General features: G+C 40.2%; 2 protein-coding genes across 3 annotated transcripts; both read left to right on the top strand.

Annotated features, from left to right (window-relative positions):
* The first annotated feature begins 12,530 nt into the window (after positions 1-12,530).
* gabrr2a (gamma-aminobutyric acid type A receptor subunit rho2a) lies at positions 12,531-53,176 on the top strand. Of its 2 annotated transcripts, none has more exons than XM_071520592.1 (9): positions 12,531-12,645; positions 14,335-14,445; positions 35,396-35,463; positions 38,592-38,815; positions 44,070-44,152; positions 45,274-45,414; positions 46,603-46,755; positions 49,093-49,301; positions 52,841-53,176. In XM_071520592.1, the coding sequence occupies exons 1-9, from the start codon at positions 12,531-12,533 to the stop codon at positions 53,174-53,176; spliced, it is 1,440 nt and encodes a 479-aa protein (XP_071376693.1). The 2 variants fall into 2 exon arrangements, with proteins under 2 accessions (XP_071376693.1, XP_071376692.1); XM_071520591.1 differs by having other exon boundaries at positions 12,531-12,652; positions 14,339-14,445.
* Positions 53,177-73,550: 20,374 nt separating this feature from the next.
* Positions 73,551-119,258, top strand: syne3 (spectrin repeat containing, nuclear envelope family member 3). Its single transcript, XM_071520596.1, has 18 exons — positions 73,551-73,600; positions 78,943-79,100; positions 81,471-81,643; positions 83,839-84,148; positions 85,944-86,099; positions 87,346-87,705; positions 91,898-92,034; positions 95,594-95,768; positions 97,066-97,248; positions 97,812-97,955; positions 98,727-98,861; positions 99,165-99,326; positions 101,947-102,119; positions 103,102-103,759; positions 105,186-105,329; positions 107,251-107,472; positions 108,546-108,596; positions 115,093-119,258. The coding sequence occupies exons 2-18, from the start codon at positions 78,957-78,959 to the stop codon at positions 115,279-115,281; spliced, it is 3,516 nt and encodes a 1,171-aa protein (XP_071376697.1). The 5' UTR covers positions 73,551-73,600; positions 78,943-78,956; the 3' UTR covers positions 115,282-119,258.
* Positions 119,259-131,712: the final 12,454 nt, after the last annotated feature.

Here is a 131,712-nt window from a genome sequence, read left to right as displayed (position 1 = left end):
CAATTCCTTTAAAAAACTGTTAAAGCGCAGCCACAATTTAATAAAATAAAAGACATTTAAAATTTTAAATAGTACAGTAACAGTATAAATTTAGTATATAAGTATGGATTTCCGGGAAAACGGACGTTTTATCCGGGTGAAACTACTTTAAAGGTGATTTTTTTTCGGGGCTAATAAATGACGTGATATCGCATCGGTAGACTCGCGTACTCTCCGATACCCGATCCAGCATTTTAGGCTGTATCGGAGGCATTTCCCATACTGGTATCGGTATCGGAACGACTCCACTTCTCAACACAATCAAAAATCGCAAAAAAAATCCCTGGACTGGATAGCCTGCTTTGTCCTCCTTTGTATGTAACAGCGTTGTTCGCTCAAGTGTACACTCTGCTGAAAAGGTTCACCATTTGAATGGGGATGTTACCTGTCCTTCTTCACATTCCAAAACATTTCTCAGGTTCAAGTGTCTGCACTTGTTCAGTTAAAAGCGGGGAGTTGGCCTCACCCGGTGCTCCAAACACCACACTCTCTCCACAGCGGTCATTGCCTGCAGCCCCTACAGCCCAGAGGAATCATGGAGGATGTTTTGAAGATGGCAGGAGGGTTGTTCAGCCGGATCCACGCTGCTGTCCGACGGCCAATCCCAGCTACCTGATTACTAGCCGCCGCGCCAAGAGTGCTGTCGTATCTCTAGGGATTTGGCTGCTTATGTTCAGTGTTACTCATACGTTCCCGCCGGCAGCCAATTTTTCGAAAAAAAAAAGGGGTAACGGACAACAAACAAGTTAACTGAGGCAACCGGGGTCTCCGTCTGCCAACATTTCCTCGGTCATAGGAAATCAATGGGCTTACCAAAGACATTCAGGTAACACTTTATAATAACTGCACGCTATGAAGCATTGTACTTAATTCATCATTTATAAAGCATTGTTCCTACATTAGTACACATTAGTAAGTCATTCATAAACACAGTTCTAAATGTTTTATTCTTGATTAATAAGCTAATCTATAATGTGTTTAGTGATTGTATTTTCATACTTTATAAATGATGGATTCACCATTTCTAAATTAAGTATTATATCAATTACAAACCAGTTATTTAGGAGTTGTTAATGGTTCATAAGATCATTTAGAAAGTGTAAGTTAATGATTGACAAACTATTTAGATGTACATTTATGATAGATGTTTTATAAACACTTATTAATACTGCAATTCATGATTAATTCAGGTAGTTAGAAAGCATTTACTAGTTGTTAGTTAAGTATTTTGTGTGACCTCATCTAAAGTGAGGACTATCTATGCCTTACAAAGCATTTACAAATGAGACTGAAAGACTGGCAATACCTGAAGGACCATTCAGCAGCACCTCAAGACTCACAAAGTGGTCATTGGGTGCTTTAAGTTAACTAATGAAATTCCTGAGGTATAGGCAGATATAATACATTACAAGATGGTTATAAGTCACTGTAAGTGGTCATTGTTTGCTTTAAGTAAAGTGAAAAAAAATATAATTAAATCTGAGATTAAACTCAGAATTCTGAGATTAAACTCAGAACTCTGACTTTATTCTCAGAACTCTGACTTTAAACTCAGAACTCAAATAAATGTTTCACATGTGGCCCTAATCCTCTTCCATACATATATCCACATGCATAAATGCATACATATATGCCTGCATATCAATTTGAGAGAAAAAATAAATAGATAAATAAATAAAATTAAAAAAAAAAAAAAAAAAAAAGGGGGGGGGGGGGGGTTGTACAGTCTCACTTGGTAAATGTCAAATTTACAAAGTTAGGATATCAGGTCTTGATTCCAAAAATGTAAGAAATGAATCCCATATTTTATGAAAAATATGACTTTTTTTGTTTGATTGTGTAAGTAAGCCTTTCAATCGCTATGCAAGAAGAAAGCTCATTAATCCAACGGTTCAAAGATGGACAGCAAACACTTAACCAGCTTACTTTCATGAGTTCTTAGGGCCAGTGCTTCTGGAATAAGACCAAGAATACAAATCTGTGGGCGTACAGGGATTTCTTTGTGAATGATGAATGGAAATCGTGTCGATTATTCCTTTCCAAAAGTCTCGTATGTGCTTACACTTCCATATGCATCGAAATAGGGCTCCTTTCTCTGTTCTACATTTTACACAACTCTCTGGGATATTAGGATTGAATTTATCGCCAGTTAATTTGACTAGAAACCGACAAAATCAGAGTGATAGAATTAGACGTGACACGGCTGTGTGTTATTCAGACATACCAGTGTGTTCACCAGTCCGATCAGAACCGAGTATTCACCAAGGCTAATGCAATAAGCATGGTGACAGACTCATCACTTTGGATGGAGTGCTGTTCAGCCGCACGTATTGTGGTCTCTCTCGGGCAGATAATCGCGGGTCCAGCCTGTTGTCAAGGATGCCACTGTGTTTGGATGAGAGCCGATCGGGTCTGGATAGCACTGAAAACGCACTCGAGAGACAAAACGACTGAGCTGGCAGCGTTCTCCGAGCCGGGGGTGGGGGGTGGGGGGTGGGGTGGGGGGGGGCACAGCATTATAGATAAACACAAAGGACGGCAGCCTCCACCCCGATCTTAGCTTGATGGCAGACCTCCAAGAGGGTCCGAGTGCTTACCAGCTGCTCAAAGGGGCTTCATCAAGTAAGCGCTACAAGCCTAGAATCATGTATAGTCACAGGACAGGCCTATATGTCCTTTAACATTATCCTTTTATCTGCTGGATCCTGTTTTAAAGGAATAGTTCACCCACAAAAATGAAAATTCTGTTTCATTTGGCGTGAGGGTGAGTAGATGATGACAGAATTTTCATTTTTTGGGGTGAACTATTCCTTTAAGGGGCGACTTCCATTGACCTCTATGAACGGGTTTCTATGAACAGGTTCACGCTGACCTAGGGCAGGTGACTCAGCTGCAGGAATACAATCTAATATTTTATTCCCCCCCCCCCCCCCCCCCTGACTTTTCATTGTATGTGCCCTATGGCGAAATGATGCAAGTATGTTCATTTATATTCCAATTACTCTCTGTCTTAGTGTCAGTCATTTGACGTTTAAGCCATTTACCCAAATTAAGCATTATCTGTAAATGAAATAAACAACAAATATGTATTACAGATGTAGATTGAATTGATTTTCTTTGGCGGAGGAAAGCTAAGGTCTGTGTGTTCTACTAATCTAGTTCTACTACTAGTTCAACTCCCTCAGAGTGTCAGACACTCTGAGTCAATAGACTGGCTCTTGGACTTTTCACCCCTGTCAGCAGTTTTATAACCCCATAATTTACAGTATAATTTATATTTTAAACTGTGCAATACTGATTCTAGTAATAATTTTGTGCAATAATTCAACTGTGCAATAATTATTTAATTATTTAATCATTTACACTGCTGTATATATTGTAGTATGATGCATATATTTGTACATAATTCTTATTTCTATATCATTATTATTATTGTTATATATTGTAGTATAATGCACATATTTTACATACAGTACTGTGCAAAAGTCTTAGGCACCCTAGATTTTTTATATACATTTCTTAGAAGTCTTAGATGTTTATTTGTTTTCTGCATTAGTGTGCCAGTAGACTGCTGTTTATTGGAAATTTTTGATATTCAGAAATTTTTCATTTCATTCGTTTTGAAAGCATCTTCGCTTTACGGATATCTTTGACATAAGACTTTTGCACAGTAGCTGTATTTCTTATTTTCTTATTTCTATTTTTCTAATAATTTCTCTATGCTTATGTATAGTTCTCTTCTAGAATGTGAGCAACCGCAACGTAACCCAATTTCCCCTCGGGGGATCAATAAAGTATTTCTGATTCTGATTCTGATGCTAATCATTCTGAGTGCGGTGCTTTAGCAGTTTCTGTATTGTACTGCTCCACCCCCCCACCCCCCCCACCCCCCCTCACACACGCCCATTATGTACTACATACACCAAATTGGTATGTAAAGTATGTAATCAGCTAAGGGTTAGCCATTAAGTGAGCCGCTAGGTTGGCAGACTGGATGCAATTTCCATAGGTGTAATGTGATATATGAGAATAAGCGCATACTTTGTTCTCTCCCCTTCCTTTCATCTCGCCAAACCCCAATTTGTAAGTGTCATTATGCGGTTATGTAACAACGCTCAGTTCACTGCTAAGCACTGGAAAAGGATGCAATAAGTTTTGTGTTGCCAGATAATGCCTGCCAGCCACGCACTGCTGCCAGCACAGCAACTTTTCACATCCAACTTTATTCCTCAAAAACGACTGGGCGACAAAGTTAATGTGTTCGCGAATCTGTACGGCTGATGCAGATTTTGCGCTATACTTGCTTGTCTAACGCGAAGAGGTCTGATGGTAGTGCAGTGGTTCTCAACGTGGGGTCCGGGGACCACCAGGGGTCCTTGAGGGGGTTCCAGGGGGTCCCCAGCAAATTGAGGAATTGTTAAACTTCACCATTATTTCATTTACAAGAAGTTAACACAATTAGAGAATGTGGAAGATTGACTGTTTTGATCATAGTTTCTCTGTTATCTCTCTACCTACAATACAGATATATGGAATTCTGGACAAAATCATATCTAGCAATAAAAATAGTCTCAGATTTGGGTTTGAGAGACAGAATCTCATTAAATGGGGGTCCGTGGCCCTAATGTGGACTAAATTAGGGGTCCTCGGTATGAAAAAGGTCGAGAATCACTGTTATAGTAGATCTGGAGGGCGTTCAGCTCCACTGTTGAACACTAGCTGAAGTCCCCCCCACCACCCTCTCCCCCTCAAACCTTCAACAGGTATCTTCCAGGCTGAAAAACAGCTCCGTCAGCGTCTATAAACCCCCCTGTCTTTCGGCACCATTTTCAAAAAGCATAATAATGTAATATAACAATACTTTTCTCATTTTACAGGGTTTTTTTTTTCAATTGCTAACACACTAAAATGACACATAAAGCACAATTATTGAAACTGACACTCAGGGAGCAAAACCTCAGCTCAAGTCTCCAAAAGTCTAAACACATTTTCTGCTTTGCACCCAATTTGCAATTCAACATGGCACTTTTTTGCAACACACTGCACACGGTTCTCTACATAAGACAACGGAATCTGACAGTATATTTTTGTTTCTGCACATATTTCTGTAGACTTGAACAATCTCTCTGCAGAACTCTCTACATACAGAACTATTATTATGACAAAGCCCACTAAAGATGAAAGTGTTTTTGATTGAGCACAACAGTGTGTTGGTTGGACAAACATCTGGTAATATGAATGAAGATGTGTGCCATTCAGTGCAAAAGTTTGATTTTGTTTATGTAGTTTTGAATGCAGTGCTTCATTGTGCAGGATATATGAGGTGTTTTCGCACTTTGGGTGTTTTGGTTTTGTGAATTAAGTGTTTTGAGAAAATGAGCCCTGTTTTCAAAATCGTGCTTAAGCAATCGTAAAAAACTGTAAATTTTAGTTGCATTGTTACAATAGCCTGTTTCACATTTATAAAATTAATAAAGTGCAAAAAAACAAATATGATTGTGAGCCTCCAAGTTGCAGTAAAAAGCTCTTTCCTTTTAATGACGATTCGCCAAATTAGAAAATTGACAACTGATTCCGGCACTGATTCTCTGGTCTGCAGTGAGACAGACTTGAATATACTTGTTTTTACTCCATTAAATCTATCTGAACCCAGCGGTTACTAGTTCATCTGAAGAAAAGGTTTTTTGCAAAAATAAGCTGTGCAATAATGCACTTTTGACCCACATCTTAAGTGGAAGCAGAGGCAGCATAACCCTTTAGAGGTTAATGCAATCGGCAACTGAATGCTCTCAAACACTGAAATAAAAAAAAACCCTGCAATGTAGAATGAGTACTTTTGAATTCTTTTTTTTTTTTTTTTTTTTTTTTTTTATTGGTGCAAAAACAAAACAGTAGTGACTTTACAGATACAACAATGATTGAAACGGGGATAACAAGAGCAGACAATGAATAAACAACAACAACAGGGTGACATACAGCACTTGACATGGTACATATATAAAACAAAACAAAATACAACAAAACAAACAAAGATGAAATAGTCATAATAATTATGATGATAGTGACATCATGCAGTTACTGCAATTTAAATTTGTGTTTTAGGAAAGATCTATTATAGAACGCATGTTTATGTGTATGATTGTGTGTATGGGAGAGAAGAGAAAAAAAAAATAATGATAATACATATATTGAAGAATGAATAATAAATAGGGGTAATAACAAGGGAAGAATGAAAAGTAAATAAATAAATAAATACATAAATGGTTTGTAATTGATATTTAGAAGTGTCCGCTACTTTTGAATTCAAGGTACAACGGAACTGATAAGCTTCAAGTAAAAAATGAAGTAAGGATAAGGTATGACATATCCAGAAGTATGAAATGTTAAAAAGTAAGCCTTAAATCAGTGTATCCATTTATATTTACCCATCATTTATTTTTATCATCATAACAAGCCCATTTAACCAGGAAAGAGCCAAACTCTATAAATATAAATGAAGCTCTTTCTTTCATCACTTTAGGTTGTCAATCAAACATTTTATTCCTTGCATGTACTAAATCTTGACTCTTTTTGTGTAATCGTGTGTCCTTTTTTTCCTACAGACATATCCCGCCCTCAGTGGAGGGATTAAGCTTTTAAAACATGATCCATCCATGATCCAGTGTTGTGCTCCTAAGATGCCATGTGCCATTTATTCCCCCATTTCAACCTCTGCAGTATATTGGAAACTATCAGCCCGTCTTCCACTGCATGATTCCCCAGAGACTGCTTGCTAGAAGGCATTTGTTTTTGCATTTAGGTGCAATTCTAATTTTCACTCGTCACTATTCCATTGTTTACAAGTTGCTACTAATACTATTTTCACAACCTAAACATTTTTATTACTAGACATGTTTCCCCAATTATCTCCGGCTCCAGCAAAGTTCCTCTATAGTGAATGTCTGTAACTGTTATGAAAAAAAAAAAAAATTCATTCAATTTCCCCCATAGTCGTATAATTCTTGTACATTTCTGCCTCGCTTGACTGAAGCCACACAGTATAGACCAGCTTCATGAATATGCATGTTGTGGTGCTGTAGCCATCTGTTCTAAACATTATGAATCATCATACTATAAAGCGAGGAATCTCTGTCTGTATGTGTGTCCTTTGCATATTTCGAGAACCGTTCGTCCGATCTACTTCACACTTGGCGGGTGTGTTGCTGGGGACCCAAGGACATGGAGTGTTGGATTATTTATTTTTTTTTTAATTAATGTTTTATTAATGTTTCTGGTCAGACATTTACATTGAGATAACAGTTACATTATTACAATTACACGAATGACATATGTCTTCTTACAGGGTCTGTCCGGTCTTTTTTTTTTTTTAACAACTAAAAGAAAAAAGTCTGCCGTCCAGCAATAACATTCAAATCTAGCCAGACAAACAACACAGAGCGTCAAAATGAAGACAAAAAAAAAACAAAAACACAACACCCTAGGAAATCTACATAGCATAAAAAGCACGTACCTGGTCCAAATATAAATTATGCTAAGGTAGGTAGCATCAAACTTTTATATCCAACAGTTGGGCAAGGAATGGGCCCCATACTTCATTAAACAGCTCTTCCCTTCCAGCCACTCTATAAGTAACCCGCTCATAACTTGCCATTGTACTTAATACCTCTATCCATTCTTTAAAAGTGGATAAGGTGGAAGATTTCCAGTGGTAGAGTTATCCTACATCCTGTTATCACAGCTAAGTGACACCATGATTTCTGGCGTTTTGACATTTCAACCTTGCCTGGTAGTAATCCCAAGAGACATATTGTGGGATTTTTGATCAAGTGTATTCCAAACATCTTATTCAAGAAAGAAATGATGTCATCCCACATGTTGTCTGTTTTGTCACAATCGTATAACGTATGCACCGGAGTTCCCACCTTTCTATTACATCTCCAACATGTATCACTGTTTCTAAGTTTAAGCCTTGCTAATTTGGAAGGAGTCCAGTAGGATCTATTTAATATCTTGGGTTTTAATATCACGTGAATAACAATACCATGATGCAAAGAGTTTTTTCCAGTTATCTTCTGAAAACTCCTGATCCAGGTCCCTTTCCCAGCATCATTTTAGACCATCCAATTTTGGCAATTGTGTACTTCTAATAGCGACACGTTCAATATTAATAAACTTTGAATAAACAAGCGAACAGCGCTCTGTGCAGCAGCGGGGCTCAAAGCAAAATGTCATTGCACTAGTGACATTTAATGTTAATACCAGTTCACTAAAATAGTGTTCTATTCACGCAGAACACTATTTTGACAAAAGTGAACCTGCCACTCTATGTTAGTCAATAGCTGACAGAATTTGGCTCTGAGTGTTTTTTCAACAAAAGAAAAAAATGGCCTTCATGATTAATAATTTCAGAATCCAAAGAGTGGTTTCTTCTTTCAGTTCTAGACGAGTGCCTTTTCAAATGGCCGTGTATGAAAAACTTTTTGTGAATATTTTTATTGATTTTCCAAGTTTTCATCCCACAGGATAAAAGTAAAAGTTACAAAACATGTATATTTGACTTCAGTTCACCTACTCATACCCCAAATACAAAGAAGCACTATTCATCAAATATGATGACAAATTGACTGAAATCAAGGAGTTCCTGTACAGAGTCATAAAAATCCAGAAAGGGCCTCCATGTCTTAACAAAGGTTTGAAAGGAGCCTTTGAGAGTGTATTTAATTTTTTTCTTTTCTTTCTTTTTCGCTTTAAGAAATACATAACATCTTTGACCCAATGAGAGGAGGACGGAGGGACGCGCTGCTTCCATTTTAAGAGGATCAAACGTCTCGCAAGGAGTGCAGCGAAAGCTATGAGCGCATAGGCTTTATTTGGTAGGAGAGCGCGGGATTCCTTTGATGTTAAACCAAAGAGGGCACAGGCTGGGTCAGGGTCAAATTGGATTTCAAACATCTCACTAAAAGCTTTAAATATACTTATCCAGAAGGTGGAGAGATTCGGACATAGCCAGAACATGTGCGTTAAGTCTGCTGGCTGGCCTCTACATGGAGGGCATGACGGATCAGTGTTCGGATAAAACCGTCTATGAAAATTTGAGGCTGCAGTACGTCAGCCACTGTGCCAAATTGGCAGAAAGGTTTGGATATGGGGCTAGCGAATTCATATGCATATTAGTGCATGACGCCATCTGGAGACTTCTAGCAACTTTTTGGGCAGCCAATAGCTACTTTCCCCGGGAAAGTTGGTAACAACGCATCCATGGCAGCTAGCTAACGTTAGCATAAAATGCAACATGGGTAGTAGTTTAGCCAAGCTCAGCAAGCATGATAGCTCGCAAAACGAAACACGTTTAGCTCTATCTAAGCCTATGTATCTGTAAGTATCAAAAGCAAAATGACAGACAGAATAGTCACAGCCAAAAGATACGTGATAGTATTTTAAGCTACTATGTAACTGTGTGGTAGTTGCTGTCAGCTAGCAATGCTAACGTAAAGAGTTGTCAAATATGTGGGTAAAGCTGCAACAATTAATCGATTAGTTGTCAACTATTAAATTAATCGCCAACTATTTTGATAATCGATTAATCGGTTTGAGTAATTTTTAAAAAAAATAAGTCAAAATTCTCTGATTCCAGCTTCTTAAATGTGAATATTTTCTGGTTTCTTTACTCCTCTATGACAGTAAACTGAATATCTTTGGGTTGTGGACAAAACAAGACATTTGAGGACGTCATCTTGGGCTTTGGGAAACACTGATCCACATTTTTCACCATTTTCTGACATTTTATAGAACAAACAACTAATCGATTAATCGAGAAAATAATCGACAGATTAATCGACAATGAAAATAATCGTTAGTTGCAGCCCTAATGCGGGTAAAACAATAAAAGGCAGTAAGGAACATAATTGAATGCGCTTACATTATACTTAAATTGGAAAAACGATGACAAATCTCAGAAACCAGTGAAATGTAGTTTCAGCTGGTGTTTGTATCCCCTAAAAAAATGTGTTTCTCTTCTCGCCGGTGTGTTTGTGTTTTGCCACTGCACAAGGAAATCATCACGGGGGACACGCAATTAATAACTCCTAGACTCATTGCTAATAATTGTTTTTAAAATGTTTTTGAAAAGCCAGCGATAGGAAAACAAAAATTGTAACGATTTTGTTCTTTTCTTAATTCCCTGACGTGAAATGTGAAGTGGGCCAAGGGAAACACATTTTTTTTTTAGAAAATAGTTTTGGCACAACATCGGTCCATCGGTGACTAAAGAGTTGCAACAACATGGACAGGTTTCTGGCACAGCTTACAATTGATGCAAATAAAGTCACATTTTCCCAATAGAGAAGAGTAAGCTAGCTAATTAGAGCAGGGATCCAACAGAAACATCAAACAAGTAAAGAGGTAATATATCCCCATGCTAAATACTGGAATAATAATACAGCTTTGTCATTTGCTTGTTTGCCTTGAGAATGAGGCTTTTCAGCATTCTGAGCTGAAATGTGTTGAGACTAGGGCTGGGCAATATATCGATATTATATCGATATCGTGATATGAGACTAGATATCGTCTTAGATTTTGGATATGGTAATATCGTGATATGGCATAAGTGTCTTTTCCTGGTTTTAAAGGCTGCATTACAGTAAAGTGATGTCATTTTCTGAACTTACCAGACTGTTCTAACTGTTCTATTATTTGCCTTTACCCACTTAGTCATTATATCCACATTACTGATGATTATTTATCAAAAATCTCATTGTGCAAATATTTCGCGAAAGCACCAATAGTCATCCCTACAATATTGTGGCAATATCGATATCGAGGTATTTGGTCAAAAATATCGTGATATTTGATTTTGTCCATATCGCCCAGCCCTAGTTGAGACGCTGGTCACTCGCTCAGAGCAGCATCCTCCATTGTTAAGCAGTTGAAAATACCAATAGGTAGGATGGGGGGTGGGTGGGGTGGGGGTATTGATCAATGACCCTATCAACCCTCCCGCGATGTTACTTATTGCACCCTTAAATTCAGTCCACTGAAGCCATGAAGCATCTCCTGTCACACACAAAGCAGATAATCCAAGTTCACAGATCTTCATCTTTCCAGCCAGAGGACCCTTATATTTGACAGTAGGCGAAGGAAGGCCTGGGCACTGGACGCATTGCAGCTAAATTAACCAGCAGGGTTTATCCCATTTTAATATGGAGATGCCAGCCCCTGAAAATTTTTACATAATACATCCCATCCCTTGGCGGCACTGGCAAGAGGCCAGATCACGCAGCGGCTGGCTGAGGGGAAAGAGCTGTGCCCGGCGAGCTGCAGCCAAATCCAGGATAAGCTGCGTTTTTCCTCCCGAGGCTACGCGTAGTGCTGGGTGCTGGGTGGGTGAGTGGGTGAGTGGGTGCTGGCCGAGGGAGTGGGTGCTGGCTGAAAAAGGGGGGGGGGCGGTGGGGGGTGACTCATCAAAGTGGAGGAACATCTGGTGGAGGTGGAGGTTCTCTACTGTGCTGCTGGCCCATCTGGGTGCTGTTGGGGGGATAGGAAGAGGGAGGGGGGGAGGGGGTGGGTGCCGAGAGACAGGGAGCGGGCTCACCCACTGGGCTGTGCTCCTTCTGGCGTGGCATGGCTTTTAGCTGAGAGACGACCGACCGTGTCTAAAAGTCAAGTGTCGGCGCACGCATGTGAAAATAGTGCGAGTGAGTGCAACAGGTTGATGGAATGTGATATGTGATATGCGAACGGGCAATTGCATGGATTTCTTTTTTTTTTTTTTTTTTTTGGTGTGTTTGCCCTGCAGCATCTGATGCTCATCTTCAACCTAAATGTCAAATCAAGGGAAGCATAGGCGTCGATTTTAGAGCGGAGACAGGGGGAGGATGAATTGATCACTTTTCTCATGTGAAGAAATGATCTTTGATGATCTTTTTCTTTCAATCTTGCTGATGAACCAGGGGGGGGAAACGGAGTTGCATTGAAGCCGCTATGCCACTGTGCCCATGCAGTAGTATGTCATGTGTGATTTTGATCCAGAGTGTGTGTGTGTGTGTGTGTGTGCCCCCCCCCCCACCCCCCCTAAATTGAAATGCAACCTAACGCCCTGGCAAAGGTTTTTATTTACTGGAGGGAGGAATAATAATCTGCCTCTCCGAGTGTTGTGTCATAGGAGGCTGCAAATAATCCCGTTTTTTTTTTTTCTGAGCATGTAGGTTACAGATGTTGAGACTCTCTCTCTCTCTCTCCCCCCCCCCCCCCCCCCTCTCTCTCCCTCTCTCTCCTCTCTCCTCTCTCTCTCTCTCTCTCACTCGATCGGTAGAGAGTTTTTTTTTTTTTCCATCCGCAGCCCGGGCACAGACCGCGCGGATATGCCATGACCGAGGACGCGTCCATCCACCCGCTGAGAGGAAGAAGATGCGCCGCCGCTGCTTGGGACCGGGTCGACACGGACTGAGAGGGGCTTCTGTCGAGGGACTCACCTGTGGACCTGCGCGATCACGATGCCTTATTTGACCAAGCCGCTCGTTTTACTCCTGTGTCTGCTCGTTGCCGGGGAATGCCGTAAGCACAGCCGCCGCGTACGGAGATGGACCGGTGCCGTGGAAACCCAAAAGCATGGCACGTAAGTAGAGGGAATAAATCCGGTCTAACTGCTCGAAACACGGAGAAGGAGTTTGGCTACTTAGTTGGACCTTAAACCGACCGGTGTAGATTATTTAATAATCAGCATCACCGGTAACGAATTTTTTTGACTGTTAGGGATGTAGAGACGCTTGTTGTGACGCTGCCGCCCGCCGCTGGTGAGTAGACATTCATTAGACCGGGAGCCTGAACTCGGTCCAGGGACACTCGGGGAGGGGTGCTTGAGGGGGGTTCCAGGGGGTCCTTGAGGGGGGGTTCCAGGGGGTCCTTGAGGGGGTTCCAGGTGGTTCTTGAGCACATTTACAACAGTCCTTCCGAGTGTTCCAGCGGCCCTTGAGAGTGCCTTTGGGGGTCTTTGAGGGGGGTTCCAGGAGTCCTCAGCCAAATGAGGAATGATTTAATTTCACTATGATTAATTCACTAGAATCCCAATTAGAGAGAGAATATATAAGAATGATTATTATAGCAGATATCTCTCTCACCACTATTATCTCCTCCCCACAGTGTAGAGAGCTCTAGAGTTCAATACTAAATCAACGACTACAATTTTCCTATATCGGTCCCTGGGATAAAATCCGATCAAATGTTAGGGAGGGGATGATATATCGAAATTCAATGTATCGCAATACAAAAATGTGACAATACATATTGTGGGGGCAGAAAAATGAATCGCAATATCATCTTCATGTTATTCTGCTGTAGTAATCGACCATCACAATTTCACAAGCTCTCCACCCAAATTATATTATTGTCATTTTGTAATGACATTTTTAAATTGTTTATATTCTAGCGAGCCAATGGCATCGCTGGAAAGATTTGTGGCTCAGAAATAAATAGAATTCTGCACAGTCAGAATTTGCTGTCATTGAACTTTTTATTAATTACATCGTATCGTGGTTGTATCCAATTGTACAGTGAGAAAAGCATATCGGTATATTTGGGCTCTGTGACATGAAAAGCACCGTATTCACCTAAAAAATTTACAATGGGGGGGGGGATCACAGACAGAGACAGAGACTAATCACCTAATTCCGCCCCTCCCTCCACACACACACACACACACACACACAAGGATCAATAGAGTTTCACATCTGGTTATATATATAGTTTATCTGAGGTCGCTGGTAGAGAAACCCTATATCTGTCTATCCAGGGCACGCCTTATAGCCACGTGCCCGGGCCACGTTGAGTCCATCTGTCCTCAGAGGTGATTTAGCGCAGCGTGTGCCCCCCCCCCATCCCCCCCCACCCCCATACCACCCCACCACACACACACACCACAACACACATCTTTGACAATTTTCACAGCATGGAATTATATCCAAATCAGGGTGAAATTTCAGGAGCTACATGTCTGTAATCAGAGTGCCTGATTTGCATGAAGACAGACACTTGCTCTCAAAAATCCCCTGACAGACCAATTTTATCATGATGTGACGATTCGTTTCTGCGCGATCAAATGAATTATGTATCGACTTATGGGCACGGAACCTTTCCCGAAAACCCCAAAACGTGATGACAGGTGAAGAGGGTGAAAGCTTGTATCGGCTGTGTGCTGAAGCTCCCGACGCGTCTCGTTATCCGCAGGCATCCCGGGCTCCTCGAAGCCACTTTTGGGAATTCAAAAACACCTCTGACCGGTGTTCTGCTGTTCTTCTTCTTCCAGCTCCTTGACGAAGAAGCCTCCAGATGTGACCAAGTCTCGCAAACCGAAGACAGAGCATCTCCTGAAAGTAGATGATCACGATTTCACGATGAGGCCAGCGTTTGGAGGTAGGTGTGCAGTGTGGACGTCTGTTTTTTTCTTTCTGTTTTTTTTCCCCCCCCTTGCGTCATCACTCACACACGCGTGCATGCAGGCAGGCAGGCAGGTATTTGTTCGTGCCCACACAACACACACACACACAAATCAAGCTTGCCAGTTCACTCTTCTCCTTGCTGATGGCTCATTTTGCAATACATTTTGCTAATTTTACACGTCGGAAGTTTCCATTAGCACGGATCCACCAAGCATTCTTTGCTTCTACTGTAGAATAATATCGTTTTCAGTCCTTCCTAATTGCTCGTCAGAGAAGTGGAGGCTTCAGCTTACGCCAGATTTGACGATAGGGAACTTCACGCAAAGGCTTGAACGAAGAAAGGAATGGAGAAAAGAGGGAAGGAGTCAGAGGCTCCGGAGTAGTTGACCTGAGTGAGCTGCAGTTCCGCCTGTCTTTTCTCCCTCGAGCCAAAAAAAAAAAAAAAAAAACCCAATTGCATGTCAGCACTTATAGCACTAGCCTCATGTCTCATAAATGATTGGTCTTTGCTGTCCAGAACCTCTGATATGTAGGGCGCTTTGATGTTAAACCAAATCAGAGTAGCCACCTCTCTCCTGGAATCAAGGGGGGAATTCTTTCAAACCATGAAGCATCTTCTAGCCTATACCACTGACATCAATCCTGCTGCAAATCCTGGATTGCAAAGACACGTTTGTGTTATGTTGGACCGAAAGAAAAAACGGATCTAGTGCTTTTTTTTTCCAGTCTGGCAATATCACTAATCTGCAATTTGGAAGAGAAATAAGATAGGAAAAGGTTTTTGGTTGATTTTGTGGCACAGCGGATGCATGAGGCAGCAAGAAGTTCTTCCCCCCAAGTTTGAAAGTGAAGCAAGCTCATCGGAGTCATTGTACGATGGAAAAGACTGCCGTTCACCAGACACCTCGCACACTGGTGTTCAAGCTGTGCGCCCCGACTTCTCCTCAACACGCGGGTGAAATCTAAAGATAGAGCTTTATCACTGGAAGAGTTCAGAAGGAAAGCAGCTCTAGGCTAGGTCTTTGTTGGTATGCTTAAAAGTCCGTGTCCCCGCTGAGCAATCGACTGAAACTTGTAGGATCGGTGCAAAACACAGCTGAGCTTTCTTAATGATGTTTGGATTCTGCGCTAAGATACACCCACGTCCCACAAAAAGAAAAAAAAAATACAGGAGAAGGGGGAAATAAGGAACAACTCCTCTTCTGATTGATGTTCTTCCTCTGAAGTTCTATCTTGTTGCGAGCAGATGATGAAAGCGTCTTTTAGGGGGGGGGGGGTAGCTTCTCCGTTAGAAGGATTGTTACTTTGGGGAAAGGCAGAGCATGTAGCAGGAGGTCATGGTGGAAATGTGACTAAAAATAGCCTGGGTACAATCACACAGTCCCAGTAGAGGGTACATGGCTCTAGTCGCATTAGTATAGAGAGGCTCATACTCCACTACTCCCCCCCCCCCCCCCCCCCCCCAAAAAAAAAAAGGGGTTATCTGCAAGAGGTTTCAAAGTACGACTGTGGTGGAAGGATTTTCAAGTCTCTCTCAAGCCTCACCTTGCTTCGGATCCTAGAAGGGTGTAGAAAGTTCCGGCGTAAAATCTTTTGTGGCGAAGGAAAGAGTCGCAAGGCACTCATCAAGCAAAAACCTAAATGGGATTTATTTAGTGGCTAGTTCAAAAGAACATATAAAATCGACTCCAAACCATGTTAATTTTAGCTTTTTTTGGGGGAATTTCGGAAGGGAAATTAGGAAAGCTAAGCTGAGCTATAAAGACAAAGTAGAGAATGAACTAAGCAAAGGAAACTCACGTTCTGCATGGGAGGGTATTATGTCAATGGTGGGGATGGAGAACAAAGGGAAGGAAGCTATAATATCTGATAAAGCTGATGGGCTGCTGGCTGAAGATCTGAATCCGTTTTATTCACGTTTTGATGTGCATGATTTTAAAGATGAACACCCTGCTTTTAGAAGTAATGCTGGAGCCTCTAATAGTAGTATTGTTATTGATGAGGAGGAAGCGCTGAAATCTCTCTTGCAGACTAAGGAGAGGAAAAGTCCTGGCCCTGACGGCATTGGTGGCAGGCTACTAAAAAACTGTGCCAGGCAACTATGTGGCATCCTGTGTTTTATATCCCAAAAATGTGGAAGGACTCTATTGTAGTTCCAGTTGCCAAAGTTACGGCTCCTAAATCATTAAATGACTATCGCCCCGTGGCCCTTACTTCCCTGACTATGAAGCCATGACTGATGACAAACTCAATCCCTTATAGTTTGCTTACAGAGCTAAGAGGGGGGTTGAGCAGTGGTTCTCATCGTGGGGTCCGGGGACCACCAGGGGTCCTTGAGGGGGTTCCAGGGGGTCCCCAGCAAATTGATGAATTATTAAACTTCACCATTATTTCATTTACAAGAAGTGAACACAAATAGAGAATGTAGAAGAATTACTGTTCTGATCATAGTTTCTCTGTTATCTCTCTACCTACAACACAGATAGTCATGGAATTCTGGACAAAATCATATCTAACAATAAAAATAGTCTCAGATTTGGTTTGAGAGATAGAATCTCATTAAATGGGGGTCCGTGGCCCTAATGTGGACTAAATTAGGGGTCCTCGATATGAAAAAGGTTGAGAATCACTGGGTAGAGGATGCCACCATTACCCTCCTTAACTTAGTATTAAAACACCTGGAAGGCACTAAGACCCATGCTAGGTTGCTTTTTATTGACTTCTCTTCTGCCTTTAATTGTATTCAACCCCATATTCTTGCACAAAGGCTCATATGTAATTTTGATTTTGATTTTAATATTGTTGGCTGGCTTGTGGACTTCTTAACTGAACGTTCTCAGAGGGTGAGAGTAAACGGGGCCCTCTCTGGTGCTCTTAAATCTTCTACTGGTTCGCCACAAGGGTGTGTCCTCTCACCCCTGTTATTTGTGTTGTACACCAATGACTGTGTGAGCCACCATGAGTCCAGATATGTTATTAAATTTGCAAATAATTCTGTCGTACTGAGCCTTCTAAAGGATGGTGAGACCTGCCATGGCCCAATTGAGTTTACACACTGGTGTAACTAATCTTTTCTTCAACTCAATGTGTCTAAGACCAAAGAAATGGCCGTTGATTTTCACAGGGGAGTTGCTGCCCCCCCACCTACTCTTATTAATGGTGAGCAGGTAAAGGTGGTAAAGCAGTATAAATACAATACAATTTTGGATGATGATTCATGCTTTGAGCCTAATGTGAAGGCAATTGTAAATGAAGGTTATCAACGTTTATTCTTTTTGAGGAAGCTCTGAAATTTTAACGTGGAGAAGTCTCTTATGAAAATGTTCTATTCATCCTGCATTGAGTCTGTTCTTACTTTTGCTCTCATCTGCTGGTTCAGTAATCTAAATCAGAGAGAAAAGAACCTGTTAAGAGGAATTGTGAGGTCGGCTCTAAAATCACTGGCACTGACCTCAATGATCTTAGTTCTATCTATCAGAAGAGAGTTACTAAGAAAGCTCAGGATATTCTTCTCTATGTGATTATGTTTCTCTGATGTTGTTGATGTATTGCAACTGCTTGCTGTGAACCGAATTGCCCCATTGGGGACAATAAAGATTTCTACTACTACTATTTTTGCCTTTATTCAACAGATCAAAGTAGAGACAGACAGGAAAGACTGGGAGAGAGAGGGAAATGATGTGCGACAAAGGTCCTGGGCCAGATTCGAACCCAGGACGTTGCCTTTACATCAGTGGTTCTCAACGTGGGGTCCGGGGACCACCAGAGGTCCTTGAGGGGGGTTCCAGGGTGTCCCCAGCAAATGGATGAATTGTTAAACCTCACCATTATTTCATTTACAAGAAGTTAACACAAATAGAGAATGTAGAAGAATGACTGTTTTGTTATCTCTCTACCTACAATACAGATAGTCATGGAATTATGGACAAAATCATATCTAACAATAAAAGTATACTAAGATTTGGGTCCAGGAGACAAAATCTTATCAAATGGGGGTCCGTGGCCCTTATGTGGACTAAATAAGGGGTCCTTGATAGGAAAAGGGTTGAAAATCACTGCTTTACATGGTACGCATCTTAGACCATTGAGCCACCAGAACGTCCCAAAATAAAGGCTTTTTACATTTTTGCTTGAAGAGTGCCTTCCTTTTTCATTCGGCAGCAACCCCAAACCAAAGAACGGCTTCAACAAATGTCTCGACACACAGGCACCCAATAAAAGTACCTCTATCCTCTCTTCCTTGGATGTCCTGCAGACCTGGCTTGCGGGTGTAGTGCGCTCATAACGCCTATTTCAAATGATCCTTGCCAAAGTTAAGTGCTGCAGGTCTTTCATCAGACAGAGGGGAGTGAGAGTGGCTAACGTGTGGAGTGTATTATTGCTCTTAATCCTCGGTAAGATAGCACATTAAGCTCGTGGCTAATCCACGCAGAAGGGAAAGGGAGAGAATGCCCATCGGCCAGATCATCTGATGTATGGAGCGAGCGCTGTTATGATCTGTTGACTGTATACCGAAAGCGACAGTGTGCTTTTCAGAAAATGCGCTGGCTTAGCAGTGTTGCGGATTTACCGGAGGTCACAAAGTCAGAGGTGGGGTTGTTTCACGCAGCCTATTACTTTAATACAGCCTCCACCCAGCCCTTAAAGGCACACCGCTGAATTCAATGAAAGTAGGTATATGAACGGTCTTAGTCGGGGCTGAGAGGAATCCAATAAAGGAGAAAGCATAAAACCCACACAATGTAGTGGACTTTTCTGCTGAATGCTTCCTCTTGGTCTACCTCAGACCGAATTTACGCATTGTAGATGTGAGCCAAGGGACAGTGGAGCGTGTCATATTAGAAATAATTGGCAGTAAACTTGACAAAAATTCCAGAGAGATAAAACAGGATAAACCTGCCACAGAAAGCTTAAGGGTATTTTTTTTTTTTTTTTACCGTTATCTATCCAAGGAAAGTTGACAGAGTTCCATGCTGCTCTCCAGTGACACGTTGCTTCATATTCATACAGCTCCACACAATCATGGTGGGAGCAGTAGAACCACAGTCTTCCACTGTTGGCCACTGGGAGCTGTCCAGTACAACCTGTTGGCCACTGAGTAGTTTTTAATTTGAGATTGATGTGCAGAGCTGTCAAAGGCAAAACTGCATGTCCACTAAAAGGTTTTATAGGCCATACATTTATATTGTTTGCAAACATAAACAAGTCAAATACTTAAAAACTCTTTGAAGGTATACATATCCATGCTTGATATACTTGAGAACAATCCTGGAGAGGTGTTGCCAAGGTGTAGTTTGTTAGTACGCAAAGGCTGCAATTACAGGAAAGCCATGTAATGTGGGCTTAAGAGGCTCAAGAGAGGAATTTTTAGATTTCATTGTTCAGGGGTCATTGATTCCTCTGCATTACCGAAATGGACAGAATGCTATGACCATTTTTACATTGAGTTTAGAGGCTCTTAAAAACAGATTGTAAATTAAGCCATTGAATATCAGCCCCCGCAAGTCTTAAAAAAAAAACGTGGCATGATATCCACCGAACGCATCAGGGCTGTGACTGTTGCTGCCATTAGTTTGATGTTGGGACTGTGGAGATTCAATTACTAGATTGTATCAAGCTCGCTACATCAAAGGGAAGACTGAAATAATCCATTGACTTTGGCTCACTGCTGCTTTATCATTTCGAACCAAATGAAATGCTGTAGCTCTCGACTGTGTACATAGTGAAATGTTATTTTGTATTGGCAGGAGATGTGGCTGCAGCTTTTGAAATGTCATGATCAGCAGTAGCTTGTTGCTGGCTTTATCCCCGAGCACCAAAGTGGCATGCTATCCCCTGTGAGTGTGTGTCATCTGGGACGGAGCGCTAGCTCAGGGGTACGTTAGAGTAATCATCGCAGTTTTTGTTTCTTTTTTTATAGCTAAAGCTTTAAGCAGTGCTCACTGATGGATGGGATAGTAGCAGCCAGCTGCCATCTGGAGATGCCGGCTTAATTTGTGGTGGCTGGAGTAGCTCTAGCGGCTAGCTTAGCCCAGTGTAATTTTGCTTGCCTGTCGCCGTTATCTTAGCCTAGCCTAGCCTAGCTTCGCTCAGCCGCATGGCAAGCCCCCCTCCAGCACTGATGACCAGATTAAGCTGGCAGAGGTAGCTGCTGCTTACAGCTTAGATTAGCACGGGCACCAATCTGTTACGCCACCAGACAGCTGTTACTCCGCAAATGACACTTTGTCCCAACTGGAGAACAGAGAGACAAATGAGAAGAGGTCCAACACTGACTGTAAAAGTGCATTCAATCACCAGTGTTGGGGAAGCTACATTTAACGTCTATATTTACAAGCTACCAGTTACTTCACATTATTAGACTCTGAATACGGTGACCAGATGTCCCAGTTTGTCCGGGATTGTCCTGGTTTCAAGATGGGTGTCCTGAGTCCTGACAAATTGTCCCGGTTTTCACCACAATTAAAATAATAATAATAATAGTATTATACTTGTTTTCAGCGCTTACATAGACGTTTATCCTGTCCCGCTCATTATTACCTAACCCAATCAAAAAACATAAACAATGCAACCAACAATGCACATTTTTGGAGACAAAACATCATTTTTGGTTTGCTGAGGCTCTGTCCATGGTGTTGAAAGGTGCAGTCACTAGGTGTGCTAAGCGCTGAAATAATTGTCTCCCATCCTGATGAAAACGCCTATGGTGCGTGCATAAGCGCATACATGTGTGCGTGCATGAACGTGTGGGACACTTAAGGGTCCCGGTTTGAGGGTTTGAAAATGTGGTCACCCTAACTCTGAACTACGGCAAAACTACCTTTAGCCTGTTCTTTCCTACCGCCCCCGCCGCTGGCTCCATCATTACAAACGCAGGTTGCACGGCCAAGCTTTGTTCAAACCCACAGAACTTTATTTTAAATTCTAGTCGAGATAACAAGTTTTCCAAAGACACCAAATATTTCATGCTACATACAGGGAAATGTGTATATAATGATGCACAAATATCTATGGTGCATATCAAATGGTGCAGCCATAAAAACACGGCGTCTTGTATTTGAATATTTCATTCAATATAAGCAGCTAGAGCTTCCAGAAAGCGGAACGAGCAGATACAGAATATGGATGTGCATAAGATGTGCTGTTGTTGTATAGTTTTTTTCTAACTTTGAAGCTACTTAAGGAGAAATTTAAGGGTAAAGTCAGCTAAAGTCAGGGTACAGGGGGTTAAGAGAAATATAGTTTTGTTAGCTGAAGTAACACAGGGTGAGAAAATCACACCTGCCACCTGCCAAATGCGGGTGATTTTGAGCTGTGGCTGTTCAAACGCCTTTTTTTCCCCTTCCCATGACCACTCCCGGGCACCGCACTTACAACACAGTTTTCAAATCATTTTGACGTGAAATCTTGTTACCAAGGAGAACATTAAATAGGGCAGCCTCACCGCCCACTATACGTCAGTTTAGCTTGTCTACCCTGAGGGTGATAACACTGTCAAACTGGAAGCAGAATGTGGCATCAGTGTTGTTGGAGTGAAGAGGCCAGCAGACACACATAATATGAGAGGTGGTGGGTTGCAGCAAGTGAAGGAAAAGACATCGGTATCTGGTTAAAAAAAAAAAAAAAATGTAAAAAGTAAGGAGTGGCTGGCAGAATTTTGGAATCTACCACAGTGGCTAATAGACCAAAAAGTTAATCTCCCACCCAGAAGTGACATAGATAAAGTAGTTCAAACTCCTTTGTAAAAAATTATCATATCTACATAATCTCATGACTGCATACAAGCGAAAGCTAGCATCAGGTGCAAACAACAAAAGGGGGTGTTAGAGCAGTGGTTCTCAACGTGGGGTCCGGGGACCACCAGGGGTGCTTGAGGGGGTTCCAGGGGGTCCCCAGTAAATTGATGAATTTTTAAACTTCACCATTATTTCATTTACAAGAAGTTAACACAATTAGAGAATGTGGAAGATTGACTGTTTTGATCATAGTTTCACTGTTATCTCTCGACCTACAATACAGATAGTCATGGGATTCTGGACAAAATCATATTAAACAATAAAAATAGTCTCAGATGTGGGTTTGAGAGACAGAATCTCATTAAATGGGGGTCCGTGGCCCTAATGTGGACTAAATTAGGGGTCCTTGATATGAAAAAGGTTGAGAATCACTGTCAGACAGGACAGGAATTGTACTGGAAAAAAAGAAAGGAAATATTAAACCCACTATAATACACCCTGGTTAAGGCATGGGCCGTAGTTATACTTTCATGTCTTAATGCCTCTCCAACTAAAGGCTTTTTAACTTTCAAACTCACTTAAGTGCCTGGACTTGGATTTTGTTATGCCACAAGAACACAATTGTGGTCGTATTTCCTTTCTTTCTTTTTCAGTGCATAGTGTTTTGGAATGAAACCCTTCCCTATTGTGTCTCATGGATTTAGCATGCTTGGCACTGAGGAAGCAACGGCATTGCCCCCCGGCAGCCAACACAACAGTAATAGCACTCAAGAAAAGCATGCCTGCAGTATTGACCAACTACTCCACAGTAGTCAAGTGAAGTGAGCTGTTGAATCCTCAGCTCTACACATAACTACTCAATTTACACTCCTTGTCTTGATTGATCAAGCCAACAAGAGGCTTGTTCTTTGACAACAATTGAAATTCCTCCCATCACATGAAAAGTTGTTCAGTGAAATTCCAGTCGGATCCAGTCTGTGATCTGTCAGAAACCTGTGCTGTTTTCAGATGATTCATTCAATTTCACAGAGACTGTGAGGACCAAATGTGAAAATGAATCTCAAGTGGCCATATTGGCTAGGTCACTTGCTTTTACGGTACTTGACATGCTGCATAATTCCTGAGATTTAGGCAATTTAATGAGCAGATTAAACTGGCAGAGCTCACAATTTTATTTCATAACGGTTGACTTTAAACAGTAATAACTCTTCTGGATAGCACCAGAGGAGACTAGAGGCATAGAATAAAACCCACAATATAAATACTGATTATAGAATTACAGGAATAGCATCCATGTTAAGAATTCCTATATATATTATTCCTATGATCTAGGACAGTTCAATCATTTCTTATGAACGGGAAGAATTCTCTCCCAGAGCCAGGAAACATTGAGCTAAGACTTGTGATGCCATCAGGTATGAAGCTGCTTAGCGTTGTTAGTTTTATGTCAGTAAAGACTGTTGCCTCAGTCTTTATACCTGATAACATCATGAGTCTACATAATCGCAGTAGTATGCAGCAGTGACAGAGACAACGTTCCCAAAGAAATCCACTGGAGGCAGAACTTTTCTAAAAACATACAACTGCACCCTCAAAAACACTCTCTATTAAAGTTGACAGTGGTTTACACTCTAAAGATCTGCATTGGCAGTGCTGGCATATCATATTTGAGTTAAAACAAAGCAACTAAATTATATCATTAACTGTGTGCAAGGCGTAATTAGTCAGCATTGTGTTTTACTTTAATAATAATAATAATTAGATTTACATAGCGCCTTTCAAGAAACCCAAGGACAAATTACAAGAACAGAAAATAATAATAGCAATAATTGCCAGGGATGAGAGAGTTGACTAGAGGCCATAGGCCAGGTGGGTTTTCAGGATTTTTTTTAAAAGTGTCCAAAGATGGAGCGTTGCGGATCTCTGCCGGAAGAGAGTTCCAGAAGGTGGGGGCTGCCACACTGAAGGCTCTGTCCCCAAAAGATCGCAGGCTGGTGTGGGGGGTGGAGAGCAGACCCGTGTCTGAGGACCGCAGATTCCAGGACGGGGTATAGGGATGGAGGAGGTCAGATAGGTACTGGGGGGGCATGGAGGGATTTTTAGGTGAGGAGGAGGATTTTGTAGGAGATGCGGGACTTGACCGGGAGCCAGTGAAGGTGAATGAGGGTGGGGGTGATGTGCTGCCAGGGCTCGGTGCGGGTGAGAACCCTGGCAGCTGAGTTCTGCACATACCGGAGCCTGTCCAGCTCTTTGAACCAGAGTTAAGGTCAGCCTGGGATATTTGGGGCAAACTGAAGCGAGGTCAGAACATGGGGGAGGGGGGTGTAGACTGTGGACTAATCAGCACTGGGGGGGGTTGGATACTGATTGGGTATCTGTATTGATTTCACACCAAGAGCTGGATGGGTCCAGGACTAAATGAATTTACCAATCAAAAGTCTATGTCGGTGTTCGCACGCAATGAGAGAGTACTTCCTGTTAGCTCCGCAGTTTTACTTTTAAAAACATCTATAAACAAGTTTAAATCTAATCAGTGCGCAATTTCATTAATCATTTCATAGTCATAACACAATCTGTGACCTAATTGGTCGATTTTAAACAAGTGTGAAACCTAAACCAACAAAGAATGCAGTGTCGGAAGGAGGCCTGGGGGAAGCGCCGAGCTCGCCTAGCAGGGACTCCCGGGAAGAAAGCAGCGTCCCGGCCGACATGGTGCTCGCCGCCATCGAGACACTTCGCGGAGAGATGGCCCAAAACGAGAAAGACATTTGTGCTACGCTCGAGGCTCGGATTGGGGCGGTTACAGCTGATCTGAAAAATGAAATCTCCGTTATGAAGAAGGACACACAGACAGCGATAGCGGCAGTCAACGCTACAACTCTAGCACATGGCGCAACCGTTGCAGAAGTGGAAAGGGCGGCAACCCAGCGTTCTGGAGACATCTCCCAGTTGCAATCCGAGGTGGCTCGCCTGACAGCTGAAACGGCTACACGGTCAGACAAGTGTGAGGACTTGGAGGGGCGATCGCGGAGGAACAACGTCCGCATAATAAGGGTTCCAGAGGGTAAGGCCCGAGACCCAGGGACTTTGTTGCTCAGCTACCTACCGATGTGCTATCCCTGGAACAGAAGCCGCTCATCGACCGTTGTCACCGGTCCCTCCGACAGCGTCCCGCTGATGAGGAGCCGCCTCGCCCGTTTGTCGTGAGGCTCCATTATTATCACGGCGTGGAGGACATCCTACGAAAAAGTTGCTGATCTGAAGAATCTAAAATACCAGGGCCGGCGGATCCATCTCTACGGTTTTGATACCGAGTAATGTTTAGTGTTTAGTGTGTCGGGAATATGCCAGTGACATTTTCTTTTTCTCTATGTGATTACACAGTCTGAATATTATCTTGTGTTCTGATGTTAACGTTTCTGAATATGTTAATAAAGCTGGCCCATTTGCTTCAGCTGTCCCAGGTTGTTGGGGATGCTGCCCTTTGTTTTCAATGTGAACCCCGCCTTCAGACGTGATGCACAGTGGTCATGTGAGCCAACTTCCAAGGCACTGCCCATCCATCATAGTATTAGACATACTAATTATTACTAATGACTTACACATTTGACCTACACTTAATTCCATGGTTCCGACATGCTGTGCATTGTAGGGATGCCCCGATAACGTTTTTTGCTGCCGATCGCCCATCGCCCATCGTCTATGAGCCATATCTGCCAATACTGATCGGCCATACCGATAGTTTTTTTGTTTTGCTATAGCAGCTGGTATAGCAGTATTATAGGTCTAACAGTTTCCATTTTACATACATTTCATCCATCAAATTGAGTCCTGGTTAAAAAGTATCCACATTACTTTTTTCTACTCATTTCTTTTTTTCTACCTCAATATTTACTTGATCATTATGTAAACAAAACCATGTGCGTTCTAGGTAGCGCAACATGATTTAGTGAGATAACCGAAGCACAAGACTCAGACTGTTGCCACTCGTCTGTGTTGTGGAGTCGAGTTAAATAAATGGAGACACCCTCCGAAGATATATATCCGTTTCAGTCTTTGTTTTTGTATAAGTGAATGTTCTTAAGAGAGAGAGAAATTAGACTTTTCAGTTGCCTCTCCGCTGTTAGGGTCTCGACCGTCGTCCAGTTCAGCTCCGGACAGCCTGCAGAGTGCAGACTATTATGTAAACAAACGCACATGGCATGAGATGAATTGATGCATTAAATAAGCAGAGAATTAAATGAGGGGAAGTAGCGGGTGTGACGCACTGTGACGTTACTGGTTGTCCATGAAGATTTGTGTTTTTAATTAACACCCACACCGCCGACATGCTTTGAGGTGAGTTAGCATGTGACAATGACACCAACTCCGCTGAGAAATGGCTCACGTGTTTTGTGTCATCGATCGGTTTTTGCAATCGCCGACTATAAAGCATTATCGGAATTCTCCGATCTTATATTTATACTGAATATCGGCCGATTCCGATTGCTGGCCGATCGATTGCGGCATCCCTAGTGCGTTGCGTCTGAGAGGATTTTTGTTAGTGCACTGAAGGGTGTATTGCCCTTACATCATATGTTTACTTGTTTTCTATACTTCTACAGTTAAACTGCAGAGTTATTGGTGCTGTTGTAGAGAACTACAGTTAACAGAGTTAATAGTAGTTTTCTCAGGCAGGTGTTAAGCTATGTGCACCGAGGCTGCAAGAATGTCTTACCTGCTGTCTCCATCGTTTGGGGATGGGGACTTGGGTATGGGGGGTGGGGGTCGGTTGGTGGTGGTCTTGTTGTTATTGTTGTTGTTTTTTGTTTTCTCTTTCTCTCTCTCTTTTTCTCTTCCTTTGGCAATTTCTTGGACTGCTTCACTCTTCAGTTCACACAGTTTAGTTGGCTGATAATGATGTGAGTCCCGATAGGCCTAATCCCACAAAGTTTTTATCTTGGAATGTAAAAGCAATGAACAGCCCTGTCAAGCGGTCAAGAGTCTTCTCCCATCTGAAAAAGCTAAAAGCAGATGTGTTTTTTTTTTACAATAGACCCACTTAGCATTAAAGACCACCCAAGACTACAGAATCCCCACTTTGGTCAGGTTTTCCATTCAGGTTTTGATTCCAAAGCCAGAGCTGTCGCAATTTTAATTGGTAAGAAAATACATTTTGCTACCTCTAATGTTATTTCTGACAAAAATGGGAGATATTTAATTATTACTGGTACCCTTTGGCATACTCCTGTCGTACTGGTAAATGTATGTGCTCCTAATTTTGATGATGTTGCATTTGCCAACAGTTTATTAAGTAAGATTCCCTGTCTTAACACGCACCGTCTGATATTTGGAGGGGATTTAAATTGTGTTATTTTAGAGTGGCCTTTTACTGTGACCAGCCCAAGGCACACCTGTGCAATAATCATGCTGTTTAATCAACATCTTGATATGCCACACCTGTCAGGTGGATGGATTATCTTGGCAAAGGAGAAGTGCTCACTAACACGGATTTAAACAAATTTGTGAACACAATTTGAGAGAAATAAGCCTTTTCTGTGCATAGAAAAAGTCTTAGATCTTTTATTTCAACTCATGAAAAATGGGAGCAAAAACAAAAGTGTTGCGTTTATATTTTTGTTCAGTATACAGTCATTTGGGGAGGAAAGGTTCCCAGGGTCAGTAGATCCTTACTTGAGAGATGCAAATTAAGTGGAGGACTTGCACTACCTAACTTTTTATATTACTACTGGTCAGCAAATATAAATTGCCGTTCTGGCTGCGTGCTCCAGACGCCCCATGGTGCCACCTAGAGGCTCAATCTCTCACTTCGACTTCGCTCCCTGCTTTACACTGCTCCTCTCTCCAAACACGCCCCTTGCGCTTTACTAGTAATCCTATAGTTCTCTCTACACTGAAGATTTGGTACCAATTTCGCAGGCACTTTAAATTTTTCTCTGCATCTCTTCAGGGTCCTATTGTTAGAAATCACCTATTTCCTCCCTCTCTGATAGATGATGCGTTCTCTGTCTGGAAAAGGAAAGGTATAAAGAAATTCCACTTTTGCTAGCTTCCCCATCCTGGCCTCTAAATTCTCCTTACCTCCGTCTCATGTCTTCCGTTATTTTCAAATGAGGCATTGTGTCTCCTCCCATTTTCCTGAATTTCCTGCTCTACCTCCCAAGCAACCTTGGGATAATTTATTAACTTTACTGCCTCGAAAGAGGGCAGCCATTTCTCCAATCTATTCATCTATTATGTCGCTGGATACACATTCCACGAACAAAACTAAAGCTGCTTGGGAACAAGAAATTGGGGTTGAACTCACTGAGGAGTGGTGGGATGAGGCAATTGACAGGGTACGAACCACCACCTCTTGTGCTCGTCTTGGGCTCATACAATTCAAAGTTTTACATAGATTACATTTTTCCAAATCCAGGTTGTCTGAAATATATCCAAATGTAAATGATAAATGTGATAGATGTCATGCTTCCCCCTGTGACCTTAGTCATATGTTTGCTCATTGCCCTAAATGACAAATTTATTGGCATTGCATCTTTAAAACTTTATCTGATGTTCTTGAACTTAATCTGCAACCATGCCCCTTAATAGCCATCTTCGGTGTCCCCAAAGTCTTGTCCTCATTAAATCCTAAACGAGCAGACATTGTTGCTTTCACAACTTTGGTAGCTCGTCGCAGAATTCTTCTTCAGTGGAAGTCTGCACAGCCCCCCTCCATTTCTACTTGGCTTAAGGATGTAATGTTCTTTCTTAAGCTTGAGAAAATTAAGTATTCTCTGAGGGGTTCAAATGATAAATTTGTTACAAAGTGGCAACCATTTATATCATTCTTTAATGCTCTGCAGAGGCGTCCTTCTGATGAGGAGCTGTAACTTTATGATTATAGGTACTGAGTCACTTCATCGCCACTGACCTTACATTAACAGTATGCAGTCCAGGCAATTTGCAAGTTTTATTTCATACCATCCTATTTAGTTTGTGCCAGTCTACGTGTATGTTATGTTACTCGGGCAATTAGTTGTGGGTCTGTGTATCAGTGTATGAGTGTATGATGACTGTTTTGTAATATGTTGAATTTCATGCATACGTGTACACTCAGGGCTCACTTTGCCCATTACCTCTATTAAGAAATGGCATGTTAAACACGTGTTATCTTTATTATTTATTATTTTTGTATTCATTTATCTATGTATTTATTTATTATTCTCTTATGTATTTTTATTTATGTATTTATTTTTTTATCGTTTTACTATCTGATGGGGGGGGGGGGGGTACTGATGTTTGAAATATTGTGTAACTACTGTGATGACTATTTTGCCAAATTTGAAATTTGAATAAAAATATATTTGAAAAAAAAAAAAGTCTACATGTTGAATGTCCAAAACAATTGACCTGTCCAACAGGGCCGGTCTACCCTCCATCATTTTTCTCTATCTTTCAGCACAGCTTGATATGATCCCATGCATTCACAGATACATGGCAATGACATGCAAATTAGCAGGCCGAGCCACCAGGATGTCCCCGCCCTATTCATTTGTTGTAATTATAGTCGTGTCACAAGATGTAACTATGGAATTTGGTGGGAGTGTTTTCAGCATGTTTGAGCCAAAATCCCACTTACCCAGACCATTCATTTTCTTGAGTTTTCATCCACTGGCACAAACAAAAATTGGAAATTACAGCCGTGTCAGCAAGCACTTAAGCTGTAATTACTCTCAGCGAGGAGCTAATAGGCGTACATGTCAGTTATGAGAACGACTTTGATATCTAATCTCAGACAAGACACTTTGATCGATGGAAACTCAAAGAACAAAAAATGAACATGCGCTCCATTAAGTGGAGCTGCATCAAAGGCCTCTGAAACAATGTTAACCTATCCATTTGAACATGATTTCACAGTTCCACAGAGAAAGACCATTTATGATATATATGTATATTTATGATAAATAGAGCATGTACTGTATATAATATATATGCTTTTTTATATATATATATATATATATATATATATATATATATGTATATACGCATTGAAAACAAACAAAGCAATAAAAATAGAATAGACTAGAAACAGCTGCATATAAACATATGCAGGCGACAATTCTAACATGTTATGCAGACTGTATGGATGGGAAATATGGTGAAGTATGGATTACTGACAGCTGTTACTTACAATTAGTTACTTAGAGTTACTTACAGTTGTTACTTATAGTACAGTTGTTACAGTTACAGTTATTTAGAATTACAGTTGTTGCAGTTACAGTTAGTCATTTACAGCTGTTACTTACAGTTGTTGCACAGAATTACAGTTGTTACAGGCACAGTTGTTAGTTATTTACAGCTGTTGCTTACAGTTGTTGCGTAGAATTACAGTTGTTACAGTTACAGCTGTTAGTTATTTACAACTGTTACAGCTACAGTTATTAGTTATTCAGAGTTACCGTTGTTACAGTTACTGACAGTTACGGCTACAGTTGTTACTTAGTTGTTACTTACAGTTACTTAGAGTTGTCACCTAGAGTTACTTACAGTTACTTACAGTTGTTACTTAAAGTAATGGTTACTCCCATTGTTACTGATAGTTGTTACTTCCAGTGTTACTTAGAGTTGTTACGTACTTACAGTCAGTTTCATTACTTACAGTTTCTTGCTGTTGCTTACAGTTGTTACCTCCATAGTTACTGACAGATATAGACCATTTATGCTATATGTGGCAAGAACAGTGATACACTTCATGCCATTGTTCCAGTAAGTGAAGAATAATCCCAAACACAGAGATCCCTCCACAGCCCCTCATCTCAATGGCTTTGGGGACCGGTGACTCTAATCTAGCATTTAGCGTCTCTGCTAATCTCTTTGGATTACAGACTGTATAGATAAGTGATGCAAAGTGGTTCAAATCGCCTGTAAATCTTCCCTCCAGTCTGGCATTATCTATGTACTGTGTGTTACTGTATGCTCCGGTAGGCTGACCGACTATATGTGAAAGGGTCATGTAATGCTGTTATCTTTAAGTAGAGGTCATAGGTGATGTCAAATATGGCAAAGAGACATGACTCCATCAAGAATTCGGTTACAGTAATGGAGAATGGGATATAGTAATGGAATAGTGGCACCCCCTGTAGGTAGATTTCATTTATTGCACAGCCTTTGGGCTTCACTATGCTTTGATTATAGTGTGTTGAAATTAATGGTATTCTGGAATAACTTCAGCCACTGATGGAATGGGCAGGTAGCAATGGGAAAGAGGAAATTCTATACACTTGCAGTATAAACTGAAAAGTAAAGCCGAAACGGGTTGGTTTTACTAAGAATTCTTTGTTCTCAGTACTGGATGCTGGAATTTCTTCTTTGCTATTAAAATACCCCGTGTACTAAACAGAATTCAGATATAGTAGCTGTTTTTGGGTCACTTATCCCACTTCCTGTGCACTTGTGATCCCTTGCCCCTACACTACACTGCTTAAGTAAGACTAGCGCCAATCCCTGGATTCCACAGAAGTTGCGTCACACTACTGATAAACTGGGCCAAACGCGAATGAGTTCAAAAACATGGAAATAAATGGGCATCATCAACTTGTTTCATTCAAATCCCATGTCCTGCTGTTAGGTCGAAACCTCAGTTTGTCGGAAAAAAACGCTCAGCAAGATTTTGAGGTGACAGCCTTGTCGAGGTAAAGCTTTGCCAAGCGCTGGGCTTTGAGACCAGCTCCTCTATTTCTCCTTGTAATGTAGGCATTTTTGGTCAATGCAACGCACTTTTAAGAGTCTCTGTCCCTTTCCTGTAGATGCTTAGGAACCATATCTATTTTTTTTTTAATCTGTGGAGAAAGTAGCAGGCGGACTGGAGACCTTGGTTGGAGATCTTTATTGAATTTATTAATTAAATGAATTGAAACTATCAATGCCATCCATTTATTTATCAGATAAAAAACTAAAATCTTAGCGGTACAATGAATAGATTTACCAAATATTTTGCATGTCAAAATGTCCCAGTGTAGTTCAAGTGATCAGTTCAATGTTTTGAGTGCAGCTATGGGAAGATGAAGCAGCAGCCATCTTCCAATCTGTCCTGAATAGCTGCGACTTTTCTTCAATATCTGATCTTTAACCGACCATGTAACCTCCATCACTGTCGAACACTTTTGTCTGAAAGTATGAATGTCTCTGGGATTCTGGATGGCTACAGCAGTAACAATCCAACAAGTCTTATCTACCTGTATTTCATATCTTTGTGTGAATTTTATTGGGATGTGGATGTGTTGGTGTTAGATTTTGCCACGGATCAATAGCTGTAGGTGTTGTAACAGTAAAACAGGATAATTGTATCAATTTTTGTTTTTTTATATACTAATGCTTGAATATTACCTCTTCTTTTTTTCTGTTATTTCTTCTATCTCACTATCTCAGTCTAACATAAAAATTAATAAGGGTGTAATATGATGACCTTCAACTACATGAAACGCTAATAATGACTATTTTTGCTTTTGTGGGTTCCACTATTATGCATTTCTTTACTTGTTGAGGTGGATTCTGATGGGTTTTATAGCTGCAATGAAAAAAATCATTAGCCATGCTTAACTATCGCAGCTATTCAGGTTTTATTTAAAGTTCCATCTGTTTTTAATTGTATCTCTGTTTGTTTGTTTGTTTATTTTTAGTTGTACCTGTTTATCTCTTGTATTACCTTTTATTCCTATTTTTTATTTTTTTTTAAATTCAGCACACACTTTTATGTAAAGTTTGATCTGTTTTTAATTTTCTCTCTGTTTGTGTGTTTTTAGTTGTACCTGTCTACCTCATATATTACATTTTATGCCTATTTTCTGTTATTGCTGCTTTTGCATTTTATTGTATGTAAAGCACTTTGTAAACATTGTTTTTAGAAAAGTGCTATACAAATAAAGTTATTATTATTATTATTGTTATTATAATATATTAATAGTATTATAATATACTAAATATATTTTGAAAATTCAGTAATGTGTTAAAATATGTGATCTCTTATTCATATGTCATTTCTACTTACATTATTTAAAAAATGTATCTGGAGGACAATTGAGATGCGTGATGGCTCTTTAGACTCAGTAGAATGTTTCCTATAAATTAGTGATGTCATTTAAGCCCCTCCCTCTTTCCCAATTCGCAGTTTTTTCCTCGTCCGTTGGTCCGTCCCAGAAATGTGAACAAAATTTGTGCTGCATTTCATCATCTACAGCCATTGATCCCAAAGTTGCATTTGCATGAGTGATGGCTTGTCAGACTCAGAGTGAGACAGAGTTCTGTGTTGATTAGATGTAATTTATGCTCCTGCCCTTTCCCTAATTGTCTGTTTTTTCTATTGCCCGTATCTATTGATCCCAAAGTCGCACTGACAAGAGTGACAAGAGTGATAGACTCAGGAGAGTTTTGATTTTCTATTTCTGTTGATCCCAAAGTTGCATTGACATGAGTGGTGGCTCGTCGGACTGTCATTTAAACTCCTCCCTGATTGACTTTTTTTCTGTTCATTTTTATTCATCCCAAATTCACATTGAGACATGTGATGCTCATTGAAGAGCTCCTCCCCCTTTCCTGATTGGCTGTTGTGTTTTGTTTTTTTTTGCCTTTATTTGGATAGTTGACAGTAGAGAGACAGGAACCATTAGGAGAGAGGGGGGGATTGACATGTGACACCAACCCACAGGAAACTCTCTCGAGTCCAGTTAGCCGTCACACATCTCAGTGTGGTTTCAGAATCTATTAAATCTATTAATTCAGAATCTATTGAAGTTATTGCTCTACCTCGTCCTCAGAAATGTAGTGGACATCAGCGGGTTTGGGAATTGATGTCCCTTATTAATGTTTTTCTAAACTAATTACAATGTAATTGTAATAATGAATTTTAAAAATTGACAAATGCCATAATCTTTTTTGAATGTTTAACTGGACTGAGCCTGTGGGTGTGTCTCTGCATGGTGTGGCACATGCCGTACCTTTCATCTTCCAGCATGAAAATAATGATGTAGAGACGTCGATAATGAGAACCAGGTTAGAGAAGGATTTTCAAGCTTTGACACAGTTGAAATGTAGATTGTGCAAAAGGGGCTACAACTCAATATCAGGAAGATATAGCCTAATATTTTGTACACTGAGTGTATAGTGAATAAACAGGTGGTCGCAGTCGAATTGCGGTCAAAGGGAACTAGTCTTGTTTTTTGCAGCTCAGGAGACTCTCCAAGATCAGTTCAATTTTATCCAGGAGAAATCTAGAGACTGTCATACATGCTTTTATTTCCTCTCATTTGGACTATTGCAACTCGCTCTACTCATGTCTGAGCCAAAAGAGTCTACATAAATTACAGCTTGTCCAAAATGCAGCCGCCAGACTCCTCACCAAAACCAAAAAAAGAGAGCACATTACTCCTATTTTAGCTTCTCTTCATTGGCTTCCGGTAAATTTTAGAACTGATTTGAAGATATTATTGATGACTTTTAAGGCCCGTTCTGGACTCGCACCCAAGTACATCTCAGATCTTCTGACACCATACGTGCCTGAGGTCCTCAGCCAAGGCTCTGCTAGCCATTCCACAATCTCGGCTGAGGACCAAGGGTGACCAGGCCTTTTCTGTTCGGGCCCCCACTCTCTGGAACACCCTCCCTGAGGAGATCAGACTGGCGAGCTCCTTATCCTCTTTTAAATCCCTCTTAAAGACATATTTTCATAAGTATGCTTCCTCAGGGCTTGTGGTCTGATTTCACTTTCACCTTTTAAGTCACTTCTTAAAACCTATTATTATACAAAGTCATTCTCTCGTTCCTTATTTTATTGATTATTTGAATTCTTTTACAATGTTTTATTTTACTTATTATACTCTTCCTCATATGTAGCTCTTTTGCTCGTATATTTCCTTCCCAATGTTGTATAACCTTTAAACTGTTTTAAAATTGTTTTTACTATTGTTGTCCACCATTTTTATTTTGTCTTGTGAAGCACTTTGTAACTTTGTTTTGAAAGGTGCTATATAAATAAAGTTTATTATTATTATTATGATTATTATTATTATTATTACTCGTCCAAAACGGCCAATACAGTTGCCCTGTTGGAAAAATTCTTAAGTTTCCTTGTCGACCAACTGGGTTACACTATCTGCTGCTATATGGTGTAGTTTCAACTCCTTTTGTTCTTAATGTGCTTTTCTTTTCCAGGCCCAGCAATCCCTGTTGGAGTGGATGTACAGGTGGAGAGCTTGGACAGCATCTCTGAAGTTGATATGGTGAGTAAACTTCTCTCTCTTCACGCCTGCCTGCTGAACTGTGAGAGAATACTCCAGATGATGCGTAAGATAAAGAGAAGGTGAAACTTGACTGATTCCTGTGGGGAAATGAGGTCGTTAGACGCAATATAAGTTTAATAATAGAATATAAAATAAACATTTAAAATGCTAAAAAATAGAATATAAACAATTGTTGGGTTATATAAACATATGCAGCCTCAACACATTTGAGTGGCTAATAAAACACTTTGAGAGGGAAGTACTGGAAAGAGCATGGATTACTAACTTCTATGGAATAAGCAGTTCCACCAGGATTTCGCTGAATTTTGTTTTGTGTGTGTGTGTGTGTGTGTGTGTGTGTGTGTGTAATTATTGCCTCCCAAAATATTTGAATTTGCAGAGGCTTTAGCAAAAAATTGCAATGCAATTAGTGAAAGTAGGAGTAACATAATGACAGTATGCAAACAAAAGGCTAACCTTTTAACTAACCAACAGTCTCATTTCATTACCATCTTTACTCAATGACAGTGGAATGAATTCAACACTCTTTGATCCTTCAGTGCTTGCTAAGGGTTTATAGGCTGCAGCCTCTGTCACAGTGCTTTGCGGTTTGAGCTAGTCTTTGTTTGTGCTTAGCGGTAGAGGAATGACAGCCGATTGTTGTCTTTCGTTTGTGCTCCATCACGACATTGCATGGGGTACAAAATGATTTGCCACTACTTTCATGCATTTTTCTTTGGCTGTTATTTTTGTTGGTAAATGGGAACGGTTCACTTTATTCATCCCCGCAGTGCCACTGTTGTCACAAAGTGGAATGTGTCCGCAAGACTGTCTGTTGATGTATGATTTGATTGGACCACGGCTAACTATCTGTGGCTCTGAATTGGACCATTTTATGCGGGAAAGTGCAGTGATTAGATGAATTTGTAAGCATTCTTCCGATCATTTGACCATTTTCTATGGAAATATTATGGGGATCAGACAAAATTGCAAGCTCTCACAAATATTATGATTGGTTGAATTTGTGTTAATTCTTGTGATTGCAAGATTCGGGTTGATTTATTCTGACCAAATGTGAGCGGTGCGAGAGGCTCTGACTGCATCTATGTAGCGATCTGCAGCTACAAAGTTTTGAAAAGGCAAATCATGTATTTTTTTTTACTTACTTTTTATTGCCTTTCATAATGTTCATTGTTTTGATGAGTTACCACAGCTAGCTAGAACGCACTAATTAGGTCGCATCAATGGAAAATAAACAGACAATACAATAAAATGACTTCAGAGTTTATCATCAAACCCAGCTGTGGATGCAATTTTTCTCTAAGCATCGTTTATTCCTCTAGTCTTTCAAATAAGAAATTTTGAATGGCTGTTATCAACGTCTCATTATTTTTGCAGTTGCCAGGCGGAGCTATTGTTCACAAAACAAAATCACCTTGGTAGGCACCTGAGGACTTGCTGAAATGTGATTGGCTGTTGACAGCTGATGACTGTGAAAAGTTCTGCTGTGGCCACATTTTCTGGGCCAAACTTGTTGACTCAAGCTCTACAGGAAATGAATGGACTTCTGGTGACTTGTTCTTACTTACAGTTGTTACTTACTTATTTAAAGGAACAGTTCACCCAAAAATGAAAATTCTGTCATCATCTACTCACCCTCATGCCAAATGAAACACAGGTGAAATTTGTTAGTCCATATAACACACAGGGAGGTTGTCAGCACAACTTGGTAGCAGCCTTCTCCAAAACAACTGAAGTCAATGGGGACCTGTTCTTTAGAGCTCCAAAACAAAAACAGCCAAACAATCACACTGTGAATAGAAATTTTTGGAACTCTGAAGAACAGGTCCCCACTGACTTCAGTTGTTTTGGAGAAGGCTGCTATGGAGTTGTGCTGCAGCCTCCCTGTGTGTTATATGGACAAACTTCACCTGTGTTTCAACTGGCATGAGGGGGAGGAGATGATGACAGAATTTTCATTTTCATTTTTGGGTGAACTATTCCTTTAATCACTTGAGTTCTTCACATGTTGGTATGTTGTTTTGTTAGCTTTTGGTGATTTGTGGCATGCTGACATTTTTTACTCGTAGCATTATCGCTCTTAGTTACATACAGTATATATATACTGTATATATACAGATTATGTTGAATCGCTGTACCTTCCACTTATGTCATGTACCTAAGTGACAGTGTTTTCATATTTTCTGGACTAAATCCTCTGTGATATAATGAAAACATGTGCCGTGGCCTTTATTTGCACCAGTGGACTGTTCGAGGATAATCTTGTGATCTTGGCCTCTGTATTGTGCTTCCTAGTGCTCAATGCTAAACCTCTGTGGACTCTATCTTCCAATAAATGCTAAACCTCAACCTTGTGTCAGCTTGAGAAAAACATAACTAAACACTTCTCTCAAAAGATATTTTTCATATTAGTCTGCTTTAGTCCTATTTTTTTTTTTTATTCTTTCTTTCATGCTTTTTTATTGGCCAAGAAAAAAGGACTGAGCAAATATTTTTTGTTGCTTTGCACCAGAATGGAATATCTACCACTTGAAAAAGTAGCACATATTTCATATTTCGGAATCCATTTTTTAAACAAGCAATCAATGCTTTCACATCTGTGAATAGCAACTGCCAGTAAATTCATATATTTAAGTAATCCATGCATCTCATTCTCTCTTATACACTACTGTCTGCATGTTCATATAGCCCTGTTTGTTTGTATCCTATTTTTAAGTATGTGTATATATATTTTTTTCCCCTGTATTTTATTTCTTTTGCTGCCAAAACAACCCACTGTCCCCACAGGGATGCTTTATCTAATATTATACTACTCTCCCATACTTTAATCTATCAAAGGGTATTGAGAGAGAGTATCAAAGGGATTGATAGAGAAAAATCTAAACAAATTCCATTACTTTTTAAAGGATAATAGGCACAAAGTCCTTGGTTTTGACAAAATGATAACACTTTCACAGACTGGAAACTCAGTATTTTAGAGGCATTGAATTATGATTTTATGAATTTTTTTTATTTTTTTTTAAGATGAATATATAACATTTTGGTATTGAACTCATTCATCTCCAATTTGTAGTCTTTCTGGTGAACTGTTCCTTTGATCGTGACAGGACTTCACCATGACCCTGTACCTGAGGCACTACTGGAAGGACGAGCGCCTGTCGTTCACCAGCAGCACCAACAAGAGCATGACGTTCGACGGGCGCCTGGTGAAGAAGATCTGGGTCCCCGACGTCTTCTTCGTCCACTCCAAGCGGTCCTTCATCCACGACACCACCACCGACAACATCATGCTGCGCGTCTTCCCCGACGGACACGTCCTCTACAGTCTGAGGTCTGGGTCTGTTCAACTGTGAACTCTGTGAATTGTGTGTTTAACTGTCATACAGTACGTCGATCTGCTTTACAGGTGATCTGCTGTGACAATGGAACCTTTATCATTCCAATCCCCCGCACCACAATTATTTTTCGAAGTAGTTCATGTTCATGTCCTTTATGGCAGTGATTCTCAACCTTTTTCATATCGAGAACCCCTAATTTAGTCCACATTAGGGCCACGGACCCCCATTTGATGAGATTCTGTCTCTCAAAACCCAAATCTGAGACTATTTTTATTGTTAGATATGATTTTGTCCAGAATTCCATGACTATCTGTATTGTAGGTAGAGAGATAACAGTGAAACTATGATCAAAACATTCTCTAATTGTGTTACACTTCTTGTAAATGAAATAATGGTGAAGTTTAACAATTCATCAATTTACTGGGGACCCCCTGGAACCCCCTCAAGGACCCCTGGTGGTCCCCGGACCCCACGTTGAGAACCACTGCTTTATGGGCTTTATTTGGAGCTTTATTTCCTCAACTGTTTACACACATTGCCAGCCTTCTAGGCTAATGTTAGCAATCGAGCTAGCCATAACCTAACTAGCAAGCAATCTAACTAGCCTAACTAGCAAGGCTATTTCACTATAGTTATTAAGGAACGTCCATGTCTTTTAAATTCGCACTTGTGGTTCATTTTTGGCTTTATTGTCCAAAATTTCTTACATTCACGTATGACTCTGTGCTGTTCAGCCATGTTAAAAAGAGTGGTTACATCACAACTCGACCAATTCATGCTGCATCTACAATCCTGATTTCGATCATCCAATATAATAAGGCGGTAAATCCGACACCACTTGAATGCTGTATTACAACCAATGTGCACCAGCAAATATTTAGACGTTGAATAGATGCTGATACGACGGCCTGCACCAACGTAGAAAACTCGATCTAGCGCCAAAATTAAGGATAAGGATAAGGATAAGGATGTTTTATAGTCATTCCAGAACATGTTGTACATGAAAGGGAACGAAATGAGGTACTCAGGTCCCGGTTCAGGTAATAGCAATAATAAAACCAAGAAGAAAGCACACAATAAAAAAAAATATAAAAATAAGTAAAGAAATATATAAATATAAGTATAAATATAAAGTGAACAAAGTGTGAGGATAGGAATAAGACTGTAAAAATCTGAAAAATAAACAAGGTGCCAAGTGGACCCAAATTGCACATTGCAATATGCCCTGATATGAAAAAATAGTAATAATAGCAGCAAATTGTTCAGTGAGAAGCAGCAATTGTTCAGTGTGATTTGCAAGATTTTCAGTCTTAAAGTGCAGAATTTCGCAGTCTCAAATTGCAGCAGTGCCCTGATATGGAGTAATAGTAATAATAGCAGCAATTATTCAGATTAAATTAAAGTTGAGACGACATCCATAGTCGCTATCTGCATAGTTTGGTGACATCAGGACCTAAATACTTTATGATAACACTTCAAAACAGTTTCCAAATTTTAACTGTGCTGTAATATCATGTTTTGATATGGCAAGATGTTGAGCTCAGTGCAATGGTCAGAGATAGATCCATGGACACTGTTATTGGTAAAAGTGTCCTGGTTTCAGATGCGTTTGGACTGAATCCAGAAGCCAATATTGAGTCCCAGCAGAGTTCATCAGATGGGTTAACAATCAATCAGCTGCACAACTGAGTTTGCAGTACAGTTTGCTATTTTTCAGTGTACAGCCAGTGCAACAAAACAAGACGTGTCAGGATTAAACAATGAGTTCTATAATACAATTTCAGCAACTTATTTAGTCCTGTTTCCTGACAGTTTTATCACTGTTGCATACTGCTGCCTTATCTTGTCTCCTGCCGACTTCTATCATGCTTATCTGTGTTTGCTTTGCTGTTTTTTATGCTCCTGTTCCCTGTCTTCTACTCTTCTACTAAATCTATGTATCAACACGTGATTGGTGTGGTAGGTAAGGTGCAGGGCTAGGAACAGCCAATACGCAGGTGTGACCGAGTCAACTTTGCTCGAGTCCCAAGTCAGTCTCAAGTCTTGAGGCACGTCTAAATGTAGTCAAGTCTAAATGTAGAACACCAAGTCAAGTGTCAAGTCAAGTCAAGTCTCAAGTCAAGACCCAAGTCTAAATGTAGATTACCAAATCAAGTCTAGTCTCAAGTCAAGTCCCACATCTAAATGTAGAACACCAAGTCAAGTCAGAACAAATCAACAAAGAGCCGAGTATGAACTATGTATTAGTTAATGCTTAATAAGCATTAACTAACTCTTAATTAATGTATCCTTATTGTAAAGTGTTACCGTACAACTCTGGAAACTCGGACACATGCAATATTACCTTCTTCATCTTTTAGCTCACACAAAGCTATAATGTGATTGGACAGGCTTTGAAAGGTCAGCAACAAATGGGAAAGTGAAAGTTGAAATATTTGAACTTTGAGCCAAGGCAGCGCTTCCTCTAGGTTCGGAGGAGGAAAACAACGGCTCAGCTGGTGCAAAGCAGTTTTGCTGCAGCTGTGTTGACAGCTTAATCAGTCAAGTTACATAAATAACATGGCAGCATGTTGCACAAAGCCATTACTTTGGTCCAGCAGAGTTCAGTAGATGGGTTCACCATCAGTCTGGTGCACAAGCAAATCTGTTCAGCTACTTTTCAGCTTACAGCCAGAGAAACGAAACCGGATATGTCTGGAGTGTCTAAAACTTTGGTATGAAGTGCTGTGTTTACTCATATTTCAACCACTTATTATTTTCAAACTCCTCTCTACTGTCCCATACCTCATCTTGTCTCATGATTCTTTGCTTTCGCCTTATGCAACAGCACCAAAGACAGGGCACAAAGTAGAGAGTCAAGGGGAATTCAGAGTTTTGACAATGTTTGCGGTTCCGTTTGCAGTTTAGCATGACTGCTCATGTCCAAATCCATGACATATAAACTCACAGTTACATTTCTTTAGCTTTTCCCTATTCACATAAATCATATTTATGAGTCATGTTGCAGTCTGACAGTTCCCTTTAATGAGGCTCCGTAACACAGTGCATGTCAACCTACAGGGCCATCCCGATCATGAATATTTACCTTTTTATATGTCATCTGAAAATTTAAAGTGTAGAGCAGGAAGATGTGGGAGAAGAGATATGAGAAGGAAGGGGAGATGGTGACATTATGAGAAAACTAGTAGAATGAGATTTATTCTAACGTTGTGTGGATCAAGTAGACCCAGCAACTTTTGAAATCCAGCTCACTCAGTTTGTAGTGGTTTATTTGAACTCTGAAGTGTTTACTCCTTTAGTTTGGATTGTTTGGACAGGTGCAATACCATTTGAACTCAGGTGGCACCAAATAACGACACCGAGACACCTAAAAATGCGAGTCTCAGTCCTCTAACAAGAGAACCGCGGTGCGGTATGAGAACGTAATCTGAAACAACTACAGGAAACCGCCACAAAACGCAAGGGTGTATGGCAGGCTGTTTCAATTTCAAAATCTTATTCTCTTGATTTGGTTTGAAGATTTTGGTTTTCAATACAATTTACGTAGATAGTCATCTTGTCCCTACTATCACGATCACTCCAAGGATGAAGAAGATTTTGACAGTGAGAAATAACAGAATATTTGGGTCTAAAGAACCGAAAATGTGTAGTTGCATGTACATCGGGACATTCTAACAATATTTTTCCATAAAGTTCTGTGTGCGATTCCAGGAGTCATTCCTATGTTCCCAGGGTCCTATGTTCCCAAGGTCCTATGTTCCCCAGCTCTATATAGCACATAATGGGAACCTGAAAAAGATGTTCCCCAGCTCTGTATTCGCTTAATATGGTTAGTTAGGGTTAGGGTTTAGGGTTAGGGTTAAACATAGGACCCTGGGAACGTAGGACCCTTTGTCATGTTCCTATTATGTGCCATATAAATCTGGGGAAAATAGGACCCTGGGAACATTAGGACCCTGGGAACATAGGACCTTATACGCTCCCCGATTCCAAGCCTTTTTAAGACCTGGAAAATGCCCAATTCTTTTTCCAGACTTTTCAGACCCTGTTATGGCTAAAAGGAGATGGATGTTGACATCTGATAGCCAGCAGTTCCTCATGCTTGGAAAGCCTAGCAGAACCAAATGAAGTCCGACCCGATGCTCATATTTCTTCATGTGGTCTTTACTGTTACGAACACTAGAGAAGGGAAATTACAGCAAAGAGCAGGCAAGTCCATCATGTGTAGCCAGTGGTGGAAAGTAACTAAGTACATTTACTCAAGTACTGTACTTAAGTACAATTTTGAGATACTTGTACTTTACTTGAGTATTTCCATTTGATGCTACTTTATACTTCCACTCCACTACATTTCAGAGGGAAATCTATTTATCTATCTACATTTATTTGACAGCTTTAGTTACTTTTCAGATGGAGATTTGACACAATGGATAATATAACAAGCTTTTAAAATACAACACATTGTTAAAGATGAAACCAGTGGTTTCCAACCTTTTTGGCTTTTGACGTCTTCCAAAAAGCAGTGTGTAGTCGGGTCACATTTCAGATGTCTATGAGTTGTTAACAGCTCCACCAAATAGTGATTTTTCCCTCTAAACCTCACATGGTTTCATTTCAATAAATGTTCAAATGATCCAATATTTCAGCAAAAATCAAAGATTAGAGAAAAAGTCCAAAAACTGAAAACAGATTTATGTATCAGAACTTTGTTTTTTCTTCTTTCCTCTCCCATTAATCATCTCACGACCCCTCAGATTTATCTGGTGACCCTTTGGAGGGGCCCGACCCTTAGGTTGGGAACCACTGGACTAAACTAGCTAACTGTATATAAAGTAGTTCAAACTAGCTCCACCTCCAGCAGCTACAACAGTAACATGCTGCTTACACACTGATGCTTCAGTATTAATAATCTAATGATGTCAAATATAATAAAATATCAGTCAGAGGGACCAAACCACTACTTTTACTTTAATACTTTAACTACATTTTGCTGCTAATACTTCTGTACTTTTCCTTAAGTAGGAATTTCCTTAAGTAGGATTTTTCGTGCAGGACTTTTACTTGTAATGGAGTATTTTTACGTTGCTGTATTAGTACTTTTACTTAAGTAAAGGATCAGAGTACTTCTTCCACCACTGTGTGTAGCTCACGTTGCAGGGACTGGAATCAGGTTTGTTTTGACCCCCAACTCCAGTATCATTACTTTGATGAATCATGTTTTTTTTACCATGTGTTGTTGTTGAACAGGGTGACTGTGACAGCAGCCTGTAACATGGACTTCAGCCGGTTTCCCCTGGATTCCCAGACCTGTTCGCTGGAGCTAGAAAGCTGTGAGTTGGAACTCTCATGTACAGTTGAATTGTGTTGTGAAATAAGCATTGAGTGGACGTGCCATCGTCCCCATTAGCCGGTCCACAAAAAATTTAGAAAATGAGTGTGAAATTATCAGAGTTCAAATCAAGGTTTTTCTTAGAGACTCCAGTTTAGGCATTGCAATATATCTCAAAGATTCATAATTCAATCATAAATCAACTCACATTATTTTTTATTTTAACAAATAAAACAATAATAACAAAGTTGAAATCTGAAAGTTAGTTATATTCCCTATAAAGACGATCTTCATCCTAGAAATACAACTTCAAGGTTAGGTTGTAAAAATAATGTTGCACATCAAGATATAAAGAGAAAGTTGTAATATTTGGGATGGAATAATTTGGCCTGAGTTGGTAAAAAACTGTAGTGCATATCTATTAGACATAGAAATCACAAGGTCGAGTTAAGTTTTTTATTTCGTCTCGCAATTCCCAGAGATCACCTGTCAATCAAACAGTGTGGGCGGAGCTTGGATTTTCTGTTGCTGCAGTTTGAGTTTCTCTTTTCTTTGTCTCTTCAGCCATGGTAGGGTCCTTTTCAACTATGAAATACTGCATGTGCTTTGCATATTGGCTAATAAACATTCAATTTGTACCACTAAGAATTGTTTTAACTTCTGTCCCACTGCTGGAAAATGGCAGCAGGCCTTACAGAGGAGGATGGTGCAGTCTACCATATTGGTTGTTTTAGTTTTTGTTGGTGCAGTGGTTTGTGTTGGTCGGCATTTTCTTCTGCTGCTGGCTGCATGGTGCCAACATTTTCTACTGCCTCAAGCTGCGCACTCGGTTGTTTTCTGATCAAAGACAGCTCCATTTTTCACCTCCAGAACACATTGGAAAGAACAAAACATGGCGGCCCACAGGCAAACAGTAGTTTGTTTGACAACTTTGAATAACAGGGTGAAATACGAAAAAGTGTACTTCTGATTATGGAGGGCGTTTTTTTGTCCCCTCATTTTTATTTTCACAGGCATTTGATGAACTTTCAAAGCCCCAAGCCTCTGGTGATTTCTGATCCTATCATATAGTGTGGAGATTAGTGATTTTATGATTTGATTTGACTTACCTATGCTTTCCAGATGCCTACACGGATGAAGACCTGATGCTGTACTGGAAGAGTGGAGATGAATCCCTGAGTACTGACGATCGCATTTCCTTGTCCCAGTTCCTCATCCAGAAGTTCCACACCACCTCTCGTCTGGCCTTCTACAGCAGTACAGGTACATACTGTGTAATATTGTTGAGCTGCAATATAGTTAGTCACATACTTAGAAATCAATAGTATGTGTTGCTGGCTTCAAATGCTTGGCCCTGCCCTCTGTTGCAAATTTGATGACTTTGTCGCTATAGATTTAGCAACTTTTCAGACCCGCCTGGCAACTTGTGTGTGTTGAATCTTGAAGTAACCTGAAAAATTCAACCTTCCTATTAGGGATGGGACGATATGCTTATCTCACGATACAATTCAATATGCGATTCACAATACAATAAAACCATGATACGATGTAATAAATAAAAGTTCAATGTCAAAGTCTGACTGTGCAGAATTATGTTTATTTCTGAGACACAAATCTTTCTTGCAATGGCATTGGCTTGCTAGAATGTAAAGAATTTTAAAATGTCATTACAAAGTGCAAATAATATAATTTGGAGAGTTTATGAAACTGTGATGGTCAAGCCGTCTCATTTGTCATCACTACAGCAGAGTACAATGTTGTTAATATGGCAATTAATTTTTCTGCCCCACAATATGTATTGTCACATGTTTGTATTGCGATATACTTAATTTCGATATATCGTCCCATCCCTACTTCCTTTCAATGTTGTTATTGAAAAAAAGGAAAATGTCATCACATTAATAGCAGGGAACTTTTATAACATTAATGGGAATTTTTTAGGTAACACTATCCAATAAGGGTCACTAAGTTAAGGGTTAGTTAATGCTTAATAAGTGTTAGTTAATGCTTAATAAGCATTAACTAACCCTTAATTAACAGTTAACTAATGTCTAATTTATTAATGGTGTTCATGTTAACTAAGGTATTAATTTATACATTATTTAATAGTTTATAAAGATGACTATTAAATAATGTATAAATGAATACCTTAGTTAACATGAGCACCATTAGTAAATGATTACCAGACACATTAGTTAACTGTTAATTAAGGGTTAGTTAACTTAGTGACCCTTATTGTAAAGTGTTACCATTCCTGATTTATTACGTTAATGAGAATTTATTACATTAACAGGTGTGACAAGCCAGTTTCGTGAACGTAGGAAACATAAAAACTTAAGTGAAGTCCTTAACAGAAAAAGTTGCGGCTGTTTTGTGCAACCAGCCACAGCACTGCCGAGTCTTTCAACATGACACCACATCTGAGTTGTTCTATTGCTCCACTGTTTCCAGGCTGGTACAACCGTCTGTACATCAACTTCACGTTGCGGCGCCACATCTTCTTCTTCCTGCTGCAGACCTACTTCCCCGCCACCCTCATGGTGATGCTGTCATGGGTGTCGTTCTGGATCGACCGAAGGGCTGTGCCGGCCAGAGTCTCCCTGGGTAAAAAAATAAAAAATAAAAAATAAAAAATAAAAAAACCTCATGCCAAATGTCCTTTGAAGCAATTCTGCATGCCTGAGGAAAATCTGTCTGTGTGAAATGATGGAAGCTGGCTATGACATAGCTTTTCACGTAGCTCCGCCAATTGGGAACACACACACACACACACACTCAAACACACGAACCTCCCACTCACTACCGCACTCACTTTTCCTTTGAATTCATTTTCTGCATCTGGGCTATTTCAGTACTTGTCATATATGCGTTTTGTTGCTGTTAGACTGTTTTCCAACTTGTTTGTTTTTTCAACTTTTTTGTCGTCTCGTTCCCCTCATTAAATTCTGTTGTGTCTCTGTTTGTCATCTGGATTTCTTTATCTTTTAAGAGGCGATGCTTTTAGAAGCCCCTTTGAGATTACTTTATCTCAGTTGCACAGTTTCTAATCTTTTTCTTTTCTCTTTTTTCTGCGTTTTATCATTTATATTTGTAAATACACAAACTTTAGTGATATGGGGGAATTGCCTAACTACATAGATTTTACTCTGCACCACTTGATGTTACTATTTTGTCTGTATTAGTTAAACCTAGTTGTATACATAGATTTATTCTGTGGTTGTAGTGGCTATGGGAAAAAACTACAAATTAATTCTCATACTTTGTACTAGTTAACGTACCTGTTTGTTGACTTTTGGTGATGTTAAATTAGCTATTTTCTTTCACTATCACGCAAGTTAGCTAATATTAACTCAAAGCTGGGGTAGGCAACTTTGGCGAAATGAGCAAGAATTTGAAAGTATACAACAAACCCCCCTGCCTCCCTCCCTAACTCCCTCCTCCAACAAGGCTCAGGCGCACATGACACAGCTCTGCTAGCTCACTCTAGTTGTTACTAAAACATTCACCAGCAAAAATATTTTTTGGCAGCATAGATTAGCCATTGCGGTTACAAAACACATTGTGATACAGACATTGATCGAGCTAGGTTCACTCTATACTGGAGAGAGAGTGCGTCATCTTTGGCAAACTCTGCTAGCTCAGTCTTTATTCGCTGGCAATTTTTTTTTTGTCACACATAGATTAGCCACCACAGTTGCAAAGCCATAGCTACAGTATCTAATACCAGTTGACTGACTGAACTGAGCGTGGCTCCTTCATGATGAACAGGTCTTGTTACCTTGCAAGGCAGCTGGATTCGCGAGATCACGATCACGCGAAAATCCATCTTGCCAGGCTTCAAGTTATGCGTTTGTGGCTGAACCACAGTGGTGCGGACCAATCAGCGTCCTATGAGGGCAGCTGGGGGCGGGGCTTAGGTGTGACGACAGCGAGAAGCGAAGTTCGTTCACAACAATGGTGGCTCCTAAAGAGGCTAGCCTAGATGCTGCTATAACATCAGTTATTTCTGAACTGGAGAGTATTTCTTCATTGAAAGAAGAGCAAAGAACGGCACTGAAGGCTTTTCTGGATGGAAAAGATGTTTTCACTCTTCTCCCGACTGGCTTCGGCAAGAGTTTGTTTATATGGTTCGTTGATCTGATTGGTTGAAGTTAGCCTGTGATAGACGTTGATAGACAGATGGTTCATCCAATCAACCTGCCAAGTATTTTTTGAAAGTGCCTGCTCTTTTTCAAACAGTTTCCAAGGACGACTTCCCAGATGGTTCTGTGTAACAAACCATCTGACGTGTCAGGTTACAGGTCTTGTGCAGTGGGGAAAATAACTCCTTACACTTCTTTGGGCAAGTTTATTCCAGTCCAAGTATTCAGTTTGGATTATGGCTGTTTCATGTCGTCTCTTCTGTGGATATATTTGTTTTCTCTCTGCAGTTTACAGGCTGGTCAGGACTAGACTGAGCTATGTGCGCATGTGATTGATGCAGAGAGCTGTCGTGGTCTACCGGGAGCAGTGAGATTTTGGAGAGCCTGAAAATAGAGGCAGGGGTGATCACAGAGTCCTGATCTTCTCTCAGACCATTTGAATTACTCATAGCTGAAAAGGTGTTATGAAAGTTTCACCAAATAATACAAAAAGAAAGTTGCCTACCCCAGCTTTAAGCTACCATTAATTGTGGCAGGAGAAAATGATTTTGTTCACATTACTGGCCACAGAAGGTGAAAACGTCACTGTCCATGACATGTCGTGGTTAGTGATGCCTTTACCATGTACTTGTTATGATGTACCTCTGCATGAAGCAAGAGCCAAACTAACTAGGTCCAATGTAACATTTAGTGTAGATGCTCATTCAGCTGGTGCAAAAGCCTGCTGGTTACACATCGTAAGTGAGTTGTGAGTTTAGGCTTACTTAGATTTAAACCTGGTGTATCTTCTTCTGCTCAGGCATCACAACGGTGCTGACCATGTCCACCATCATCACTGGTGTGAATGCCTCCATGCCCAGGGTGTCCTACATCAAGGCAGTGGACATTTACCTATGGGTCAGCTTTGTGTTCGTCTTCTTGTCGGTGTTGGAGTACGCTGCAGTCAACTACCTATCCACCGTCCAGGACCGCCGAGAGCGCAAGATGAGAGAGCGAGCAAGATCACAGGTAACTATGTGGGCAGGAAAATCTGAAATTTTGTTTTCATTGCTGTGGTTACAGTCCTGCTACAATGTAGCCATGGATGCCGGCTGCAATAGTTTCTATGGTTACAGATCTGCTACGAACCTGAGTTTAAATATATTTTGCAACTATTCTAGGGTTTTTTTCCACACTTATATTGTCTGTAAAGATTCAAGTTTTACGGTTGTGTTTGAGATACATTGGGATAAGACAGTTTCAACAGTTATTTTGCATATGCATGTTGTATTTCACAATTCTGCATGTACACCATAATAGATTTTTTCCAAAATAATCTTGGTTTTAATGTCAAATTTTATAATGAAGCATTGGGTGATGATGGGTGGAGTTAATCAGGGATTTGGTCTTTTAAGCACATCTTTCCAGTTAGTTGGTGTGGAATTGGAATTGAATTTTCTTTGAATATTGAATATTACACACATAGATGTGAGTGCATTTAGATGGGAAGGCTGGCACTATCAGTCAATGTCCAATACTATCCACACCCAATGAGTCAGTGTTTGAATATAGTCTATGCTTTAGTGAATGAAACACCTAATTACATTTATGTACTGATGAATATAGACACATAGACACACAATTATATTGATATTATCAAGGAAGATAGTGAAAATAGGTGAAACAGATCTTGAAAACTGTATTATTTGTGGATCGGTAAATACATCTGCCCTATCTATGGTATAATTGAGTCTGCAATGCTTGTACCACAGTTCATTCTATATAGCAGAGGCAGATCAACTTGGGTCTACTAGTTATCTAGGATGAACTACTTTATTAGTTATCTAGTTAGGTTAGCAAATGCAGAGCTATCTTCAAGATTCTTGATATTGGCAGTCTACCTCAAAATTACATGAGAAATGCCCAACAACTTAACAACCCACTAATGCTAGACACTTATCTTGTTGTTATGATGCGCTACAATGCACTGTGGTACAGGTTGGAGGAGTATATGGCAAACCAGACAGTGGACATACTTAACACTAGAAAGGCCAAGGGAATTTGTTTTCACAGTGGGCTCCACAGACCTCCAGGAGTCCTTGAGAGAGACAGTTCAATTCTAAAATTCAACGACTGGCACTGGCCTTTCTAGTTTTAATGTACTTGGATATAAAGTACATATTAATGTACTTTAATATGGCATGAAATACAGAGAGCCAAGCCACAGTGATTTGGTTGAGTGGATTTGCAATTTTCATTTTGTGAAATGTATTACCCAATTGTAATTAGTCGCATACAGAAAGTAGCCAGCTGATATCATGGCTTATTTTGCCCTACATAAGAGATTTGAACTATTTTTAGCTCAGCAGTTCAAACACTACCTGGAGCTAACTTAAAGGTACACCACGTTTTTAGTAGATAGGCCTGTTGTTCAACTGTTTGATGATGAGAACATAGACACCAAAGTCATGTGTCCCCAGCAGATCATTGGCTCCGGTGCTCCATGCTAACACTTCAGCAGAAACTATGGCTCCATGCTAACACTTGAACATACATCATGTTGAGTGATAGTAGGCCACTAGCATTTCTTCAAAAGTTTGCCTCTTCAGATGCAATTTTCAAACTTCGCTAAAGTATGAGTTCAGGCTCATGATAGTAACTGCCGAAATTTTTTCACAGTAGCCTGACCGTAGCTTGTTCCTTTTGAATGGAACATTCCAACTAGTGCGGCTAGGCTAAAAGCCTGCTGGGTAGTGTAGTTCGGTAACTAATTGTGTTATTCATGTAAATAATACTGAATGGATTTTTGTGAAGTGAGATGTGTTGATGCTTACTAGAACATATTTCAGATGCTTTTTAGATTGTTTATTGTTTATTGAAGTAACGCCCCATATACTGAATTGGGGTAAAGTCAAACCTAGGGTTGATGGAAATTCCTATATTTTCACTGGCCCAGCAGTCAAAAATGAAAATAACCACTTTTTCATAAATGTAGAATATTAATTAGTATGAAGTAAATGATATTGACAGTTCATAATACACAGTGGGAAAATGATTGTAAAATAAACACCAAAAAACAAATGAGAGCTTTTCAGTGAATGTAACGAGCAGTAACATGGGAAAAACATAATAAACAGAGGGGAAATTCATGAGGCTGTATTATAGACATAATACCCTCCTTACCCTCTGGGTTTGCCAGCCATCTGTCAACATTCTGAGGGTTGAATTGTTCCATGTCTGGGCCCTTAAGGCTAATGAAGAGGAGCTTTGACAATATCAAGAGTTTGCTCCTCCAGTCTGACCTGATGAGCTTCATAGCACTGAAGCCCCTCTCGCATCATGCAGTTGAAAGTAGGAGTAGCCTACAAGGATTAGCTAACACACACACACACACACACACACACAACTAGTAATGTTATATACTTCTTGCAAGTGTTACTTTTAGCTAGCAACATTGAGCTAATATTAGTCGCAAACGAATTAGCTAGAAGGCTACAATATATAACGTTATCCCAACAGTAATGAGTGAGATGATATTTGAATGTCACTTGTCTTCAACACGCCACATCTGTTTGATACTGGGATCCCAAGACATTAAGCAGACCTGATGGTTGTCAGCCACCTGCTTTGCCAGCATACAGGCTATGTGCTGCTGGCTCTTGTCATGGCCATCAAGTGTATTTTTGTGATAACTGTCAGTCCCTTTATAATGAACCTGCTTGATCCGCATTACCCAGAAATTCCTGACAAACAGTGCAAAACACTGCAGGGATTTATCTGTCATTTTCAACCCATGGGAACTGCTACTTTTGCCACAGAGTTTGAACTTGCCGCCATGTCTACGCCACTCTGAGCTCAATGGAGGCACCTCCCTCTGGGGAGCAATCTGATTGGCCAGAATAAGCACAACAGAGAAGAGAGTGGGCCAGTGGCAGAGTGGCAAAGGTCATGCTCATCATTGGGTGAAAAATTGTAGGACTAGAACTAGATTGATCGGTCACTGGCGCAATTGGGCCAGTTGATTGATCAGTCACTGGCCCAAGATAACCTCTTAGTGGCCCCAGGCCATTGGGCAATCCTTACTGTCAAACCCTGCTGTGTACAGCAAACGATCACTCATACGTGAAATAGTTCCAAAATAATTCTGCTACATCAGCTATATTGAGTAAATATTTCATTTTTAAAATGTATGAATCTACAGGCCATATAAAAAATAAAAAAAACAACCAACTATCACGATCGATAAAAGATCAGTCTTCTTATTTTGAATATTGCTAGTGGCCTACTATCACTCAACATAGTGTATGATAAAGTATTACCATGGAGTTTACTATCACTCAACATAGTGTATGCTAAAGTGTTAGCATGGAGCCTACTATCTCTCCACATAGTGTATGCTAAAGTGTTAACATAGAGCACCTCAGCCAACCATCTACCTATGATTTTGGTGTCTATATGTTTCATCACTTAACGGAAAAGCTGACCAACAGGCTAATCCCCCACAAACTTGGCGTACTCCTTTAAAATTCTCAATGTAAAACCTATGATTATCTGTTTCTACCTCCCAGTCACTCCCCTGCACCTGCGGCATCTCCCAGACCCGAACCATGACCATGCTGGACGGCACCTACAGCGAGGCCGACACCAACAGCCTGGCCGGCTACACCGAGGACCCCATGGTGCCCGAAGAGGAGCAGGAGGAGCTGCACGGGGTTCCGGAGAAACCTGAACACATGGTGGTACATTTGTCAGTGAGCAGCGAGTCCACCACCACCAAGAAGAAGAAGAGCATACGCGCCCTCAACATCATCCAGAATACGCACGCCATCGATAAATACTCCCGGATGATTTTCCCCGGTTCGTACATCTTCTTCAATCTTATCTACTGGTCTGTCTACTGCTGAGAGGGACTCCTGAGTCAGGATGGAGGCCAGACAGAGTAATACACAGACAGTATGAATGCTGCGTCAAAATGTTCCACATTCGGACTAAGTTTTAGAGAGCTGATGTATGTCTGGTGCTGATAGATCATTAGGTTCAAGGCCTTGGAGAATAACAGAGCCTGAAAAGATGAGGAGAGTGATTGGCTTTCTTTCCTTCCATCTGCAAACGTTCTGCATGGAGAACTCTGGGATTGTTTGGGTCGCTCCTCTTTTGTTTTTGTCCTTCATGCAGCACTTCGAATGTTCATTGACGCTATTCAAACTCTCAAAAGGTAAAACAAAGGAAGCTATCCGTCGGAAAGGCATTTTTGCTGTTGAAAAACTCTTTGTCCTCACGACTGCCATTAGAAAATGACATTGGCTTTGGCTGGTTATAACTGCTGAACACGGTTGTTAGCTTTGCTTTTAAGTCAATTTGTGTAGTGGACTTCTATCATTGCTTTGAGTGCATACTGAATACATAAAGTACACTTACCGTGCGTTCACAATGTGAGCAACTTGGTTGATGGATTTCTCTATTCTGACTGATGGTGGTCTATGTAGCGGTCTGCAGCTACAAAGTTTTGAACAGGCAAATCATGTATTTTTCACTGCTTTGGTATTGCCTTTCACAACGTTACGTTGTTTTGAAAGGACTGTAGCACCCAATAATGTAATAATTTCCTGAAAATGTAATAACGCCTGAAAATGTAATAAAATTTGAACTTAACTTGATCGAAAATGTAATAAAACCCAATAATGTAATAACTTGACCAATAATGTAATAAAATGTCTTGACTGATATTGTAATAAATTTTTCCAATAATGTAATACCTTTCAATATAAGAAAACCCAATAATGTAATAACTTGACCAATAATGTAATAAGATGTCCTGACTGATATTGTAATAACATTTTATGTTTATTTTTATATTTTATGATTGGAAATGTAAACTCTAGGCTTTATGTAGAATTTGAAATTTACAACAGATGGCAAGTGGTACGTTGTTATCAGGCAAAGATGCATTAAACTAAAATCCCTATCAATGGGAAATGAACCCGTCCATACCCATGCTGATTGGTCGTTGTGCAAGTATCGTCCATTAGACCAGAGTGGATCTTAGATTAGACACCATCAGAAGAGTTGTAAAAAGTAGAAACTTTTTGACTTTTACTCAATTGCACCCCCACCGATTATGATGGGGGGATCCAATCACAGATTTTCTAGTTTTAAAGCGGGAAAACGGGGGGGGTTAAGGAACAGTTACCTGGGGTCCCCAGTGCTGCTCAGAAGCTTATCTGACCTGGAATGGTCTCCCAAGGAGGAAGTCCATCTCCCACTCAATAAGACCAGGATGTAGTTGCATGTCCCTGAGTTTCTGCCCATGTGCATATGGCTGTATGGTGCTCAAAGTCTGCACTTTAACCTAATAGTCATTCTTTCATTTTAAATCCAATGTACGTATATAACATTCTTAAATTCTTAAAACACAAAATGTAGAACTCTGGACTGAAAATGAACATCATCAGTTTTGAAAAAGAAAATGACCCACCTGAAAGGTATTACATTATCGGTAAAAATGTTATTACAATATCAGTCAGGACATTTTATTACATTATTGGTCAAGTTATTACATTATTGGGTTTTACTATATTGAAAGGTATTACATTATCGGTAAAATGTTATTACAATATCAGTCAGGACATTTTATTACATTATTGGTCAAGTTATTACATTATTGGGTTTTATTACATTATTGGTCAAGTTATTACATTATTGGGTTTTATTACATTTTTGATAAAGTTAAGTGCAAATGTTATTACATTTTCAGGCGTTATTACATTTTCAGGAAATTATTACATTATTGGGTGCTACAAGGACTACACTGACTTTTTGGGAAATTGGCTCATTGGTCAACTTACCCTTTACGTGATGAGGAGATTGGCAGAAAAAACCCCAAAACCAACTCTGGATTACATGCTCTACTTACTCTTGACAATGCCAGTTGCCTCTTAACGTACTGTATGCCAAAACATTTAGCATGTGCACAGGTCAGAGATACCTACCAGAGACACAAATCTCTTGTGTCTCTGATAAATTGACCAAGTCAATTTCCCCAAAAGTCGTCAAAGCCTTTTAACGTAGCTAGCTAGCAAGCGCTAATTTGTAGTATAAATCGAAAATAAACCGAAAAGAAAATCTGCAAAATTACTTAAAAGTTTACCACCCCAATGCTGGATGCAACCATTCTCCAAGTGTCGTTTTTGAGTCTTTCCAATAAGAATTGAAGAAAACTGGGAATGAAACAATAGGAAGGGCAGAAATCTGATTGGCTGATGACCATGAAATGTTCAGCTATGGCCAACTTTTCTAGGCTCTAAAGGAAACGAATGCACTTCTGGTGATTTGTTGATCGTGTTGCTCATAGTGTGAACACATGGTTACTGACTTGAAGTTGCTTTTAAGTTGTTTTTCCCTTTGATATTACTTTTTTGTACACAAGTCTCCATACAAGTTCAGGAGCAGTCACTTATCCACTCCGCTAATAGCCACTTGACTGTCACCAACTGCATTCAGGCTATTTTTCTAAGCTCTCATTATCATTATCATTTTTTCTAAGCCTAATTACTCTCATGAAAATGCAAAATTACCTCTTGAAAAGTAGGACCCAAGACAGTGACTGAAATGATGTTACCTAAGTCTCCTTTGCAGTGTTTGTATATGTGAAGTTTTGGCTAGTTTTTTTTTTTTTTTTTAAATGAAACTAAGTACTGTAAGTGGTGGTGAACACGGATCCCCAGACCGCCCAATGTTAATGGTCATATAAAGGTACAGTATGTGCACTCACAATTGAAAATCTACCAAAGTGAAATATCACTTAAAGCCAAGAAAGTAGTAGACATGTACAAAAGGCCGTAAAATTAACTTAGATTGATTTTTATGAGGTGGTAAAAGCTGTCTTAATGAGGCAAATTGTTCCTGTAAATTGTAAAATACCATGCCATTTCTTTAAAGTAATACATGTGTGAAGTAGCAAAGCATTTCAAGCTGAGGTCATGCATACTTTTACAACCAGCAAGCACATCGGAGAAATTCTTTATTTCGTTCATGCATATGATATTAAAAATGACATTTGAATACATACAGCTTGTGTAAAAGAATGTATTGTAACCATGCAAATATTTCTAAACTGAAAAAATTCAAGTGATTTTGTACATCGGTGTGGCCAATTAGAGGTCGCCCATGCTGCATAATTTATAATTTCTACAAATGCAGCCACATTTAATGAATCCTAATGTACCACTAAAGCATCTGACCATACTGACCAATGTGTTGGCAATTGGAGTGTGTTTATCTTGATCATTTGGGAATTTGATATTAATATTTTATTGACTGTTTCTGTCCACTGTAAAGCTTTATTTATATGTACAGTCACAGTATGCAAATCTAGAGGAAGGGAGAAGCATACACCTTAGTTTGGAAGCTGTTTCTATTTAATTTAACGTGAAGCCTGTGGTTGACATGTTTTTTCTTTCTGTAGGCCTATCACTGTAAGCATTCATGAGTTGCTACTGACATTAAAGAATGTTACAATGTATTTATTAGGGGATATTAAATAAAACTATCATAAATGAAGTGTGCCTTTTCATTTTGAAACATTTACCCTTTAAACTCCATGTACATACCATATAAGGAAGCCTCATTTTGCTCTCAGTTGTCAGATTCATGGTCACTGGAAAATAGGGACAATTAGGGGTTCAACTCATCTAATGGTGATGCCATTCCTTAAAGTCTAATGTTTGAATATACACTCACCGGCCACTTTATTAGGTTGTTTGTTAACACAAATAGCCTGCTCCTGCACACAGTGAATCATGTGGCAGCAACTCAATATATAAAGCAAGCAGACACGGTGAAGTGGCTTAGTTTATTGTTCAACCAAACATTAGAATGGGCAAGATTCGTGATCTAAGCAACTTTGACCATGGTCTGATTGTTGGTTCCAGTATCTCTAGCTGCCCTTCTGGGATTTTCACGCACTACAGTCTCTAGAGTTTACAGAGAATGGTGTGATAAATAAAAAAAATCCAGTGAGCGACAGTTCTGTGGCCGAAAACATCTTGTTCAGGTCAGAGGAGAATGAGCAGACTGGTTGAAGCTAATAGAAAGGCCACAAACGCTCAAATAACTCTCTTTACAACAGTGGTGTGCAGAAGGGCATCTCACAACACACAACACTTATGATAAATAGATGACCAGCCGGTACTAGATAGGTGTACCTAATAAAGGTGATATGGTCATGAGACTTGCTCACCACTTGAATCCTGAAGGCCCACAGGTCAGACCCAACCCAAGCAGTATAAATCGGTGTTGTTAATTCATTCTAGCCTGCCAAGCTGTATCCGCAGTTAAAGGAATAGTTCACCCAAAAATGAAAATTCTGTCATCATCTACTCACCCTCATGCCAAATGAAACACAGGTGAAATTTGTTAGTCCATATAACACACAGGGAGGTTGCCAGCACAACTTGGTAGCAGCCTTCTCCAAAACAGCTGAAGTCAATGGGGACCTGGGGGGTCTTCCATCAACGAAAGCCGCGCTTACTTGAAAAAGCCCGGCTCGAATTAACGTCGACTCTCACTTCAGGCTCGAGTCGTTCCACTAACACAATCCAGCTGTGTCTAGTCAACGTTAACTCTAACCAGGTTTGAATAATCTTACATTGTGCGCACACACGGAGTACATAGTCGATTGTCGAAAATACGATACTATGTCACAAACAGAAGGGAAAACAAGAGCTGTGTTCTTCTCAGCGGCTGGAATTATACGAGTTATATAGAATTATACGAGGAATATAAAGAGGTCATCGCCAAAAAGAGCAATACTGCCGCAATCAACAAAGCGAGGGAGATGGCTTGGCAAAAAATTGCAGATAGACTAAATGCGTAGGCTGTTATACAAGCCTACTTATTTTTCATTTGTGTTTCATTTGTATAATAAATGAACATTCAGATCACTAGATACAGTGAGACTGTGTGGCTATATTATCAGTAGGATAGATAATATCAGATGTATGTTTAAAATAATTGTGTAGGCTAACTTAGGAGAACCGACATAACTACAATGCATTTACTGTTAATTAGTCTAATTGGGTGAGGTGTGTGAAGCCCCTCTGACCTAGTGACCCTTGGCCTTTATTCATTCTTCACTGTTACATCTCAACAGGAGCCATCTCAATAGCCAGAAAGTTTGATTGGTTGATTTTGGAGACAGTGAAAGTGGTAAGACATCATTTCATGACACGTACATTCATGCTTGGTCACATTGTAAGAAAAAGGTCTTTACTTGTGTTTCCGAACACGGACATGACAGAAGTGATGCCAGCGTGAAGATACACCTGACGGAACTGTCTTTTGGGACTCTGTTTCTGCCCGTCGGACATTCTTTGACACACAGCTAAATTAAGCTTGACAGTTACGGAGCAGGCTAGTCCTGCGGTACAAGTTTCCATGGTTACTGAGCAGGGAATCATGTAAGCCACGGTAATGGAACGGAACTCTCACTTAAAATAAGCCAGGCTTTTCCTTTATCCGCCTTGATGGAATACCCCCCCTGTTCTTTAGAGTCCCAAAACAAAAAACAGCCAAACAATCACACTGTGAATAGAAAGACCTATACACCATTATTTGTTGCAAATCAATCAGCTGTAGTTCAGATTTGCACTAAATGATGGTGTAAATATACTGTAGGTCTTTTTGGAACTCTGAAGAACTGGTCCCCACTGACTTCAGTTGTTTTGGAGAAGGCTGCTATGGAGTTGTGCTGCAGCCTCCCTGTGTGTTATATGGACAAACTTCACCTGTGTTTCAACTGGCATGAGGGGGAGGAGATGATGACAGAATTTTCATTTTTGGGTGAACTATCCCTTAAATAGCGGAACAAGTCCAACTGGCAAAAACAGAACACACTAAGCAGATGCACCCCTAAACCCCCAACACACTTTCGAACACGGTCTAGCCATGCATCGCTCACCGGCACTGAGCAAGCAAGCTAACTAGCGCAAAATGTCTGAAAAAGGGAATGTGGATGCTGAAGCAGACAGTTTAAAGAGAGATGGGAGTCAAAATATTTGTTTACCGACTGTAAGGCAAAGCATGCCGTGAGAAAGAGAACTGCACAAATGATATGAAGAAGTCACCGGTTTTTGAAGACGTCACCGGTTCCAGAGCCAGAAAGGTAAAAAGTTGCTCAGATTGAGGATGAAAGGTGATGAAATGTGGAGGAACATCTCACAGCATCTCACAGCATCTCAAAGCCCTGGAGTGAAACTGCAGATGCAAACAGGTGATCATAAGTATGTATCACCTGAATATAGCATGCTCACATTCTGATGTAAGTCAATGGCAAACTTTCCAGGGATCCATGCGCAAAGTGAACACCCTGAAAATTTTGCAGATTGACTGACCATGAGGGCAAATGTGAAAACAAATGATTCCAGTCCCTGTAACTTTAACTCAGCATGATGGACTTAATGTAATTTCCCTTCTTCGTATCCTTACTGTTTTCCAACACTGTAGATCAGTGATTCTCAACCTTTTTCATATCAAGGACCCCTAATTTAGTCCACATTAGGGCCACGGACCCCCATTTAATGAGATTCTATCTCTCAAACCCAAATCTGAGATTATTTATTATTAGATATGATTTTGTCCAGAATTCCATGACTATCTGTATTGTAGGTAGAGAGATACCAGAGAAACTATGATCAAAACAGTCATTCTTCTACATTCTCTAATTGTGTTAACTTCTTGTAAATGAAACAATGGTGAAGTTTAACAATTCATCAATTTAATGGGGACCCCCTGGAACTCCCTCAAGGACCCCTGGTGGTCCCCGGACCCCACGTTGAGAACCACTGCTGTAGATGGTTTTCCAGCTTTTATCATGTAATATTTGTTATTTACTGCACCCCTAATACTCCTGACAACTTTTACGTTTAGGAAAGATTTAAAGAATTTAGATTTGCGGATATGAAAGTGAGCGATCAAGATTATTAATGATGGAATTCAAAGAGTGTATCTTGTTTTTCAACATAAAAAAAAAAAATTACATCCTCACATTTTAATATCAACAGAGAAACCAGTTTTATTTAGTATAAATTCTTTCATGTCACTCCACAATTTAAAGGAAGAGTTCGGCGATTTGATATAATTTGACAAATGATATTGTTGAAGGAAATTATGTTCTTGTCATAATCAATGCATAATTTATACTTAATCAATATAATCAAGGAGAATATGTTGTGCATAATCTATACTTAATCAAGGAGAATATATTTACACATTCCTTTAATCATGAAGTACACATACATGTACTATGTACAGTAAGAAGAGAGTAGAGAGAGAGAGGTACCAACCTTTGGTACCAGCCCATGCCAGTATGCTTCTTTTTTTTTTTTACTTTTTAAACTTGACAGTTTCCTTTACAAGGGGTTACAATTTTTGCCGAGTTTTATATATCCGAACAATTCAACATGAAAATATGTATAAAAATAAATCAAAACAAATTGAAATAATATTAAAACAATACTAAAAATGACCAACGTAAATAACACAAACATATCAAAACTAAACTAAACATGAGTTATATACAAGTTCACCTTACATAGACATACATATTCAATCCAATATACATATTATTTATCAAAAAATAAAATGTCCTGTTTATTTTGTCTCACTTTAAAGAAGACACAGTAGACTAGCTCAGAGCATCACCTGCAGTCCAGTTCCTTACTAAGTATATGTTCGTTCACTTATCAATCCCAATGTTCCCCCATTGCCTCCATTGGTGGTGTCCATCTTTCTATAAAAATTTCCCTCTGTAATCTTAGCATATACGTAATTTTTTCCATTGTATAAATACTTCTTAGAATTGTTAACCACTCATCATAGGTGGGGGGGTCCTTTTTAAGCCATCTTATTGTAATTGCTTTCTTTGCTGCTGTTAATAATATTTGTAAGAAATACATCCTTTTCCTACTGTGAATTACATATGGTTTCATCCCAAGAATTGCTATCAGAGGGTCTCTTACCAATTCAACATCTAATACTTTGTTCACAGTGGTAAAAAATGATTTCCAAAAGTGATCTAACAATGGGCATTGCCAAAATATATGCAAATGGGTAGCCATGGTCTCTCCACATCCCCTCCAACATCTACTTGACTGGTTTGGATTCATCGTTGCCACAATTTGTGGTGTTCTGAAAAATCTGTTCATTATCTTTCATTGAAATTCTCTCCACGAATTGGCGTTAGTGACTGTATGGGCCTAAGCACAGATCTTTAACCAAACGTCCTCCCTTATTTCCTGTTGTAGCCCACCTTTCTTTCACATGATGCCAGTATGCTTCTTAAAAACAAGAGAGATGAATGGGATTGTTATTGCCAGAAGGAGAGGCTATAGTCAAACATTGTGTGCAGAGAGACTCGTATTGGGGACGGACTGGTACAGGAATTATGGAGGAAGACTCCTAGTTTCGGCCTTGAGGTACAAAGCAACAGGTGCTTTCCGTCAGAAGTAGCTGGAATTGACGTACTGACCACATCCCAACAGCTAGACCAACTAGGAATAAAGCCAAAGAAAAAGAATCAGAGTTTGTCTCATCCGTTCTGTGTTCAGCTCCTCCAACCTGAAGTGGAAGTTGAAGAAAGAAGAAAATCCACTACAACAGTGATTCTCAACCTTTTTCACATCAAGTACTCCTGATTTAGTCCATATTAGGATCACAGACCCCCATTTGATGAGAATTTGTCTCGAATTTGTCTTGAACTCAAATCTAAGAATATTTTATTGTCAGATATGATTTTGTCCAGAATTTCACTTCTATCTGTATTGTAGGTAGAGAGATAACAATGAAGCTATGATCAAAACAGTCAATCTTCCACATTCTCTAATTGTGTTAACTTATGAAATGAAATAATGGTGATGTTTAATACTTCATCAATTTGCTGGGGACGCCCTGGAACCCCCTCAAGGACCCTTGGTCATGGGATTCTGGACAAAATCATATCTACCAATAAAAATAGTCTCAGATTTAGGTTTGAAAGACAGAATCTCATTAAATGGGGGTCCGTGGCCCTAATGTGGACTAAATTAGGGGTCCTTGATATGAAAAAGGTCTGAAGTATCATCGGACAAAGTGCCATCATCAACGTCCCGGGACAACGTGGTGGCAACATAACAATGCGTGCGGCTATTAGTCAAAACGGCGTCCTTCACCATCATGCAATCCATACAACACTGCACACATTATCACATTTCTGGACACCCTCCACAACACACTAATTCCTAATGACCAGGGGCCAGAGCAGCCCAGGTACGTTATCATCATCTGGGACAATGTTAGTTTCCACCGGGCTGCTTTGGTCCGCAATTGGTTCACAGGTCACCCACTTTTCATCGCACTCAATCTCCCCCCATACTCTCTGTTCTTGAATGCTATTGAAGAATTCTTCTCTGCATGGCGTTGGAAGGTGTGTGATCGCCAGCCCCACCAACACATAGGCCTAGCCCTTCTACAGGTAACGGAGCAGGCTTGTGGAGACATGGATCAGGGGTCCTGCCAGGCCTGGATACGGCACTCCAGGCCATACTTTCCACGCCGCCTAGCTCAAGACAACATCGCATGTGACGTGGATGAAGTCTTAGAGTTTTAGCCACATTTTTTTCTGTTCTTTTTTTTTTCTAGCACAAATGTTTTTGTTTTCTTCTACTGCACTTTTGTTGTTTAAGGAGTGCAGAACATTTTGAGAAAAAAAAACAAAAAAACTTTTTCCCCTTATTTGAATTGATAGTGTTATGTTCGGAATACACATCCATACTTTACACATTTGGATACCTGTGTGTATGTGTGTTTACTACATGTATGACAAAACTTTATTGCAAACTGCTCTGCCCTGCACACAGAAAAAGCAAAAGCCACAAGTGTTTTTCATTTATACTATCAGTGCGTAGTCGGTGCTTCGTGTGTTCAAATGATGGTTGGTGTGAACTGTATTGACTCAAAAACACACTTTTTTAAAAGAGTTTGAAGAGTTTTGCAAGAATTGTTTGCTTTTGCAAGAGATGTATAATGTTTTGCTGGTTTGGTGTAAGGTTTTGTGGTTAGTATGTAGAGTTATGCAAAAAAATAGCCTATAGTTCCAAAGATAGTGCCTAAGCAATCAAAAAAAACTGTAAGATCATTGTTGTAAGAATTGTTTAAAAATACTAGAGGGACCGAAACGTTAGTATGATCAATAAATTGTGCTGCCGAGCAAGAGCAGTGTGCGGGATCTTCTTTTCTCAAGGCTAAAGGTTGTGTTTGAAAAGTTGGTGAATTCTGCCGAGAGGGCGATGCCTAGGAGAGGAGTTGCCTCCTACTGTTTACTGAGGCTTTGTGTGAAAGAGGTGAAATGTCTGAGAGGGCGCTCAGTGTGATGATTGTGTGTGGGTTGGGTGCGTGTGCTGTGTTCGCTGGGGGAACGATTTACATGACGGGGATGTATTACAGAGGGCAAGAGTGAAGTTGAAGAAGGATTAAAGATAAGTGTGAGTGGGAGAAATAACGAGGATTAAAGGGTGAGAGGTGATTTCAAAAGAGGGGCGGGGTATGTTGAATAAAGATTGAGAGGTGAAGAGTATGTTGAACTGAATTAAAAACAACAACAACAAAAAAAAGAAAAAGGTTGAAATTGAGCTAGGAGAGCGTATGTCGAAAGAAGAGCGTGTGCATTTTTGGATGAGAAAATATGCAGTTTGGCCCTGATGGGAGAGAAAGTTATAACATCTATGGAAAATTGTGGAGCAAAACTGTGTTCGTAAATTTACATGAAATTGTACATTACCGAAAGCAAGGACAAACGCAATCAAACGAACGGTCATGTACCGAGCTATGCATGAATGGAATTTACTCCCTAGACATATCACACAAGAAAACAGTAAAATTCGATTGAAAATTTTAGTAAAACAGCATCTTTTGACTAGAGACGTTGAAACGATGTAGAAACTAGTTTGACTAAGTTTTGAATAAAATACAAATATGAGTTTGATTGTGTTTGTGGACCGGGAAACTGGAGTGAATCCGACTAATTTCTAATTATTGTATTGAATACTAGTGTGAAATGGACTGTATTATGATTTGAAATGTGTTGGGGACACTGGAGTGAAACGGACTATTTCATATATTCTGATTATTGAATTGTCAGGAGCTTGTCTTGTCTGTGTGTGTGTTCTCGTCTTTGTCCTGTTTAAGTGTATTGGTTGCATTGTCACTATGTAAAGTCTGTTTTGTGGACCCCAGGAAGAATAGCTGCTGCAATGCTGTAGCTGTAATGGGGATCCTAATAAACTAAACTAAACATGAAGCCTTCCAAAACCAAGCTTTTGGTTTTGGAAGGCTTGCTGACACCTGGCAAAGTACATTGGGTAAACTCAAGGCTGGATTATGGACCGGGCCAGTGGGGCCAGTGCCCCGGGGGCCTCGGACTGCCAGGGGCCTCTGAAGCCTCAGGTCCCGCGGCCCGGGACTGCCAAAGGATGTTGAACACCAGGGCCCTCGCCACATAAAGCGCAAGCTGACCACTAGGGCCCCTGACACCTCGGGCATATACAGTGCGAGCTGACCGCTAGGTATGCCACTGGGGGGGGGGCCTCCAAGGACGTGTGCCCAGGGGCCTCGCGGGACCATGATGCGGCCCTGGGTAAACTTACTGGCAGGCTACAAAGATCCAGAGGTTGATAAGGGTAAGCACCCTGGTCCATTAGCGCAGTGGTTCTCAAATTTTCTGGCTCATGACCCCTTAAAACCACTTGATGCCTACTGGTGACCCCCATTACAGGAGCTCATAGAGGAAGAACGATAAAGGATGTTTTATCTTTTTTCAGCTTGTTTCAATGAAAGCTGTTTAGTATTTCTGCTTAGTTTAGTATTGCTAAAAAAGCAAAAAAGTTGAGGAAAAAAAATGAAAAAATAGACATGACAATAATACAGTATGTATGTAGTATGTATAGTAGAAATAGATTTTTTTTCCTCCTATCCCATAAATCATCTCGCGACCCATGAAAATTATCTCACGACCCCCTGGGGGGTCCCGACCCCCAGGTTGAGAACCACTGCATTAGCGGACCCCATACCATTACCTCAGTTTCTGTGGGGAAGATGTGCAGCTACGGTAGAGACTGAATTTCACACACCAGAGTATATGTCAGTAGCTAAGAAATTATTAGGAGAACACTGTGGGTTAACATTTCACACATTAGGTCAACTGAAAATTTCCTTGCATTCAACACAGACTTAACTTATCTCAATTCCTCGCAGACATGAACGCATGACTCAGGGCGTGGTCAGGGTAAAAGAATAAAATGAAACAAAGGTAAAAAAAATAAAATAAGATAAAATTAACTTATACTGAATGACATTAAAAGACTGAATCGTACTAGTGAGATAAACAACTAAAAAAGTTGAAATTGTTGAAAACAGGAGGAACCCCATATAAGATATAATGGAAAATAGCGAATAAAACACAGACATAGAGAGATTAAAGCTGCGGTAGAACACCCAGAGGTTAGAGCTGCATTTTTTTTTTTAAAGTGCATAGTGGTGAGTGTGTGGAGAGTAGTGTGCATTTATCTGGTATTGTTTGCTATTGCCACTATATATAGTGATTCAAGCCTATGCCTGTGGAGTTGCTCACTCCTTTGCTGGCATTTGGGCACAAAGAGGTTTTCTTCGAGCAGATGACACTCCTGTCAAACGTGCCTCTCAGCTTCAAGCGCTTTTGTCTGCAATTAAACTCCCCATCGGCCTTGCTGTAGTTCAATGTGCTGCTCATACTCTGACTTTGTCTCTAGAGGTAACTCTGTGGCAGAAGCATGCCGATTGCAATCTCGCTGACTTACTAACTATACAGAATGACGCCACGCAGTCAGAGAAGGACACATGGTTAGCTGCAGGCTGTGTTGCCTGCCCAGAAACGGGTTTGTATAGGCCAGTGGTTCTCAACGTGAGGTCCGGGGACCATCAGGGGTCCTTGAGGGGGTTCCAGGGGGTCCCCGGCAAATTGATGAATCGTTAAACTTCACCATTATTTAATTTACAAGAAGTTAACACAATTAGAGAATGTAGAAGAATGACTGTTTAGATCATAGTTTATCTGTTATCTCTCTACCTACAATGCAGATAGTCATGGAATTCTGGACAAAATCATATCTGACAATAAAAATATTCTCAGATTTGGGCCCAAGAGACAAAATCTCATCAAATGGGGGTCCGTGGCCCTGTGGACTAAATTAGGGGTCCTTGATATGAAAAAGGTTGAGAATCACTGGTATAGGCAATTGGGAAGAGGTAAAGTGGTGGCCCCTGCCTCCTTATTACCTGAATTGTGCAGAGCGGCGCATGGCATTTGCCACTCTGCAAGGGGGGAGATGATTAAAGCAATTTCCAAATACTGGTTTTGTCCATATATGAGTGCATATGTATCAAAGGTCTTGAATTCATGCACAATTTTCAAGACACAAAATCCAGAAAAGGGTCTAACGACCCCGCTAGGACATATTCCTCCACCCCGAGGCCCATTTCAACACCTATTAATGGATTTTATTGATATGACTGAGAGAAGGGAAAAGAAGAGTTACTGCCTTGTAGTGATATGTAGGTATTCTACATATGGCACGTGGGTGGAGTGCCTACCATTGGTCCTAATGGCCATGCATAATTCTGTAAATAGAATTACGCACCTAACGCCCCATGAGATGATCACAGGGTGACCGATGGCAATGCCTGTCAAAAGACCAGAAAGGCAACAGATGTAAGACAGTAACTGGGTCCCTCATTCATACTTTTTGGACTTGTCCAAATCTTCATAATTATTGGACATCTATATCTGATACATTTTCTGAGGTTTTTGGAGTCAAATTTACCCCTTCCCCTTTGATTGCAATTTTCGGAGTAGTACCAGAGGACATGCTCCTTCCCAGTCATTACTCGAATGCTATTGCTGTTGCTTCCTTAATTGCTAGACGCCTTATACTTATGAAGTGGAAGCAGGAGGCCTCTCCCACACATGTCCAGTGGGCTGGAGAACTTATGAGGTTTTTACACATGGAGAAAATAAACTGTACGTTGGGTGGCTCTACAGGTAAATTTTATAAGACATGGCAACCATTTCTGACATATATGAAAACGCTAAAACTGTGTACTTTTCCATAACTGATTCTTATTCAAACCAAATTACAATATGTAATAAATTTCCCCGCATTTTGTAATAAATTAGCACATATTGCAGTGGTTATTACAAAATACGGGAGTTGCACTTTTTTTTGGATGAAAATGTAATAATATGGTGCACTGTGTAATAACCAACCAAAACGCATGTCTTCATTCATAAAAATCGTTATAACATTATAACAACAATGTTTATTTTATGCATTCTAACATGAATCATACTGACTCAAAATTCATTTTAAAAAGATACTATTAGTTCAGTAGATTAGTTGTATCTTTCATTGGTCAAAACTACACTAAGTGTCACTGTATTCCTTAGTGAGTTGATACTGATAGGGTAATGCTTGACGAATTGGTAGTGAATGTGCCCAGAAACACTAAAAATTGAATATGAACTATGAGTGGAGGCCCTTTGATAGACATCTATGGAGCTTGGGATCCCGATAGCTTTTTAACCCCTCTGACCGAAAAACAGATATTTGACCAGGCCTGACATAAAGTGTACTGTACGGTGGCCCTGAGGGTCAAAACACAACGATATTTCACAAAACACAACAACATTTCACAAAACACAACAACATTTCACAAAACACAACAACATTTCACAAAACACGACATTTCACAAAACACGACATTTCACAAAACACAACGACATTTCACAAAACACGACATTTCACAAAACACGACATTTCACAAAACACAACATTTCACAAAACACAACATTTCACAAAACACAACAACATTTCACAAAACACAACAACATTTCACAAAACACGACATTTCACAAAACACAACAACATTTCACAAAACACAACGACATTTCACAAAACACAACGACATTTCACAAAACACGACATTTCACAAAACACGACATTTCACAAAACACGACATTTCACAAAACACAATGACATTTCACAAAACACAATGACATTTCACAAAACACAACGACATTTCACAAAACACAACAAGATTTCACAAAACACGACATTTCACAAAACACGACATTTCACAAAACACGACATTTCACAAAACACATTTCACAAAACACAACATTTCACAAAACACAACAACATTTCACAAAACACAACAACATTTCACAAAACACGACATTTCACAAAACACAACGACATTTCACAAAACACAACATTTCACAAAACACGACATTTCACAAAACACATTTCACAAAACACAACATTTCACAAAACACAACAACATTTCACAAAACACAACGACATTTCAGAAAAAACTACAACATTTCATGGTCTCTTCTGGAAGAAGTTAGAATATCTCTCACATTAAACAATGTATTGTCACCACCCTATTCAGTTGCAATATTTACGTAATATGCCTAGATGGGGAGGCATACACAAAACACACACATCACAAACATATTGAACATTTGGACATATCAAAGAGGATATGCTGCCACTTGCGAAGAGGATGTGCCACTACAGTATGGGACTCACCTTATTAGTTGTTATACCATGGTCTGGGTGAATACTCAATTCTGATTGGCTGCAGGGTGTCCATTAATTCCTGATAATGGACACCTACTAAGTAGTTCCAGTGAAACTGTCTGTTCACTGTTCTAAATTAATGCACTGGCTACGTAGCATCAGTCTGTATCTAAAATGAGTAACCATAGCATAGTGCATCATCCTCTGAACACCACAGGATGGCGACTGTAACACACAAGCGGCAAGAAGTACACTGCCCCTCTGAATTTACTGATACTTTGTATCACATACGGTAAGCGATCATCTGACATCCCATTCGCTATTCAACTCGCTACTTCAGGCTGCGGCCAACAGTCCACATGGCCTATCTACAAACGCGAATGTCTGTCACTGACTGACTGACTGACTGACTGACTGAGTGATCAAGTTACACCATTGGTCGGCCGTGGCACGTGGCACATCATAGGATCACAGAGCCAGAAATTTAAGTTTCGTTTTCTCCGCCGTCTAGTTTCTCCGCTGACATCGGGAGCCCGTTTCTCCCACACAGTAAGCAGGCTGACCAATATCATGCATGTAAGCTGAAGCTAAAGTGGAATCTATACAATTATATCATATCACCGTTTATGTCGATGCATATGCGCGAGCTCAGTCCACCTGAAATCCTCCGTTCTGTCGGGGGAGAGAGAGACACAAACAAGCATGGAGGTTTCATCATAATATTCATACATAATAATGACAAGCCAACTCTCACGCATTGACCGAGAGACTCACGCAATTGACATTTTTCACACGCTCTCACGCCACAAGTCTATTTTCTCACGCAGTGAAAAACAAATTCATAACTGATAACGTTGCGACGTGAAAAAAGGAAACTGACAGCAGGACAGACGAGACAGAGCAGCACAGCGCAGCAGAGAGTTATTCAGACCATCTGAATAGCGAGAAATATACACAAATTATTATAATTATTATATTATTATATATATTATATTATTATTATATAATTATTATATTGTAATTTATTCCCATGCATGCTGCTTAGAGTAATCTCAGTCAGCAGCTCTTCAGCGTCTCTCCCTCTCCTCTCACGCCGTGCGCACGCAGGCAGGAGTGAGAGTGAGTTGCTATGGTTACGGGGACGCTCTGTGTCTGTCGCTCTGAAACTTTCTCATGATTCCCAATAATAGCTTTTTTAGGTTAGTATGCCTATGCAAGATCATGAATGTAAGCACCTCAATGCTGAAATCTAGTAATATAACAATTTTACATTTTTGGTTAACATTATACAGGGTTGCTGTTTCTTCACTTAATCCAAGAGGTTAGGTGGTATAGAAATGCAGGAAATTTGTTTTAAATTACTATTTTTTTCTGACCCCCCCCACCAATTATGTATCTACCCCTCGTAGAAATGCAGGAAATTTGTTTTAAATTACTATTTTTTTCTGAAGAAGAAGGTAGAAAAGAACATGAAGATGAGAAGTCTTGGTCAGACCCTTCACATATCAGTTGTATTATGCACTCTGTTACATGAAGAATAAAGCCAAAGAAAAAGAATCAGAGTTTGTCTCATTCATTCTGTGTTCAGCTCCTCGCACCTGAAGTAGAAGTTGAAGAAAGAAGAAAATCCACTACAACAATATGTTCAAAATCGCTGTACTTATCCTTTAATGCAGTGGTTCTCAGCGTTCTCAGAGCATTTTATTAAAATGTTTGGTTATATTGTTAACTGTATGTTACTGGTGCTGTGACAATCAAATTTCCCTCCCAAGATTATCATAAACTAAACTATGAAATCAAACCCCTTAATTTTATCCCTGAAACGTCTTTAATTTCTCCATTACATAAACATGAATTATCCATTAAAAATGACAGCTTTAAAACAGTATGGTAGTATCATGGGTTTATAATAATTAAGGGATTTTGTGCAGGTTTACAGGGTTATTAAGTGGAAATGAATGGAAAAGTTCCTGTCTCCCTGAATTTTACATTAAATTAGAAAGTAAGGAGTCAAGATAAAGGGGTGTTTAAGGAGGTTTTGATGGGATCTCCTCCATTAATAACTCCCTTGATTAATTCTAAGGAGATTTTGCATAAATTAAGGGGTGAATTCATGTAAATTAATGAAAATGTAAGGTTATTTTAAGGAATGACTGGTTCGTAGAGAGGTTTTAAAAACATTTACGTGAACTGAAATAAAAAGCAAAATTAGACTTTGAAAAAATACAACTGAACTATAAACTATCTTGTCCACTTGTAAATCTAACCGAAATAGAATAAAAAATATATAAAACGTTTTTAGTTTTGGTGTTCTTGTTTATATCAGGTTTAGAAAAAGAGAATACATTTTGGAAGAGTTCCCAACTTTAATTTAGCTCAGAGTGTATTGAAAAATGAATGCAAATAATAATAACAAATAATATTTGTTTGTATTACACAATACCTGTTGCAAACGCACACAAAAGACCTCTTCTGAACTTCTGTCATTATAAAAATACTATACATGTACCAAAAATACAAAAACTAGAACTGAAACTGAAACTAAAATTTAAAAAATAATAATAATAAATAAATAAATAAACTAAACCTATCCTAAAACTAAATTATCCTATGTATGAAAATGAAGCAGCAGGTCAAAACCCAGTTCCATCTTCACAACATACACCTGTTTAGTTTGGCTGCATGCCATAGGTGATTTGAATGTGTTTGTCTGTTAGGACGGTTGGATCGTTTCTGATTGCCATAGGCAGAAACAGCAGAGGGGGAAGGCAGCCACCATGACGCTCCCCCATTCACATTCAAATTCTTGTTTTCTGTCTCTTCTTACTGAAGCTGCCATAACATTTACTGTATTTCAGTAATTAGGCTAAGACATCTCTGTCCTGTCACATATTGCTAATTTTTGAGAAACAAATAGGCCACATGTCCACTTATCTTAAACCACGAACTGGCTAACGATGGTGAATGAAAGCTGGTTGACTACTGCAATGTCAGCATAAATTTTCCACACTGTTTTGGAGTTTCATTTTACTAGCCGCTAACATACGGAAGCCGAGAACGGCCGTGCTTGCAATTATTTTTTTAATGCCGTTATCTCGAGATCACAAATTATTTCGTTATCTCGAGATAACAAAGCTTTTTTTCTCGAGATAACGGGTTAATTTATCTCATTATCTCGAGAAAACAAAAGGCCGATTTCTCGAGTTAATGAGATAATTTATCACGAGAAAACGACTTTTGTTTTCTCGAGATCACAGGATAATTATGGAGAACTCGAAAATGAGGTTAATTTGATCACACCTGATTTCAGCCTTCAAGATCACTGTCATGACTGTCGGAGAGGATTCATAACTGAAGTCAAGGCATAAATGTGTCGTTTTGTTTGCTGCAGTTACGTTGTTGTCAGTTGTCAAGACGCCATCTATGCATGCTGGCATGGCACTCCTGATCTCTGTTAAAAATGATAAGTAATAAGAGGAAACAACATTTTGTTTTCTCGTGATAACGGGTTGCTTATCTCGTTATCTCGAGATAACAAAGCTTGTTTTCTCAAGATCACGAGATAATGAACTTGTGATCTCGAGATAACGGCATTAAAAAAAATTATTGCAAGCACGGCTGTTCTCGGCTTCCGTACTAACATTAGCTTGGTAGTCATCGTGTTGTATAATTCCTGGCCTGTTAGCATTTTGTGACACCGTTTTATGGTGTTACAGTTGTCTGGCAATAGAAACAGAGACAATGACAGCATTTGTATTATGTTATACGTTCGACTGAAACTCAAAATATGCAATAACAGACAATTGGAGGTGATGGAAACAAGCTCCGGAGAACCCCCCTATTATACCCTCACTTCCGGGTTGGAACTACCACTCCGTTTCTGTCCGCCAATAAGAACATGGCTTCTCAGACGCGCCTCTCCGTTTGAATTGGTGACGTAAGACGCTGCCGGTCAGCAGCTGCTCCGGATTTGTCGTTTCTTCTGGTTCAAGCTGGTCTGCCGATGCCTTCAAGTGCTGTCGGAAATAATTACGATACAAGGTGGACGCACTTCAACCAGTGATAAATAGCCTACTACTGGGAAAGCCGGGATTTTCGATGATACCCGAGTTTCAGAAACGTGACTAGTAGGGAGCAGAGAGCATGAAAGGGGTCAACAACTGATTGTTATTGTTATTACTGTTTATGTTATTATTTGGATTCAGTGTGAATTAGAATTGTATGTTTCTTTTCTTTGCTTCAACTGTCATGCCTTTTTGCTTTTAATGAATACAAGTGTCAGTCTGTGTTGGCCGTGCTGTGCTGGCGACCTGCGCAGGGTGTCTCCCTGCATTCCACCCATTGCACACTGGGATAGGCTATAGTAGTAGAGAGTGAGCGGGGAAAACAGAATGATACAAATGATAATGAATGATTAAAACATCAATTACGCGACTTATCCTCTTCATTCTGCAACAAACTACACCCGTGCCGCTTAATCTTTTAAAACAACAGCCACCAAAAAGCAACTTTCGCTCAGAAGTGGGAGTTTACGAGGAGCACTTGAAGGCGGCATGACAGCCTATGCATTAATTCCAGTCTCCGGCCTCAGCTGCACTTCCTGCCTACCATAACTTTACTGTGCACAGCGGGACACCGTGCACACATACGCTTCTCCTTCCACCAGATGAACACATATCCGTAAGTGTTGAATTATTCCGATACAGCCGCGCTCGAGCGACAAGCCCATGCTATTGGGCTAGCCGAGTGTCAATACCTCCGTAAACATGGAAAACTTCCTGTAGCCGTTCTTCTTTACCGTCTGCACGTTAGCCTAATCATACTGGGTTACTAAACGAATACTATACGACTTTCCCTATTGGTTTGTTGTCTGTTTTAGCCGTGCGGCTTACCGTTCGGCTGTGGGTGTTCTCATCTAAAATTAGCTTAGCGTATAGGTCGTTATTACTGGACTGAAGTTATTTTGGGTACGCTCGACCATATGGAAATAATAATTAGCTTAAAATGAAAGCAGTAACTTCAGCATGACTAGTGAATATTCCTGCGAATGAAATGGATTAATGCGAGTTTACTATGCGAGCTGTCAAACTGAAGGGAGGAGGGGCTTCACTGTTAACGGATACAGACTGCAGTAGTTGCTACAGTTGAACCAAAAAGTAAAGTTTGTTGTTTGTTGTTTGTTGTTTGTTGTTAATGTACGGCACAGTGAGCTACAATGGCGCCTGCTTTTTTTTATAAAGCATGTTTAGGAAGGAATAAAGACATTCTTAGGTGGTGTACTCGAGCCTGGAGAGCAAAGGGAATGCTATAAAATGTCATTAGAAAAATCAGATTTTTTCCATAGCACATATGTTGTGAGTTACATATTGTATAAGAGCTGGGTAATTAATGAGAAAAGGGTAAAAAAAAAAAAAGAGATAGGGAGATAATGGGATAGGGACAGCCAGGGAAAATACCATGCTAAATAATAATACAGTATAATAACATATATAACAATAAGTAATACATGAAAGTAAATCAGATTCATTGAAATTCTACGTAAAATAAATTAAAAGATAAATAATAATAAAAATATACAATATAAATAGAGGGATAGAGAGAGGGAGAAACTCAACTATAGTCAAATTCTTTTCCAAGTATTCATATCTTGAGATATGAGAATGACTTTTCTAATATGGGGGAGAGTTTTGAATGTTTTTTTGTTTTTTGTCACCTAAGACACAGAGTTCCAAAAAAAACAAACAGTTTCTGATGCAAAATGATGCAAAACAACCCGATTCTGGGTGCAAGGAATGTTGTGGTGGGGAGAAATGAGTCATCCAGGAAAACAGCCCATGCTGCCTGGGGTTTTTATTTCCCCCTGCAAGAAATGATGTGGTGCCCCTTTGTGCTCTTCCAATGCCAAGACTCCTCCCAATGCATTTTTACTGTAGACTGTTGACTTGGTCTGTCTTGTTCTTCCAAAGGTTTTTTTTTTTTTTTTTTTTGTCCCAGCCCCCTTCTCCTGAGGCACATTTTAGTTTCTGCAGAATGACATACCTGTCTTTATGGCAGGGGCTCTGGACTTAACTCGAACATTGTTGGAGTTTGAGAGGCGTATTCCCTTTTTTTTTTTTTTTTTATTGTTTTGACAATGTGCATAAGATAAGAGACATAACTACTTCCAAGAGTATTACAATTACAGAACAGAGGAAATGAGAGTAAGGCTGCAAAAGGAACAAACAAAAACACCACAGAAGAGAAAAGCAATATACAGCCTGTTTCAAAAGTAGGTATACATTTTAATATACATTATTAATACTCGCTGTGTTATTGAATATTTGAGTTTCCAGCTACACTTATAAATTGAATGATTGCTCAAACAACTATATAGGTTAAAATGACAAATTACACAGCTTTATTTTTCATCATTATGATTATTAAAAAAATTTATTCCTACTTTTGAAACACCCAGTATACACACAGAACAGTCAAGTTAGCTGAGGTTACTGGCATCAACTAAGGCAGTGTCTAAATAAGAGATCATTAGACATTTTTCCTATTCCTATTTTAACCCTTGTAAATAGTTCAAGAAATCACATTAAAAGAGTAAAGCAGGGTCTGTTGCCTTTCCTTTTGCTAATAGGATTATGATATCTATACTAGGGCTGCAACTAAGGATTATTTTCATTGTCGATTAATCTGTCGATTATTTTCTCGATTAATCGATTAGTTGTTTGGTCTATAAAATGCCAGAAAATGGTGAAAAATGTGGATCAGTGTTTCCCAAAGCCCAAGATGACGTCCTCAAATGTCTTGTTTTGTCCACAACCCAAAGATATTCAGTTTACTGTCATAGAGGAGGAAAGAAACCAGAAAATATTCACATTTAAGAAGCTGGAATCAGAGAATTATGACTTATTTTTCTGAAAAAATTACTCAAACCGATTAATCGATTATCAAAATAGTTGCCGATTAGTTCAATAGTTGGCAACTAATCGATTAATCGTTGCAGCTCTAATCTATACTGCATATGAGAGGTGTATCCCAGACTGGGATACCTTGGAATAATGCCACATACAGTAACACCTATAATTTCCCACCCACGCAGACAGCGACACTATTCATGTGTCACTCTCACTTCACCACACCGGTATTCAATAGCGAGGTGAGATCCCGAAAGCATGATAATTAGAGGTTGTATTATTGTTTATTTAGTTATGTGAAGTCGATGGACAAAAGCTATGCGAGAGTGATTCTAAGCTAAGAAGCTAAGAAGAACAGAGCTGGATGCCAGTCAGTGCGTGCTGGGAATAGTGGAAACAATGAGAATGCTCCAAGGTGCACGTAGACAGCTTAGAACAGTGGTTCTCAACGTGGGGTCCGGGGCCCACCAGGGGCCCTTGAGGGGGTTCCAGGGGGTCCCCAGAAAATTGATGAATTAAACTTCACCATTATTGAATTTACAAGAAGTTAACACAGTTAGAGAATGTAGAAGAATGACTGTTTTGATCATAGTTCCACTGTTATCTCTCTACCTACAGTGCAGTCATGGAATCCTGGACAAAATCATATCTAACAATAAAAATATTCTCAGATTTGGGTCCGAGAGACAAAATCTCATCAAATGGGGGTCTGTAGCCCTAATGTGTGCTAAATTAGGGGTCCTTGATATGAAAAAGATTGAGAATCACTGGCTTGGAAGAGCATGATAATAATGTTAGCCATGCCACCATGGTTTATACAATCACCAGACCTGAACCAGCCATTTTGATGTGTCATAGCAGGGTAAAAATGGGTGTAACTAGACATCAATGATGGTTCTATTCCATTTAGGTTTGTCACAGCCGTTCCAGTGAGCCAGCATGACCCAGTGCCGGGGCCCTGTAGAACGGAACCATCATTCATGTTATTAGTTACGCCTGTGTTTTCTCTACTATGACTCATCAAAATGGCTGCTGTGAGAAGGGTCAATTAAATAATTATGATTCTCATTCTCATTTCTGTTCAGAGTTTTAAAGTGGTCCGTACCTAACACCATTAGGCAAACGTTTTTTTTAGGCTGCAATAGCATGTGCAGTATTTTCCCTCCTTCCCTAGTATCTTTGCTATAAAATGTCATTAGAAAAATCTTAATTTTTCCATAGCACATATCTTGTATAAGAGCTGGGTAATTAATGAGGAAAGGGTAAAAAAGAGGTAGGGAGATGAAGATAATGGGATAGGGACAGCCGGGAAAAATAATAATACAGTATGATAACATATATAACAATAAGTAATACATGAAAGTAAATCAAATAATTGAAATTCTACGTAAAATAAATTCAAAGATAAATAATAATAAAAATATACAATATAAATAGAGGGATAGAGAGAGGGAGAAACTCAGCTATAGTCAAATTATTTTCCAAATATTCATATCTTTAAGTTTTGAGTCCTCACTTTCTGTGTGGAGAAGATTTCCCGCCAGTGTCCACACCTGAACCAGAATTGAATTTGCATAAACAGGGTGAATCTCAATCATCTCAATTGGTGGGGATGGGACTCTGCAGCAGCCCCACTTTGTGATTTAGCCTGGTAAGATGGCTGCATTCTTAAATACACATCTTGCAGTGCAGCTTTAAAACTCTCTGTCCACCACAGGCTCCTTTATGATCTGGTTAATCCCACCAAGAGACAGGAGTTCTTCCAGCTTCAACGCTGTTCTGGAATTTTTGTGTAAAAATCCAGCCGTCTTATCCGCAAAGTAGAACACGAATACGACATTTAGTTTACTGATGTCACCTTGCAGGGTGTTTTATGGGTGTTGCTGCTGTTTGGGGCCGATGCGCCTAATGCAGCTGCTAGTCCTCAGCTCAACCAGACAAAGTACTTTTTTGTCCCAAGTCATCCAATGCCAGCCTCTGCTCATGTGGTTCTCAACCATGTGCCGTGGAGGCCGTGCAGGTTTTCATTCCAACCAAACAGCAGCCGATTATTCAGCCAGAGAGGAGAAACCACAGAATTTGAATGGATAGAACGGTCCTTCCACTGTTTGCTATGCTAATTTGGCTAGTAACATCAGGGTATCCAATTCCGGACAGCATATGACCAAAACATCACAATCATATACCAATATATTTCATCCTGTACTGTTTTCGCTGAAGTTTCTCATAAATTAACAATCCTCCATCTGTTTAATAAAGTTTAATATCGCTTTTACCTTAACTTGTAATTGATTTTCTTCCAGTCCCTGCAAATGGACGATAGCGCAACTATTTTTGAGATTCAAAATTCCGGACACTTACTTTCGTCCGTGTCGGTGTATTCATATACTCGATATTAACCCTTTGTTAACCCTTCCTGTACCTTCACAATGTTACAGATACTTGTAAGAAGTGCAGGCTTTGTACTCAAAGCTCTTATTTTTCCATTTATCAGCCCATACAGATTCTCTACATGAAGTAACTGTCGCCCAAAGTGGGATTTAAGGCTTCCCGCTAATTGTTCGTGACTAAGTTCGTAACTTAGTGTTTTATATGCTTAAATGTGTATAGATATTTATGAAAATTGATACCTAGCTTCTGAAATGTGTATGAATTTACGTCACTTAGCTTTCGGTTGGGAACTCCGTATAAAAATGCCGGAAACACCGTAAATTACGCGAGTGACTGGAATTGGATACAATTACTTTACATCATAAAATGGCGTATATGGAATTTTAAGGGTTAGTCGCTCTGTTGACTACACAAGTCTGGGCATTAAGGCCATAAAGTGTGTCACACTTGCTTGAGAACTGTGCAGATATACCTGTTGCACGACTGCTTAGCAAACTTTCAAAACTAAAATGAAAGCTGACAAGGTTAAGGTAGCGTTATCAAAGATATTGCTTCTCTCGCTAGCTCTTCTAGTCAACATTAGCTTATTAGCAAACCTAGCTGGTAAGGGTTAGGGTTAAACGAATCAATGAAATCAGCCAGAGAAGTGATAGGCTAGAATCAAAACCTGCAGAGTCTTGGACTTTTGAGAGCACATGACTGAGAAGCACTGCTGTACTCCGTCAGGCCCGGGACTCCTCATGACGCAGCAGGAGCAGCAGGAGTTCAGGGAGAGCCTGGAGGCGGCCCTGTCCTGGATGCAGGCCGTCCAGGAGAGGCTGAGGGCCAACGACAACACCCAGGGGCCCCGCGACGCCCTGGAGGCCCGGCTCAGGGAGACAGAGGTGAGACCCCACACTTGTTTGACCCTTGACCTCTGACCTGTGGTGACACTGCTCTGCCCTGTCATGAGACTCCATAGCAGAGACAGCTGTTTCTTCTCCTTGGGTATCTGTAGGTCTGTAAAAAGTCTAAAAACAGATTAAATATCTCAATTTGTTTCACTATATTATGCAGGTGTATTTTTGATGCAGCTATATAAAATGTTTCACCAAAAGATGTGAATGGGACCAACAGTAGTGTTGGTTTAATTTCCTTAAGTTGTATTATATTACTTCACTTCCAGTTTATCACAGTAAGTTTGACCCTCATGCATGTCCACTCTTAAATTAATACAGAACATGGTTAATACAATATGACAAACATGTTGGACATCATCCCTCTAAACATTTCATTTCCTGGTATCCTTTTCCCTATAATGCTCTTTTAGAGTTTCATAACTTTCACTAGCTATGTTCAATCAGAAATGCTCTGTTTTGTTGCCTTTTTGTTTCTTTATTTTTTTTGGTTGTTAAATTTATGTTAAATCCAATTCCAGGCATCTTTAAAAAGGTCTTAAAAAGCCTTACATTTGTCTGTCTGAAACTTGCAGATACCCTATTGAGGAAAGCACAGTTAAAAGTAATCAGAGGTTGAGGGGTATGGATTCTGAAGTGGGAACTATTTTTCCTTTATAAACGGATATGGAAAAGGCTTTGTGTATAAGATCAGTTGAAACTTTAATTATCCCCGTTGGGAAATTGAGTTATGGCAACAGCAAATACTAAGAATAACAGAACAAAAAAGAAATAGAATATCAACAAAAGTATAGCAAATGGGGGTTATATAAACATATACAACCGACAATTTGAACACTAGAATATATTAAGTAGAAATGTAATGTAGTAAATGTAATGTCAAAATAACAGCAGGAGAACTTACTGAAAGTGAAATAGATGAACGCTTCTTGAAATGAAAGGAGTCTGTGTGCATTAATGAGTTGCTCCTTCTCTGAGCCTCCTTTGAGGAATAGTGATGATATACTCCTGGTGTCTTAAATCTTAAAGATGCTACATGTAGCGTTTTAACATCAATAAATCATTAATTCTGAGACATGAGTATAATTACAGTAACCAAAATGAGACCATTGCCGAGAAGGCTGGCAGCCTCTACCGGCCTCTACTCTGCATTTTACATTGTGAGCAACCGGATTTAGAGGGAAATCTCCTGGATCGCTTTATAGGACGAAACAGGAAGAGGTTCTGTTCTTCCAGAGCAAACGGAGCTGAAGTTTTCAGTTTCTGGCAACAGCAGATAGTGGAGGGAGTGAAAGAAAGAAAAAATCACTTGATCCTCTTCAGGGAGAAACAGTAACACTAACAATACCACTGGTTTGAGACAGAGGCTACCAATCATCTTGACCATGGTCTAATTTGTTTATGGTAATTATACCAAAGTATCCCAGTTAATTTGACAATGATATATTATAGGGTTGGGCGATAGGACGAATATATCGGCTATATCGGCCTGAGTCCATCGCCGGTTGATTTTTTTGGCCGATTTTTGCCATTCTATTTTGCTACTTTAATGGTCTAATTTAATGGTAAATAATTAACCTGTAAAGCGTCATTCAAAGCAGGCACGAATAGGAAGTGGCAGTTGGAGTTGGGCCATTTTACGCACGTTCTTGTTGCACTGATTTCCGACGAGTCTTTCACAAAACAGGGCAGTAAGTGACTAAATGACAATGAAGCCATCTTTAGTGGTTGCTGTCCGATCGATTGGTGCTGAAAAGCGACGTCAATTCATAAATCATATTTGAGAACTAGACCAAAAGCTGTGCACCCTGATCATTCAATAGCATAATATGTTATCCCCACCTGTTTGTTCATGTGGAGGCTGCAAGCGGAGGGAGGCTCCTTCATCTGACGCCATCGAACTCTTTTTCAGATAGTGTGGGACAGCTGTTCAGCCTGTCTGTACAGCTTATTGCTTAGCAAAGATCTCAAGGTGATTTATTTTGTTTAAGAAGAGTATAGGCTGTAATGTTTCAGTAAAATTAGATTTTCACATTAAAGACCACGGATGTCAGAGGATAAGGTGAAGGTAAATTTATTCTGACAGAATAAATATTTGATCTTTTGCCGGCACTACTCATTTGCAAAGACGGCAAATTACTTCATTAAGGTCCTTCGGCTTGCCAGTTTCGTCCGGTTTAAAACCACAATAATCCCAAATAGGGGATTTTGTATTCTTTTTGGCAACGAGAAAAAATGTTAACATATCGCCCAACCCTAATATATTAACGTTTGAAAATGCTACATGTGGCACGCTTAATCTGTCTCACACACCATCTAAAATAACATCACACTTGCTGCACTGTGCTCATTGTATAGAAAATCCATGAGTCGGAGCACGAGGGCCGTGTGAAGATGGACATGGTGCTGGTGGCGGCCGAGGTCCTTTTGCAGAGCGGAGACGAAGAGCTGAGGAACCACACCCACGCTAAACTCAAAGACCTCAAAACGCTCTGGGAGGAGACCTGCACCTACATCATCCACTGTCACAGGTGCCATTATTTTAACGTCAAACTTAAAGAAGATCGAAGAGAAGAGTTATTTAATGAGGTGTATACACTAGTCTATTCATGTAGGACTGTCTGGGAATTTGGTGAAATGGCCTGTAGTAAGGATTCCTAGATTGTCACACCTCCTGGTTAGTAAGCTAAACTTTGGCTATAGTCACACCACAGACCTCATGCTCAATTCCAAATTGCTGTTCATATCAGATTCCTTTTTTGTAACCCATATCTGATAACAACATGAACTGACGGCTGTGTTGAAAAGACACACGTGGCATAGGAACAATACCAAAAGATGTCACATCCATTTTTGTTTCCAAGACATTTTGATTACAGAATGTGCCTTTTGAGTTTTGATTGAAGCATCTCCCCAAATACCAATCAAGTTGTGTTATTTGGCTTTCTTTCAATTGTTTTCTCATTGTCCTTCATGCTAATGCTAGACAGGTTACCTAGCTAATGTTAGCTAACATCAGCTAGCTTAGCATCAACTTGAATTCCCTGATGTTTTCTATTTCAATCAGTAACTTAACATTAAATATACATGTATAACTTAAAACTAGTTGAAGCAATAGTGGAGACTAAAACATATCAGAACTAGCTAGCTAAGTACCTTCTAAGTTAGATGCAATGACTCTGAACTCCCTTGCTCAGCCAAGCTGCCATGGCAACTGTTACGATGACAACGCAATATTTACTTGTTGTCATTGCAACTCTGACAAATTCTGATTTGAGCAATTTGACATGCATGGTCCAGAATGGAGTTGAAAATCTGCGATTGCATGCACTTTAACCATCACACTGACTAGAAAACATCAGATCTGTGTCGCATGTAAGGGAAGAAATCAGAACTGTGACACTTTCAGCTGAGTCCAACTTGCAAAAAAAACCCCTTGTTGTTCCCACTCTGGAGATTATAATATAGTATTACTGATAGGCCTGGTCAAAACTGTGCTTGAAATACCAAAGGGGAAGTTAAAAAGAGGAACCTCACTTGAAAATTAAGGGATACACTTTAAATACTGTTTCTATGGTCTAGCATTGTACCTTCTGATTCAAATGGAAGTTTTGTCATTGAAAGGAATTTTGAAGCCCAGTTTATGTGTATCCTTTTCAAAACTGGAACAGTCACACTCTAGATGTATTTTCCCACATCTAGAGTGTGACTGTTAAATAATATAGTTATTGTTAAATACATTGGTTCTATGATATATTATGATATATTATGATATATTAACTCTTATTAACCATGAGTACTGGTAACTGAAGGGTTTCATCCAGCTACCACAGTACCATCCATGGTGAGCATGTTTTGGTTTGATATGAGGGTATTTGCTGAATCTAACAAGAAACAACAAGATTTTGTCTATTTTTACACATCTATGATGTCTGACTATGAACATTTAAATATTCCTTCCAGTTCAGTCAGAATTCAAAAGTATGATGCCAATTAATAGAGGGCTTTCAGATGATGTAATACACCCTCTTTCGGCCATACTGGAGGTCCAAAGTTCTAGGCAGCAACACAGCTATGAACAGCTGGTTGCATTTCTAAATTTACAACAGTATTGAATAGACATGGCTAATTTCTGTGCTGTTTTTTACTGATAACTTAATTATTTGTATTATTTCATCACTGAAATATATGTAATGTTAGCTTGTTTGCTAGCTAACTAGCAATAGTATCTGGTCAGCTAATTATCACATTAATAACACTGATAATCTGATTTACACAATAACTAACATTACGTGGCTTAGGTTAACTGAGCTGACTCTTCTCAAGCTACAACTCAGAGTGTTTTGGAGTAGAGACAAGACAGTTTACTGTGTCACAGTAACTTACATTTGGAAACAAAACTGAATGGACCTACATACATCCACACAATCTATTTCAGGTATCTCTTTGTCTAGCCTGTTTGTTATATATTTAGACTTTATTTGTGCACAGCCAATTCTCCAGTGGACCTCCAAGGTTGCACCAGCCGTGACACAACTCTAAAACCTCTATAGAATAATAGACTCTAGGTTGGAGAAAATGGAATAATATAGCTGTAAATTCTCTTCATGTTTTCTGAAATATTTGAAACATATGCATGTGAACACAGTTTAAACATGCATGCAGTTAGCCAGATTTGATCTGCTCAGCCTTACACTTGTCCTCATGTCCCTCCACCCCGCCCCAGTCGCATCGAGTGGGTGTGGCTGCACTGGAGCGAGTACCTGAAGGCCTACGAGGAGTTTGAGCTGTGGCTGACTCGGCAGCAGCGCAGCCTGGACGCCCGCGTGGAGCTGCAGCTGGGGGTGAAGGAGAAGCTGTGGCAGGTGGACCAGCAGAGGGTGGTGGTGAGCGACATCCACGGCCAGGCCGCGCTGCTGGAGAGGCTGCTGGACGAGGCCGCCGCCCTGCACAACCGAACCCAGGACCCCAGCGTGGAGCCCGAGGCCCAGGAGAGGCTGCAGGAGGCCTACAATGACGTCCGGGACAGGGCCGAGGTGAGGAGATGAAGGACGGCACGTCTATTTTTATGGTCAAAGTTTTATTGCACCTTTCAACTAAGTTAGAACACACAGAGGATACGGTAAAATGTGCAGCATGATACAAACCAAACAAACCAGGACAGAAGGAGTGACAAAAATAGCTAATTAAATAGAAAAAATAAATAAATATAATGATTCATTGCCACATTCATTTTGAGACATGAGTATAGCTACCTATAGTATACCTTTGAAGACCATTGCCAAGAAGATTGGCAGCCTCTACCGGCCTATACACTACTTTTTATATTTTGTGCCACCGATTTGGCGGGAAATTTGCTGCATTGCTTTATGGCACAAAACAGGAAAAGGGCGCTGTTCCTCCAGAGCAAACTGAGCTAAAGCTTTCAATGTTTCTGGTAATGGCAGAGGGTGGAGGGAGTGAAAGGCTGATGTTAAAATCACTTCCAACAAAGGTTATCAAGACCTTTGAATTGGTGTGTCCTGGGTTTGAATCCAGCCTGGAACCTTTGTCGCATTACATCCCGCTCCCTCTCTCTGCTATCAACTAGCAAATAAAGCAAAAATGCCCCAAAAAATCTACAAGATCTATCACAACCTTGTAGTTCTCCCCAGGTGGACTCGGCAAAATGATAAATTCAGCTCTACTTCGTGAACATTTAATGGAAAAAGTTTTATTTTAAAACCAACATGTTTCAACACAGATGGAGCTGAAGTTTTCTTTTTGACCTCTGTGAAGGAAGGGAAGAGGAAGCAAGGGGCTGATTGTGGCCACGAGGTCTTAAATGCTTTTGCCCGAGAAATAGATGGTGTGTGGGTGGCTGGTTGGCTTGGGATATACAGTAAATGCATGTGTGTTTTCTGACATTTGTTACCAGTGTGTGATTAGCATTGCATTTGTTGTTGGGTGAGGTTTCGAATCAAAGTGCGCTTATGTGTGAATGTGCTCACAGGTCAGTGAGGCCTGTTTTGCATTTAACCTCCAAGCATGGCCTTAAGTCATGCTTGGAGGTTAAATGCATTCTCCATTTTGTCTGTAGATCTTGAGCAAACCCCACAGCAACTGAACTGTATAAGTTTGAGGTTAATGGAAACCATGCTGATATTTATTCTGTGCATCTATAATCAGATCCAGGCTCTGCAAAGGGAGAAAAAAAGAGTAAATTGTTTACTGAATTCCAGAGGGTAATTCACAAGTAATTCACATGTTGCTATTTAGTCCAGTCAGCATTAACATATAATTTGCTATATTCATGCAAGCTGCTTTTCTCTACCACAAGCAGACAATGAAGTTGCTCTTTCCCTTCCCTTTTTATGTAGCTCTTTGAAATAACAGAGGGATTAAAACAAGCCCACATCAGTCATTTGTCTTTCCCTATATAAGCAGAAACTGGTGGCAAAGCTGCGTTATTGAGTCAAAATGGGAATGTTATGATTTAAATAATGTTTTATTATAGGGCATAATGTTCCCTAGAAGCGCCTCCTACCTGTGAATTGGCTCCCAGTCTGTTTTTGATCTTGGTTGATCTGTCCTCCAGTGGTTATTATTCAGTAGTCTGTCGCTCTTGTCGTCTGAAATCTCAACGAACTCTCGGGAGTCTCGTACTTGAAGCAACAGACGGCAAAGAATTTCACCGGAGACTACAAAAACGGAAAAATTCATATTCACATTCAGGGGATTGACTCTAAGTACCCAAATGTTGACTTTTGTGACGCCTACTGTAACATTTTCACTCATTTTTGAACAATACGATGCTAAAATTACCACGAGGTCTGTCTCACGCTGTGCTAGGAGCGCCTGTCGCTGCTTCAGAAGATCGCTGAGGAGCACCAGATGTACCAAGGCTGCGTTCAGAGGTTCCAGTCCTGGCTGCTGACGAAGACAAAGGAGCTGACTGATCTGGTGGAGAGGGAGGACACAGCCGAGAACAGACTCAAAGCCTTACAAGTGAGAGGAACTGTCAGTGGAAAAATCCAATTGTGTTGCCAGTGTTTCACGGTGCCATAGTCATAGTCTCAAAATCTGTCTTTATTCTGTCTATGACTTTCAGCTGTAGAAACGGTAGACGAGGCAGAGTTTGAACGGAGTAATCCCCATTGTACAACACGCACTTTGCATATTGTTTTGTACGGAAATGGTCCATACCGAATGATAAGAAGGAACGTTAACGATCCCTGTGGGTAAATGGTGCCTTTGCAGCAGAAAACAGTAATAGGATACATGAAAGAAAAATAGGATTTACATACAAATAGAACAAGAGTCATATAAACACAACGCATTCCAGCAATTCCAACACTAGAACCTGTTAAGTAGAAATGTATGATTAAAGACACTATGCAAAATGGCAACCGTAGCAGCAGAACTTATTGGAACACAAAAGAATGAAAAATATGTATGAGAATATACCAAAAAAAATGAAATAAGCCCAGATTCTGTCTAGTCCCACTGTTCATTTGTGGCAACTTAAAGACCTAATTAATTATCATTATATATGAATGTGATTTCAGCTCTCTAGTTGATCAGGTGCCTTTGTTTCTTCTATGGAGAATACAGTAACGTAAGGCTAACTGGCTTGCTAGCTAACGTTAACAACTAAACTGTTAGCAAACATAGCTTATACAAAAGCAGACTACATACATACATAGAAGCACTACTTATACAACAATGTGCTTTATTATAAAATGCTTCAGTATCTGCTGCATTACCATTTTAAGAAGATTTAGCTATTGCTATATATTTATCACTTTATCACGGTAGTCCATGTAAGCTAATAGCCAGAGCATCCAGAAGTAGGTTTTCCCATCGTGTCATTTTATCGAAGCTCATTTGCATGTGAAGAGGTGTTAAAATCACAGCTAAGGGGTAAAGGTTTGAAGTAAAATTTTCACAATAATACTTGATAATTTACTGCTCAATAGAACAGAGTTGATTTGTACAAAATGATTTTTACCACACTGTTATGCAGTGTTAGCGAAGTGTCTTGCTTCCAGTTGCCCTGGCTGGATTTGGCTGTTTAAGATCACTGTGCCGTAGTGGTAGTAGTAGTAGTAGTAGTGGTAATAATAGATAAATAATAATTGTGCAGAATCCATTGACATGAATGAATTTTTCCTAACTATACCTTTTGTAATGTAAGCTAGAATGCTGAAATGATTGGTTCCTCCTCCCTCCCTCCCTCCCTCCCTCCCTTCAGGCCCTGGACGACAGCGTGGCCAGCGAGGAGAAAACCCTGCAGCACATCGAGGGCGTGGCGGAGGCGGTGCGGGCCAACACCTCCCCGGCGGGGGCCGAGGTGGCGGTGGAGGAGGCCGAGGAGCTGAGGCTGGGCTGGCAGAGGCTGCGGCAGGGCCTGTGCGAGGCCGGCGAGGGCCTCCGCTGCAGCCTGGACTCCCACAGCCAGTACCTGACCCGGTGCCACCGGCTGGGGGACGGCATCGGGCGCCTCACGACGCTGCTCCAGGGGCTGGACCGCGAGCTGGAGGAGGGCCGCGACGCCGGGGACCGGGCCGACCGCACCGAGGAGCAGATGGTGGGCCAGTGGAGGAAATACACGGTGAGTGTCTAGAGAAAATGTATACGATCATATACCGGGGCACTGGAAATGTTCAAGGTATCATTCAATAATGTGATTTCTGTTAAAATTCCACATTGTGCAATTTATTAAAGGAAAAATCCAGCCTTTTAAAGCCCCTATGTGTAGACTATTTACCTCAATATATCATTTTCAAATTAATTTTGATAGCGTAGTATAATGGCTGTAGAAATGACACTATCACCATGAAAAATCTTTTATTCTATGTTTTGCTTTCTCTGTGTTTATGGACAAGTCATCTTTTGCGACAACTGACATAAAATACTACCACTATTTGGCCAATTGGTATGAAAAGTTAATCAGGTCTTCGTTTCCCTATGACCCACCTTTCCACAAACTTTATGAGATATCCCGCTAACAGACAAACAGGCTGAATGAGGTGAAAACATAACCCCCGTCCAACACTGTTGGTGGAGGTAAAAATAAGACTTTTACATTGAAAAACCCCAGCAATTTCCTTCCCAGTTATGACCACTTCCTTTTGTAGCTTTTCCTTGGAGTTGCAGACTAAAAGTGCCTTACGAGCTGAGATACTCCTGCCAAAACTCAACAATTGTAAACCACAATCTGTTTCTGTCTTAAATGGTGATTCATAATCGGAAACTGAGGATTGTACCTGCAACATGTGGGTTACAATCCTGTTTATAGATTTACAGAATTGAGTTTGGGTTTTCAAATCATTGTTTTAAGCTTGAAGCATTTCACAATGCTGAGTTTACATACGCTTTGTTTTTGGGGAAATACCTCCCTAGGGGTTTCAACACCATAGCATTCTGGTCTATTGACAGAAATGCAAGGTACATCAGCATCAACTGTTTTTTATAGTGCCACTAGTAGTTGCAGCTGGAGTGCTAATGATACTATTCTCCTCTCAGACAAATGTGAAATAAGTGAAACAGCCACTCAAGTCAGATGATAATGCAATACCAGCTGATCTGGACCAAGATGTATGCTACTGTACATGGAAAAACATTTTAGCAAAGGATGGAAATGCAACAATCAAATGCAAAGCACTTTACATGGATGTCTTAAGCAGAGGTGGAAAGTAGCTAAGTACATTTACTCGAATACTGTACTTAAGTACAATTTTGAGGTACTTGTACTTTACTTGAGTATTACCATTTTATGCTACTTTATACTTCTACTCCACTACATTTCAGAGGGAAATATTGTACTTTTTACTCCACTACCTTTATTTGATAACTTAAGTGCTAGTTACTTTGCAGATTCAGATTATTAATACAAAATATAATCAACTAATAAATTGTGATGTATGATTATAGATTACTGTAAGCTACCCAGCAGTATATAAAGTAGTGGAAATCAGCCCCACCTTTTCCAGCTGCAACATTAAAGTGATGCTTACACATTAATGCATCAGTAATTATAATTCAATTATATAATATGTACTGTATTATTCTGAAATGGGCCATTCTGCATAATGAGTACTTTTACTTTTGTTGCTTTAAGTACATTTTGATGCTAATACTTTTGTACTTTTACTTAAGTAACATTTTGAATGCAGGACTTTTACTTGTAACAGAGTATTTCTATACTGTGGTATTTCTACTTTTACTTAAGTAAAAGATCTGAGTACTTCTTCCACCACTGGTCTTAAGGCAGACACAGTCAACATGCTTGGCGGTTTAGTAGCTTGTTAGACTGGTTTTTGTTGGAGCAATGGGACTGCTCAGCTGGAGCCCCGTTACAGTATATTTTGGGCATCTTTAGACTTGCCCAGCTTATTTTCATCACATGTTAACAAAGCAAATTCCTTCATTATGTCAATGATGTTGTTTTATACAAGCTTGTAGTCCGATAATTAGTAATTTGCATGATAATTTGCACAAAATTAGATATAATGGATTCAAGTGTGGAAGAATATGAATTAGCAAGGGCCACTTACTACGATGATGTGGCAGGAATTTGGCTTCTACAACAGTATAAACATAAGATAAGATGTCACTTTATTAATCCCTTTGGGGAAATTCGGGGGCAGGACATTACTTTCACAATTGCATATCCCATCATATATGGAGACAATATCATGATATGAAAAAATTGATGTCTGTGGTTGTTTGACAGTGTTTTGCTCAATCCCTTCACTCTACCTTTTGCATTATCTTTGCTTGTTCGTAATCCTTTTGCTGTCCCACTCCAATATTTCCAAATAACTCCATTCATTTCTCCCCTTTCTCTCCCCCTTTCCTTCCTCTTTTCCTCTGTCTCTTTCTCATACTTGCTTATTAACCTTATCCATTATCCATTCTTTATCTGCGGTTGCACGCTTTCATTTTTTTTTTTTCATGCCTTTATTTTCCAAAACGGACATCTCACCTACAACTCTCTCCCACCCTCCCCTCCCCTCTCATAAATATCACAACTTCACTTGCCTCGACATGACTCCTAACTGAATTTATATTCTCCCATCTCATTATGATTTACAACCAATCACACAGGCCTGACACACTCAAAGAGAATATACATCTTGCGAAGTATCGTCGGCGGATTGACTGAATGCCTGAGAGAGGTGTGGTGGAGCCACAGTCGGATCGTTATTTTCAGTCTGGGTACCTCAGACTGTCACATAACACTACATGCATACCGCACTTTGTCTGGCAAGTCACCACTGGCTATGGACTGATAACCAGTCTCCTCCCCCCCTGCATAGCTTTGTGGAAAATCCTGTGACAAGCTTCGCCTCCATAGCCAAGCTTCAAATAACCTTACGTTTTCATTCATTTACACTAATTCCCCCCTTCATTCATGCAAAATCCCCTTGAAATGAGTGAATAGTGGAGGAGATCCCATCGAAACCTCCTTAATCTTGACTCCTTACTTTCTAATTTAATGAGCAATTCAGGGAGACTTTCCATTAATTTCCACTTAATAACCTTGTAAACCCTGCACAAAAGGCATGAAAAATCCCTTAATTACTAGTGCCTTAATGAATCAACTCATGAATAAATCCCTTATAAACCCATGATACTAATCTTACTTTTTTTAGAGCTGTTATTTTTAATGGATAATTAATGTTTATGTAATGGAGAAATTAAGGACATTTCAGGGATAAAATGAAGGGGTTTGTTTTTTTTTTGTAGTGCCCCATCTATCTGCGATAGATGGGGCAAAATCAACAGCAGGCTGTTATGAGAGACTGTGATAGCAAAGTGTACCTGTGGACTTTTTTTTTCGCGGCTGCCTCCGTCGGGGCGTGACTGGAACCTGAAATGAAGCCGGCGCACTCATCCGCCTGTCAGCCGCCGCGATCCAGACTAGACTATCACAGTGTGACAAGCCTTGACTGGCAGAAGGTGTTGTCGCCGTTGTATTAAGACATGCCAAACGGAGCGTAAACAACTTTTGTTTATCTATATCGCCGCTGCAACGCCAGTTTTCAGGGGGGGGGGGGGGGGAGAATATTTTCCTAAATTCCAGTGCAGAATCCACTTGAAAGGTAATGCCACGAAATATCAAACGATTACAGGATGTGCGCTCCTGTGAAGCCCCCTAACCTTAAAGAAGAAATACGGTTACGTGCCCTGCGATTCGATAAGTCCATTTAATAATTCATGAGAGCGCATTTCAAGTGCTGGAAAGAAGCCGTCAGAAGCTCTTTGGTCCAAGTCAGTAGATAAGTAGAAAATTGCATATCTGTCAAGTGTCATATTCATTTGGCGCTTGAGCCTTGCCGGACATACGCGTATGCCAGGTATGTATGTGATACAGCATCTTCCATCTTATTTCAAGAGAATGTAGCCCACACTAACTCAGAACCCCCAGCTTCAAACCAGAGGAGTTGACTATGAGCATATTGCTGCTGTCAGACAAAAACCCATATCTGCAAAAAGAATGCTTTTCAGGAATGAAAGGGAGAATGGCTGTTTTCTAATTTGGCTGCAATGCAATTTTGAAATTCCACAATGGGGTTTTATCAGTTTTCAGGGTCCAGAGACTCAAGTCATTCACCTATAAACGAGTCTGAAAATTTTCACTTCAAGTCAGAAAATGGAAAAAAAGATGAAGTTGTTTTTCCATCGCTGGATGAACTCCACTGAATTAACTGACTTTTACTCCCTTAAGGACATTATTCGATTTCCCGATGTTCCAGCTCGAACTCCCGTGTTAACCCATACGCTTTGTGTCTCCCCAGGGCGTGAGGAACACCCTGTCAGCCGAGGAGACGGAGGTGGAGCACCTCAAGGCCCAGCTCAAAGAACTCTTCCGATTCTCCGAGGACTCCCGCCACCTTTCCGACGACGTCCTGGCGGTCGTCAAAGAGCATCAGAGGCAAGTCAACGGGAAGTATTTCTCGTTATGACCTACTCGGAATAGCAGGTGGGAGGGATTTGCGGCACCGGGAAGAGTTCTGATTCACTCGATCACAGAGAAGTGTACTGAACAGTCTTCAAATTGCTGTGATTGTGTAACTTTAGAGTATGTTCAGTGGATTCTCTCATGTGGGAAAACCAAACCCATTACACTGACCTGCTCAATGGCTAAAACGAATCAGAAAACGTCTTTGCAAATGCTAAAAGGGCCCAGGTCTGTTGTGGATTAGTGTGTATTCTAAAGCCAACAGTGTCTCCACCAACCTAGTCTGAACCTCTTCACCCCACCCCCCCACCCCACCCCCACAATCACACACACACACACACACACGCACACTAAGAAAAAATGCAATGGTACGGTAGCTGCCGATTGGGGTCCGCCAACACGTGAAATTGCCTAGAACTGCTTTAAGCACTGGTCAGGACTTTGAATGATCAGAGAACCAAGAGGCAGACCAGAAGGGTGAAACAAATAAGAGGCACTCTGCTTGGATTGGCCACCATTCAGTGTTATAAAAGCTCTCTGGTTTCTCTCGGTGCCCGGCGAATTGATGAATTGTTAAACTTCACCGTTATTTCATTTACAAGAAGTTAACACAATTAGAGAGTGTAGAAGAATGACTGTTTTGATCATAGTTTCATGTTGTGTTTCTACAGATAGTTATGGAATTCTGGACAAAATCATATATAACAACAAAAATATTCTGAGATTTGGGTCGGAGAGACAAAATCTCATCGAATGGGGGTCCGTGGCTCGAATGTGGACTAAATTAGGAGTCCTTGAAATGAAAAAGGTTGAGAATCAATGATCTAGAATACTGAAGCATATATGCAAATGATCCTGATTCCGGCTGGTATTGGCTTCCATAATTATTATTATTATTCATGTATATAGAGGTTTGGGTGATTGGGTTATATAGGGTCCTAAGAAATTTACAGAATATTTTTTTTTTGTATTCCAGTTTTGTTGTCTGAGGCATTATATCTATGCTTAAATCAGAAAGAATGGAGGCAACATAAGGCTTAATTTTAAAGCAGACTATTGGATGACGTTGCACACACACACACACACACACACATTATGCAGAAATCTTCAAACATGCAGCTGTGCTCCGAACTGAACCGGTCATGGACAATTTGTAAAGTCACTGCACTTTTAAGTACATGTGTGGGCGGCCATCGCTTAGTTTTAAACGGTGGCTATAAAAATATTCACCCCCTTGATTTTTGGCACATTTCGTTGGGCTCTTCTGTTATTTCAAAATGCTTTTATTCTGGATTTTTCAGCTCTATGCAAAATCACTCGATCAAAGTGAAAGCAAAATTTATGCGAAAGAATGCAATTAAAATAACAGAGAAATTATGTAAGCAAACTTGATTGCGCTGTTGTTTTAATTACTACTTTCACATTCATTCCTACAAATTTGTTTTCACTTTGGGTAGATGGGTAGAGATAGAGTGCTTTGCATAGAACTCTGACTAAATTCAGAATAAATGCATATGGGACTAACTTAATAGCACAATGAAATGCAAAGTACAAAAAGTCAAGGGGGGTCAATACTTTTTATAGCCACTTCAATATCGTTGATTACGTGTGTGGAATCCAATTAAAATGTCTCATTTTCAATCCACTCAGGGTCAAGGTCTTTCCATAGACAACCACTGTAGTATTGATCAATTCTACAGTAAATATGTAATCAATCAAACTGCATCATATCCATCATATCAGAGCTAGACCACACTGACCAGATCAGTCAGTGTCAGTGGTCAGTTCATTTATTTTATTTTTTTCAATGAACACACACACACACGACCATACTATCCCACAGATGCAGCTCTAGATGTGCTTCTCTGTTCATCTTTTCATAAACTCCTCAAAATAACAAACGCTATAAAACTATTTTCACAATTTTTGTCAAAACCTCGCGATTCCGCGATATTCCACGTTTGTCTAAATTCTGTTTTAAAGTCCAGATTCTTTGATTCCGTCCGACATATAAACATATAAACATCAGGATAAGACCTTAACCAGGATATGAGCTATTATCCAGAATCTTGTGCGCCTGTAAAGTCACACCCTTGATTTGCATAGACCCAACTGCCTGTAGCGTGACACTGCGCTGGCACAATACACCTTGAAAATGAAATTAGGTCAATTTTTTTTTTTTTCTCCCATCAAGTTGCAGAAGCCGAGTGTCTCTGAGGAATGCTGCATATGAGGGGATTTGGTATAGACTGAAGTGACAAATGTGACTGCAGACATTTTTCCTATGGAAGTGTGTGTGTGTGTGTGTGTGTATCAGGGTATCTGCAGATCCTTAAAGGACAATTCCAGTGTGATTGGAGTTTCTGCTCATTTCCCGCATTCTCTTAGTGTTTTTCATCACTGTAGTTTCTTTCTAGTGCGTTCATCAGAGATATTTGGCATTTCTCTCTCATCTGAGTTGTTTTTCAAACTAAATAGTTTGAAATAAATCCTGTTTAAATATTACGAGGTACTATTTTAAGATGTAATTGTGTAAAATCTAGCTTTATTTTCCGTTTAGATTTTAAACTATAGCTGAGGGAAGCGTCCTGTTTTGGTTGTCTGTTGGCTTTAATGGGTTGTGATTGACAGAAGGCGGGTCCTAATGTAACCGCACAGAACGTTAGCTATTGGCTGAAAGACAGAAAACATGGAATTCAGAGAAGCAGAAAGCGGAAGTAAGACGGCCACTCCTGTCTTGTCTCGGCATATATTAAACATTAACATTTTGCCATAGTTTAATATCAGTATAGTTGAATTGCTTGAGAGTTTAACCACCATTTTAAACATCTCAGGTAGTGAAATTTGATGGTATAGGATTGTGAAAGTATAGGAAAGTTTTCTTTGAAATCGTTGGAATTTTCAGCAAGATCTGTACTTAATAGTAATAATAATCAAAACCCTGATTAAGGCTACTGCTGCCGAAACATGTTGGTTTTTAGTATTAAAGGATAATTCTGGTAATTTTCAACCTGGTCTAGTTTTTATCATTGCTTTCAAAAATGTATCGCTTAATTCACTGTAGAGCTTTACATACCTCCAGTTTGCTGGGAGCGCTGCTGTCCAATACACACCTAGAACCCAGAAACCAATTAAAACAAGTTTTATACGTTTGTATTTACAGAAAATCCAATATGACATGAACGTAGTCATGTTTTTTTAACTAGTGTGAGCTAGTTGGCAAGTAGACTGTTTGACATATCTAATACTGCAATATCAGTATAATATATACAATATAGTTTCAGGCAATGGATAATGAGAAATCAGTGTGTTTTATTTTTGGGTTCATGTTCACGTAAAGCTACAGTAAGTACGTTAAGTAATTGACGAAATTTTGAACACAAGCCAACGTCACGATATTTTAGGAAAATGAGGCCTAGGTTGAAAATATCCGGAATTATCCTTTAAAGCTTTGTCAGCTGTTCTCCAGTAGCTGAGTATCGTCCTTAAAAGTCAGTTTTATTGGAAATCCCCCTTCAACCGGTGTTCGCAGCGTGAAATGTCGAGCGGCGAGGCTGTGCTCGGAGTCGGAGACGGGGCTGAGGAAGATCCTGCAGGACCCGCTGCTGGTCTTCGCCCAGTGGAGCCACACGGTCTCCCAGGTGCTGGAGGCTTCCGCCGAGGTCACCGACTTCTCCCACATCGCCATGCTGGTCCAGAACATAGAGGTAAAAGCGCGCCCTGGAGATCCCTGGAGAATTGTTCGGAAGTTGTTGGAGAATTTTCTACGAACAGTCTTCACAAACATGAGCATTCTTCTCTTGTGAGCATGTTATTTCATTTATTTGAACATAAGATATAATCAAAAGAAATGAGTGCAGAATATGGAGTGCATATGCTGGGGAATCCCAAAAAATCAGATCCCAGTCCCTGTGACTTCAGTTAAGCATGATGGACTTGTCTTTGCTCTTTGCTGTAATCTACCTTCTCTGGGGTCCTTCTACCCATAAACCCTTGTGTTCTGAGGTAATTTCCTGTAGTTGGTCGAGATTACGTTCTCACTCCTAACGAACCGCGCCGCAGCTCTCTCGGAAGAGGACAGAGGCATCTCGGTGCCGTCATTTCAGCCAACCAAACCGAAGGAGCAAACACTCCAGTTTTCAAATAAACCTCTCCAAACAAGCTCGATATGAACACTCCCTCAAAGGATCGTGTAATGGAGCTCAGCCTGGCTTGACCTCGGCTGTAAACAATGAGAGAAGACAGGCCACATTTTTGCGGGAGGTTGCCAGGTACAGCGATTGGATAAGCTAGGGAAATTAAATCAGGCCCCGCGTACTCTACTCTCTGGATCATATCAAATTGAATCCATCCAGTGCAATTACTGGTAACTGATGACAAACAGAGGCACACTGACACAGAGAGGCAGCCAGCCACATTCAACACACACATACAGGCAGACATGGGAATTAATAACATTGTAGGGAATATGAGGATCTCGCATACTGTTAATACGAAGGCATATCGGCTTTTGGATGGCTTTGGCAATCTCTTAACTCCTTTTCTACGAGCCTCCTGACCCTTGGCCTTCTTCCCATTGGTTGCTTGTAACGTTGGCAGTCTAGTTCTTGAAGTGTATTCCACTCACTGTAAATTGCTCTAGATGAAGGCGTCATATCCCTTTCCTTCCACTTTGATCTTTTTTCTTTTTTGCCACACCTCGAATGAACAAATGAACAAAGGAAGATGTAACCATCAAGGCAGGCAGACAACAGATAAAAGATTTATTTGCATAAATCCAGGGCATTTGCAAACAACGCAACACACATCGCTGGCTCATTGCCATAATAACTGGGTTTCTGATTTTCTTATCATTTCATATCACATTGCGTTGTGTGTGCCTTGTTTTGCCCCCTCGTTCTTACCTTTTTAACCCTAGAAACAAGTTCTGTATCACTCCACGCATTCCCAGCAGCGTTAATCCGCCTCTCTCTCTCTCTCTCTCTCTCTCTCTCTCCACGCTAGCGGCTGCTGAAGCGGAGCGTGCAGCTGCAGGAGCGCCTCAGCCTGCTGCAGGTGAAGGGCGACCTGGTGGCCTCGGTGTTCGGCCCCGAGAGGACGGACGGCCTGCAGGGGGAGCTGAGCACCTCCATCAAGAACAGGGAGCTGCTGCACACCCAGCTGCTGCAGAGGAAGAGCAGGCTACAGGTAGGGAGGAGGAGGAGTCGAGGAAGGACGGCATCAAGGCGTCACTGTCGTTCATGTGCATTTACAATTACAATTACAATTTCACATTTGGCAGACGCTTTTATCCAAAGCGACTTACACATGAGATTTTCATAGAACACAAGCAAGGTTCTAGTTAGGAGAGAACAACGAGAGTAAGTGCTATAAAGCTAAGTTCTGGTCCAACAGGACATAGGTGCTACGAGGCAGTGCTACAAGGCAGTGCTATGAGGCAATGCATAGAGTGCATAGAAGCAATTTTTTTTTTTTTTTTTTTTTTGTTTGGTTACCCGGGCCATTAGGTGAGAAGGTATTCGCTAAAGAGCTGGGTCTTTAGCCTTTTCTTAAGGACTGAGAGGGACTCTGCGGATCGAATGGAGTTTGGTAACTCGTTCCACCACCGGGGAACCACAGAAGAGAAGAGTCTGGCTAGAGACGTTTACTTGCGTCCTTGTACCCGCTGAGGAATTGGAACACGTATTAGATTTGAAAAAAATATTGATTTCCGTATTTGACAGCCAGCCTGTCTTTCCCTCCACTCTTAGGGCTTAATCTCAAGAACCAAGGACTTCGGCGACGCCTACGAGTCGATCCGCTCCAAGCTCACGGTCCTCCGAGACCGACTCGTCGCAGCTGACAACCTCCAGCCCGACATTCTGGCCAAGAAGAGCCAGTCGGACCAGCTCAGGGTGGGTTTAACCCCAGACCACACCAGACCAGACCAGACCAGGGCCAGAACCAGCCAGAAGCTGCTGGAACACACGATCCATTGACATACAGCAGCCTCTAGCAGATTAGGCAGATGAATATACTGATTTGCAACCTCTCTAGTGTTAGGTCGTCATAGTGCAAAAAGCACAAGTGACTCAATTTGTGCAGTGCAAGCTTCATCGTGTTGATCCTCTGGTTTTTTAGGGAAGATGCTAGTGCTTGATGGGTTGGTGTATTCTTTTCTCCCACTGCTGGAAACTGGCATATACACAGTTGGATCCAGTTCCAATGAAACTTTATATTTAAATTGCCAGTTTACCCTTCATATGAAATTATACAATGAGACTTTGGCATGTTTTAACGGCCGATGAGTCATGAAACACACTCAACCCATAAGTGACGGTGTAAACTTCACTAATTTTTTGCAATTTAAGCTTCACTCTTTTGATCATATGGCATTTGAGGGAAGATGGTTTATTAACCGTTACACAATTGGATGCAATACCAATAAAATGAGATAATATAAAACCTTATCTTATCACTATCAGTGTTTCATTTACTGGCTTATGTACTCTGCTTTTGAAATTATACAAAGAGTTGTCAACAGGTTTCAACGGCTCAGGGATTATGAAACTCACTCAACACACAAACCTTCAACAATTCACGCAAGGGGAAACACCAGGATTGCAGTTTGTCTGTTTTCCACAGCCGAATCTTACACTGTGACGTGGGTTTGTGTGTTTCCTCAGGTGATGCAGAAGGACCTGGAGGACTGCGAAGCCCACATCACAGCGCTGGAGACCCTGGTCTCCTCCAGTCCCACCAACAGGACTCAGTTCGAGAGGCTCTACGCTGACTGGAAGCTCCTCTACAAGACGGTCCGGGTAAGAACGTTTAAAATGCATGAATATACTCCACTTATGAATCACCTCTGCATGACCATGGCTGCCCCTGGAGATCAGATGAAAGCCCCAGCCTCCATCTGTAATTACAGCTTTCAGAAGAAGAGCCACTTTGAAAGCGGTTTTATAGTCAATCTAGATACTTTTTGAGTGTGAAATTTTACGTGTCTGAAAGTACACAGCGTCTACTGACCCCCCATTAACTCTGACATTAACATGGCTCTCTCTGTTCTTGTATCCAGAATATCTTCCATAAATATTTGGCTGTATTCTTTTCCGTATCAGGCGAAAGTGAACGAGAGCGAGGAGAGCATCGGCGACCACGAGGGCTTCCACGACAGCTTGCTGAACGTGGAGAAGTGGCTGATGATCATGAGGCAGAAGCTGGAGTCTTTCCGCAGCCCGGCGGGAGAGTGGAGCGTGGACAACCGGCAGCACGAGGCCGAGGTGTGTGTGTGTATGTGTCCGGGCGTATGTGCAGTGTGCATGGCCCGGTCCTCAGTCCTACAAAGGGATTGGGACTTGGCTTTAGGGTGAAGTTTACAGATTCTTAAAATTCAAATTCATTCATTCATAAAATTCAGTGTTAGTGCATTGTGCTGCCTGTCTGATGGTCTTGAGCAGTGGTTCTTAGCATGGGGTCCGGGGACCACCAGGGGTCCTTTCATTCCAGTGGGTCCCCAGCAAACTGATGAATTGTTAAATTTCATTATTCATTATTTTGATCATAGTTTCTCTGTTATCTCTCTCCCTACAGTACAGATAGTCATGGAATTCTGGACAAAATCATATCTGACGATAGAAAATATTCTCAGATTTGGGTCCGAGAGACAAAATCTCATGTATATTAAATCTCTTGTATATTTATGACAGCATAGCCTGATGTCCTCTATAGCAGTGGTTCTCAACGTGGGGTCGGGGGACCACCAGGGGTCCTTGAGGGCATCCCAGGGGGTCCCCAGCAAACTGATGAATTGTTAAACTTCATTATTCATTATTTCGATCATAGTTTCTCTGTTATCTCTCTCCCTACAGTACAGATAGTCATGGGATTCTCGACAAAATCATATCTGACAATGAAAAATATTCTCAGATTTGGGTCCGAGAGACAAAATCTCATCAAATGGGGGTCCGTGGCCCTAATGTGGACTAAATTAGGGGTCCTTGATATGAAAAAGGTTGAGAACCACTGCTCTATAGTGACCATTTGTAGATTGTTGTTTTAACATCTGGATTGGGCTTCTGTATGAATGCTCAACTTGGATTATGGCACAAAGGATTTCAATATCAAATCCTCTGTATTGTTAAATGCTTACCAGCGCTTAATAGGATATACAGTTTCTTGCAGGCGTAAGCAATTCAAAACGAAGTGAATTTCCAGACTTTTTCTGCCCTTTCTGACTTTCTTATGCACATATACAGGGAAAATGGCCCTCATTTTTAAAGGGGAAATGCGTCAAAGTTTGTTCTTAACACCAGCGTTATCAGCATTTGCATGTCAGAACATAATATACTGTCGCAATAATCCTTATCTCGCTTAACATATACGAAAGCCTTACACTTTGTTCTCTCTGGACTATCCAAATTAAGGTTTACCTAAGATGAATCTGTCTATCTTAGGGGAAATGTCATCGATAGTACTCGATGTTTGGTGCATCTCTACAGACTATGTAACCCTAACTCCATTTTTAAACCTAACCCCAACCCTAACCTGACCCTATATCTAAAATTAACCTTAACCCTAAGATTAACCCTAGCCAAGACATTGAATATCTATAGACTACTTTTTACACTATCACTTGAAACTCAGTAGATTTTTTAGTGGCATTATAGTCACTTGATAGGTTTTAGTTGAGTATCAACATGGGACTATCCAAGTGTGACCTAATGTAACTAAAAAGGTAGTTTCATCACTATAGAAAGTTGATTTCACTGGAAGCCAAGGCAAAGATAATACATAAATAAGAGAGTCCACAGGAGCCTTTGGAACATCTTTTTGCTCTGTTTGTAGTCTGGAAGTCCAGGAGTGCAAGTCACGGTCCATGATATCAAACTCATCAGTGAATATCTAAAAAAAAAATTCCCCATCCTTTTAGATGCATAATCATCATTGACATGTTTTTGTTCCGCCGACCGACTCGGTACAAGAACTGATCTCACACTGACCTTAAGGGACGCCCCCCCTCCCCCCTCCCCCCTCCTGTCATGAATTTTAATGAGAATACCGAGGAGATTCTTTGTAATTATACCGTTCATTATCATGCAGACCTCTCCACCCATCTCATCACTCACCATCTTGGGCTGAGACTCTGCACCTCTGCGTTTAATTAGCTCAGGGCCGTGTTAAATGTGGGTATGCCGGCTCTTCAAAGCTGTGCACTTTTGAACCCCGTCACAATGGATCTTAAATATACCGGCGTGCAGGAAAGTTATGCTAGGTTGTACTTAAAGTTGCACTAGGCAAGATTTTTTTTATGTGAAAACACACCCATCTTACCAGGCTAAATCGGGAAGCGGGGCTGCAGTAGAAAAGAGCGTCCCATCCCCACTAATTGAGATGCCATAGATTCACTGTATTTTCCCACATTAGATACTGGTGTAGGGTATGAACACAAATGATGAGTCCAAAGAAAAACCCAAACTGTCTCATACACAGTCCAGAGAAAGCTGGACTCACCAAAGTTAGATTTTTTTCCTCTCTCTCATCCCTTTGGTATCCTTTGGTATAAAGCATGAGTGATGCTTTATACCAAAGTACACCAAAGAGTGTGGTTTGTGCAGTTCATTGACGTCATGCTACATGATTTTTGGGTACCTTGCTGCCATTTGGAGCCGCCAACATGTGAAGTTACCTAAGACTTTTGTTTGAATATAATAACACTGTTCAGGCTCATTCATTTGATGAATTTCTGAAGTGTCTATAAGATGTTTGACTTAGGAGAATCCCATGTTTGCCCAAAGTGAAAAGATGTGTGCACTTCAGACGTAGAACAGCCTCTCCTCTACAAAAGCTGAATGGACAGGTTCACTGATTACTCCCCCCCCCCCCCCCCCCCACACTCTACAGAGGGCACTAGGGGAGTTCCCGGAGAAGGAGCTTCAGCTACAGCAGATGGAGGCCCAGGGTCTGGGGGTTTTGGAGAGGACTTCAGAGGAGGGAAGGGTCCACATCCTCCGGGACATGAAGCGGCTACGAGAGTCCTGGTTGGCCTTGCACAACCTCTCTCTCAACCTCTACAGGTACAGAGGGAAAAAAACAAAACGTTTTATTTATTTAACAAAGGGGTCTGGTGTTTTCTGTGTGTGTAGACTGTAAACACTCTACTCCTTGACGGGGGACCTAAAACTATGAAAAAGGTGGAAAAGAAGCCACTAGATGTGAAACAGTATGCAATGAGGCACTTTTCTATGTGGAGGATGAAAAAAGTTTGTCAGTGTGTTATGCCAAAATGAAGTTTAAGCCAGGGCAAGTGTGTGGACGTCAAACTAGCCACCTACTCATTTCAACCTTTGCTCACCTCATTCACTCAGTTCCTTCATTTTTGGTCTCAACAGCTGCTGTTCTCCAGACAGATACACAAGTGCAACAGTAAGAGATAAGATGAAATGTTAATAACCTCTGTGGGGAAATTGGGTTATTGCAGTAGCCAGTAGTAACAGGATACAGCAGGGAAAATAGCAAATTGGGATTATATAAACATGTATAACTGACAATTTCATCACAATCATGTTAAGTAGATTGTATGAGTGGGAAATATTGGAGAAAGTATGGATTACAGCATTATTATAATGTACAAAATAACAGCAGTAGGTCTTAGCGCTGAATATTTACAATATGAAAATATACCAAAAATGATCAAGGTAGACCAACATCTCAAGCAGCCAGTGAGTGTAAGGGGTAAAAACAGAAGAGCCAAGACATTAGAATAAGCTAATATATTCATGTGTCCCTAGAATATTCATGTAATATAAACATAATAGATCATAAAATAAAGAAGAAATGGCAGGTCCAATATTGTCATGGTCACAAGCCTGTTTGTCTGACCTCAAACCTACGTAAGGGTGAAGGCAAGAAGAAGCTGTGAGAAGAAGAGAATGTTGCGTCTTTGTTGCTCAGCACTCTCTTTATTTTGGTTGAGGTATATTAGACTTAATGGTGATCAGTTGGTAAATTATGGAAACAGTTAATCTTTCTCTCTCTCTCTCTCTCTCTCTTTCCCAGGCTGCTGAATAGCTCTACAGAGCAGCCAGATTCTGACCTGTGGAGTGTTGGAGGCCTGGCAGGAGACGACACAGGGGAGAAAGACAGCCAGCTCACGGGAGGAGACTCCGGGAACCAGAGGGGAGGCCAGCCGGAGTACAGCCCAGCCAGGGGCCACCGTGCCCGGGCAGACCAGAGCTCAGGGCCTGGGAGAGGAAGAGGCCTGGAGGTAGAGGCAGAAGAGGCGGGGACGACGGTCCACGTCGGGGAGAGGGCGAGTTACGGGCAAGCCGGGCGGATTCAGGGCCACGCCAAGGGTCACCTCAGACTGGTCGCACAAGACGAACACCTCAGCCTCGGCCCTTCGAGAGCGGCCGAGGGAGGCGGGCCCTCGTTCGGAGAAGAAGAAGTGGACTCCTCGGCTCGGTCGGGACACACTCGCGGCGTTCCCAAAGACCCCGCGGCCGATGGAAGCCCCGAAAGCGGACGGTCAACGGGGGGAGACGGCGGCCGCTTGACGGGAGAGAGGCGGGGAGCAGCGGTGGCCGCAAAGGGCGGCTACAGCGAGGGAGGCGAGGAGGCAGGGGAGGGCCTCGGCCAAGGAGGAGGTGCTTTCACCTTGTTCAGAAGGGATCCAGCCAAGCAGCAGTCAGCAACGCTGTCAGCTCAACACACAACGGTATTGTGGTGCAATGTTCCCTCTAACCGTGCGTTCACACTGCAAGCAATTGGGTCGATGGGTCACTATTCTGACTGATTGTGGATAGTGCAAGAGGCTCTGAGTGCATCTGTGTAGAGGTCTGCTTCTACAGAGCTTTGAACAGGCAAATCATGTATTTTTCGCAGCTTTGGTATTGCCTTTCAAGCACAAATTAGGCAGCATTAGTCGAAAATTAAGAGAAAAAAACTCGATAAAATTACTTCAGGCCTTCTCAACTCCAACAATGGAACTGGTCTCCAAGCATTTTTTTTTTTTTTGAGACGTATATTTAGTCTTTTAAAGAAAGGTTGTAGAGAACTGGGAAGTTTTGAACAGCTGGAATCAACTTCTCGTTCGTTTTACACTTGCCAGGCGAAACTGTTGCAACAAAAAAAACAAGGAAGCACAGAAATCCGATTGGCTGTCGATGGCCGATGACCGCGAAGAGTTCAGCTGTGGCCACCTGTTCTCGGCCACCTGTTGTCGGCCGCCCACACAGCGGGTCGGGTTTCTCTGCTCGCTCGGCTCTAGAGGAAATGAACGGGCTTTTGGGGACTTGTCGATTGTGTTGCTCGCAGTGTGAACACATGGTGAGCCAGTGGCGTCCAGTCCTGTGCTATGGAGGAGTCTGCTGGTTTTCATTCCAACCAAACCTGATTTCACTGATTAGTTCTTCCTCTCTGCTTGAAGGGTGTGTTAATCATTGAAATCAGCAGCTGAAGCGTTCGCTTGGAATGAAAACCTGCAGGCTTTGCCATGTCACAGGACTGTTCCAGGAGTCTTCCAGAATTTGTACAACACTGATATTTGAACGTTGCATATTTCTAGCTCGGTGTCTCAGGGTTTAGCACTGATTGCTCACAGCAAGAAGATTGCGAGTTCGATTCCTTTCTGCGTGGAGTTTGCATGTTCTCTCCATGTTCCAGTCAGGTGGATCCGAAACTCTAAATGTCCCATAGGTATAAATGTGACCCTGAATAGGTTTAAGCAAGGGGAGAAAATGAATGAATATTTCTAGTTCATAAAACAAAACGGGTATGACATTTGACAATTGGGGTAATTTTCTAGGTTGTAATATTCCATAGCCTTGAATTTACAGAATGCACAGTGAATACAAGGAAAAGTCCCGATATTATAAGTCATTATACAGCCTGTACATGCATATACTCTCAACTATTCTGCTGTTTCTTTATGTGAGCAGATCGCCATCTCTTGGTGGAAAGCTGGAATTGCATTAATGTGTCTTTTATTGGGCATGGCTACCGAGGGTTTTCTCCATCTTCATCCAGCTGTCAAATCCTTCTGAACCGTGACGCTTTTACTCAGCAGCACTTGTATTCTTAAACAGTGATTTCAAGCACTTTTTTTTTGAGGTCGTTTACTAAGCTGTTTCGGTGTCCTGCAGGCGGGCGCAGGGCAGTATGAGGCCAGGAGGAGGGAGTTTGACGCCTGGCTGTGCAGGGAGAACCAACTCCTGTCAGGGGTCCTCAGCACCAAGGGAGGAACGCTCGGCACCAAAGAACTCAAGATCCGGCAGGACACGCTAAAGGTGGGTTCTTGTCCCAGCCAGATCCACCATTCAGAAGGCGTTTTAAACATCCAATCTCTAGTTTTAGTATGACACCACTTTTGCAACTGATGTGTCTAAGACTGTAGTATTTTTATTAGGTCCTTGTTGCACTGCCATGTCTGAAATGCCTGTGGTAGTAACCTTTATAAACCAGCTGATGGACCCGAAGTTACTGCTCCTGCTGCTGCTAGTTTTCACTACAGTCGCATTGAAAGATTGATTTTTCCATGTCATTTCTCTACCCCAGTGATTCTCAACCTTTTTCATATCAAGGACCCTAATTTTGCACACATTAGGGCCACGGACCCCCATTTGATGTCTCTCAGACCCAAATCTGAGAATATTTTTATTGTTAGATATGATTTTGTCCAGAATTCCATGACTATCTGTATTGTAGTTAGAGAGATATCAGATAAACTATGATCGAAACAGTCATTCTTCTACATTCTCTAACTGTGTTAACTTCTTGTAAATGAAATAATGGTGAAGTTTAATAATTCATCAATTTCCTGGGGACCCCCTGGAACGCCCTCAAGGACCCCTGGTGGTCCCCAGACCCCACGTTGAGAACCACTGCTCTACAATTAAAATTGCTTGTAGAAGCGTTTGATTACACAGTGATTTCCTTCCATTGAAGATGTTTCGTCTTTTCGTTTTCTCACTTTTCTCATTTTGACACGAAGTACACAGTAACGCTGTCACGCTGACTGAGCTTTTGACACAAGTACTGACTCTATGTGACAGCTTAACATGAGTTTATATGTATTTCGAGTGCATCGCCTTCAGCGTTCTTCCACTGGGAACTACACATGCATGAAAACGAGCATGCCGACTGTCAACACTTGAACCAAAACCATCAGGAAGGCTTTACAAATGCACACCAATTAAACCTTGCTAGGAATTAACCTGTTAAAGCAAAATAAAGTCAGCGTTTCTTAGCGGTCAGGATAAATGTGTCTTGGCAAGAGTGAAAGAGTGAAATGAAACAACTCACCTAACTTTTCTGAAGAGCCAAGCTGAGTCAACAGAGAGGGGAGTTATGGGATTTGCACTTGTTTGTTCAGGGATGAACAACATACACACTGTACCTTTTTTTTTTCTGACAGATAAAGCACTAAGGATTATTTCTTTGAAGGATTCCTACTCTGTCTTTTGGCTGTGATGGTGTCAGAAAGGATTTAAGGTTAATACATTGTCACTGAATGTTACTGGAAGCATTCTTTTTTTGTTTGATGAAACTTATTTCTCCCCTCAAATGTTGTGAATAATAATAATGGGTGCCTTGGTGGCTCAGTTTGAATCCAGTCCAGGATCTTTGTTATATGCCATCCCTTTGTTTCTCTCCCATATCTTTCCTGTCTCTCTCTCTACTGTCAACTGTAAAATAAAGGGAAAAATGAGCAAAAATCAATCTTTAAAAAGCTAATAATGGACTTATATAAAAGCAGAGTTTACAATATGCTTTTCAGGAAAGAATAAAAAACAGTAAAATACATACTGAGGAGATAAAAAGCAAGAGAAAACACAAAAGATATATTGAAATAAACGTTAATGCATACATAAATAAAATATGATAAAAAAGTACATAAGAAACAGCATGTTGTATATCTATTTGCACACTTTTTATGCAACTTGAGCACACATTTTATATATTGTGCTCTTTCATTAGCATTTTTGTTTGTTTAAATATTTAAATCGTTAAATAAATAAATCTATTTTCTCCCACAGGGCAGCCATTGCCAGGCTCCGTAGCCTGGGTATTTCATATGAAAGTGGAAACATTTGTTTGACATCTTACTCACTGATCTTCACTTTCTCTGCCTGTTATTCTCTTGGACTGAAAAAGTCCAGACAGACGCAATATATACAATCCGAGTCCCTCTTCTCTGTCCTCGTCTAGGCTCTGAGGGCCGGAGTGGGCTGGGGTCAGGAGCAGTTCCAGCTCTTGCTCCAGGAAAGCCGGGGCGGCGAGGCCGGGTCCGGGTCCGGGTCCGGGTCCGGGTCCGGGTCCGGGCCCGGGCCGGCGGATGACCTGGGTCTGGAGGAGCTGCGCTACCGCTGGATGCTCTACAAGTCCAAGCTGAAGGACGTGGGAGACCTCAGGGCCAGGCTCAGCCTCAAGGTGAGCCAACGGCGGAGTTAAAACTGCCTGCATTTACACAGAGAATTCCCCTCTTAACCCGGTTACTTTGCTCGATGCAGATAAACATCAGAACTGGGTTAAAATAACTTATACTGATTATGATTATGAGAAGCCTGGTTAAGATGTCTGGTTTACTCCCATTTTACTCCTGTTACTGTGGCATGGAAACATCTTACTGATTTCACTTTTGGTTTTCACTGTCCAACTCGCACAGCATTTTGGGTACATACTGTCAGACTTGCACAGCATTATGGGTACATTTTGATGTCAACAAAGACATGACCCCGAGCGAGCAGTACTTGCTATTACTATTACTCTTGGGATAATCATCTCTTTACCTGTATGGGAGTAAGAAACTCTCAAAATATGTTGTACTTGTATTATAAGATTCATGAGCTTGTAAAGCAAATGTGTACTCCAATGTGTAAATTTGAAGAAGAAAATGTGGGTATTTGTGATACAATTTGAAAACATTGTGAAAATATTTGCATTTCTAGGGTCATACCTACTGAATATTGACCACTGTATCTTCACTGTGATCAGTTATCATGGGATTGCCCGTGATGTTTATGCACTGTTCTGCTTTCACCATAAGGTGGCAGTGTAACATCATTGGGTAGGCTACTGTTGACATTGCACAGTGACAATAAAAAGTTGCTCTGTCACACAACAATGTAGTATGCAGAATATAAAATGGGTTACTGCGCAACATTTCTCTCTGCTACCACTTTACTTCAAATGCCAGGATGTTGGCCAGGTTTGGTGGAGCACAACTGGGGAAAACGCCAAATGGAAATGATTGTCAAAAACGAGCCACAATGCCGTGCAGCATGACAGATGGCAAAATCAAGGCAACTGTGATCCTGGACATGAGTCAATGTGGTTTGAATGTAGTGTTTTGAAATTGTCATATTCATGTTCCGCACATTGCTCGCAGGATAGTTTGTTTAATGGTCTCTGTTTGGATTGAGTACGTTTTGAACAGTTTTATATTGTAGTATATGTAGTATTATGTAGTCGTATATTGACTGGCATATTTGGTCTGTCTGCAGGGTGCCAGAGCCACAAAAGAGGAGCCCGCCAAGGCAAAAAGGGTGCAAAAGGTAAATATGACTGCCAAACAACCTATGGCACAAATCTGTTTTCCACAGCAAGTACTTCATCATGTGACAAGCATCTCAGCAGCATGTCCTGCCACTTAAGAGTTATGTGACAACTTTGCCTCAGCCAACAATGCTAAACGAAACGCTCATTCCTGTGGTGTTTCTGCACTGCACTGCCCAGAGATCACCTGTCAATCAAACAGTGTCCAGCACTGTGGCGTCTTTTTCTTTGGATTCCCTGTTGATGAAGTTTGAGTTTCTCTTTTCTTTGTCTGTTCAGCCCTGGTGGCTATCACTGCTCATGCTGACTACCCAGTTCTTCTTCTGTTCATTGTAAACAAACTGGCAACCTAAAAAGCATCACTTGCTTTCATGATCTGGATATAGGTTGAATCACTGTTGCGTTATAGCAATCACATAGAGACTAACAAAATGTTATTTAAAGGAAAATGTCGCTGATTGTTACTTTAATCTGAGGGACAGAGGTTATTCAAAATGTCATAGTATCCCTTTAATCCGTCAGCCAAGTGCTATTTTGCATGTCCTAAACTGGACTTTCCCTGTTGTCTCTTTATGTCTCTCTATCAGAGAGATGTGGTGGGGGGGGGGGGGGGGTGTTGCTCTGTAAAACCAGACATTTAAAATCTCCCAGAGTGCCTTTGGGCTTTTGGGAACTAACCACCTGACCCGACCACCCAGGACTGGCACCAAGTCAAGCGTACCAACCCCCCCACCCCACCCCCCCACCTACTATTCATTTAGCAGCCAGTGGGTGGCGAGAAGATTAAAGAATGCCATACACCCCCCCCCTCCACTCCACCCTGTTGACCCCTCAGCCTCCCGGCCAAAGCAGCACTCCAGACATTCCTGGCTTTTTTCACTTGGGTCTTTAGAGACTGGAGTCTCTGCTCTCGCTTGCTTTTGTCAGGCTTTTTAGGTTTATTAATAGGTTGGTTGGTATACATTTATAGTCATTTATACATTCACATTATCCCGCATGATGAAATCAGGGGAGGGCCTACCGATCGGTCCGGTCTGTCCGTCTCGCTCAATATCTCAGACGCTGCTGATCATTCATGGGGGAGGACATGTTTACTGTTTACTTGTTTTATTTTGTAGTGCAATGCGGCAAAAAATGCTCAGCCATTGTACATTTATAGTATCAAACGCCATTCTTTGAAACAATTATCAGCAACAAAACAAGAATCTAGTTCTTTAACAGAATCGCTGAGGTGCCTGAAAGACTAAATTATTTAAATGTAAGGCCTTCAAAAGTATTCAAATATCTTAAATCCAGTTATTAGAGGTCTTGTTTTTTCACCATGCAATGACAGGTTTCTTTGTGCTGTAAGTCCACTCTTAGAATGCAGATTGTACTACCAACCCTGTTCTGGATTCATCTATCTACTTTACTAAACACAGTTGGACTTCATGTTCCTCATCAGTTTATAGCCTGTTGTCCTTGTAGTTCTGCCCATTTATAGTTTCAGCACTTTGATTAGCTATGTTCAATCAGAAATAAGCCGGTTTTGACAGCTTTGTTTCTGCTAAATTGGTCTTAAATTCAATTCCAGGTAGCATTAAATAGGTCTCAAAAAGTCTTACATTTTGCTTTCTGACTGACTGTAAAACAGCATGACCACCTCCTTTCTCCTCGTCCTCTCCTCGAATCCAGCACTTTTAAGCAATGCAGTTCATTCTCTAACATTAGTTATCCCAAGATCAGCAAATACTGATGTAATCCTAACCTATTAATATTACACTGGAAACAAGAACAGATCTTGGATCAACACTGGAAACAAGAACAGATCTTGGATCAACACTGGAAACAAGAACAGATCTTGGATCAACACTGACTTTTTTTGCCTTTCATGTTATCTTTTAACCTTGTTCTGTTGTCACAGCTGTGAATGACAGGTGCATAGAACACATGCACACATTCTTTTTAATGACAATATAGCATCAGTTTGTGATAAAGACTACATAAATGAAGTTGCCTGCTGGACTGTTCTCATAGTCCATAAGCACTATCTTGTAGCCCACTGCCAAACATGGCATCACTACTTAAATATGATCCCCACTGTCCCTATTTACATGTAAAGTACATGGTATGGATCTGCCAAACTTGTTGATCCTGTAACTTTGACTAGTGAGCTAGATCATGTTTTCATCCCCGTTTAAATTTCTGCACATTGCTTCACGTACAGTAGTAGTGCACTTAAAGAAGAATGCAGTCCTCCCTCCTTTACAGACGATTCGGCGGCTACAGACAGCAAGGAGTGGAGAGAGAAACGCAACAAATGTTTAGACTCACGCAGTGTATGTGGTCCTGGTATTCCAGTGGACACGTTAGACTTGCACTTAGCTTTATTGTGTTCTTCCCAGGGACGTTCCCAGGGAAAGTATTAATCATGCTACCTGTGCTCAATGGAATGGCATTCAACAAGTTTATCAGAGTGCAAGTGTTGATTTAAGATTAGGCTGGGAATTACCACAGTACAGTACAATATTATCCACAACACTACTACTACTAGTACTAGTACTACTACTACTGCTATTACTGCTACTACTACTACTACTGCTGCTTCTACTACTGCTATTACTACTGCTACTGCTATTACTACTACTACTACTACTGCTACTACTATATTTTGATTTTATATTTTTATTTATTATTTATTGTAATTATTATTGTTATCATTATCTCCCTATCACATATACACATTGACAGTAAGCTGAAGGAGAAAGTCAAATATTCCAGTGAGTGCTTATACTAAGAAACACACACATACCTTTGCCCTACAAATGTTTGTCATCCTGAGGTATACTTTTTTAGCTAGTTTCACTTCCTCTTCCATCAGTCATTAACCTGTATACACACACACACACACACACACACACTTAGTTAAACACACACTCTCTGTATGTCCTTCTCTCCTCTTTCTCTGTCCACAACAGACCAGACAGACTTGCACCGGTCTCAAAAAGTCGAACACATGATTATGTTTGAATTTCATTCGTGTTCACATTGCTTTCCCTACCGCTCCCAATTCCTCCCGGTTCTTAATCCCTCATGACGTAGACATTGGTTGTTTCATAGTGAACTACGTTAACAATCACCATTCAACACATAGAGAGGCTTTATTGTAATCACAGTGATTGGATCTCAAAATAATCCCGCAGTTTCACCTTTGAAACTACAAATAGAAACTGATTGGTGTTAATGAACGACGCACAACGCGATTCAGAACTCCGAAACGACTGATGTATTAATTGAAGCCTGTGAATCATATGAATAGGGTGTCTGCCCTTTTTAAAGGCCCTTTTGAGATATTTCAAGACTTTTTCAGGACATGAAGGCCCGTTTCCTTTTGCACACCCGGAAAACGGTGACGAAAGCGCCAGGAAACGAGGACGAGAACCCCCGACCGTTTACCCTCCGCCTCCTCTCTCTCCCTCCTCTCCTCCGGGAGCGGGAGGAAGGCAGTTCGGAGGAGGTGCAGGAGAGTCGGCGGGACAAGTGGAGAGAGAGAGAGAAGCGGCGCGGAGGTCACGGATAACGGGGAGTGGGCGAGCGTTGAGCATTCACACAGCTCATTAACATTCAGCTGGGCAGCAGGAGGAGTTTTGCGGAAATTACCCTTACTCTTACAAGATTATTAAAAGCACAGTATTAAAACAAATGGTCATTTTATAACATATCATAAGCACAGTATGAGGTATCATAGCATCATAGAGCATGATAACCAACCATAGGGCATCATAAGACGTATGGAATCATAGGACAATCATAGAGCATCATAAGGCATCATATGGCGTCATGATGTATAGTGCATTATGGGCAATATAGGGCAGCATGGGGCATTATAAGGTATCATAGGGCATCATAAAGCATCATAGGGCATTATAATGCATCATAAAGCAACATAGGGCATTATCATAGGGCATCATAAAGCATCATAGGTCATTATAATGCATCATAAAGCAACATAGGGCATTATCATAGGGCATCATAAAGCATCATAGGGCATTATAATGCATCATAAAGCACATAGGGCATTATAAGGTATCATAGGGCATCATAAAGCATCATAGGGCATTATAATGCATCATGAAGCATCATAGGGCATTATAATGCATCATGAAGCATCATAGGGCATTATAATGCATCATGAAGCATCATAGGGCATTATAAGGTATCATACGGCATCATAAAGCATCTTGGGGCATTATAAGGCATCATAATGGTTGAAAATGCATCACAGGGCATTACAAGGTGTCATAGGGCATCATCAGCACATAAGCATTATGAGATCATGATGATTATAATCAGAGCATGATATAATAAACACAATGTGCAAAAAATGTAGGGGATTGAATACCATTTGGGGCAACCATAGTTAATGCTGAGTTAATGACATGAAAATTGAATTTTTTGAATTTTAAATGTAATTTTCTGATATTTTGATTATACTTACAAGTTTATCTCTGCTTCTAACAGGGCTTATTATCTACTGGTAACGCATCACAATGCACTTCAAGTAAAGTGTTAATGTAATTTTTAAATGGTAGTAGGTAACTGAAAAAACAAATTCCAAACAGACCAGAGTAAATGAAATAATGAAGTCACTTGGGACTATAGTGCATTCACAAGACAACCATACGCATAACACCTTAAGGAATTGCACCAACCCACCAATTTTGAGTTTATATGTTATATGCTTGCCTCTGTGCATGTTACCTCTTCAGGCAGATGCACTGCGTTACGTCGCATTCCGATTTCCGATGTGCCCGCCTGATCCACTGTTCACAAGGTTAAATATGGACGTGGGCGGCAGACGTGATTCACAGAATAACAAGAGGCCAAATGAATGTTCCGACTGAACCGGGCGAGAGTTTTACAGGCTTCAGTCGGATCAGTTTGTTGTGTACCATGATGTTTCTCACTGTGTGGGCGTGCTGTTGCTGCTTTCATGGTGTGATTGTGCATATTTCATATACTTATTGAGGGTTTTACGTGCCCCTACTTGCGTGTGGACAAGAACACATAATTCTTTCACATTTGTACTATGTTACTGCTTTGCTTTTCTTTTAGAAACAACTCAATAAGCCTGAAATACACCAAAACCTATTTTAATTTTTATATCATTGATCGTTTATATAATTAAGTAGATTCATTGAGATCGAAATGTGCTTTTCCAGAGAGACCTGAGAACAGAAATATTCCCAAAGACAACAAAGAGAAAAAACAATGCAATTCAGTGAAACAGCAACATGCAGAGACATCCAGTGGCTTCAAAGGAATACAAAAATGTCTTCATAATCAAATACAGACATGATTGTGCATTGTACACTGTTTCTGTACAAGCTAAAACACATACACATATATGATTGATTGATGGATTGATTGACTGATTGATCATTTTTATTTCGAACATGTAAAAAAACAAAAAAAAAAACAAGAATAACAATAAGATGAAATAAACAATAAACCTATACAACAAACTCAAAAAACAAATTCTCATAAACTAATGAACTAATAAACCTAATCTAACAAACAATAAACCTATACAACAAACTCAATAAACAAATTCTCATAAACAACACAAATTAAATATTACATGTTCGAAAAGGAGTAGGAAGAAGTATACACTTATCCCCTTTATCCACTTAACCCCTTTCTCAACTACTCATCCATAAACTCTTATATACAATTTATAAACAACTATCCCAATTCTATGTATAACCCAATACAATTAATAAACAACTATCCAAATTCTATGTACAACCAAATACAATTAATAAACAACTATCCAAATTCTATGTACAACCAAATACAATTAATAAACAACTATCCCAATTATATGTACAACCCAGTACAATTAATAAACAACTATCCCAATTCTATGTACAACCCAATACAATTAATAAACAACTATCCCAATTCTATGTACAACCCAATACAATTAATAAACAACTATCCAAATTCTATGTACAACCCAGTACAATTAAAAAAACAACTATCCCAATTCTATGTATAACCCAATACAATTAATAAACAACTATCCCAATTCTATGTACAACCCAATACAATTTCTAAACAACTATCCCAATTCTATGTACAGCCCAGTACAATTAATAAACAACTATCCCAATTCTATGTATAACCCAATAGAATTAATAAACAACTATCCCAATTCTATGTACAACCCAGTACAATTAATAAACAACTATCCCAATTCTATGTACAACCCAATACAATTTCTAAACAAGTGTCCCAATTCTAAGTTCAACCCAAATATCCACCCGATGTCAATAAAATAAAACTAAACCTTTACCACAACCCTTCCTCATCCATATACCTCTTAAAAATATTTTTTTTAGTAAATCTTCTTGAACCGATTTATGCTTGTACTTTGTTTTAACTCCACATCCAAACCATTCCGCTAACCCGGTGTGTCGCTGTCGTCCCCCCCCCCCCCCCCCCCTCTTGCAGCAGCAGAAGTCCGGGTTCCTGCAGCGGGTGTGTCGCCTCGCCCTCTTCCTCTGGCTCCTCCTGCTCGCTCTGCTCCTCCTGGCCCTCCTGCTGCCTCTCAGGGACGAAAGCAGCAGCTGCTCCTTCTCCAACAACTTCGCCCGGTCCTTCAACATCATGCTCCGCTACGACGGGCCGCCCCCGACATAAGGGGGAGAGCCTCAACGTCGGGACCGGCGCGAACCTAAGGTAACGTCCGGACCTCCGAACTCTCACTTTCCGCAGCTTCTACGACGGGCCACCGCTCGACCGATGGAACCCGATCTACTGTCCGCACCTCTGAACTTCAAATCCCCCACTGTTTCCACGTTATGTGTCGCTCTGACAGACCACTACTTACATGAACTTCAACTGGACTACACAACCTTTACTGTAACACCCGCACCTCCTGGACTTCAAATTCCACATTCCCCTGCAACTTGTTGCATTGGACGACCACCTACCTACCTGAAAACCGGACTACAAATCACCTCCGCTACGATGGACCGCCCATCACCTGCAGGAACTTCAACTGGACTACACAACCTACAGGAAGATGCTCATCTCTGAACTAGGGCTGGGCGATATGGTCAAAAATATCGCGATATTTTTGACCAAATACCTCGATATCGATATTGCGACAATATTGTAGCGCTGACGATTGGTGCTTTCACAAAATATTTACACAATGAGATTTTTGATAAATAATCATCAGTAATGTGGATATAATGACTAAGCGGGTAAAGGCAAATAATAGAACAGCTAGAACAGTCTGGTAAGTTCAGAAAAAGACATCACTTTACTGTAATGCAGCCTTTAAAACCAGGAAAAGACACTTATGCCATACACGATATTATGATATCCAGAATCTAAGACGATATCTAGCCTCATATCACGATATTGATATAATATCGATATATATTGCCCAGCCCTACTCTGAACTTCAACACCCAGGTTCCCCTGCTCCCTTCAAGCATCAAGCATCACTGCGATGGACCGCCACCAATGTAGGAAACGTTGGTCGGCACTTTGGAACTTCAAGATCACGCTCTCTTAACTGTATACCAGACTACTGCCTAGGATGTATAAGAGACTGCAGTCAGACTACAAATCCCATGCTCATTTTGAAAAACTGCACATCCCAAGTAGCTATTATAGATTTCACGATAACAGCTTTAACACTCCTGAACCAAAGTCATTTTTCCTCCTCGTTCGACGGGATTCTGTCCTATGATGGAGCGCTGGCTACATAGGGAATCTAATAATCACCAATGGACTGTACAGCTTTCCTGACTGTTGTGACTAGGAATTCCAATTGGTATAACCAGCTGTACCAGTTTGGCTCTGTTTCCATCTGCTTTCGGTCACACTTCCCACCCAGAATATGACGCAAATCAAATATGTCCAGCGTGTGATTGAGGCAAATTAACTAGCAATCGGCAAATCTGTGTGTAGATCAGTATAGAGGGAGCTCCACTCCACTCGGTTGGACCAAGTGTTTTCATGGGAGAGGAGTTTGATGTAGCGAATATCGCGATATTTCGTGAATATCGCGATATTTCGTGAATATCACGATATTTCCCACAATATCGAATATCCCCAGCCCACCCTTACACTCCGTTTACCTCAAGTGGTGCTCATAAGGAATCATTAAGCTCATTATAAGCCCATTGTGAGTGCATGATAACTACAATCAGTATACTTCATGGGGCAACTGTATCTTTAACTCCATGATGTTAAATTGAAAGAAACGTTCCGATGGTTGCCTGATTACATTGTAAGAAAAATGTATCTGTGCTTCTGCTGGGCTTATAATCTGGTGGTAATGCATTACCAGACACTTCAAGTAAAGTGTTACCACCGCTTCACGCTTCACACTCCACTAGCACTTTGTGTGTGTGTGTGTGTGTGTGTGTGGGAGGCCTGCTGATGTAGCTCTCCTTCCCTCCCACTCTCTTCACCACTCAAACGCTTTGACACAGCAGCTCACGCAACCCAAATTCGCTGCTGTGAATTCTGGGCGAGAAGGACGAGCCGGTGCTCCGTTTGCTTGTTCAGTATTTGCAGAATGTACTTTGACACACCAAAAAAAAAAAAATCCTCTCGTTTCTTTTTTTTTTTTGGGTCGATCCCATAGTCTATAGAACGTTTTTTTTAACGGTTTAATCCTTTTGTTCTTCCATGCGAGGGGAAATATTTTTTAAAACCTTTTTTGTTTTAATCTTGTACATAATGCCTGTTAGCACTGTGTTCATGCCAACTGATCTACCGTTGATACAGGAAAAAGGGAAGTGTTGCACGTGGGTAAAGGCGGTTTGCTTATGTCTCGGTTTTCTCTGTGTACCTGTTTTTTGACCGTCTTGTTTTCGCTGTTCAAGTGACTTTTTCTATTTTGGGCCGAACACCACGCTAAGTCTTTCACGAAGCCTAAACCGCTGCTGAAAGCAACAATTAGAACGCGGTCTTACCTTGGCCCCCTGACATTTTCTTGGACCACAGTGTGCTCTTGATGCCAACTCCCTTTTTAGATGCCTGAGTTGTAAAAAAAAAAAAATGGAAAGCACTCCTGGTCTCTGTGCAAACTCTGACATCCCATAATGACCTGCAACTTTTTTTTAATTTTTTTTTTAAATCCTGTATTTTCACTCCGACTGCCCCCAAACACACTCTCACACACGCTCCCTTTCCCGGTCTTTGTGTGTTTTATGGACTTCACGTGTTGCCACGGCAACAGTGACCAAATGAAGTTAATCTGTTAGGTCTTCTCATACAGCGAGAGTCTTTGTTTATAGCAACTCCACAAATAGTATGTTATGAATTGAATTATGAGTTCAAGTAAATCACTTTTGTTGGTGAATCACAGGCTGCTGAGCAGAGAGAGAGAGAGCAGAGGTAAAGACTTCTTTTCATTTTTCAGATTTTAGAGCCTATTGCCGAATCGTTCATATCCCGTCCCAAAGGAAAAGCCCGTTCTTTTGGGGATTTTAAAGGTGTAGCATTTTCACATCAATAAGTCATTACCATGCTAATTTTGAGATGTTGGTATAATTACCGCAAACAAATGGGAACACTGGCAGCCTCTACACTGCATTTTACACTGTGGGCTAACCAGGTTAGATTTGGCGGGAAATCTGCTGGATCGCTTTACTGCACAAAACAGGAAGAGGGCGCTGTTCTTCCAGAGCAAACAGATAGAAATAAATAGCTTTTTTTTTGTTAACAACATCCTCTTCACAACAGGAAGCAATGGGGTTTATGGGAAATGTGGCCTTCATTTAGAAAAACACGAGCACTAACAAAACCACTGATGTAAGATAGAGGCTTCCAATCGTCTCCGCACTATTAATTTGACAATGGTATATTGATGTGTAAAAATGCTACATGAAGCACCTTTAAGGAACATTAAATGTACAAAACGGTATTGAAGACGTACAAGTTCTGATGGCCTTCAACCTCTTTATTTATACCACAATGTAATCTTATTTAATCAACTGTAATCTATGCCATAACCACACATATTTATTCAGTATCTAGCTTTATAAACCACTTAAGGAGAATGTACTGTATAATGTTTATGTAATCATGTTAAATGCAAGGTTAAGTCTAAGGTTAATGCTGCATTGTATATTGTACCACTACTGCTTATTGCACTGCTCTAGTCTGTTACATTATGCATGTGTCCCTTTAGAAAAGGCTATGCAATGCCTGCCTGAAATCTTCTGTGCGTCCATACATACCTTATGCAATATATTAAATTACTTGAATCTCATGAGCAGAACTGGTCCTTTTCGAGGGATAAGATACTGGATTTAAGAATCCGTCTGTCCAATGTGTGGATAATAATCTTGCTAAACGTACAGAAGAATAACATTCAAAATAAACAGACGTTAATTGTTGCTTGAATAGACTTGGCGAACTTGTTATGCAAATAAATCCTTATTGCCGTTTTGCAGACGGAGATATTAAATATTGATGATAAAACGCACAGACACGAAGATTGACAACGGAGTGCTTTTTGTAAAATGGTACAATCATTCTATTTTATTACCGTTTTGAAATGCTGAGTAGAAATGCTTCAGATGATTCGAGAGAGCTTGTATTTAACTATTTTTTATTCTGTTGAACGGGAAAATAAACACGCAGTATAAACACACAGCGCCTGAGTCTAGTGTTTGTGTATTTCCAGGATGGTGAACAGTGGCTGATCTTCATGATTGTTATGTATGATTAATATTTCCACCAGGGAAGATAGGAAAGATAAGGATGGGAGTCAAGATGCTTTCTCCTGTTTCATAGTACGATTTTTTAAAAAAAATGGGTGAGTTCGATTTGAAGACCTAGCAGGGTTTTTCGCTTTTGTATTTTGTTTTTTTTTTTATCACACACCTGAAGATTAGATGAGATGAAATTTGAATGATCTCCGTGGGGAAATTGGGACATTGCAGCAGCAAACAGTAATAGGATATAGCAAGAAAAAAGAAAATAAAAAATATAGAAAATGGGGAGGTAACACAACACTAGAACATTTTAAATGGAAATCCATGACTGCTAGTAGCATGATAGAAAAGGAGTTAGAGCATTATGAGGCAGTGCAACAAGAAAAAAAGGAGAGAAAAAATATACCAAAATACTAAATATATATAGATAGATAGATAGATAATGTTTATTTATGTGTCACTCCTCAACATACAGATCAAACAGAGCAACATATTACCCCAATAAAAAAGAGGTTGAGCACCACTCAGTTATGAGACACAGGCTAAAAATACATACACGTAAAAATACTACATAGTATATACAGTAAGTATATATATACAGTACTGTGCAAAAGTCTTAGGCATATGTCAAAGATATCCATAAAGCGAAGATGCTTTCAAAACTAATGAAATGAAAAGTTTCTGAATATCAAAAATTTACAATAAACAGCAGTGTACTGACACACTAATGCAGAAAACAAATAAACATCTAAGACTTCTAAGAAATTCATATAAAAAATCTAGGGTGCCTAAGACTTTTGCACAGTACTGTATATATATATATATATATACACGCACATTATATATACACACACATATATACGTATATGCATATGTGCATACACATATACATGTGTATGCATATATACATATGCATACGTATATATATATCTATAGACTTGTGTATATATATAGACACAAGTACATACATTAGTGCAGATACATATATACACATACACACACAGAATAAAATCTTAGTATTGCATTAGACACTCATGAATGAACGTCTTCTGTTAAGGATGCAATACGCAGTATGAGGTAAGTGGAAAACCATCAAGATATATGCAACATATGACATTATAAGGATATGAGTATATGAAGAAAACCTGAAGTTACAGTGCATATACAGTATGGGCAAATGTGCATAATGGTCACATTAGCAAGTCTACTGAAGGCCATACATACAGTATGTACAGAAAGTAGACACAGTAGAGTACACCTTAGAAAATATATTCCATTTAAGCTGTAGGGAACTTATGTAGAGAAGGTGCAGACCTGGATATGTGCATTACTAGCTGTTCACCTTATCTAAAACTCGTGATGGAGGTACAGTATATATGGAGAAAAATGCAGAAAATTCAACAATACTGAATCCTTTTTTCTTAATGCATGTCATTTGATCACGTTATGAATCCCAGTTTCATATTACAGTTGACGATTCCTCGCGAGATTTTGAGAATCTAACCGCTGGTTTGTACAGAGAGTGGAGGAGAATTTTGAAAGCAGAGACATTCAACAACAATCAATTGACAGCACTTGGCCTTTCTAGTGTTAATATACATGGATCAGTACTTTAATATGGCATGAAATACAGAGCCAAGCCACAGTGATTTGGTTGTATGGATTTGTAATATTCATTTTGCAAAATGTATTACTAGGGCTGGGCAATATATCGATATTATATCGATATCATGATATGAGACTAGATATCGTCTTATATTTTGGATATCGTAATATCATGATATGGCATAAGTGTCTTTTCCTGGTTTTAAAGGCTGCATTACAGTAAAGTGATGTCATTTTCTGAACTTACCAGACTGTTCTAGCTGTTCTATTATTTGCCTTTACCCACTTAGTCATTATATCCACATTACTGATGATTATTTATCAAAAATATCATTGTGTAAATATTTTGTGAAAGCACCAATAGTCATCCCTACAATATTGTCACAATATCGATATCAAGGTATTTGGTCAAAAATATTGTGATATTTGATTTTGTCCATATCGCCCAGCCCTATGTATTACCCAGTTGTAGGCTAATTAGTCACATAACTATAGCTCATATCATGGCTCATGTTGCCTTACATTATTACAACCATAAAGCCTTATAAAACATTTGAAACATTTTTAGATTTTTTATAAACAATGGCTGTAGTAAAGATTTGCACTAAATAATGCTATAAATATCAGTCTTTTCCACTCACTATGTGATCGTGTGGCTTCAGAAGACGTGGGTTATGCTGCACAAGCTGTATAGAATAACTTTATGTTCATTTTTTGCTCTTTTTGGAACTCTGAAGAACTGGTCCCCACTGACTTCAGTTGTTTTGGAGAAGGCTGCTATGGAGTTGTGCTGCAGCCTCCCTGTGTGTTATATGGACAAACTTCACCTGTGTTTCAACTGGCATGAGGGGGAGGAGATGATGACAGAAGTTTCATTTTTGATTGAACTATACCTTTAAATGATGAGAACATCAAAATCATTAATGTGTCCCCAGTGGATTGTTAGCTCTGGTGTTCCATGCTAACACTTTAGCATACACTGTGTTGAGTGACAGCAGGCTTATATAATACAAATCTGCACTGCACTTCCCACAGATCACCTGTCAATCAAACAGTGTGGGTGGAGCTTGGATTTTCTGTTGACATTTTTCTGTTTATTCCAAACAAACTGGAAACATAAAACGCATCACTTCCTGTGCGGCAGAGGATTTTTCCCGGGAAAGAGCTACCAGACACAGATGGAAAAACTTTCATGAAATGGATATAGGTTGAATATTGTATTATAGCAATCAGATAGAGAGTAGCAAAAAAAAATAGTACTTTAATCTACGGATTACTGGATCACTGCAGTACCACATGAGAAAATATTAGTGTTAAATATGAGGGAACAGTCTTTTGGGTATCATGTTAAAGAGGGGGTGTGATAGCCCCAGAGGCAGAAATACCATAACTTTTGTATGACACTGATACCCCTACCAGATATTCACTCACACACACACACACACACACATACACACACACACACACACCTCCTGTTACAAGCAGGAAGTGTGCTGCTCTGTGTCTAATGTAATCCCATCAGGCATATTGACTTTCCCAACAGGTCTGACAGGCCTGGGTTAGCGTGTGTGTGTGTGTGTGTGTGTGTGTGTGTGTGTGTGTGTGTGTGTGTGTGTGTGTGCACATCAAAGCTTAGCATCGGCCATATAGGGATATCTGATTGAAAGAAGCTCTGAGCAGCTTTGTGTGATGGCTTGATGCGTATTAGACATACATCTTCAACTTTTTAATCCATCTCCATTATTCCAACTGTAGTTTAGTTTCAGTTTTTTAGTTGCCATTTTACTATTTTGACGGCCAGGAATTGGAATAATGGGTCTGACTTTACTGTTTTCAGTGTTAAAAGAGGAATGCACAAGTATACATTACACACACACTCACACTCACACTCACACACACACACACACACATCCTGGAGCAACAGCAGTCGATGTAATTCAGTATTGAACCTCTGCCAGTGCATTTAACCTGCCTGCTAGACTAACAGTGTTTATGTCTGGATTGAGTTTGCGCATGACAAGTAGCCAGAGGTGGTGTGTGTGTGTGTGTGTGTGTGTGTGTGTGTGTGTGTGTGTGTGTGTGTGTGTGTGTGTTGTTGTTGTTGTTGCTATAGTGGCACACTTTGCGCGGAAGAGCTTGCATGGCCTAATTAAATCAAATGGAAATCCCTCTTGGGACAAAGTGTTGGACTCTTAATGACCCCCCCCAACACACACACACACACACACACACATAAACACACCAGATCTAAACACAGCACTGGTGCCCATTGACTCCTGTATAATGTGTGTACAGAAATCAATATCTACTGATTTTTCCATTTTAGATTTAGGCTTAGGCTTAGATTTCAAAGCTCATTGTCGGTTGCATGTTGTATATATTAAGCTTTTTTAATATATTTTTTTTTTGTATTTTATTTTTCAGTTTTTTCAAGATTCGTGAAGGTAAACACATACAAAACAGGCCCACAAAGAAATGGAAAAATAATAATAATAAATACAAAAAGTGGGGAAAACAAAATAGGAAACACAAACAATAACCTGAACAGCTGCCAGATAATATACACAGCCTTTACACACTCATACCCCTACATTCACATGGTATATATTAAGCTTTGACCGATAGATTGAAGCTAGACAATATTTTGTGCCTTTAAATTTGACCATTTTCGTGCCAAAAAAGTTGCAAATACAGTGTTTGCCCCAGAATATTATTCTTATCAGGGTGGAAAAGCCTCTGAAACAACATTGAGACCATCATGGGACACTAAATCTCTCCACTGAAACCCAGACTAATGCAATTCTTATAGGGTTAGCAGCTCCTTAAAGCCATTTCCTCCATTCTTATTTATACCCTATGTATCCTATTCCCATTTGTTGCTGCAATTGCCCGATTTCCTCACATGTGTTATTACATTTTGAAGTATCTAATCTACATGCATGCGTCTACATCCATGAGTGCGTTCTCGAGTGTCTCTGAGTGTTTGCACTTCCATCTCTTCTCTCTCCAGCCTCCCACTCTCCTCCCACCCCGGCCGAGCCGCCAAGCGGGCCGAGCTGTGCCGCAATCTGGAGGAGAGGCTCTGCCAACTGGGAGTAAAAATACCAACCGACCTGTCTTCCAACGCCTGCCACTAACACATAACACCATAGGAGCTTCTAGTCCTAATCAATCCACATTTTCACCCAAATGTCTGTTTTTCTACCCGAGACAGAACACAGCAGTGATTCAACCTATAGGCAGTTTACATTTGCTGTCCTAAACAGGTAGGACTCAAGAGAAAATACAAGGAAAAAGACACCACAGTAGTTTGATTGACAGGTGATTGACACACTGTTTGATTGACAGGTGATCTCTGGGAAGTGCAAAAAAAAAAAATGAGGATCTCAAGGATTTACACTAAGATTTTCTGTGCATGTACTCAAAATTGAAAAAATCTTGAGAAATCTAGGAATGCATGGAAGTTTTTGGAAGGAAATGTAGTCACATGATGTGTGAAAATAAGTTAAATGTCCATGTCCATGTGTTCCCATCTGGCCTGGGACCTTAGATTGATTGATTGACTGATTGATTTAATTTATTCGCTGATCTTAAAAACAAATACAAGTATAGGATTCAGCCAGAAAATAAATTCACGTATTTTATCGCACATCATCCCCTCTCTCTCGCTCCCATCTTTCCCGTCTCTCAGTTGTAAACAATCTACGGAAGAGATTAGGGCCAAGTGTGAAAAACGTGTTTGAGCTCTGAGTTTAAATTCAGAATTCGGAGGTTCAAGTCAGAATTCTGAATTCTGACTTTAATCCCAGTTTTTTTTCTCAGAATTCTGATTTAGGAATGTAAGAATTCTCTGACTTTAAAATTCAGAATTCTGACTTTATTCTCAGAATTCTGACTTTAATCTCAGAATTCTGTTTTTTTCTCAGAATTCTGATTTAGGAATCTCAGAATTCCCTGACTTTAAATTCAGAATTTTGACTTTAATCTCAGAATTCTGTTTTTTTCTCAGAATTATGATTTAGGAATCTCAGAATTCTCTGACTTTAAATTCAGAATTCTGACTTTATTCTCAGAATTCTGACTTTAATCTCAAAATTCTGACTTTAATCTCAGAACTCAAATACATGTTTCTCATGTGGCCCTAATCCTCTTCCATAACAATAAAAGTAAAGAAAAAATATCTTATGTTCATCCCTGCTTTGACTCTCAAGTTGCACATGTGCTCATTTTTCAATTTTCTATATTTCAAAAGTCATACAGTATTTTTGGACCGTTAATGCGACTTATCAGTGTTTCCCCCAGAATCTGATACTTTTCAGGGTAAAAAAAAAGCCTCTGGAACAGCTAAAAATCTATCTGGCTAAAAGGAATCACTCACCTCTTTCTGAATGAGCCTCTGTACGCGATTTGCCATTCAGGCTTAAGTAATGCCTTTTGAATTATTAAAGAGTGCCATCTTTTTTTAGCAAGTCATGGCTTATCATTTATGATGCATCATCTGCTGATATCCGCCGATGTGTTTGTGTGTCTATATGCACACACACACACACACACAGACACACACACACACACCAGATGGGCCATCAATCATGCTCCCCACACTCCCTTAACACACCACATCCCAGCATGCTTTACAAGTGTTAGCACAATGCAGTGATCGCTAAATCCCTTTAAGAGCAGTAATCCCCTGCTTTTCCCACTCACTCACTTTCAGTCGCATCTATTTATTTTATTTATTTATTAATTTTTTTTTCAGTTCAAACCGTAAAAGCGAGACTCCCATCTCCATGCAAGGTATCGCTGGGCAGCCTATGCTCCAGTTTTAATATGTTTCCCTCCCAATAGATTGTAATCACATTATTTTTCATGGTGCTTGACAGTACATTGTCTCTCATTAAATCCATTTTTCCACATTAGGGCCAAACAGGGGCTCGCTAGGCAACGGAAACCACCCGATACATGATTTCTGTTAGAGGCACGATGCTAAAAATGAATCCGCAAACAAGGGAAATTGAGTTAGAAAATGTTAGTCAAGCCCCGTTTGCCCCTGCAGTGGAGGTCAGACTATTGATTCCTGTTATGGCCTCTCCTGCTTTTTGTATCGGAAAGGATAGGCTGGACATAGACATAGATCAGCGGTTCTCAACGTGGGGTCCGGGGACCCCCAGGGGTCCCTGAGCGGCTTCCAGGGGGTCCCCAGCAAATTGATGAATTGTTAAACTTCACCATTATTTAATTTACAAGAAGTGAACACAATTAGAGAATGTAGAAGAATGACTGTTTTGATCATAGTTTCTCTGTTATCTCTCTACCTACAATACAGACAGTCATGGGATTCTGGACAAAATCATATCTAACAATAGAAATATTCTCAGATTTGGGTCTGAGAGAGAAATTCTCATCAAATGCGGGCCTGTGGCTCTAATGTGGACTAAATTAGGGTCCTTGATATGAAAACAATTGAGAATCATTGAGATCATTGCTGTAAAATGTTCCATAAAATTCCTGCTTAATGGGCAGCTTGAGGAGAGGCTATAGTCACCATCAGAGACTGGACATAGCTAACTAGTTACCCACTGTGATCTGTGCTGACATCATTTAACCAATTAGACTAACCAGATTCATCCAATTCTCATTTGACTGCAGAGTAAACAGAAGGAGAGAGCTGGCACTGAGTGGGATAAGTGAGAAGAAAAAACCGATACACAAACAGAACTGATTGTATTATGTAGGTGGAAATTGTCCTATTGCTCTGAAATATAGCAAGATAGATTGGTTTTGGGAAGAGGGATGATCTGTTATGTGTTTTCCTATCTGTGAACCCCTCTGTGACAGTCTCAGCAAAAACTGTACTGAGCTTCATAAAGCTGGTATTTATGGTCTTTCAGAACCAGTTGTAGGCAAACATACAAAGATGCATAACCAGGTGCAAGGAGCACAAAACCTGGAGCCTTGAACAAAGGAAAAAAGTAATCTGGTCTGATGAGTCTTCCAGCCTTTTTCCTTCCATCTAGACTGGTTTACGTTTGAACTCATTTTTACTGGGAATGACCCGATTACAGGAGATACTGTGAACTGACACCCAGCAGAATCAATTTACAGCTAATTTAGAATAAGTACAGTAGCAGTTAGGAAATAGTTTTATTATAATTCAACTAGTTGAACTACATTTTGCAGTAGCTTGGTGGTAGTTCAGCCAAATTCAACTTTGGAAAGTGTTTTTCAAAGTTCATTACTTTTTTGTCATTCTGAGACTACTGCAATATGGCTAAAAATAATATAAGGGAACACATTTTTTCCATTCTTTTATTTTTTATCACTTTCATATCTTGATTCAATCTCCATTGACTGCCACTCCCCTTTTTCTTTATAAACACAGCAAACATTTCTTGCATTTATAATATACAATACAATATTTATTAACATGCTAATCAGTGGTATTTATGAAGTATAATGTGATTTTGTATATGACATTGCAGATGTAAATAATGTTCTGTTTTTACTAATTATTGAACTAATTTTTCTTTCTTTTATTTGTAGTAAGTTTAGTCAACAAAACTATATTGCTTTTAATATTAGCTTTTTTGCTGTAGTTCACTTTCTTCTAGCGTGAAATAACTGGTAGCTTGTAAAACTAGACTTTCAACGTAGCTTCACTAAGAGGGTGATTCTACCAAAATGGTTCAAATTAGGGGGTTAGAAAAAAGTTGAAATTTGTATTCTATTTTTGCAAAACTTTGACCATACATATGTTACACCATATATAAGGCACACATATCTACTAAAATTACAGTCAAATTTCATATAATGTAATTCCAAATTTTATGGAATTCATCTGCTCTCCCAAAATATGTCACTACCAAAAGATGGTGTAAAATGTTCAAGATAATAATAAATATATATATATAAATATATATAAGCCATTTTTTGGGGGGAATTTTGTAACCAATTTAAATATCTAATAAATAAGCTTCATCAAAATTGAAATGCAATCTTTCTTTGTAAAACATGCAAATTAGGTATTGACAAGCTTATTTTAAGCACAAATCATAAACAGCTAGCATGCATATGACAAGCTATGGACTGTTATGCACTCATAAAAATAGAATACTTTGCTTTAAAACACAAAACTTTTTTACTAGACGCTAATATGGTCTTAATAAATATCTCAAATCTGAACACATAATTGATTTTTTAAATAATATTCTTAGAGGGGGACTGCAATTTGAACCATTTCAGTAGAACTGCCCAACGCTGACATAAGTCTCCACCTCCACCCCCTCTCTATCTTTCCTGCTCTCTCTTTCACACTGACAGACTGACATTGACACACGCACACACACACACACAATGACTTGCATATAGGATTACAGCCCTCAGAGACAGTCTATGGTGACTGTAATGACTGTGACGCTGCCTCCTCAGTGTATTCAAACACTTCAGGAATGTTTCAACCCTCGATGACGACTGGAGCAACTTCCACTACCTAAAATAAGATTAGATTAGACAAAACTTGAATGATTCCTGTGGGGAAAAATACAATATAAACATAAAAGCTAGAATAGAAAACAAGATTACAACAAATGTGGGTCATATACACACTGACAGTTTCAACAAGTGTTAAGTAATTGTACGAATGAGAAGGATAAGAAGCACTTTATACATGTCTAAGATAAGATTAGATTAGATTAAACTTTATTGGGTCATTGCAGCAGCAAATAGTAATAGGATACAGAGAAAAATAGAATATAGCCTAAACATAATGAATTCAAACAAGGATGTAGTGAATTAATATATGCAACTGATAATTTCAACATGAGAACATGTTAGTTTGTAGAATGCATGAATGGGAAGTATGGAGAAAAGTAAGGCTTACAGCAAGAAATGAATGCAGAAAATTCAGCATACACGTTGAGTGATACTAGGCTCCATGCTAACACTTTAGCATACACTATGTTGAGTGGCAGTATAGGCTCTATGCTAACACTTTAGCATACACTATGTTGAATGACAGTATAGGCTCCATGCTAACACTTTAGCATACACTATATTGACAGTATAGGCTCCATGCTATCACTTTAGCATACACTATGTTGAGTAATACTAGGCTCCATGCTAACATACACTATGTTGAGTGACAGTATAGGCTCTACGCTAACACTTTAGCATATACTATGTTGAGTGGCAGTATAAGTTCTATGCTAACACTTTAGCATACACTATGTTGAATGATAGTAGGCTCCATGCTATTATGTTAGTATACACTATGTTGAGTGATAGTAGGCCCCATGCTATCACTTTAGCATACACTATGTTGCGTGATAGTAGGCTCCATGCTAACACTTTAGCATACACTATGCTGACAGTATAGGCTCTATGCTAACATTTTAGCATACACTATGTTGAGTCATAGTAGGCTCCATGCTAACACTTTAACATACACTATGTTGAGTGACAGTATACGCTCCATGCTATCATTTTAGCACTATGTTGAGTAATAGTAGGCTCCATGCTAACACTTTAGCATACACTATGTTGAGTGACAGTGGGCTCCATGCTAACACTTCAGTGTATGAGTGATAGTAGGCTGACTAAGTCCAGCAGCTCCACTGACACATGATCAGAAAAAGCCCCATCACAGTGAAGACAACATTTTCAATTTAAAAGCCGTTTGCAAGGACAACAGCGATTATTCCAGCAGATGACTGTGCTGTGTGGAGCTGATGGAGGTGAGGTGAGGCTTAGCAGTGGGCTGATCTGTATTGGACAAAAGCCTGGTGGGGAGCGACATTGATTAGTCAGAGAGCTTTCAAAAGGCTCAACATTGCCGACAGTGGCACAAGAGGATTACCAGACAAATTTCAGTCAGTACCATCATGAAAGATTACAAGGACACTCTTGTTGACTCGGTGTAAAAAGAAAATCTCTCTAGATACATATTGCCATGTCATTACAACTGACATTGAAAGCTTTCTATAAGGGAAGTAGAGCAGAGCATCCGTGCAGCTACAGCTAAAGGTTCAAAAGATACAATACAAACTAAATGTGCAAGTTTACGATATGCTTAATAAACCTAGATCACCCATTATTTTGGCTGACTGGTAACTGTATGGTTTGTTTTCAACCTTCCTACCTGGATTCCAATCTAGTCTGTTAGGCCACTGGAGCCTTAAAGGAATAGTTCACCCAAAAATGAAAATTCTGTCATCATCTACTCACCTTCATGCCAGTTGAAACACAGGTGAAATTTGTTAGTCCATATAACACACAGGGAGGTTGCCAGCACAACTTGGTAGCAGCCTTCTCCAAAACAACTGAAGTCAATGGGGACCTGTTCTTTAGAGTTTTTCATTTTTGGGTGAACTATTCCTTTAACTGCCATACTGGTATGTAGAGAAAGTGGGTCTAGGAAAAGTCTAAGTATAAACATACATTCCTATCACATATTCAGCAGACTAAAAACTCATTTATTCTCAGCCTATCTGTGTTTTGATAATCCAGACATCTGCCTGTGTGCTATAATCCCAAACAAATACGGAAACTCATGCATATTGAATGAAAACCTTTTAGAGCTTTACAGTAACTGTAGTATATTTTGTGCATTATTTGTCATCTAATGCTCTATTTAAAAGCCAGGCGTGTCAATTTTTGGATCCCGGTTGAGCTGATGCTGATTTGAAAGTGAAATGAATATGAATATGAAATGAATAGCTACAGCAGGTAAAATTAAACAGGGATGCGGGGAAAAGACTAGAAGAAGTCAGAGTCCCAGGAATCGCTTTTACATCACATTATTAAACTTTTATTGCCTTGTTGTCATTTTTTTTGTTAATTTCTTTTAATTCCTTTGCTTCTTTTTTAACCATTACAATTTACTGTAATCATAAAAGTTTATCATTACTGTTAATTTCCCATGCTGCCACCTGCACGCCCACACACACACACACACTGTTTCATACAGCTCCAGGATCAGATGGAGACGCTCCCTCTGCTTTACAGCCATACTCACTGAGACTGGACTGTGGTTTGTCTGCATGAAGAGACAAACTGAATCAGCTTTGTGTTTGCCCAGTCAAGTGTTGATTTGCCCTTCCTCTAACTGCATGTATCTCAGCGCATGGGGATGAGTGGAAGTGGTGTTGACAGCAGTGTGTGTGTGTGTGTGTGTGTGTGTGTGTGTGTGTGTGTGTGTGTGTGTGTGTGTGTGTGTGTGTGTGTGGTGTGTGTCTGTTCTCTGGCTGACTTCAAGCTTCTGTATCCAGGCAATCACACAACAGATGGATGGTAGATGGACACTGTGGCTGTGATAGGGAGGGTAGGGATTTATGTGTGTGTGTGTGTGTGTGTGTGTGTGTATATGTGTGTGTTTGTGTAGGTGGGGGTGTAAGGAAGGGGTGTTTGTGGCTGTGTGAACCTATTTCTGTCCTTTAGCTGCTTGTTTGTGGCTCCTTGCACTAGGCTAATTTTCATTACTGTGACATTTTCATTTAAATAAATACATTTTGCTGCTCTCTATCACATGGTGATATAACACAACAGTGATTCAACCAATATCCAGTTCATGAAAGCTTTTCCATTTGCTGTTCTGGGAGTCTGGTAGATCTGGTAGAAAAGAGAAACTCAAACTGCATCAACAGAAAAGCCAAGCTCCGCCCACACACTGTTTGATTGACAGGTGATCTCTGGGAAGTGCAGTGCAGAAACACCACAGCAATGAGCGCTGAGCAGCAAAGAGAAGGAGAAGAAGAAGAAGACAAAATAAAATTTGATAAACAAGGAT

Source organism: Centroberyx affinis, unplaced genomic scaffold, assembly GCF_046629955.1.
Source record: "Centroberyx affinis isolate AG114_WGS23_722 - 3 ecotype Tasmania unplaced genomic scaffold, CSIRO-AGI_Caff_v1 ptg000812l_1, whole genome shotgun sequence".
NCBI lineage: Eukaryota > Metazoa > Chordata > Actinopteri > Beryciformes > Berycidae > Centroberyx > Centroberyx affinis.
This window is presented reverse-complemented; position numbering and strand designations above follow the sequence as displayed.

Excerpts from the sequence above, each read along its gene's own strand:
- gabrr2a (XM_071520591.1), top strand. The coding sequence starts at position 12,531 with ATGCCTTATTTGACCAAGCCGCTCGTTTTACTCCTGTGTCTGCTCGTT. Across the intron at positions 35,464-38,591 it reads GCATCTCTGAAGTTGATATG|GACTTCACCATGACCCTGTA; the intron begins GTGAGTAAACTT and ends TGATCGTGACAG. Across the intron at positions 49,302-52,840 it reads GAGAGCGAGCAAGATCACAG|TCACTCCCCTGCACCTGCGG; the intron begins GTAACTATGTGG and ends TCTACCTCCCAG.
- syne3 (XM_071520596.1), top strand. The coding sequence starts at position 78,957 with ATGACGCAGCAGGAGCAGCAGGAGTTCAGGGAGAGCCTGGAGGCGGCC. Across the intron at positions 97,249-97,811 it reads AGAGGAAGAGCAGGCTACAG|GGCTTAATCTCAAGAACCAA; the intron begins GTAGGGAGGAGG and ends CTCCACTCTTAG. Across the intron at positions 102,120-103,101 it reads CTCTCTCTCAACCTCTACAG|GCTGCTGAATAGCTCTACAG; the intron begins GTACAGAGGGAA and ends TCTCTTTCCCAG.